This window comes from Anomaloglossus baeobatrachus, chromosome 5 (assembly GCF_048569485.1).
Source record: "Anomaloglossus baeobatrachus isolate aAnoBae1 chromosome 5, aAnoBae1.hap1, whole genome shotgun sequence".
In the NCBI taxonomy this organism is placed as follows: Eukaryota; Metazoa; Chordata; class Amphibia; order Anura; family Aromobatidae; genus Anomaloglossus; species Anomaloglossus baeobatrachus.
In genome coordinates this window covers 361,192,789-361,336,967 of record NC_134357.1, presented here as the reverse complement: position 1 = coordinate 361,336,967, position 144,179 = coordinate 361,192,789, and the positions used below count along the sequence as shown (strand labels likewise).

The following is a 144,179-nucleotide window of genomic DNA, read 5'->3' as shown; positions in this document are numbered from 1 at the left end:
TTTGTAGTTTAAAATATATATGTAGTATTTAAAATATAATTTAAAAGTAACACTACCAAGTTTGCATTGATATTTTAATTTACTACTTATTATAAATATATATATTTTTTTAATTATTGTTTGTAAAAAAAATGTGATTGGCATTGCTGAATGGGTGTGGTTAGGGGCGTGGATATGGGTTTGGCTTAAACATTGCCGTGGCGCGTCTTGTGTGCCGCAACATTTGTCCCTTTTTACCTTCTTTAAAAGTTGGGAAGTATGGGGATCCTGCAGAACACAAGGAGTATGAGAAGAAGTAGGACATCTACACCAGGGCTCCAGTCCTCCTCTCCCCAGGGAAATGATGTTGGAGTCCTGAGCCTCCTGCACTCTCCTTCGCACAACAGAAGCACAGCAAGCAGTGTTAATGCAGAGCTCTGTACTTACACTGTGCTGCTGCAGGATGGTGTTATGGCGCGGCAGGGGATGACTGGAGTAGTGATGTATCCATCCCGAATGATTCAACACAAAGATCCAGTTTCTGCTGTGACTGACAGGAGCTGGCACCCAAGTGAGAGCCACTAAATTCTCTTAACGGGTCTCACTGGGAGTAAAATTTAGGTGTTTGGTTGCTGAAACCCCGCCAACCTGAACAAAACCCCGCCCACTCAGCAAATTAATTGGCCCAGTGTGAGTGGGCGTGGTTTAGCCATGGGTGGGCGTGGTTTCAGCGGCGTTAACACAAGCTTAAATATGTGTTCACCTGCCATGAACACATATTTAATAGGGATCCATGAAAGATCCGAAAGAGCCGACTCTTTTTGGTGAGCGGAGCCATGGGAACCCGGATCACCAAAAAGAGCCAGATTGCCCATCACTAGACTGGGGGGCGGAGCTTCCTCCTCCTCCGTAGTGCCTCCTTTCTTCACTGTGCACAGAGTGCATGTAATCTGTCTTCTGATTGGTGAAGCATTGCACAGCAGCCCTGCTGACTGCCGCTTCACCAATCAGCGCTGAGCTTTCTTTTTTCACTCCTCTTTACTGCTACCCACTGCACCTCGCTCTGTCTGCACCCCCCTTTCCTCCACTGAAAAACACCAGAATTGCAGAAGTCTGCAGCAAGACCAACGAGGCAGTTTAAAAAAAGGGTTTTTTTCACCACTAAGTGGTGCCGGCCCCCTCAATGCACCATCCTGGGCAAGTGCCCTCTAGTGCTAGTGGTAAATATGGCCCTGCATGTGAACAAGTGTCATCAACATCATTAAACTATAGCTAAAAATTTTGACCACAGTCAAAAGATTGTTATCCATAGACCATTTTGTTATTGCTTAAGTTTCACAACAATTGCTTGTTGGGGTTGTCACCACTCCTCCCTAGAAAATATGTAATGAAAACTAGTGATGGGTGAATAGTAAATACTCGTGTTTGCAAAATGCTTCCTGAATACCAAGTACTATTCCATTATTCATCACAGCAAGAAAAATGCTCAGGTTCCCCATTGACTTGCATTAGGTTCGTAATTTGTGACGATTACCGGAATAGTATGTTGGGATTCATTACAAATAATCCAAACATGAATAGTTACTGTTCACCCATCTCTAAGAAAAACAAAGTTAAAGATCATATCCATTCCAAATTGGTATCAATAAAGCTGTCAGCTAATCACACATGGCCATGGACTTCGACTGAACCCCAATCTATTATATACCCAAAATGCCTAGGTTCAGGGGCGGACATATCATTGGTGCAGCCGCACAGGGGCCCAAGAGGTAAGAGGGCCCATTTCTACCTCCAAATCAGGTGGAATTGTGCATTATGTTGAGCTCTTGGGCAGCAAAGGGCCCATATATTGTTTTTGCACAGGGACCCTTTTCTGTCTGTGTCCGCCAGTGCCTAGGTTAATGTACGTGTGTGTATAACCACAGGTAAACAAAGTAAACACTGAGAATCCTTAAGAACAATAAAGTTTATTGATTATGTAAATATTCATTCAAATATCTAGAAAGTTAAAAATACAGATACCTTACAATTGAGGGACACAAGAAATAGACCTGTTCTTATACAGTATGTAGCATGTGGGATGTGATGCTGCTAGTATTACAGGGGAGCTCACAGGTAGATTAAGGTTTACATACCATATATTGCATATGTCCAGTATCAGGGACTGCAATGTGGCTCACCATGTGTCAATCAGTAATTGTTTTATTAATAATTATAGTACCTTGCAGTGAAGACGTGCCCAGGTCACAGCTATGAGTAAGGTCCAGTGTCCCTCCATCCCAACGTGCGTATCGTCCTGCTTCCTCATGGCCTCCTGTAAGCTGGGATAAGTAAGATGTAAATAATGTGTTATTGAAATGCTACATGGCAATGGTGGTAGAGGGAAATTACTTAAAGGTGGTATTTGTCTACAAATAGTCAGCGTGTCATGAAACTACGAAGATGCGTGAGAAGCCTGCTGCTGGCCTGTGAGAAAGGAGACCAACCTGAGTTTGTCTGCCGAGAAGTCATCAGTGATTACAAAGATTACAATGTTCCTGAGCAATAACTGTGGTGTGGTTGAGCTGAAGTTACAAGGACCCAAAATGGCAGAGGTATTGCGCAGCAAGGCTTGAGTATTATAGTTGCAGTTGGTTTGCTGATGGAGGAAAGTATCTACTGTATTTTCAGTGCTGTGTGATATTTTCAACTCCATGGCAAACATAGAGTCCTGATCCAGAGCTTCAGCTCACTGCTAATAGGAACAGGAACTGACACTATCCTCTTGGTGGTCTGAGATTTGGCAACAGGCACATTTGCAAGCTGTCTGTCTAGGGGGATTTGGAGTAGTTCTGTAATTATTAGTAACTTTGCGATCATGAGGAACTCTAGAGGCATGGGGAGCAAAAGTAAGTACCTTCTAGGCAGGGAATGCTGTTGGCAGGGGTACCCTACCACTGGACCCACTGTGGCACTGACATTGTGGCAAAAGCCAGCAGACATTCAGGGTGCAACATGAATATTTTTGGGACCAAGTAATCATTGCACTGTCTATGCAAATCTGCTCACCTGTGTTGTCCTTGCATGTTTGATAGTGAATATTTTCTGTATAGCAAGAACGCATCAGGTTATGCCAGTGGGATTTTAAATAGAGCAAAACAATTGCGTAAAACAAAGATCATTAGGAACTTATAAAAAAAAAGTGGAATGAAAGCAAAGTATCAGATAGACTAGCTTTTTCTTTAGCATGGAGTTTAGGATGATCAATAGAGGATAATTATTACACATTTGCCTATGGTAAAGGAGTTATCCAGCCTGAAAAGAAAAGTCTGCAGCCACTGTATTTGACTGCATACTGCTAAATCATGACAACAGGAATTCCAAGTAGGGGATCCAGCAAACAAGTCCAGAAAATTATTAAATTAAGAAATACAAAATTTTATTCTATAGAGTTAAAAAAGTCCATTATTAGGTCATAGCAAATTTGGAAGCAGAGTACGCGTTTCGGACATGATTGTCCTTACTCTTTCTATTTCATAGAGTTAAAAAAGTCCATCATTAGATCATAGCGAATTTGGAAGCAGAGAACGCGTTTCGAACATGATTGTCCTTACTCTTTCTATTTCATAGATTTAAAAAAGTTCATCATTAGATCATAGAAAATTTGGAAGCAGAGTACGCGTTTCGGACATGATTGTCCTTACTCTTTCTATTTCATAGAGTTAAAAAAGTCCATCATTAGATCATAGCGAATTTGGAAGTGAAGCAGAGAACGCGTTTCGGACATGGCTGTTCTTACTCTTTCTATTTCATAGAGTTAAAAAAGTTCATCATTAGATCATAGCGAATTTGGAAGAAAAAAACGCGCTTTGGACATGACTGTCCTTACTCTATCTCTGTTAGAGAAATAGTAAGGACAATCATGTCCGAAAAGCGTACTCTGCTTCCAAATTTGCTATGACCTAATAATGGACTTTTTTTTAACTCTATGGAATAAAATTTTGTATTTTTTAATTTAATAATTTTCTGGACTTGTTTGCTGGATCCCCCTACTTGGAATTCCTGTTGTCAAGATTTGCCGACTTTCCCGCATCCGTGCACGGTCCAATCTAGTGGTCTCCAAGGAACAGGTGAGTGGGATAAAATCTCTTTATTCTGCTAAATCATGACAGTGTGCAATTTGCATACTATCACCATTGCCATGTATTGCCAGTGTGTGGTTGAGAGGGAACGTGCCGACTAGACTTCGCTTTTCACAATTTTATTCCATTGAGAGAAGCTGTCTTAGACTAGTCCGCAAGTACAAAAGACTAGTTCACCGCAAGTATATGTCCGCCCACCTTCACAAGGAATACAGTGAAATCGTGATACTATTCTCATCACACTCTGTCATAATTTAATAGTGTAGACAATCAGGGAAGGCCTGGCTTAACTGTGAACCGGTGCTCAGGAGGAAGAAAAACACTAATAGAATAAAAACTCCGGCACTCAAAACGGGACAAGAAAACGTATAATCCAGATGCTTTTTGCTCAGTATTAATATTTATTCTTATTTTGATTATTGCTCAAAAAATTATGTCCATCAGTGATAATAGTGTTAATAGACAGTATCAACGATTCGAAAGAATCTGTCTTTTTCAAAAGACTGTCAGTAAAAACAAGTGAAATGCAGAGAAAAAACAATTGAACACATAAATGACTCGTTGAAAAGTGAAAGCTCTATGTCCAGGGATCAAAAGAATAGGTGAAACACAGTAATTCACAAGTTGTTTCACCTATTCACTGATTGACATAATTTTTTGAGCAATAATCAAAATAAGAATAAATATTAATACTGAGCAAAAAGCATCTGGATTCTACTTTTTCTTGTCCCGTTTTCAGTGCCGGAGTTATTTTTCTAATAATAATTTGATAGTGTGACTGAAGCCTTTTTTTTCCTCTAACTGGGGTTATAAAAACAACAAAAAGAAACAATTTATGAATTGCTTTTTCTCTTCACTCTGTCACTTAAATTCGAAAAATAAAGCAATAAAAAATGTTATGTAGTTGATAAAGGCACAAATTTCAACTCTTCCCGAAAAAGATAAGCCCCCACACAGCTCTTTCCGTGGAAAAGTAAAACAGTTATAGCTTTCAGAATATACAGTCATATGAAAAAGTTTGGGCACCCCTATTAATGTTAACCTTTTTTCTTTATAACAATTTGGGTTTTTGCAACAGCTATTTCAGTTTCATATATCTAATAACTGATGGACTGAGTAATATTTCTGGATTGAAATGAGGTTTATTGTACTAACAGAAAATGTGCAATCCGCATTTAAACAAAATTTGACCGGTGCAAAAGTATGGGCACCTCAACATAAAAGTGCCATTAATATTTTGTAGATCCTCCTTTTGCAAAAATAACAGCCTCTAGTCGCTTCCTGTAGTTTTTAATGAGTTCCTGGATCCTGGATGAAGGTCTATTTGACCAATCCTATTCACAAAACAATTCCAGTTCAGTTAAGTTTGATGGTCGCCGAGCATGGACAGCCGCTTCAAATCATCCCACAGATGTTCAATGATATTCAGGTCTGGGGACTGGGATGGCCATTCCAGAACATTGTAATTGTTCCTCTGCATGAATGCCTGAGTAGATTTGGAGCGGGGTTTTGGATCATTGTCTTGCTGAAATATCCATCCCCTGCGTAACTTCAACTTCGTCACTGATTCTTGCTCATTATTGTCAAGAATCTGCTGATACTGAGTTGAATCCATGTGACCCTCAACTTTAACAAGATTACTGGTGCCGGCATTGGCCTCACAGCCCCAAAGCATGATGGAACCTCCCCCAAATTTTACTGTGGGTAGCAAGTGCTTTTCTTGGAATGCCGTGTTTTTTTGCCTCCATGCATAACGCCTTTTTGTATGACCAAACAACTCAATCTTTGTTTCTTCAGTCCACAGGACCTTCTTCCAAAATGTAACTGGCTTGTCCAAATGTGCTTTTGCATACCTCAGGCGACTCTGTTTGTGGCGTGCTTGCAGAAACGGCTTCTTTCGCATCACTCTCCCATACAGCTTCTCCTTGTGCAACGTGCACTATATTGTTGACTGATGCACATTGACACCATCTGCAGCAAGATGATGCTTTAGGTCTTTGGACGTGGTCTGTGGATTGTCCTTGACTGTTCTCACCATTCTTCTTCTCTGCCTTTCTGATATTTTTCTTGGCCTGCCACTTCTGGGCTTAACAAGAACTGTACCTGTGTTCTTCCATTTCCTTACTATGTTCCTCACAGTGGAAACTGACAGTTTAAATCTCTGAGACAACTTTTTGTATCCTTCCCCTGAACAACTATGTTGAATAATCTTTGTTTTCAGATCATTTGAGAGTTGTTTTGAGGAGCCCATGATGCAACTCTTCATATGAGATTTAAATAGGAGAACAACTTGCAAGTGGCCACCTTAAATACCTTTCCTCAGGTGGATACACCTGCCTATGAAGTTCAAAGCTCAATGAGGTTACAAAACCAATTTAGTGCTTTAGTAAGTCAGTAAAAAGTAGTTAGGAGTGTTCAAATCAAGAAATTGATAAGGGTGCTCATACTTTTTCACCGGTCAAATTTTGTTTAAATGCGGATTGCACGTTTTCTGTTAGTACAATAAACCTCATTTCAATCCATAAATATTACTCAGTCCATCATTTATTAGATATTTTTTAAAACTGAAATAGCTGTTGCAAAAACCCAAATTGTTATAAAGAAAAAAGGTTAACATTAATAGGGGTGCCCAAACTTTTTCATATGACTGTAGCAATGCAAAATTATTTTTTTGCATAAAAGTGGTTTAAAAAATAGCAAACTTAATAAATAAATTTTATATATACACTGATGAGCAAAAGGGTAACAATGTTTTGAAATTTTGAATTTCAGGCTCCATATCTTACCATCCACCACAGCTTCAAAAGTGAGACTACCTTCATGTTATATGAAAGTCATCTTGGATATCTCATACATATTATTTTAGTATTTTTACTTATTTATATGGCACAATAATTTGCATGGTGCTGTACAAGATGAAGGGGCTACATACAAAATACAGATATAGGTTACAGTAAACAAATTAACAATGAGACTGGTACAGAAGGAAAAGGACTCTGCCCTTGTGGGTTTACATTCTACAGGATGATGGGGAAGGAGACAGTGTTGGGGTGCCGAATTCTAGAGGATTTGGGATATTCAGGAGACGTCTTGGAGGCGATTGGATGAGGAGCGAATAAGTGTAGAGGAGAGGAGAAGGATTTTGGAAGACCGGTGAGGGAAGATATTGAGGGATTAGTTCAGAGATAAACAGAAAGGACAGGTTATGCACAGCTTTGTAGGTCAGTGCTATAGTTTAAACTGGGAGTTGGGAGCCAATGAAGGGATTTGCAGAGGGGCGAAGGGGGAGAATAGGGGGGAGAGTGGTAGATTAGTTGGGCAGCAGAATTAAGGCCAGATAGTAAAGGTGCGAGAGTATTAGCAGGGAAGCGACAGAGGAGAACGTTGCAGTAGTCAAGGCAGAAGATGAGAGCATGTACGAGCATTTTAGTAGATTGAGAGTTGAGGAAAGGACGGATTCTGGAAATATTTTTGAGGTGGTGAAAGGAAGTGGCGAGAGTTTGGATGTGCGGTTTGAAGGACAGGACAGAGTCAAGGGTTACGCTGAGGCAGTGGATTTCCAGTAAAGGCACAAATGTGATGCTATTTACCGTGATATATAGATCAGGTAGGGAAGATAATGAGTTTAGATTTGTCCATATTGAGCTTTAGGAAAGATGAGGAGAAGAAGAAGGATATGGCTCATATACACTCTGGGATTTTAGACAGCAGAGGGGATGTCTGGACCAGAAAGGTAGAACTGAGTGTTATCAGCATAGAGGTGGTACTGGAAGCCTTGAGACTTTATGTGTTGTCCCAGGCCAAGGGTATAGATTGAGAGAAGTAGTGGTACTAGGATGGAGCCTTGTGAGACTCCAACAAAGAGAGGGCAGGGTGAGGAGGTAGTGTGGCAGTGGGAGACCCTAAATGTGCAGTTGAAACAGTATGAGGAAATCCAGGATAGGGCAATGTTTTTGACACCAAAGTAAGAGAGGATTTGTAGCAGGAGGGAGTGGTCAACACCCTTTACATAAATTTGACTTGCAACTATTTAGCATATGATTCGTTATGCAAATTCTTGTCATGCCACTACATTGATACTGCTTTGCTAATAAAAAAACAACTACATTTTCATTTTTATCATTTGTAAGTATTTTGTAAATCCACCTTTAGCTTTGAACTCTGGCTTAATACTTCTGAGCATGCTCTTGATCAGATTCAAGCATGTCTCAACTGAAATCTGAACCCAGGTCTCTTCTACATGTTTACAATATGGTGAATACTGGTCCACTCACTTAGGCATGTATACAGTGTTTTCTTCAACTCTAGCCACAAGTGTTCGATTAGGTTGAGGTCTGGGGACTTTAGCGCTAATCCAGCACCTCTACTTCATTGTCATTGAACCATTTCTTCACTAATCTCGATGTTTGGTTGCCCTGCTAGAATGCTATGTAGTCCTTTTTATAGCAATAGTACTCGAGTGTACAAAGTAACTTGTCTTGTATGATGCTCACATACAGTATAGCTCAGCATTGAGACCACGATCGATCTTGGTCAAGTATTCAACATCTTTGGCTGTGAAACAACCCATTTCATCATTTCCTTGACTGAACCTGACAGTTACTTCAATTTCTCAATGCGTTAGCCCCTGTTTCCCTAGTTTTTTCCAGAAACATTTCTCCCATCAGTGCCTAATCTACTGACTTTTGTCTCATCGCTCCAAATCACCCGTTTCCAGTCTGTTATTGTCCACTTTTGGTACTTTTTTGCAAATTCGAGATGACACTTCTTATAATGATATTGAAGTCATGGCTTCTTCACCTTTTTTTGGGACACCATTCCAGATTTGTGTAACATGCGTCACAAAATGTTTACATGGATGTCTGTGATCTCACTATTACGAAGCATACAAGCCACCTTCACTGCCCTGTTTGTCGCGTGAGAACTGCTTGACCTGTTGATGAGCCGACTTGTTGACACCAATATTTTCCCTGTACATTCACCTCTTGGCTTTTGAATGGACGGACCTCATTTCATATTCTTCCAACTATTATGTCACTCACATGATGCAGTTTGACAATTTTCTTGGCCGAGAGGCTGCTATCGATGAGTTGGATGATGATGTTTCTTTTTTCTTGGAAAATCTTCATCATGGCTGCTCCTCAAATCAAACCAATGACCTTTCGCTTGGGAATAAACCTAATAACACACTGAGCTATCAGGGCATGTGAGAACAGATTTTAATTTGCAGTTTACAGGAAGAAAAAGATTTTTTCACCACCAGGAGCAGAACAGTAAAACTGCAGTGACATGACACAAATCTTCATAGCTAATTATATGCTAAATAGTTGTAAATCTAATTTATGTTTAAGATAGTCTCACTTTCGAAGATGTAGAGGATGGTGAAATATAGAGCCTGAATGTCAAAAGTTCAATATATATACAGTATATTGTAAGATGGCTGATGGGCACATCATGGAAAGAGATATGAATCACAGAGGTGGTTATCCTCAGTGATGTAGGCCCAGAAGCAAACTTCATTACATATAGTACTGAGAGTGTTAATAGGGCGTGGCAATGATTTACGGTCAGTTAGAGACATAGATGAGACTGGCTGCTCGCATATCCCCACCCCGGGGCATGGTTTGGTAGACATAAGAAAGTATGCATGAAACATTACCTGTCTCTGGGTAAAGGTAAGAAGTCCTCCTGTGTGAAGTCTCCATGCTCGGACTTGTATCCTGAATTAACACTGTAGTACCATTGTTACAACTATGTAGCCTGTGTTCCTGCAAAGGAAGGACGTTTGTTTTTTTGTTTATACTTTGTTTTATAGAGTGTTTCTAAAGCAGCCTGGAAGTTTTGTTTGAAATCACATCCCATACCTATCTTAGTGTCATCAAGTGAGCCACGATCCTTATGTGGCGCCCTGGACTAGCCAGGTAGCCACAGACAAAACACACACACAACCCCACCCCCCAGACAGTTACATTAGTCAGACAAAAACCCTTGTTACCTCCCTCCAGGGTCTGATGTCCACACCAGGTGGGGCGGAGCCAGGCGGTTGGCCCCACCCACCGAGGAGTTCACAGGCCTGGAGGCGGGAAAGGCAGTAGATCAGTTTAGGAGTTGAACGTGAGAGGTCACGAAATGCGAGTGTCTGGGTTGGAGCCCAGGCACTGACAGCAAGATTGGCAGACGGTGGTGGCCGTCTGCAGGAGTGACGGATCTCTGCGGAACCGTAGGACGGGGGTTGGGCGGTGGCCCACCGGTACCGAACCGGGGAGCGGAGTGAAGTTAAGCACACAAGCAGGGCTTGGAGCCGCCGTCAATAGTCAAATCCGAGTGTGACAGGAACCCCAGGGGTTTCCTAACTACCCAAGTCTCGTCAGAAGGCAACCGCTCACACCGTGAGGATATACAGCCACTGCCACAGGCTAGAGATCCAAGGGCCAGCGCCTGCAGGCAAAACGGGCTCCTCTGGCACCTATATGTGGCGCCCTGGTCTAGCCAGGTCATCACAGATAACACACAAACACCCCCACCCCCATCAGACAGGGACACCAGCCAAACAAAAATCCTTGTTGCCTCCCTCCAGTGACTGATGTCCACACCAGGTGGGGCGGAGCTAAGCGGTTGGCTCCACCCACCGAGGAGTTCACAGTCCTGGAGGTGGGAAAAGTGTCAGTTAGAAGTGGGAGTTGAGTGTTGGAGTTTGAAGTGAGAAGAACAAGCACTTGGGTGTCTGGGTTTGTGGCCCAGGCACTGACAGCAAGGTTGGCAGACGGTGGTGGCCGTCTGCAGGAATGGTGGAGCAACGCGGAACCGTAGGACCGGGGACGGGCGACGGCCCGCCGGTACCGACCAGGGAGCGAAGTGAAGCCAGCACACACAGGCAGAGCCATCGGACCCAGACCAGGCTTGGAGCCGCCGTCAATAGTCAGATCCGAATGTGACTGGAACCCCAGGGGTTTCACAACAGCAAAAGTCCCGATTGAAGGCAACAGCCAACACCATGAGGGTATACAGCTACCGCCTAAGGCTAGAGACCCAAGGGCCAGCGCCTGTGGGCAAACGGGCTCCTCCGGTACCCATACACCGGAGAGCGGACTACCGTTGGGAATCCATAGTAGTCAGAAGAGAACATCAAGGTGCAGGGAAAGACAGCCACCATCACCTGTCTGGGGAGAAACACTGCAGCCGGCTGCGGGACCCGTCCATCCAGCCGTTTGGTTTACCGAGGACTTTGTACCTTTCGTGCTGAGTGAGTACACCCGTGCCATCTGGCACCGCGCCGCGCTGTCTCTGCAACCCTGCACCTCACCAACCCTGCCTCCCCGTCACACCACCGGGCCCCGGGACCACCAACCCCTACCCACGGAGGGGGAAAACAACATCCCAGCTGCTCCCTACCATCGCTCCCGGGACCCCCGTCACCAGCAGCGGTGGTGCCCATCTTCACCACAACCTGTGGGTGGCATCACGGACTAAATCCCCAAACAAACTACCCCCTTTTCACTCACGGGCGAGGAGCGCCGCTTGAGTCCCCGGATCCGGCCCACCGCTCGAGCCACCGAGCAGCAGCAGCAGTGCCGGACCCGAGCGTTAGCGAGCGCAGCGCCCCGCCACCCGCGACACTTGGCGCAGAAGCATAGGTAAGAATCCCAAGGGGCACGTGTGATTGGCACAGGGAAACAACGTCTTAGGTAAAAGTGGCTACAGAATTGAAGGTAGACAACAGTGAGGGGCTAATCAAGCAGCTGGTACAGGCCAATATACAGCAGCTGCAAAAGAAAGTTCAGCAGGAAACCAATAAACGTGATGCAACTGTTCTAGCTTTAGCAGCAAAAGATACAGCAGCAGCAAAAATGACAGCTGCAGCAGGAGACACTCGTGGCAGAAGCCGTCTATGTCAGGAAAACCACACCAACCCTGAATTAAGATGATGATTCACATGTGCGGAAGACAATAAGGAGAGCCTTGAAACCAAAACTCAAACTCACAGCAAACACTCACAGAGGTATAGACAAAACATGCTCAGGAGATAAATAAAGAAAAGGAAGGAAATAATAGACAACAAAAGCATTTCCACAACACACAAGACTTGCATACAGCAAGCACACGAGAAGCTGGATCACCATGCGCAACCACCGTAACTGCATAGGTTATCATCGGCGTGGAGGAGCAGGTTCACCATCTTTTAAAGGGCGAAGGTGGCCATGACAGGCCTCCAGAAACCTGTGACCCAAGCAGCAATTCACAGCCCAGCAGGAATTAACTCTTGCCAGACCGACCGACCACCAGTAAACTCACAGCTGGTTAACGCCTGGCTTTAACTGAGCAACTCAAAAAGCACCAGGTGGCGTGTCAGCAGACTCTGCAGTGTGAATGGAGTCAGAAGACACCATGACACCTGGTAAGCTTAGCGCTGAACACCGTGTGACACTACCCCTCCCTCTACTAGGGGCATCTAGATTCTCAGGACCATTTCTTTCCAGATGATGGAAATGGAAAGCCCTAACCAAATGTTCCATATGGATATGCAAAGCTGACACCCAAGTCCTCTCCTCAGGACCATAATCGCGCCAGTGCATCAGGTACTGAAGAGAACACGAAAGACCCAGGAATCCATAACTCTAGATACCTAGAACTCCAAAAAAAGTCAACCAAAACCGGAGGAAGAGCGAGAAAGGAGGTTCCTGAACCTACAAACTTCTTCAGAAGAGACTTATGAAACACATTGAGAATTTTATATACCACAGGTAAGGCAAGACGGAAGACCAAAGGGTGATAATGGCAGAGATTCTGAACAAACCTATGAAACAAGGTTATAACTTAAGTGAAGGTATCAAAATTAGTGATGAGCGAGTATGCTTGTCCCTACTCGGTACTCGCACGAGTATCACTGTACTCGGGCTACTCGGCAGGTACCGAGTAATTTCGCGATACTCGTGCTGTACTCGTGGTCTTCATCCCTGCATGTTGGCGCCTATGATTGGTTGCAGTGAGACACGCCCCCACGCTGAGTGACAGGTGTCTCACTGCACCCAATCACAGCAGCCGGTGGGCGTGTCTATACTGTGCAGTAAAATAAATAAATAATTTTAAAAAACCGGCGTGCGGTCCCCCCAATTTTAATACCAGCCAGATAAAGCCATACAGCTGAAGGCTGGTATTCTCAGGATGGGGAGCCCCACGTTATGGGGAGCCCCCCAGCCTAACAATATCAGTCAGCAGCCGCTCAGAATTGCCACATACATTATATGCGACAGTTCTGGGACTGTACCCGGCTCTTCCCGATTTACCCTAGTGCGTTGGCAAATCGGGGTAATAAGGAGTTAATGGCAGCCCATAGCTGCCAATAAGTCCTAGATTAATCATGTCAGGCGTCTCCCCGAGAAACCTTCCATGATTAATCTGTAAATTACAGTTAAAAAACACACACACACGAAAAATCCTTTATTAGAAATAAAAAACAATAACAAAGTCCCTCATCACCAATTTATTAACCCCGACAATGCCCTCCATGTCCGGCGTAATCCACGGACCTCCAGCTCTGCTGCATGCAGGTGACAGGAGCTGCAGAATACACCGCCGCTCCTGTCAGCTTCACATAGCAACTGAGGTGAGTAGCGCGATCAGCTGCTGTTAGTCAGGTAACTCACGGCCACCGCTGGATCCAGCGGTGGCCGCGATTAACCTCAGTGACAGCTCAGCTGATCGCTATACTCACCTCAGTTGCTGCGTGGAGCTGACCGGAGCGGCGGTGAGTAGCGCGATCAGCTGAGCTGTCACTGAGGTTACCCGCGGCCACCGCTGCATCCACCGCTGGATCCAGGTAACCTCAGTGACAGCTCAGCTGATCGCGATACTCACCTCAGTTGCTGCGTGGAGCAGACCGGTGCGGCGGTGAGTAGCGCGATCAGCTGAGCTGTCACTGAGGTTACCCGCGGCCACCGCTGCATCCACCGCTGGATCCAGGTAACCTCAGTGACAGTTCAGCTGATCGCGCGGCTGTCTTCAGTTGCTGTGTGAAGCTGACAGGAGCGGCGGTGTATTCTGCAGCTCCTGTCACCTTCATGCAGCACAGCTGGATGCGACGCTGGAGGACTGTGGATTACGCCGGACATGGAGGGTTTGTCGGGGTTAATAAATTGGTGATGAGGGACATTGTTAGTGTTTTTTATTCTAATAAAGGATTTTTTGGGTGTGTGTGTTTTTTAACTGTAATTTACAGATTAATCATGGAAGGAATCTCGGGGAGACGCCTGACATGATTAATCTAGGACTTATTGGCAGCTATGGGCTGCCATTAACTCCTTATTACCCCGATTTGCCAACGCACTAGGGTAAATCAGGAAGAGCCGGGTACTGTCCCAGAACTGTCGCATCTAATGTATGCGGCAATTCTGGGCGGCTGCTGACTGATATTTTTAGGCTGCGGGGCTCCCCATAACGTGGAGCTCCCCATCCTGAGAATACCAGCCTTCAGCCGTATGGCTTTATCTGGCTGGTACTAAAATTGGGGGGACCGCACGCCTTTTTTTTTAATTATTTAATTATTTATTTCACTGCACAGTATAGACACGCCCACCGGCTGCTGTGATTGGGTGCAGTGAGACACCTGTCACTCAGCGTGGGGGCGTGTCTCACTGCAACCAATCATAGGCGGCAAAAAGCAGGAAAGCAGGGAATACGAGATTGTTTAATGAGCGGCCGGCTTTTTCAAAAGAGGAAAAGCCGCCGGAGTTTAGTGAACAGCTGTGCAGCGCCGCGGCAGTGATCGGGGAACGGTAAGTAGGAGAGAGGGGGGAGAATGACCAACAGACTGTGAGAGGGGGACAGACAAGACAGAGAGAGACCGACAGAGCGAGACCGACCGACGGGAGATAGAATGAAAAAAAAAATGACCGACATCGCTAGTAAAAAGCACAAAACGTGCGTTTTGGACATCGGAGTACCACACAATGTTTTTACGTAAAATCTTTCATGTAATAATCTCAAAAAGTAACATACACCAGCTCTATCTCACTATTGGGTATGTGCCCTTAACATTTCCGCCATGAAGATTCATTTTGGTGTCATTTTGGAAGGTTTTCTGGTGAGTCCGTAAAAATGGCGTAAAACTCGGACAAAATTGTTCACAGCTGTGACTTTTGAGTGATAAATGCTTCAAGGGGTCTTCCCCATGCTGTTGCCAAATCATTTGAGCACTCTTCTGAGACTTTTGTGACATTTTTAGGGTTTCTACATGCTGCCGGGGGTCATTTCAGAAAAATACTCGGGTCTCCCATAGGATAACATTGGGCTCGGTGCTCGGGCCGAGTACACGAGTATCTTGGGATGCTCGGCCCGAGCCTCGAGCACCCGAGCTTTTTGGTACTCGCTCATCACTAATCAAAATCACTCACATACAGATCCAGACCAGGCACACGTCTACAGTTAGCCTTATGCTTATATCTAGAACTCATACTAAGCAAATATTGCTAAACCTTTCTGCATGTAGACAATAATGCTGACCCTTAACTGGTTCTCTTCAATTACCCCAGAAGATTGACCTATGAAGAACGTGCAGAATTGGGGATGATTACCATAAACACAAAAAAAGGGAGACACCCCAGTGGACTCATGAGGATGATTATTAATAGCAAACTCCACTAAAGAGAGAAACGAGGACCACTCCTCATGGTTATCTGAGACAAAACAGCAAAAATACTGCTCCAACTTCTGATTCCTGTGCATTGTTTGGCCATTAGACTGTGGATGTAATGCTGATAAGTGTGATAACTTAATCCCTAGGTGAGAGCAGAATACCCTCCAGACATTAGCAATGAATTGAGTACCCCTATCAGAGACAATGTCAGATGGGACACCATGGAGTCTGACAATCTCACACATGAATACTTGGGCTGAAGTCTTAGGGGTACTTTGCACGCTGCGACATTGCAAGCCGATGTTGCGATGCCGAGTGTGATAGTCCCCGCCCCCGTCACAGATGGGATATCATGGTGATAGCTGGCGTAGCGAACATTATCGCTACGGCAGCTTCACATGCACTCACCTGTCCTGCGACGTCGGTCTGGCCGGCGATCCGCCTCCTTATTAAGGGGGCTGGTCGTGCAGCGTCATAGCGACGTCACACGACAGGCGGCCAATAGCAGTGGTGGGGCGGAGATGAGCAGGATGTAAACATCCCGCCCACCTCCTTCCTTCCGCATTGCCGGCCGGGACGCAGGTAGGAGATGTTCCTCGCTCCTGCGACTTCACACACAGCAATGTGTGCTGCCGCAGGAACGAGGAACAACATCGGACCATCGCAGCAAGGTAATTATGGTTTTCGCCGACGCTACACCGATGATACGATTACGACGCTTTTGCGCTCGTTAATCGTATCATCTAGGCTTTACACACTACGATGTCGAGAGTGCTGCCGGAAGTGCGTCACTTTCGTCATGACCCCACCGACATCGCACCTGCGATGTCGTAGCGTGCAAAGTACTCCTTAGCATTCGCCAGAGATGGTAAAACAATGAAATGTGACATTTTGGAAAACCTGTCAACCACAACAAAAATAACGATATTACCAGCAAAAGGAGGAAGATTTGTAATGAAATCCATGGAAATATCTGTCCAAGGTTTGCTAGGTACACTCAAGGGGAGCAGACACCTGGACAGACGAGTATGCGAAGGCTTAGAACGCACACAGTGACACATAGGAGACCACATCCCTCCGGATTTTGGGCCACTGAAAGTGAAGCAAAAGAAGATCCAGCGTGCCCTTCACCCTAGGGTGACTAGCTAGGACAGAGTCCTGATGCTTCCCGAAAACCTTAAGGTGAAGGTTCAGGGGCACAAAACACTTGTTTGCTGGAACTAAAGACAGTGCCTTATCCTGGGCCTCAAAATCTCAGACTCAACCTGTGTACTGAGTGCCAACAACACTACTCCCTTTTGTGAATCATAAGATTCCCCTACCTTTATGTAAAACCCCTGACAACGCACCTGCTTTGGTGTTCTTAGAGACAGGATGGTAGGTAACAAAAAAATTAAATCTGTTAAAAAAACAACAACCCTCGAGCTTGTCTCGAAGACGCTTTGCTGACTTGAGATACAGTAGATACTTATGATCTGCAATGACAGTAGCAGGGTGAACAGCCCCTTACAAAAAATGGCACCGTTCCTCAAATGCCAATTTGATGGCGAGTAATTACCTACTACCAAAGTCAAAATTTCATTCAGCCAGCAGGAATTAACACCTGCTAGACTGACCACCAGTAAACTCAGAACTGGTCGACCCCCAGCTCTAACTGAGCAACTCAAAAAGCATCAGGTAGCGTATGAACAGAGTCAGAAGTCATGACACCTGGTAAGTTTAGAGCTGAGCACCATAAGAGAGTTGGTGCCATAACTAACGGGGGAATCACAGACCAGGCTCTACAGGATGCAAAAGAGCATGCCAGGCTGAAAACAGAAATTTTGGTGCCACTAAGAGTAACCCTATCTGTCAGGATGCAATGTGTGAACCATTGGGGCTAACATGGTGACAAATCTCCCCAGTCTCAAATGTTTGATTTATTATAAGAGTTGAGTTTAGTAAGATTTACATATTATGCCTGTAAACATATAACTTATATCTAAACTGTACTGTCATTTCTGAAAGGCTACTATTGATCAACACCTTCTGGGATTCTTCTTTACAGCGTACCTGTTATTTCAGGTAACTTTTTTCCAAAATAACTCTTAATGAATGTGTATATGTGGCGCCCCTGATTATATCAGGGTGCCACAGGGTACTGCAATCCTTACCCAGGGTGCAGGGCCTACCCCCAAATGGTTCCAGGTTCCCAATCACCGATGCTGCACCATCAGCATCACAAATCCCAATCACACCTCACATCAAACCTGTCAGACACACCAGTGGGATTGGCTAAGCTGGAATAGGGCCACCCACCTAGGGGTCAGGCATACTGGTGGGAGGCAGGAAGTCAGTTTAGAGTCAGCTCTCAAGGTGAGAGGAGTTGAGAGTAGCCCTCAAAGAGTGAGGAGCTGGGAGTTGTAGCTCCTGGGGAGCGAGACCAAGGTTGGGTCGCAGACGGTGGTCCGGGGCCATAAGAGTCGGGAATCAGTGGCAGTGACATTGGAGAGGGTGCGACGGACATAGTCTAGGAGGTCTAGGAGGACTGTTGGCATCAGAATCCCAAAAGAACTGACCGGTACGAGCACGGCAGGGTACAAGACCCTAGATCAGGGAAGAGCTTCAGGCGCCTTGATAATTAACCTGTGGAGGATAGTCTCTTTATGAACTTTCCCCAAGAGCTCAGAGATTGAAGGCATCAGCACAACGCAGTGGATAGAGTTTTCCAGAAAAACAACCCAACTGAAATCCCAAGTGCCAGCCATCAAGAGCACAGCTGCCATACACACGGGTAGCGGGGCCCCATCAGCTTCACGCCAAGGGGCCACAACGGACACTAAAAATTGTGCTCGGACGTAAAGGTCCGGGCTATCAAACGACATTGGTGGGAGCGGACACCTGGACGGGCTCCCCTGAAGTGACTGTGATGCACAGAGATTCTGGTTTATCTACAGTGTGAGTGTCTGCTTTATATCTCCATCCAGCACCATGACTACCAACAGTGAGTACTCTGTTCCCCTGCACCCAGCGCTCCCAATAATCCCACCAAAACCCCAGAGGCCGGGGACTTCCCTACCTGCGGAGGGACTGACACCTTGCTGCCCCACACCATCTGCCCCGGTACTCACATCAGCAGTGGCGGTACGCCCCTTACCGCAACCCGCAGGTGGCGTCACAAACTTCTCCCCTGTAAATATGCCCTTTTCAAGGATCAGAGTGTTAGCCGAGCCCGGGTCCAGACCCCTCGAGCCACGAGCACCCCGGATCTGAGCACCCCGGTCTGCGCCGGGGTGGCACATATATGTGTTATGCTCGCCGGGCAAGCAGAGATGTTAGTGAGCCCAATGGGCCGCAACACACAGAAAACCAGGAGGGGCTTGACTACGCACTTGTGCCTGGTCTTCTCCAGGGCCCCTAATGGTAGAGGTGTTACGCTGCAGGTATTGGTCCGGGTGACACTCAAAAAGACTGGCGTTGCGTCGGCTGGCCCCTGGGGTACGAGAGCGACAGGCTCTGGTATTAAGTTGCGGCAGCAGCAGGTTTGGAGAATCCCTCCGGGATGGATGGATGGACGGACATGTGACGCCCTGGCCAGCCAGGTAGTCACAGATAGGGCCCCGCATTACACCTGTCACTCATAGGTAACATATAGCAAAACATATAAACCCTAGTCACCCCGCTCAGGGCTTGATGGACATACCAGGGGGCGGAACCAGGCGGTTGCAAGATGCCCACCGATGAGTTCAGAGAGCCTGGGACGGTAAAGTAAACAGAGAGAACAAGTCTAGAGTTCAAGTTGGAGAGGTGTGTGGGCTGGAACTGTGTGCAGCTCCAGCGGAAGCGAGAAACCAATTTGAGCAGGTGCCAGGGTAGGAGCCCTGGTACCTCAGGCTAGGAGGCAGACGGAGGCCTCTGTCTGCAGGAGCCGAGAAGACGGATCGGTGGAACTGAGGTGGACCGGGACAGGGTAGTGGCCCACCGTTACCGACCCGGTGAACCGACTCGGAAACCGGAGCACAGAGGGGGGGGTACTCAGACCCTGAAGCTAGGTCCAAAAGCTACTGGGGGCTAGCTAATTAACTGATTGCGGCCAGGACTAGGGGTTCTGTCCCACCCAAAGTCCCGACTGAAGGCAACAGCCCAACGAGGGGGATAGAAAGCCACCGCCACGGCTCAGAGATCCCACGGGCCAGCGTCTGCGGGCAAAGGGCTCCTCAGGCAACCACAAGCTGGGAGCGGACTCCTGAAGTTGCAAGCGCAGGTAGTCCACCATCACAAACAGGTGCGGGAGAAAGACAGAGACCACCAGCCGGGTGGGGGACCAGACTGCAGCCGGCTGCGGGCACCGACCACCATCACCTTGGTTTACCAGAGACTCGTGTGTTTACTAATAGTGAGTACATCAGTGCCCTCCGGCCGCCAATCTCCCTGCACCGCCAAGCACTCTCCCAACGGGTCCCGGGGCCACCATCCCTGCCCATGGAGGGGTTAACAACTTTCTACCAAACATCTCCCCCGGGTGCCCCGTAACTGCAGCGGTGGTGTCCACCTTCACCACATACCATGGGTGGCGTGACGAACTTAACACGGCTCCGGCCGTACACCTACGTCCCCAAATCACAAACCCCCCATTTGATTGAAATTGAAGTGACCGCAGGACCCCAGGGTCTGGAGACCCTCGAGCCACCCACTGAAGGTCCGGATCCGAGCGGCTCAGCTGCCGAGCATGGGGCGGTACAGACAGATGGATGTGGCGGCAGCAGGTGTAGAGAATCCGTTCAGAGTGGATCCATGGACGGATAGATGAATGTGGCAGCAACTGGTGCTAATGCTTGCGCCAGCAGGAAACATGGCTGGCACAGCTTGTGGCAACAGCGGCAGAATAGGTAATACGGCAGCAGCACACTAGAATACAAATTAATGTCAACAGCGAAACTAACACAGAATAACAGCAGCAGAAGAGACAGCAGCACAGTGCTAGGGAACCTGACTACAGCAATGAGTCTAACTCATTGCACAGGCAACTCTCATAGGGCAAAGTTCTCTGAAATACCTGCAGCCTCCCAGCTGACCTGGGAGGCACTTCCGGGTTAAGAAGACGCTGGCCGTGTACGCGCCCTGCAGGCAGAGGCCTGGAGCCTGTCAGGAGTACAGACACTCCATGAGGCTGCAGCATAAGACAAGGACGGGACCACCACTACGAGACACCTGGACAGGTGAGGGACCTGACGTCCTCTCTGGGGCAGGGGAGCAGGAGAATGCATGGATGCCAGTGTGGGCATTACAATATGAGGAACAATGCTATTTGCGGCAACTATATGATTTGCATCTTTATCACCAGTTTCCCCTCTGCAACCACAAGTGGATGTCAGGGATGTGTCACTTACAGTATAAGGATGTGTCTTGTAGTTTCAATACAGCTTACAGGCTGCTAGAGCTGGCTCCCTGTATACGTAGCTAGGGTACACATTGGGTTATTAAGCAAAGTGCTTTGCTTAGTTACCCGTTATTTACTCTGGTTACCAGCGTACGCTGCTTACACAGAGTCGGTGCTCGTTGGTCTCCTGCCATCAAACACGCCGATGTGTGCTGCACAGCAGAAGAGCAACAAGCAAAAAATGATCCAGAACAGTGTGTAACGATCAGCAATTTCACAGCAGGGGCCAGATTGCTGCTGAGATCGCTGATGAGGTCACTGGTACGTCACAAAACCCGTGACTCAGCAGCGATCTCGCTAGCAATCTTGCTATGTGAGAAGTACACGCTATGATATTGTTAATGTTTTATCGTCGGGGTCACGTCGTTAGTGACGCACATCCGGCGTCATTAACGATATCGTAGCGTGTAACAGTTTTGTGTGATCTAAAACGATCGCAAAAGCGGCACAAATTGTTTGCCGTGGAGAGCTCGTCCTAAAACCAAAAATCGTTTATTTCTAATTAGCGATGTAGTTCCTCGTTCCTGCGGCTATGTGTGACACCGCAGGAAGGAGCGACGAACATCTCCTTACCTGCCTCCACTGGCTATGCGGAAGGAAGGAGGTGGGCGGGATGTTTACGTCCCGCTGATCTCCGCCCCTCCGCTTCTATTGGACGGCTGCCGTGTGACGTCGCTGTGACGTCGCTGTGACGCCGCACGACCCGCCCCCTTAGAAAGGAGGCGGATCACCGGCCAGAGCAACATCGCAGGGCAGGTAAGCCGTGTGATGTGGGAGCGCGATTTTGTGCGCGATGGGCAGCGATATGCCCGTGACGCACAAACGAGGGGGCGGGTACACACGATAGCGATATCATCACCGATATCACTACCGTGTAAAGCTCCCTTAAGTCTAAAGGCCCCTTTACACACTGAGACTTTCAGCAATCCCACCAGCGATCCCAACCTGGCCGTGATCGCTACAAAGTCTCTGGTGAGTCGCTGGTGAGCTGTCAAACAGGCAAACCTGGCCAATGAAGCAGCAGCGATCCGGACCTGCAGAACGACCTAGCTAGTCATTGGGGACGTTGTAAAGCAGCTTTTTGAAAGGGAAGTCGCTAACAAAGTCGCTGGAAAGTCCCCTTTACACACTGAAACTTTCTAGCGATCATGCTGCACAGCGGGAAACAAAGGACCAAAGAATGGTCCTGAACGATTTGTAGCGATCACAACTTCACAGCAGGGACCAGGTCGCTGATGTGTTTCACACACTGCAATGTCGCTGGGGAGGTCGCTATTACGTCACAAAACCGGTGACGTTACAGCGATGTCCTTTGCGATGTTGCAGTGTGTAAAGCCACCTTAACATGCACGGCAGACAGGCTAATCTGTGCAACCCCTGATCACTGATTAGATACTTGCTGACAATTCACAGTGTACAGAGGAAGCTGCCAGTCAGGTGTGTGGATGGGTTTATACAAAGCCCAGAAGTCTTAGCTTTGCTACATCTACATCAGACAAAACACGGATTCTACCAAAACTGCACCAAGCAATCCAGTGACATTTTGTTGGAATAAGGGACTCTGATTCCATCTGCTGGCAAATTCCCTTTAACTTGCTTTAATTAATTATACAGCATGAAGTAAGAAACGTTGCAATTGACTAGCTGACACACAGAGTTTTGCGCAAACTTCGGCGACTGTAATGGTGGCATTGGGCTTCTGTTCATATTGCAGATTCTGACACTCCGCCCTAAGGTTTCTCTGGTGTCTGTGATCAACACAGGCAGACTCTGTCATCGACCTGCTGTGTGCTGATTCATTGGCAGGCTAGCAAGAGTTAATCTCTGCTAATCTGTTTACTCCTTAATCACATTTTATGGGGAGACCTATCACATCTGCTCCCCTCCTATTTATGATAGTGGAATTCTTTTTCCATGCCAGCTATAGTTGAATCTATGTTGGTCTGTGAGGTGTGGTGTCTCAAACTCTCTGGTGAAAGCTGCACTTAAAGGCCCCGTCACACGTAGCGATATTGCTAGCGATATCGCTAGCGAGTGTACCCGCCCCCATCGTTTGTGCGTCACGGGCAAATCGCTGCCCGTGGCGCACAACATCGCTTACACCCATCACACATACTTACCTGCCTAGTGACGTCGCTGTGGCCGGCGAACCGCCTCCTTTCTAAGGGGGCGGTTCATGCAGCGTCACAGCGGCGTCACTAAGCGGTCGCCCAATAGAAGCGGAGGGGAGGAGATGAGCAGCCGTAACATCCCGCCCACCTCCTTCCTTCCTCGTTGCCGGCGCCGCAGGTAATCTGTAGTTCGTCGTTCCCGCGGTGTCACACGTAGCGATGTGTGCTGCCTCGGGAACGACGAACAACCTGCGACCTCAACAATCAACGATTTTTTGAAAATGAACGACGTGTCAATGACGGACGATTTGGTATTTTCCATCGTTAACAGTCGCTCGTTGGTGTCACACACAACGAGGCATCCCCACCATTAGGAGTATCCCTAAAATTAGGCAGAGCATTGGGTCCCCTAGCTTGAGGGAAAACTTAGGAGCCCAGGTTCCCCGCTTTCCCAAAGTCACCGTGACACTAGCATTTTCTATCTGCTGTCATCCTCCTGCAGTGAGAGAGTTTATCTGTCATAGTGCACAGCTGGTTTCCATGGAGCTCAGTCTCCAAAGCCTAGCACAGAGTTATATTCTAGGGAAGGTGATACAGGCACAGGTAATGTTCAGGTTTCTCAAACGGCATTAGGGCACTGGATACAAGCTGATGTGGAGAGTAACTCTAATATGTCAGGAACCTTAAGGGGGTGGTTCACCCATATTTTTTATTTTCTAGATCGATATTATATTGAGAAACAATGTTTCTCTCAAATACCTTATGTTGGCAAAAGTGCCTGTGAGAGGCGCTATTGCAGACCGCTGTTCCCTGCTCCGTGACCTCGGGGATCCGGTGACGTCACGTCAAGTTCCTGACACCGTGGCCGGCATCAGTGTCCGTGAGTGGTGGGCTGTGGGCAGTGTTTCACCGCTCGTCACAGCCCATTAGCTCCCTCCTCCCTCACAGCAGAGCGCTGCAAGCAGGAGACACACTGGGCTGTGACATGCGGTGAAACACTGCCCACAGCACAGTGACTCAGGAAGACTGAGGCCGGCCGCAGTGATGTGACGTGTCCGTAACTTGACGTGACGTCACCGGATCCCGGGGATCACGGAGCGGGGAACAGCGGTCTACAATAGCGTCTCTCACATGCACTATTGCCAACATAAGGTATTTGAGAGAAAAATTGTTTCTCAATATAATATCGATTTAGAAAATAAAAAATATGGGTGAACAACCCTTTTAGTGTAAAGGCACCTCCCGAAAAGGGAGGATGCCTTCAATACCTAATGCCTTTCAGCCATATGCTGGAGGCATTTCCTAATGAGCACATTGCCCTTTTAAGAGGCAGGAGATACGCACACAACCTAAGTGCACCCACAGGAGGCCTGTGCGGCGTGCACAATCCTCTGCAACAGGGAGCAGCAGCGAGATCAGAGGAAGATACCACCGCAGAGAGGCCTGGAAGGTGAGAGCGGTGGCATCTCTGCCTGGGGAGGATGTGGGGCAGTGCAGAGGATGGACAGCTGGAGACTGGAAAGCTGTGTGCTGCTGAAGAGACCACTTGAAAATACCTCTTTTAATCTTTAATTTTTGGTTGTCTCTGAGTTAGTGAGTGGAGACCAGCTGTTATGATGTCTCATGAAATACACAGACAGAGAGATGCCTCCTTTTGTTGTTCCCCATGTAGCACACCGATAGAATCAGCAGCGGCATGGAAGACATTATACAGCAGGAGTAAGCAGGGAGAAGGTAACTTATTTACTAGAAAATTGCTTCTTCATCTGTGTGTGTATTCCTGCCGTTGTATCACTCCTCCTGCCACTCTTCATAGAGGATAGTAGAAGGTGTAACCTGACACCTCACTATGCTGACAGTCTATCTTGCTTGAAGGCTATGTGCGTACTAGAAAAGTGACTTTTCTCAAGAAAATTTCTTGAGAAACTTCTGGGAGTTGAAGATTACCGCACCTGCGGTAAAAAAAACGCACCAAAACCGCAGAAAAACGCATGCGTTTTTGCCGCATTTTTGCCGCGTTTTTCCGCAGGTTGGTCCCTGCGTTTTTTTATGCTTTAACTGCAATAAATAATATAGATAATAGATAATCGATAGATAGACAGACAGATAATGGATAGAGGGAAAGATATAGATGAATAGATAGAGAGATAGATAGATAGAATATGCAGGAAGGTGGGACATTTTATAGGTCTTTCTCATCTATTATCTAAGCTGGCACCCTTTAGTGACTTTCATGTGGCACTAAAGGGTGCTTAGCCTTGTATTTAGCCAAAAAGTAAATAAATAATTAAAAAAAAATGACGTGAGGTCCCCCCTATCTTTTGTAGCCAGCTAGGGTAAAGCAGACAGCTGCACCCTGCAGAGCACAGCTGGCAGCTTCACCTTGGCTGGTAATCCACAACAGAGGGCACCCCACACTGTTATTTTAAATTATTAAATAAATAATTTAAAACAAACAACTTGGGGTCCCCCCCAAATTGGATAACCAGCCAAGGTAAAGCGGACAGCTGTGGTCTGGTATTCTTAGACTAGGGAAGTCCACTGTTATTGGACACTCCCCAGCCTAAAAATAGCAGGCCACAGCCGCCCCAGAAGTGGCGCATCCATTAGATGTGCCAATCCTGGTGCCTCGCCCCAACTCATCCCGTTGCCCTGGTGCGGTGGCAAACGGGGTAATATATGGGGTTGATGCCAGATGTGTAATGTCGCCTGGCATCAGGCCCTGGGGTTAGTGATGTCAAGCGTCTATCAGATACCCGACATCACACACCCAGTCAGTAAGAAATAAAAAATAGACAACAAAAAAAGTTTTATTTGCAAAAACACTCCCCAAAACATTCCCTGAAGTCAGCGCTGTCACAGACTTCTATGCCCGCCGCGTTCTCAGCAGTATCGGCGAAAGCCTGTGACGTCACCGCTAGTGACTGTCTCGGGCCGCACGCAAGATGGGCATAGGAGGCAGTGACAGCGCTGACATCAGGAGAGCAGGAGATCGTCACAGCAGGTAGTGATCTCATCTAACCTCCTGAAGTCAGCGCTCGTCATCCGAGCAGCTGCCAGCACTGCGAGAAGCTGCTGATACTGCAGTGCGGCCAGACACTGACACTGCAGTACAGGCAGCCGCGGGGCTGGAGCGGGACGCAGACTGCACGGGCACCCAACGGACGTCACACAAAAGTGCTTCCGTGCGGTGTCCAGGGAGTGTGATCTGTGTGTTTATGCTCTGCTCCGCTTCCTCTTCCTGTCATAATGACATCACTTCCCTGCAAAACACAGGCAGTGATGAACATTACCGCAGGTAAACCGCGGCTATACCGGGGGCATACCGCACATCATTTGCTACCTGCGGTATACCCGCGGTATTTCGCGATTACATTACAGTGAATGGAGTGAAATACCGCAGGTACCTGCGGAAAAGAAGTGACATGCACATTTTCTCAAGAAATTTTTTCAAGAAATTCTGCAGAAAGAATTTTTTTGAGAAAAAAACCCAGTGTGCGCACAGGGCCTAACCAGGGAAGATTCAGCTGTTTTTCACAGTGGATGGTCAGTTATAGGTGTTTTCCGCAAAAAAAAAAAGTGAGCCGCTAAAGACTGTATACGTGTAAAAAATCAAACACAGATACTACTTGCTCACCCCAGGTCCAGAATCGGCTCTTCATTGCTGCTCCAGTCGCAAGTGTTGTGACTGCAGCGGTGACACCACACCTGCAGCCAATCACAGAACTCAGTGAGTCTAATGATATAGATGACACAAACCACTGAGCTCAGCCATTTGCTACATGACAGCATTCCTGCAGCCAAATCAGAGACCCGAAGCAGCATTGAGGAGCTGGCAAGGACCATTGAAGAAGGAGTGCTATCGATATTTGTTGTTTTACAATTATGCAATCGTTTGACAACCACATTTTTAAAAGTGGAAACTCATTATATTGGATTTGAGGGATGTTTTCTGGAGCCACTTAAAAGACATTTTGAAAATATTGGAATTGTTACAAATAGTGTTATAACCTTGATGAAAATGGCAATATCCCTGAACAGGGGCATATTTGAGAAGAAGGCAGGTAAGGCATTTGCCCCGGGTGCAGCTAGCACGGGGTACCACCAGGTAAAGTCATGCAGTAGGCAGAGGTGTCTACCACATGGCTGCAATTTTCCACCCTCCCAGAGTGGCATTTGTCCATTCCCTGAGCCATGTGTCAAGCTAAAGGAGAAGTTTGCAGAGATAGCAGTATGGGGAATGGGAAATAAGTATGAAGAGCAGGGAGGAGCGTGAGAATACAGTATGGAAAACAGTATGGAGAATAATGTGTGAGGACACGATATGTAGAGTGGGAGATAATGTGTGAAGAGACACTATGGAGAGTGGGGGAATAATATGTGATGAAACAGTATGGGGAGTGGAGGGTATGTGTGAGGAGAAAGTATGGGGAGCTGGGAAAGGGAAATGTGATTGTGAGGGGAATGATATGAGTGAGGGGACAGTATAGAGAGGGGGGGTGTTAATGTGAGGAAACAGTATGTGGAGTGGGGGGAAAATGTGAGAAAAGACAGTATGAAGAGGAAGGGGGAAAATGTGTGAGGAGACAGTCAGGGCAGGAGTTGTATGGTGGTAAAAAGTAAGGGGACAGTATTGACTGGACAGTGTGGGGAGACAGTTTGAGGCAGAGAAAAGCCTAAGGGGGGCATAGTATAAAGACTGGGAAGGCTGGAGGGGACACACTTTGATAGTACAGTGTGAAGAGGTGACCCAATATGGAAAAGAGAGGACAGTCTGGAAGGCATGTACCATAAGAGGGATAATGTAGGAAGACATATCTTTTGCTTGGAATATAATGGTGGGCAATTATTCATTAGTGCAGAGACGAGCTATGGATGTGAAAAGTCATCATGGCGTCTGGACAAGATAGAAAAGAAGAACGACTCCAATCAAAGAAGATGTCACCTATAAACATATAACCATGTCTCACCAGAACTATGGTTCCTGTATTGTCCACAGTCTGAAGATGATTGGTGAGAACTACCAGTATCTCCTTAGCATTGTTAAAGGGATCCTTTCAGCAGACGATAAAGATGGCTGAAAGAGGAGGCGTCGGCACTGGAGAATGGAGACGCCTTTATGACCCAACTCCACTGCAGCGACCGTTTAGGTAAGTATTATAAAGTGATTTTTACGTTCTAAAGTGGCCTCAGCTCTTATATACAGCATGTCAGAATGCTGTATATAACAGCCCACTGGTGGTGGTCACAGCTTATAGGTCCTAAATCTGGTGACAGGTTCCCTTTAAGGACATAATGGGAGTTGAAGAGTCATGCAATAAAATTGTAAATGAGGCTGAGCTGACATTACAATTTATCATTGTAGTAAGCTTGGTGATGTATCCATATACTGATGGTAGTTCTGTTGATGTATTCATGTACTGATGGTGGTTCTGGTGATATATTCATGTACTGATGGTAGTTCTGGTGATGTATTATTCAACTGTTGGAGGTTCAGGAGACGTATTTTTGTAGTGATGGTGGTTCTGGTGATGTATTCCTGTACTGATGGCGGGACTGATGTTGGTGATATATCCATGTATTTCTGTAGTGATGGTGGTTTTGGTGATGTGTTCTTGTGCTGTTACTGGTTCATATCCTGTACACATGTAACAATACATAACTTGTAAGATTATTACAGGTTTTAAGTACAAGATTCTGTGATGGGACGGTGATCCAGAGATCTAGTCTGATGCGGGCATCCATTTCAGCGATCCCCGTTCTCTGTTCAGTTAATCTGACTGACTTATCAAAGCATGATCATGCAGGAGGTGCTGAAATATCAGCATTTGCCAGTATAATCACAACTGGAGCTCAGCTTAGCTGACAGCCAAACTCCTATGGTAACAGCCAGGGCCGGTGACAGCACCACCCCTGGCTAATTAACCATCCAGATGTCGTGATCGATAGCAATCGCAGCATTTGGAAGGTTATGGAAGGAGGGCTCCTTCTGTCACCTCCATCGGCACCCCGGTGACAAAATCATAGGGAGCTAATGGTTGTCATGGCACCCGTAGGTCAGACAATGACCTCCTGGTGTGTCAGGTATGGTGGCCTGTTACCAGCCATAGGCAGCATCAGGCTTTCTGCCAGTGTGATCTAAATGGTCTCATGTATTGCAATACATGAGACCAGTGATCAGAATGATAAAAGTTAAAGAGAACCTGTTACCTAAAAAAATGCTGTTAACCTGCAGATATGGGGTTAATCTGCAGGTTAATAGTGTCTGAATTCTACTCAGCACCTACACACTGAACCCCGCTGCTGGGAAGAAATTAACTTTAAAGGGAACCTGTCAGGTGCAATATGCAGTTCTGGGTGCATATTACTAATCCCTGCCTAACGTCCCTGTATACACTAGCATAGATAAAGAGATCTTTAGAAAAAAGATTTCTAAAGATCTTATATTGTATGCTAATGAGCGAGGGGACTAGTCCCAAGGAGGTTATATCCCCCGGCCAGTCCGTCGTCTTAGCATGTTAGTACGCCCACAGGGGTGTACCAACATGCTATTCAATGCAGCGTCACCAGCAGTGACGCCCGTACCTGTGACCGTGCTTCTGACTGCCAGGCACTTCCAGTCATGCGCGATAGGCATCTCTGAAGCCGGGACGCGGACTAGCCGGGGGATATAACACCCTTAGGACTAGTCCCCGCGCTCATTAGCATACGGTAAAAGATCTTTAGAAATACGTTCCCTAAAGATCTCTTTATCTATGCTAGTGTATACAGGGACGGTCTGGCAGGGACAAGCAATATGCACCCAGAACTGCTCGTGGTTGTGGCTGCATATTACACCTGACAGGTTCCCTTTAAGGTTACTTTCACACATCAGTTTTTTCCAATCAGGCACAATCTGGTTTGTGCCTGATGAAACGGATCCGTCTCCGATTGTGTAAAAACTGATGCGACGGATCAGGTAAAAAAAAAGGATCCGTCTTTTTATGCTGACAGGGAGAGAGAGAGAGACCCCATCATCACCGCACAAACACCGGCACAACCGTCCCCATCATCCCCGCACAAACACCGGCACTATCGCCCCCATCATCACCGCACAAACACCGGCACTATCGCCCCCATCATCCCCGCACAAACATCGGCACTATCGCCCCCATCATCCCCGCACAAACATCGGCACTATCGCCCCCATCATCCCCGCACAAACATCGGCACTATCGCCCCCATCATCCCCGCACACGCAGGCACTACCGCATGCATCATCCCCGCACACCCCTGCACTATCGCATGCATCATCCCCGCACACCCCTGCACTACCGCATGCATCATCTCCGCACACCCCTGCACTATCGCATGCATCATCCCCGCACACCCCTGCACTATCACATGCATCATCCCCGCACACCCCTGCACTACCGCATGCATCATCTCCGCACACCCCAGCACTACCGCATGCATCATCCCCGCACACCCCTGCACTATCGCATGCATCATCCCCGCACACCCCTGCACTACCGCATGCATCATCCCCGCACACCCCTGCACTATCGCATGCATCATCCCCGCACACCCCTGCACTACCGCATGCATCATCTCCGCACACCCCTGCACTATCGCATGCATCATCCCCGCACACCCCTGCACTATCACATGCATCATCCCCGCACACCCCTGCACTACCGCACACATCATCACAGCACACCCCTGAACTACCGCATGCATCATCCCCGCACACCATTGCACTACCGCATGCATCATCCCCGCACACCCCTGCACTATCGCATGCATCATTCCCGCACACCCCTGCACTATCGCATGCATCATCCCCGCACACCCCTGCACTATCGCATGCATCATCCCCGCACACCCCTGCACTACTGCACGCATCATCACAGTACACGCAGGCACTACCGCACACATCATCTCCGCACACCCCTGCACTACCGCACGCATCATCACCGCACACGCAGGCACTACCGCACGCATCATCACCGCACACCCCTGCACCACCGTACGCATCATCACCGCACACGCAGGCACTACCGCACGCATGATCACCGCACACGCCCCGGCACTACCTCAGTGACTTCCCTGCTGACAGCGCGATTCACTTCAGTTGCTGCATGGAGCTGATAGAGAGCGGCAGTGTTCTACTGCCGCTCCTGTCAGCTTCATGTAGCAGAGCTGATAGCGTCGCGGGACCTCTGTGGATTACGTCGAACCTGGAGGGGTATTTGGGGATTTTAATAAAATGGTGAAAGAAGGTGTTTTTTTGTCTTTTATTCCAAATAAAGGATTTTTCGTTGTGTGTTTATTTACTTTCACTTACAGTTTAATCATGGAAGGTATCTTGGGGAGACGCCTGCCATGATTAACCCCTTATTACCCCGATTGCCACCGCACCAGGGCAATTCGGGATGAGCTGGGTGGAGTCCTGGGACTGTTGCATCTAATGGATGCAGCAATTCCGGGCGGCTGCTGGCTGATATTGTTAGGGTGGTGTGCTCCCCATAACGTGGCACTCCCCATCCTGACAATACCAGCCTCCAGCCGTGTGACTTTATCTTGGCTGGTATCAAAATTGGGGGAGACCGCACGCCGTTTTTTTAAAATGATTTATATATTTTTTTTACTGCAAGAAATAGACACGCCCACCGGCGCCTGTGATTGGTTGCAGTGAGATAGCTGTCACTCAGTGTGGGGGCGTGTCTGACTGCAACCAATCATGGGCGCCGGTGGGCAGGGAAAGCAGTGAATACCAGATTGAATAATGAAGCGGCAGCCATTTTCAAATCAGGAGAAGCCGCCAGCAGTGTGACAGCCGTGCAGCGCCGCGCCGGTGATCGGTGAGTGGGTGAGAGTCAGTGAGTGACTGATTGATTTTCTGACAAGCAATGAATTTATATCACTTCTGGGCATGCTCAGAAGTAAAAATTGAATCCAGTACATGCTTCCAGCGTTTGATGCATGCCAGTGGATTCGGCGTGCATAGTCTTTCATTATGCACCATGCCGCACAGGCGCTATGCAGTTTTTTGCCGCTGGCAAAAACGTACCTCTCTGCGTCCTGTGCGGCCACCGGAGTGACGATTTTTGCCGCAACCGGCAAATCTGGATCAAACGTGAGTACATGCGGCACAATCCGGCGCTAATAAAAGTCTATGAGGAAAAACCGTACTGGGCGGCAAAAAAAAACAAACGGATGCGTTTTTTCTGCAAAGCGCCGGATTGTGCCGCACAGCAAAAACCTGATGTGTGAAAGCAGCCTCCTCCAGGCAGCTTTCGGGTTTCCGTCACTGGGGACGTTCAGTCACTGCTGTAGTATAGTTCCCCTGGTATAGCAAGGTGTCTTACCTCATGTGCAGGGCATTGCAGGTTAGGCATCCATGGTTACGACCACTCATATAGTGAGAGTTGCTCATGGTCGTAACCATCGATGCCTAACCTGCAATGCACATGAGGTAAGAGACATGGCTATACCAGGGAGACTATACTACATTTCTAATTCGAGGTATTTCCTAATATTATACCTATTACATATAGGGATAGGAGGTTGGCGTTAGGAATACCCCTTTAAGTAGTCTATAGGCGGGGGGCAAACTGATTTCTTGCCACTGGTGCTAGTAAACCTAGATCCGTCTGTGTCCCGAATGCTACTGTCCAATGGAATACTCCAGAAAGCTGTAGCCGGTGCCGTACAGAGCGCGCACCGGTGTCCCCGGCAGAGGTCACGGCACGTGACGTCACCATACTCAGGCGCCGCTAACTTACTTACTGTCCCCAACTCCACCCATTCCTGCACTAGCCACACCCTCTCCGTTCCTGGCCGAATTATGATGACGTAACCAAGTAGCTCCTGATTGGTCGGCAAAGCTGTACCACTTTAGTAGGGGTGTTCTGCAGCGTTTGCTTTCCATTTCTGCCTGTCTTGTAAATGCTTACAGAAAGGCAATCCCTTTTTGTGCGCGAAGTGGTACAGTCTGGGCCTCGCTGTTTTTTCGTTGTTCCCGGGAGCGGAAGGAGCCTGGAGTCCGGTAATAGGTGAGGGCGTCTCTTGTGGGGAATAGCAGAGCCAAGTGCAAGGAGCGAGTGGGGCCCGAGAATAACATTGTGCACGGGGACGTCACGGGAGCGCTAATTCTGCGTGATGCATAGTGTGGAGTACACTACGTATATTATATGAGTGCACATAATCCCAACGAGAAGCCTGTGCCCCTGCATGAGGGGTACAGGTGGTGCCCCGTGTATGAGGGGTACAGGTGGTGCCCCGTGTATGAGGGGTACAGGTGGTGCCCCTGCATGAGGGGTACAGGTGGTGCCCGTGTATGAGGGGTACAGGTGGTGCCCGTGTATGAGGGGTACAGGTGATGCCCCGTGTATGAGGGGTGCAGGTGATGCCCCGTGTATGAGGGGTACAGGTGGTGCCCCTGCATGAGGGGTACAGGTGGTGCCCGTGTATGAGGGGTACAGGTGGTGCCCGTGTATGAGGGGTACAGGTGGTGCCCGTGTATGAGGGGTACAGGTGATGCCTGTGTATAAGGGGTACAGGTGGTGCCCGTGTATGAGGGGTACAGGTGATGCCCCGTGCATGAGGGGTACAGGTTGTGCCCGTGTATGAGGGGTACAGGTGGTGCCCGTGTATGAGGGGTACAGGTGATGCCCCGTGCATGAGGGGTACAGGTGGTGCCCGTGTATGAGGGGTACAGGTGATGCCTGTGTATAAGGGGTACAGGTGGTGCCCCATGTATGAGGGGTACAGGTGGTGCCTCGTGTATGAGAGGTACAGGTTGTGCCCGTGTATGAGGGGTACAGGTGGTGCCTCGTGTATGAGGGGTACAGGTTGTGCCCGTGTATGAGGGGTACAGGTGGTGCCTCGTGTATGAGAGGTACAGGTGGTGCCCCCGTATGAGGGGTACAGGTGGTGCCCCGTGTATGAGGGGTACAGGTGGTGCCCCGTGTATGAGGGGTACAGCTGGTGCCCCATGCATGAGGGGTACAGGTGGTGCCCTGTGTATGAGGGGTACAGGTGGTGCCCTGTGTATGAGGGGTACAGGTGATGCCCCGTGTATGAGGGGTACAGGTGGTGCCCCGTGTATGAGGGGTACAGGTGGTGCCCCGTGTATGAGGGGTACAGGTGGTGCCCCGTGTATGAGGGGTACAGGTGGTGCCCCGTGTATGAGGGGTACAGGTGGTGCCCCGTGTATGAGGGGTACAGGTGGTGCCCCGTGTATGAGGGGTACAGGTGGTGCCCGTGTATGAGGGGTACAGGTGGTGCCCGTGTATGAGGGGTACAGGTGGTGCCCGTGTATGAGGGGTACAGGTGGTGCCCCATGTATGAGGGGTACAGGTGGTGCCCCGTGTATGAGGGGTACAGGTGGTGCCCGTGTATGAGGGGTGCAGGTGATGCCCCGTGTATGAGGGGTACAGGTGATGCCTGTGTATAAGGGGTACAGGTGGTGCCCCATGTATGAGGGGTACAGGTGGTGCCTCGTGTATGAGAGGTACAGGTTGTGCCCGTGTATGAGGGGTACAGGTGGTGCCTCGTGTATGAGAGGTACAGGTTGTGCCCGTGTATGAGGGGTACAGGTGGTGCCTCGTGTATGAGGGGTACAGGTTGTGCCCGTGTATGAGGGGTACAGGTGGTGCCTCGTGTATGAGAGGTACAGGTGGTGCCCCCGTATGAGGGGTACAGGTGGTGCCCCGTGTATGAGGGGTACAGGTGGTGCCCCGTGTATGAGGGGTACAGCTGGTGCCCCATGCATGAGGGGTACAGGTGGTGCCCTGTGTATGAGGGGTACAGGTGGTGCCCTGTGTATGAGGGGTACAGGTGATGCCCCGTGTATGAGGGGTACAGGTGGTGCCCCGTGTATGAGGGGTACAGGTGGTGCCCGTGTATGAGGGGTACAGGTGGTGCCCGTGTATGAGGGGTACAGGTGGTGCCCGTGTATGAGGGGTACAGGTGGTGCCCCATGTATGAGGGGTACAGGTGGTGCCCCGTGTATGAGGGGTACAGGTGGTGCCCCGTGTATGAGGGGTACAGGTGGTGCCCGTGTATGAGGGGTACAGGTGGTGCCCCATGTATGAGGGGTACAGGTGGTGCCCGTGTATGAGGGGTACAGGTGGTGCCCGTGTATGAGGGGTACAGGTGATGCCTGTGTATAAGGGGTACAGGTGGTGCCCCATGTATGAGGGGTACAGGTGGTGCCTCGTGTATGAGAGGTACAGGTTGTGCCCGTGTATGAGGGGTACAGGTGGTGCCTCGTGTATGAGAGGTACAGGTTGTGCCCGTGTATGAGGGGTACAGGTGGTGCCTCGTGTATGAGGGGTACAGGTTGTGCCCGTGTATGAGGGGTACAGGTGGTGCCTCGTGTATGAGAGGTACAGGTGGTGCCCCCGTATGAGGGGTACAGGTGGTGCCCCGTGTATGAGGGGTACAGGTGGTGCCCCGTGTATGAGGGGTACAGCTGGTGCCCCATGCATGAGGGGTACAGGTGGTGCCCTGTGTATGAGGGGTACAGGTGGTGCCCTGTGTATGAGGGGTACAGCTGGTGCCCCATGCATGAGGGGTACAGGTGGTGCCCTGTGTATGAGGGGTACAGGTGGTGCCCTGTGTATGAGGGGTACAGGTGGTGCCCTGTGTATGAGGGGTACAGGTGGTGCCCCGTGTATGAGGGGTACAAGTGATGCCCCGTGTATGAGGGGTACAGGTGGTGCCCCGTGTATGAGGGGTACAGGTGGTGCCCCGTGTATGAGGGGTACAGGTGGTGCCCCGTGTATGAGGGGTACAGGTGGTGCCCCGTGTATGAGGGGTACAGGTGGTGCCCGTGTATGAGGGGTACAGGTGGTGCCCGTGTATGAGGGGTACAGGTGGTGCCCGTGTATGAGGGGTACAGGTGGTGCCCCGTGTATGAGGGGTACAGGTGGTGCCCCGTGTATGAGGGGTACAGGTGGTGCCCCTGCATGAGGGGTACAGGTGGTGCCCCTGCATGAGGGGTACAGGTGGTGCCCCTGCATGAGGGGTACAGGTGGTGCCCGTGTATGAGGGGTACAGGTGATACCCGTGTATGAGGGGTACAGGCGGTGCCCATGTATGAGGGGTACAGGTGATGCCCCGTGTATGAGGGGTACAGGTGGTGCCCCTGCATGAGGGGTGCAGGTGGTGCCCGTGTATGAGGGGTGCAGGTGGTGCCCCGTGTATGATGGGTACAGGTGGTGCCCGTGTATGAGGGGTGCAGGTGATGCCCCGTGTATGAGGGGTACAGGTGATGCCCCGTGTATGAGGGGTACAGGTGATGCCCCGTGTATGAGGGGTACAGGTGGTGCCCGTGTATGAGGGGTACAGGTGATACCCGTGTATAAGGGGTACAGGTGGTGCCCGTGTATGAGGGGTACAGGTGATGCCCCGTGTATGAGGGGTACAGGTGGTGCCCCGTGTATGAGGGGTACAGGTGGTGCCCCGTGTATGAGGGGTACAGGTGGTGCCCCGTGTATGAGGGGTACAGGTGGTGCCCCGTGTATGAGGGGTACAGGTGGTGCCCGTGTATGAGGGGTACAGGTGGTGCCCGTGTATGAGGGGTACAGGTGGTGCCCGTGTATGAGGGGTACAGGTGGTGCCCGTGTATGAGGGGTACAGGTGGTGCCCGTGTATGAGGGGTACAGGTGGTGCCCGTGTATGAGGGGTACAGGTGGTGCCCCGTGTATGAGGGGTACAGGTGGTGCCCCGTGTATGAGGGGTACAGGTGGTGCCCCGTGTATGAGGGGTACAGGTGGTGCCCCTGCATGAGGGGTACAGGTGGTGCCCCTGCATGAGGGGTACAGGTGGTGCCCCTGCATGAGGGGTACAGGTGGTGCCCGTGTATGAGGGGTACAGGTGATGCCCCGTGTATGAGGGGTACAGGTGGTGCCCCTGCATGAGGGGTACAGGTGGTGCCCCTGCATGAGGGGTACAGGTGGTGCCCCGTGTATGAGGGGTACAGGTGGTGCCCCTGCATGAGGGGTACAGGTGGTGCCCCTGCATGAGGGGTACAGGTGATACCCGTGTATAAGGGGTACAGGTGGTGCCCGTGTATGAGGGGTACAGGTGATGCCCCGTGTATGAGGGGTACAGGTGGTGCCCCTGCATGAGGGGTGCAGGTGGTGCCCGTGTATGAGGGGTACAGGTGGTGCCCCGTGTATGATGGGTACAGGTGGTGCCCGTGTATGAGGGGTGCAGGTGATGCCCCGTGTATGAGGGGTACAGGTGATGCCCCGTGTATGAGGGGTACAGGTGATGCCCCGTGTATGAGGGGTACAGGTGATGCCCGTGTATGAGGGGTACAGGTGATGCCCGTGTATGAGGGGTACAGGTGATGCCCGTGTATGAGGGGTACAGGTGATGCCCGTGTATGAGGGGTACAGGTGATGCCCGTGTATGAGGGGTACAGGTGATGCCGCGTGTATGAGGGGTACAGGTGATGCCCCGTGTATGAGGGGTACAGGTGATGCCCGTGTATGAGGGGTACAGGTGATGCCCGTGTATGAGGGGTACAGGTGATGCCCCGTGTATGAGGGGTACAGGTGATGCCCGTGTATGAGGGGTACAGGTGATGCCCGTGTATGAGGGGTACAGGTGATGCCCCGTGTATGAGGGGTACAGGTGATGCCCCGTGTATGAGGGGTGCAGGTGATGCCCCGTGTATGAGGGGTGCAGGTGATGCCCCGTGTATGAGGGGTGCAGGTGATGCCCGTGTATGAGGGGTACAGGTGATGCCCCGTGTATGAGGGGTACAGGTGGTGCCCGTGTATGAGGGGTACAGGTGATGCCCCGTGTATGAGGGGTACAGGTGATGCCCCGTGTATGAGGGGTACAGGTGATGCCCCGTGTATGAGGGGTACAGGTGATGCCCCGTGTATGAGGGGTACAGGTGATGCCCCGTGTATGAGGGGTACAGGTGATGCCTGTGTATAAGGGGTACAGGTGATGCCCCGTGTATGAGGGGTACAAGTGATGCCCCGTGTATGAGGGGTACAGGTGATGCCCCGTGTATGAGGGGTACAGGAGGTGCGACTGTATAACCAGTACAGATAATGCCTGTGTTTGAACGGCATAGGTGGCACCCGTCGTGGCTGTTTATAAGTGGTACAGATGGATGCCTTTGTCTGAGCAGTACAGGTGGTGCCAGTTTATAACAGGGCTGTGGAGTCGGTAAGCCAAACTTTTGACTCCGACTCCTCAATTTCCTTTGCACCGACTCCGACATATATTGCTTATAGTTAAGTGAAAAATTGATTGTAGTGTAATGTGAACATCAGACATTTAATCATTTTTATGATACAATAATAAAGATATTTAGATGGAACATAAATATATTTATTATAATACAACTTTAGAACACAAAAAACTGTAATAAATTGTAAATGTTATACAATATCTAATATACAGTATATTACATATATATCTTGTGTGTGCATGTATAATATATTTATTTACATAGTGTATTACATATTTACAATTTATTACGGTAGTTTTTTGTGTTCTAAAGTTGTATTCCAATAAATATATTTTATGTTCTATCTAAATATCTTGATTATTGTATCGTAAAAATGATTAAATGTCTGATGTTCACATTGTGCTACAATACATTTTTCACTTAAATATAAGCAATATAATAAATGTTATTATTTAGTATGTTTTTGTTGAAAACTATTTTTTGCCACTTACATAGTGTATTACAGAGTGTATATAGATATATGCTGTGTATATATATATAATATATATATATATATATATATATATACTGTATATAACACTAATAAACTATGTAAGTGGCAAAAAACAGGTTTCAGCAAAAACATACTAAATTACATTTGTGCAGTCTATGAATTTGTTCTAAGAAATAGAATTGCCTCCATCAGATCCTCCTTCACAGATGACCTCAAATCTGACCTAATAATTTTAAGGCTAGAGAACAACCTCTCTACACTAACTTGGGTTGGAGGCAAAGCCGGAACCACATGGGCAACATCTCTAACAATTTCTGGGTATAAAGGAATTGCCTCATGCACAGTCAGTTTTGATGAATGGTTGAATTTTTCTATTTCTTTGAGAGCAAGTGAAAAATGTTACTGAAATCTAGTTAATCTGCTGCTATAGGAGACAGAGTGAAATATTTTTCCTTGCGGCAACCCTTTGCTGCTCCATGTCATCCAAATACTTGTCAGTCCTCTTGCGCCTGGCAGTCCTGTAGCTGCTCATCCTAACTGCTACCTCAGTTAGAGCTTCTTTTCCTTTAGTAAGCTGTTGATCATCAAGCAGTATACGATGACTTGGGTCCACATAAACAGCTGGCAGAAGAATTTTATTTTCCAATAGCTGTGTCTCTCTCCATTTCATTGAAGCAGAAATGCCATCTGCGATTAAACCTCCTCTTTGGGACAGGTAAAATAGCAAGTTCTTCCATTCCCTAATGAAAATGCCAGGAGTTAAATCCTCAGCTTGTAATTTTTTAGTCACGGTAAATGGGTGATTAAGCAATTCCTTCAATTCAGCCACCTGTGTCCATTGACCTTCATTTAATGTTACTTGAGGGTTCACCATATTATAAGAAATTATTTTAGTTCAAGCAATTGCTCAGTCATTAAATAAGTTCTGCCTCACCGAGTGGCTGGATCAACAATTGCCCCTTTTCCAGCATGTCTCTTCAAGAGGGAATCAATTTTAGGGGTTCTGGCGGCAATAGCCAACTTCCTCACTTTTCCAATCAGATTTCCAGCATGTCCGCACAGTTTCACACATCCGGCTTTTCGCCGGTTTGGCTGATGTGGCGTACACCAGTACAGTACGATACAGTACAGTGGCAGCGCCACAACCTCCGGGTCACATGCTCTGGTCACATGAATGCATGTGACCATCGTTTGTCGCGCTGCCACTGTACTGTATACACTGTACTGGAGTGCACCGCATCCGCCAAACCGGCGAAAAGCCGGATGTGTGAAACCGGGGTCCCTCTTGCAGACTCTCTTATTGCCAGGTGCAGTGTGTGCACAACACAGCGCATGTGATGAATATGAAAGTGTTTTGAAGCAGCTTCAACAAGATCATCTAATTCTAAAGTATCATTTTGCTGTTCTTCTGTTGTAATATCTGTTTGTTCCTCAGTTACATGAACAACACTAGCTCCATCTCAAACATACTGAATCCTAAATTGTCTTCTAGATGTTGCTCATTACTCTCATTCATCAGTTTAATTGTATTTATTTTTAAAGCATTGTTCGTTACATTGGCAAGAACCTGTTCTTTTTTTCGTTCCTAGTCTTGCAGAACTTTTTCCACTAAGGCCTGGAGAAACTGGCTGGTGTGATGAGCTTTACTATCTTTTACTGCCAGTGTCTTGCTAACAATTTCTTTCTTGTCACAAACATATCGAACATTGATGGCAAAATAATTCAGTGAAATGCAGTGACTCTGGCATCCAGAAAAGGCAATGGGTGACAAGATAGGACATTCAGACACATCGTTTTGTGAGGATCCTCACAAAGAATGAGCAGTCAGTTTGTGGTGTTTTTCTAATCTGCTTTTGCTATTGAAAGCATTATTTATTAGCTCAAAAACCTTTCAGGTGATGCGGTTTTTTAAAAAGCTGATCTGCTTTTGCAGCTGAAAAACGTATCCTCAAAAAACGCAGCAAAAACGCTGTGTGTGAATGTAGCCTTAGATCAGGAATAGAACAGACATTTATAGGACATTTCATAACTTTCCCAAATTCCTATGAAAACATTTTCATCACATTCTGCATTGCACTACTGTCCCCAATTTAATTTATATTTTAGGAATCGGTGCATTTTATACCGACTCCGACTCAACCAAAATGAGCTCCGACTCCACGACTACGACTCCGACTCCATGCCCTGGTTTATAAGCAGTACAGATCATGCTTGTTATGAGTGGTACAGGTGGTGCCAGTGTATGAGTGGTACAGATGGTGCCCATGTCTGAGCAGTACAGGTGGTGCCAGTTAATAAGCGGTAGAGGTGTTGCCTTTGTATGAGCGTTATAGCTGCCACCCGTGTATGAGCGATGGTGCAGGCTGGGTCTGTCTGTCAGTCTGTCCTGGATGAATCATACCGATATGTAGGTGCGATTGGCAGCATGTCATCATCACCCCATTTACAGCCGTTGCCATCATTACATAGGTTGTGCTGTCATACCTGGTATCTGACAGTTTGTGAAGTTGACAACTTGATGTGTAAAGTGGCAGCTGAGTTCAGTGTATGATTCGTGAGTGCTGGATAAGTTGACGAGTCTATGGTCACAGCCAATGGTGTGCATTAGGGTTCTCCATCGTTGTCCTGGTGCTGAGCTCACTGGATTCTCCATTGTTGTCCTGGTGCTGAGCTCACTGGATTCTCCATTGTTGTCCTGGCGCTGAGCTCACTGGATTCTCCATCATAGTCTTGGTGCTGAGCTCACTGGATTCTCCATCATAGTCTTGGTGCTGAGCTCACTGGATTCTCCATCATAGTCCTGGTGCCGAGCTCACTGGATTCTCCATCATAGTCCTGGTGCCGAGCTCACTGGATTCTTCATCATAGTCCTGGTTCCGAGCTCACTGGATTCTCCATCATAGTCCTGGTGCCGAGCTCACTGGATTCTTCATCATAGTCTTGGTGCTGAGCTCACTGGATTCTCCATCATAGTCCTGGTGCTGAGCTCACTGGATTCTCCATCATAGTCCTGGTGCCGAGCTCACTGGATTCTTCATCATAGTCCTGGTTCCGAGCTCACTGGATTCTCCATCATAGTCCTGGTGCCGAGCTCACTGGATTCTTCATCATAGTCTTGGTGCTGAGCTCACTGGATTCTCCATCATAGTCCTGGTGCTGAGCTCACTGGATTCTCCATCATAGTCCTGGTGCCGAGCTCACTGGATTCTTCATCATAGTCCTGGTGCCGAGCTCACTGGATTCTCCATCATAGTCCTGGTGCTGAGCTCACTGGATTCTCCATCATAGTCCTGGTGCCGAGCTCACTGGATTCTCCATCATAGTCCTTGTGCCGAGCTCACTGGATTCTCCATCATAGTCCTGGTGCTGAGCTCACTGGATTCTCCATCATAGTCCTGGTGCCGAACTCACTGGATTCTCCATCATAGTCCTGGTGCTGAGCTCACTGGATTCTCCATCATAGTCCTGGTGCCGAGCTCACTGGATTCTCCATGGTAGTCATGGTGCTGAGCTCACTGAATTCTTCATCATAGTCCTGGTGCCAAGCTCACTGGGTTCCTCATTGTAGTCTTGGTGTTGAGCTCACTGGGTTCTCCATGGTAGTCCTGGTGCCAAGCTCACTGGGTTCCTCTTGGTAGTCTTGGTGTCCAGCTCACTGGGTTCTCCATGGTAGTGCTGGTGCCGAGCTCACTGAATTCTCCATCATAGTCCTGGTGCCAAACTCAATGGGTTCCTCATGGTAGTCCTGGTGCTGAGCTCACTGGATTCCGCATAGTAGTCCTGATGCTGAGCTCACTGGGTTCTCCATGGTAGTCCTGGTGCTGAGCTCACTGGGTTCTCCATTGTAGTCCTGGTGCTGAGCTCACTGGGTTCTCTATTGTAGTCCTAGTGCCGAGCTCACTGGGTTCTCCATTATAGTCCTGGTGCTGAGCTCACTGGGTTCTCCATGGTAGTCTTGGTGTCGAGCTCACTGGGTTCTCCATGGTAGTCTTGGTGTCGAGCTCACTGGGTTCTCCATGGTAGTTCTTTTGTCTGATGTCCAAACCTTGGTGATGGTGGCGTCCATCAGTCCCATAGCGGTCACACTCCAGCTGACACTGAGCAGTGTGGGCTCGAAGTTTTACCACACATTTTTGTTGTAAGAGTCTGTAGAGCGAATAGTGGCCCTCGTGTACCAATGTTCTGCCCATTTCTATGGGACTGGGGGCGATAACCCCGCACAGTTGGCTCCCCTTGGCATTGAAGGTAGTGATCAGACACATGTGATGGATGTTCCCTTGAGAATAATTTTGCAGTGTGGTAGGGCACGTTATCTTCCTGATTGGGACTGTCATTAGGGTACACCACTGCCTTGAGGTGAAATAATAAATGCCAGGACCTGAGGTTGCCCAGAGGATTACACCATCAGCTTGTCTGCTTCTTATAGCGCTTCCTGGTGCCATCTCTACGCCATGTAAGTGATACGCCACTGGCCGTCCACAAGGCGACCTGACTCATTAGCTTCTGTGCCCATTGGTCAGCAAGGGCACGCTGACCTCACAATCTGGTCCCTGCCAAGTTACTTAGATCCTTATCCTTGCCATTCCTTCCTTCTTTTACCTCATCATCCCGAAGAGTTGATTACCCACTTGCTGCCTGATCCCTCTGACAGGTGCCGTTGTCACAAGATGATCAATGATGTCCACGTCTCCTCTCCGTGGTTTTACTGTGATCACTGTATATTAGATGAAGGGCTGCATTCCACCTTTGAACCATTTTGGTACTACGCATGTTTTTCTGTTTGTATAATAATTCCCAAATAACCAGTGTTAGTCATTATCGATGATATCAATTACACAGCCTGGTCCCAGAAATGCCTGCGTAATGCTTCTCTGTAGGGCATGCCTCTCTGTACAGGTCTTCTCCTGCTTGACCTTCCAGTAGAGCTTATTGAGAACTGATTCTTCTGAACATTTAGGCCTCATGTAGCTAATCTTATTACAGATCTGTACTAGTTCTTTGCAGAATGGGTTCACTGTGCTTATGTTATCCTTTGGAGATTCTCCTTTTTAGGCCGGGGGCACACGGGGCACTAGTGTGATCCTCGCATTACACTCGGCTCGCGCTGGCAGCACAGCAGGAGCCGAGTGTCATGCGAGTGTGCCTGCATCTGAGGTCCGACTTTGTGAGCGGATCTCAGCTGCGTGGGGCGGGCCGGCACTGAAGAGGGGCGGGCAGGAGCTGCGGAGGGGAGGGAAGGAAAAGATTGCGATTCTCGCTCTGCACGCGCGGTACACCAGTGTACCGCGAGTGCAGTGCGATTTTCCTCTTGCCCAATTCACTTGAATGGGGCGAGAGAAAAGAGTCTCGCATTACAGTCGCAGCATGCTGCGATTGGTTTCTCGGTCCGGTTAGGGCTGAGTAAATAATCGCTCATGTGCGCTGACACACAGGCTAGAATTGGTCCGAGTGGAATGCGATGTTTTATCGCACTCCACTCGCACTGATTTTTCTCGCAGTGTGGCTTAGGCCTTATAGTGAGACCGTAGTTTTGTACTCTTTTCGTTATTTTTTTGATATACCATTCCACTTTTCACAGAAGTCAGTTGAAAGCAAAAACAAAGAGCAGTAGTACAGTTTGTGCGTCCACATGGGCCAGTATTTTCCATGTGCCTTGTGCATAAGGCTTCCAGACAGGGAAAGGGGAACTACAGGCACCAGAGGCGAGGAAGTACTCGCCTTCCTGAGTATCGTGCTCTATTCAGACGACCATCTTTCATTTGTTTTCTATCCATGTTGTTCACACAAGACCAATCCATTATATTTTTTGGGCTTTTTCACATCCCTTTTTTTTCTGTCTGTATAAAAACAAAATAAAGACTTGACTTCTTATCCGATTTGTGAATGGATCAGTCAAAATAGTGAATGGCACTTGAACGCCATCCCAGTGCTGTCCGACTTTCTTTTTCTTTTCTTACTGCTTAAAAAGAACCTGTCGGGTGCAATATGCACCCAGAATCATGAGTAATTCTGCGTGCATATTACTAATCCCTGCCTAACCGTCCCTATATACACTAGCATAGATAGAGAGATCTTTAGGAAAAGTATTTCTAAAGATTCCATATGATATGCTAATGAAACCAGTGACTAGTTGCAAGGGCGTTAGTTCCCTTGGCTTGTTGGCCCGCTTAGCATGTAAGCATGCCCCTGCAGCAGCGTCAGAGGATGATCTCAGTCACCTCTCTGCTGCCATCACGTCCGACTCCTGGATTTCGGCTCAGTGCACATGATCCCGGAGTTTCGGTCATGTACACTATGAAGCCGTGTGTATGCGTCCTGGCTTCAAACTCATGTAGTGCGCATGACTGAAAGTTCTGGATCATGCGCACTGCGCCGAAGTCCAGGAGTCAGACGTGATGGCACCAGAAAGGTGAGAGTATCCATGCCTCTGATGCTTCGCATTCATTAGCATGTTAGCACGCCAACAGAGCAGGTGCTTACATGCTAAGGGGGCCGACTAGCCAAGGGAACTAACCTCCTTGCGACTAGTCGCTGGCCTCATTAGTATATCGTATAGGATCTTTACAAATACTTTTTCTAAAGATCCCTTTATCTATGCTAGTGTATACAGGGACGGTTAGACAGGGATTAGCAATATGCACCCAGAACTGCTCGTGGTTCTGGGTGTATATTGCACCTGACAGGTTCCCTTTTAATGGGTGGAAGAAAATTGGAAAAAAAAAGGTTTGGGGTGAGGGGGGACTTGGCCATATGAGAACTGGTTGCAACACTGATTGTAGAGCCAGGGTCTTGCGATATATTGTATATTCTCTCATCCAAGAGAATCTGGTTGACTATGCTAATGACCCTGATCAAACTCATTTGGATGTGAGAACTGGAGCACACTGAGAAGACGGAGAACAAAATTTCTTTATGCTATGAGTCCACAGAAATCAGTGTCATCCGAGTTCAATCAATGATTTCCCGCACCCAAGAGAGAGTCTCTCGTCTGATTTGCGTGGCAAATTGCAGCATAATGAGATTCCGTCAGTGAAAAAAATGGAGCATCAGCACTGCACCATTCATTAACATTGGTCCGAACCCTGTCCTATAAAAAATTACATGGCACTCGTCCGACATATATGATGGTGTGCGCGAACCCTAAAAATGAATATACAGATCTCAGGATTGCTGGGTGCCAGACAACCCGCAAGTTATCCTTATGGAGACTCTGAGATTGAAGACATCTTGCAAAAGTAATATGGATGGCATATTTATGTTTGATATTTGGGTGGTTTTCGCCTCCCTATGTGCTGCTTGTAGTGCCCACTAGTGATTTTCACTCTCATGAAGTAGCTTTAGATGCGTGCATTACATGTATTTCTTAGTGTCTTACAGCTGTAAAGAAACTTACAAGTTATCAACTGTTTGAAACATCTCGCTCACGTTTTTGCCATCATGTTTTCCAGGACACAATCGGGGAGACCCGGCACGTAAATCTGACTAAAGATGTCTTCTGCTGCCTCCTTCCTGAAGAGAGACCACCATGTAGAAACGTAGACAAAGCTCACATTTGGAGCTGTGTCGGTAATAGAAATATGTCTATTCTGTGAAGATGGAGGTTTCCGTTTTCTACGGCACAAGATTTAGTTGTGTTCTCCATTTTCCCATTACAGAGAGAGACTGTCGTGACAAACACAGCTATGGACTCAAAAAAATGTCCTGACCCAGAAGACACCCGAGAAAGACCGTTCTCTCCACAAATAGATCACAAGGGCGACAATGACTCTGGGATTGAGGATGAACTGAGACCAGAAGACAGCAACTCCACAATCTTTGTAGCATTTAAAGGAGACATAGGGGATATAGATCTACAGTGCAAGCTAGACAAGATTTTGCAAGGAGTACCCGATCTGATCACCATGGGTAAGAACATTTAGCTCCTAGTTGCTTAGTTTTCAATTACATATTTTTAGTTTAAAGGGAACTGGTTATTGGGTTTTTGCTTCCAATTCACAGACAAGAAAAGCAGCAGCAGCAGCAGTATTTCAGAGAAGAGCTTGAAAAGCTGTTTAGGGGTGTCTTAAATGACACATTGCTAATTTTTTCTAAATCTGAGACGTGGATTGCACACACCCATCCACATCTGTCAGGCACTGTACCATAATACACCTTGTTTGAATCAACTCCTGGTTTCCCTTTTCTTCTTTTGAACTCTCCCCCCCCCACCCCCCCTTTTTTTTTTTCTTTTTGGGTGGGGGGTGTGTTTGAAGTTGTATGCTGAATTTCAAAGTTGGTTACTCCTGTGTTATCCCTTGCAATCTTTGTGCTCCAGTGTAGGTAAATTTGGCTGCTACTGTGTTACCCCTTGCCATCTTGGTGCTCTTGTGTGGGTACATTTGGTTACTCCTGTGCAGTGGTGCAACTAGAGCCTTTTGGGCCCCCGGTGCAGAGTTTGAACCTTGGCCTCCCCCATATGTTCATCAGATGTATGGGCCATTGTAGCATTCTAAATCTTATAAAGATATACAAGTTGCCCCACTCCCCCCATCCTGGTAAATATGCCCCCCTCAACCTGGTAAATATGTCCCCCTCCATCCTGGTATATAGCCCCCTCCATCCTGGTATATAGCCCCCTCCATCCTGGTATATAACCCTTCCATCCTGGTATATAGCCCCCATAATGCTATATAGCCCACTCATCCTGGAATATAGCCCCCTTCATGCTATATGCCCCCCATCATCCTGGTATATAGCCCGCACTGCACACAGGAAAACAAATAAACGATTGTACTCACCTTACCCGGCGACCTCCTGCGATGCTGGCATGCCGGAAACTGACCAGCGTGTAACCGGCGCAGCCCATGACGTCAGTGTCATGCGCGGACACTTACAGCACCAGCAGCTGTCAGTGTGTTCTCTGCTCCCCAGGCCTATGATTGTGTGCGTGGGGATGGCTTTAATCGGTGGCTGGCACATGGTAGCACAGGGACCTGATGGGTCTCTGTGCTGCGATGTATTTCAACTGGATGCAAGCACTTGGACACACATCCATCTAAATCAGGGGGTGGGGCAGTGGGGCCCTCTGCACCTCTGGGCCTGGTCGCAGTGGTGATCTCTGCGACCGTGATCGTTACGCCCCAGCTCCTGCATTACCCTTTGCAGTCTTGGTGCTCCTGTGTAGGTAAATTTGATTACTCCTGTATTACCCCTTGTAGTCTTTATTGCCCTGTATAGCTGAGCCATAGGTTGACCTTCATAGGAGACTGCAATTTTCACTATATACGGCCATGCTTTGGTAATGCAGTATATAGTATAAGCTTCGGAAAATCACAGGTCCCAGTCCCCCTAGAGAAATAAAAAATAATAGAGTTTAAGAGCTGAATATCCCCTTTTTCCCCCTCCCATTAAAAATAAGATAAAAAAAGAAACATACGTGTTGTTGCTGTGTCTGTAAAAGTCCAGTCTATGAAAATATAAAATTAATGTATCCATAAGGAAGACACTGTTAAGAGAGAAAAAAAAAAATCATAACTCCAGAATTGTGGATTTTTTTTACTGGTCACCACGCCACCCAAAGTGCAATAAAAAGGTTTTATGTTCTCCAAATTAGTATCTATAGAACTGTCAGCTCACCACATGAAAACAAGCTTTACATGGCTCAATTGACGAAAACATAAAAACTTTAGGCATCTCGTAAAATGACAAAGCAAAAGAAAAATAGTATTTTTCTTTGTCGCTCTATTGGGAGACCCAGACAATTGGGTGTATAGCTACTGCCTCCGGAGGCCACACAAAGTATTACACTTAAAAGTGTAAGGCCCCCCCCCTTCTGCCTATACACCCCCCGTGGGATCACGGGCTCCTCAGTTTTCATGCTTTGTGCGAAGGAGGTCAGACATCCACGCATAGCTCCACTGTTTAGTCAGCAGCAGCTGCTGACTATGTCGGATGGAAGAAAAGAGGGCCCATATTAGGGCCCCCAGCATGCTCCCTTCTCACCCCACTTTTGTCGGCGGTGTTTGTTAAGGTTGAGGTACCCATTGCGGGTACGGAGGCTGGAGCCCACATGCTGCTTTCCTTCCCCATCCCCTTAGGGCTCTGGGTGAAGTGGGATCTTATCGGTCTCCAGGCACTGAGGCCGTGCTCCATCCACAGCCCCTGGGAATCTGCTGGACATGGAGCTGAGTATCCTCAGGGACATGGCCCTGCTACGTTGAGGTACTCTGTGTCCCCATAAAGGGGACCGCGCACAGACACACGGCAACACTGCTGGGTGTGTTAGTGCGCCAGGGATGGCGGCGCTGCCCGCACTGGTGCCATCGCACACTACAGCGTGCTGGGTGTGTTAGAGTATTGAGGGACTGCCGCGCTAACCGCCGCTGCCATTTTTATCTCAGGCGCGGCTGGGACTTGTGGTGCGCCGGGGACTTCCGCGCCGACCAGGGCTTATATGCCGGGCCGCGCTTATCACTCTAGTCCCCGGCTTTTGCGGCCTACTCTCACTTCGTTACCGCCCACTGGCCTGCCAGTCAGGGTAAGGGCGTGACGCTGCACAGCACGGCAGCGCTGAGAGATGGAGCATGCTTTGCATACTCCACCCCTCTCACTGTACACAGTGTGAAACCGGATTCCCGCACTTTCTGGGGCACGCCCACGGCCTCCTCCTCTACACAGGACGCCGGCAGCCATTCATGTCAGTTTTTTCTGTGACTGAGAAAAGAGACAAGTTTGGGAATACCCTGGCAGGGATTCTGGTGGTCACACACCCGCTGTGACCGGGCGGTAAGCAGCACCTGTGGTGCTGACCCCACTAGTGCCGAAATGCACATATAGATATATGCTTGTACGCTATACATTGCACTGTTCGGTCTCACTTTTGTATTTTGGCTATATACCCTCCTTGATGGTTCGGGGGAGATAACAGCATATCGTCTGTGAAAAACAAGGGTGCAGAAGCACAGGTTTTTCTATGCAGCCTGTACAGCATGTACGGCTATACTGCCGGCAGGTTCCACGGACCCCAATTGTATGCAATGCACGGCCCTTGTGGAACTTACTCAGCCGGAGTCTCTGCTAATGGTCCAGGTGATGGGGACGGAGTTTGCTGTATTTACTTCAGACTTTCTGAGACTATGGCTAACATACTAGAAGCCTTGCAGTCCAGACCGGTCCCTCAGACCATGGGCTCTGTTGATTCATTGCCCCTGGTCCCCCCCCCCAGTTGGTACAACAAGGTGCTCCTGGAGTGTCTCAGGGATCCCAGGGTGAGGGGTCTGACTCGGACCGCAGTCCCAGACCCCCTAAGCGACCTCGCTGGGAGCATCCCTCGACGTCACCGCATCATTCAGGGTCTCAGCATGGGGACTCTCTCTATGATAAGGCGGAGGTATCTGATCAGGATTCCTATCCTGAGAACGTTCTCTACCTGGATACACCTGATTGTGACACCGTAGTGAACGATCTTACGGCGTCCATCAATCATATGTTGGTTTTTTCTCCCTCAGCTCCTACGCCTGAGGAGTCAGCTTCTCAGCAGGAGAAGTTCCGTTTCAGGTTCCCCAAGCGTACATTGAGTACGCTTTCTGGATCACTCTGACTCAGGGAGGCAGTCCAGAACCACCAGGCTTGTCCAGATATCGTTTTTTCAAAACGCCTTAAGGATACACGTTATCTCTTCCCTTTTGACGTTGTCAAGGGCTGGGTTCAGTGTTCCAATGTGGACCTCCTATCTCCAGCGGCTAAATCCTTAGTTGCAGTGGAAGATATGGCTTCACTCAAAGATGCCACTGACAGACAGATGGAGCTCTGGTTGAAATCCATCTATGAAGCTATTGCCGTGTCTTTGCTCCAGCTTTCGCAGCCGTCTGGGCGCTCCAAGCGGTCTCAGCGGCTCAAGCGCAAATTGAGGCAGTCACACGTATGTCTGCGTCGCAGGCTGCGTCTTTAACGTCTCAAACGTCAGCGTTTGCGTCATACGCCATTAATGCTGTCCTGGACTCGGCGAGCCGGAAGGCGGTTGCGTCCGACAATTCAGTGGTAATACGCAGAGCCTTGTGGTTGTGGGAATGGAAGGCAGATTCTGCTTCCAAAAAAGTGCCTAACCAGTTTGCCATTCTCTGGCGACCGCTTGTTTGGTGAGCGACTGGATGAAATCATCAAACAATCCAAGGGAAAGGATACATCCTTTCCTCAGGCTACACCGATCATACCCCAACAGAGGAGGGGACAGTCGAGGTTTCGGTCCTTGCGGGGCGCAGGCAGGTCCAATTCTCCTCGTCCAAAAGGCCTCAGAAGGATCAGAGGAACTCCGACGCGTAGCGGTCTAAATCACGCCCTAAAAAGATCGCCGGAGGCGCCGCTACCAAGGCGGCTTCCTCATGACTTACGGCCTCCTCACACCGCATCCTCGGTCGGTGGCAGGCTCTCCCGCTTTTGCGACACCTGGCTGCCACAAGTAAAAGACCGTTGGGTGAGAGACATTTTGTCTCACGGTTACAGGATAGAGTTCAGCTCTCGTCCTCCGACTCGATTCTTCAGAACATCTCCGCCTCCCGAGCGAGCCAAGGCTCTGCTGCAGGCGGTGGGCATTCTGAAGGCAGAAGGAGTGGTGGTCCCGGTTCCTCTTCAGCAACAGGGTCACGGTTTCTACTCCAACCTGTTTGTGGTTCCAAAGAAGGACAGGTCCTTCTGTCCTGTTTTGGACCTAAAACTGCTCAACAAACACGTAAGGACCAGGCGGTTCCGGATGGAATCCCTCCGCTCCGTCATCGCCTCAATGTCCCAAGGAGATTTCCTAGCATCGATCGATATCAGGATGCTTATCTCCACGTACCAATTGCTCCTGAGCATCAGCGCTTCTTGCGCTTCGCCATAGGAGACGAACACCTTCAGTTCGCGGCACTGCCGTTCGGCCTGGCGACAGCCCCAAGGGTTTTCACCAAGGTCATGGCTACAGTAGTTGCGGTCCTCCACTCTCAGGGTCACTCAGTGATACCCTACTTAGACGATCTGCTGGTCAAGGCACCCTCTCAAGAGGCATGCCAACACAGCCTCAACGTTACTCTGGAGATTCTACAGAGTTTCAGGTGGATCATCAATTTTCCAAAGTCAAATCTGACACCGGTCCAATCGCTGACATATCTTGGCATGGAGTTTCTTACTCTTCCAGCGATAGTGAAGCTTCCGCTGGACAAACAGCGTTCACTACAGACAGGGGTACAATCACTCCTTCAAGGTCGGTCATACCCCTTGAGGCGCCTCATGCACTTCCTGGGGAAGATGGTGGCAGCAATGGAAGCAGTCCCTTTCGCGCAGTTTCACCTGCGTCCTCTTCAATGGGACATCCTACGCAAGTGGGACAGGATGCCGACGTCCCTAGACAGGAACGTCTCCCTCTCTCAAGCAACCAAAGCTTCCCTTCGGTGGTGGCTTCTTCCCACCTCATTATCGAAAGGGAAATCTTGCCTAACCCCGTCCTGGGCGGTGGTCACGACGGACGCGAGTCTGTCAGGGTGGGGAGCGATCTTTCTCCACCACAGGGCTCAGGGTACGTGGACTCAGCAAGAGTCCTCACTTCAGATCAATGTTCTGGAGATCAGGGCAGTGTATCTTGCCCTAAAAGCGTTCCAGCAGTGGCTGGAAGGCAGGCAGATCCGAATTCAGTCGGACAACTCCACAGCGGTGGCTTACATCAACCACCAAGGTGGGACACGCAGTCGGCAAGCCTTCCAGGAAGTCCGGCGGATTCTGCTGTGGGTGGAAGCCACAGCACCCACCATATCCGCAGTTCACATCCCGAGCGTAGAAAACTGGGAAGCAGACTTTCTCAGTCGCCAGGGCATGGATGCAGGGGAATGGTCCCTTCACCCGGACGTGTTTCAGGAGATCTGTTGCCGCTGGGGGATGCCGGACGTCGACCTAATGGCGTCTCAGCACAACAACAAGGTCCCGGCATTCATGGCGCGGTCTCACGATCACAGAGCTCTGGCGGCAGACGCCTTCGTTCAGGATTGGTCGCAGTTTCAACTCCCTTATGCGTTCCCTCCTCTGGCACTGTTGCCCAGAGTGTTACGCAAGATCAGGTCCGACTGCCGCCGCGCCATCCTCGTCGCTCCAAAATGGCCAACGAGGTCGTGGTACCCGGATCTGTGGCATCTCACGGTAGGCCAACCGGGGGAACTATCAGACCGACCAGACTTGCTGTCTCAAGGGTCGTTTTTTCCTTCTGAATTCTGCGACCCTCAACCTGACTGTGTGGCCATTGAGTCCTGGATCCTAGCATCTGCAGGGTTATCTCAAGGGGTCATTACCACTATGAGACAGGCCAGAAAACACACATCTGCCAAGATCTACCACAGAACGTGGAAGATATTCTTATCTTGGTCCTCTGCTCAGGGAGTTTCTCCCTGGCCAATTGCCTTGCCTACTTTCTTTCCTTCCTGCAATTCGGTTGGAAAAAGGTTTGTCGCTCGGTTCCCTTAAGGGACAAATCTCAGCGCTCTCTGTATTTTTTTTCAGAAGCGCCTAGCAAGACTACCTCAAGTACGCACGTTCCTGCAGGGGGTTTGCCGCTTAGTCCTTCCTTACAAACGACTGTTAGAACCCTGTGATTTGAACAGGGTGCTGATGGTTCTGCAGAAACCACCATTCGAGCCTATGAGGGATTTTTCTCTCTCACGCCTTTCGCAGAAAGTGGTTTTCCTAGGGGCAGTCACTTCACTTCGGAGAGTGTCTGTCGGGGCAGCATTGTCGTGCAAAGTCCCCTTTCCGGTGTCTCACCAGGTCAAGGGGTTCTGCGTCCGGTTCCGGAATTTCTCCCTAAGGTGGAATCCCCCCTTTCATCTCAATCAGGGTATCCGTACCCTCTGTTTGTCTTCATCCAGTTCACCAATGTGAAAAGGATTTGCACTTGATTAGATCTGGTGAGAGCACTCAGACTCTTCATCGATCGTACGGCGTCCCTGCGCCGCTCGGAAGCACTCTTGTCCTTGTCGCTAGCCAGCGTAAAGGGTTGCAGGCTTCCAAATCAAGACTGGCTCGGGGGTTCAAGGAACCAATTCTCTAGCTTATCGTGCTGCTGGGCTTACGGTTCCCTCAGGGCTGAAGGTCCATTCTACCAGAGCGGTGGATGCGTCCTGGGCTTGAGGCACCAGGCTACGGCTCAGCTTGTGTGTCAGGCGGCTACCTGGTCCAGCCTCCACACTTTCACGAAACACTGTCAGGTGCATACCTATGCTTCGGCGGATGCCAGCATAGGCAGACGAGTCCTTCAGGCGGCGGTTGCCCACCTGTAGAAAGGGGCCGTTTTACGGCTCTATTACGAGGTATTATTTTACCCTCCCAGGGATTGCTTTTGGACATCCCAATTGTCTGGGTCTCCCAATAGAGCGACAAAGAAGAAGGGAATTTTGTTTACTTACCGTAAATTCCTTTTCTTCTAGCTCTAATTGGGAGACCCAGCACCCGCCCCTGTTTTTTTGTATACACATGTTGTTCATGTTGAATGGTTTCAGTTCTCCGATATTCCTTCGGATTGAATTTGCTTAAACCAGTTTATTGGCTTTCCTCCTTCTTGCTTTTGCACTAAAACTGAGGAGCCCGTGATCCCACGGGGGGTGTATAGGCAGAAGGGGAGGGGCCTTACACTTTTAAGTGTAATACTTTGTGTGGCCTCCGGAGGCAGTAGCTATACACCCAATTGTCTGGGTCTCCCAATTAGAGCTAGAAGAAAAGGAATTTACGGTAAGTAAACAAAATTCCCTTCTTTTTCTTTTTTAATTCTTTTGAAGTTTATATAGCTAGTGAAAAAAAAATCTATGTAGGCTTGGTGTCTCTGTAATCATTTAGAACCGGAGTATAATGCTGCCCGTTTATATTTACTATACAATGAACTCCGTAAAAACAGTTGGGGGAATTGCATTTTATTTCTTCATTCCATCCCACTTGGATTTTTCTTCTTAATCTGCAGTACATTGTTTGGTAACGTGGATGTTGTAATTCAAAGCTACAACTCTTCCCGAAAAGATATGCTCTACAGCTATTGTGAAAATGAAATGGTATGGCTCTTTGAAAAGGGAAAAATACAAAATTAAAAATGCAAATTGATGCAAGATCAATAATGTCTGATCGGCCGGGGTCCGACACCCGGCTCTCGTGCCAAACAGCTGTCCTAGATGCCAGCAGCAAGCACCGGAAATTTTCAGTTCCAGAGCTGCCCCATCTTCTCATAGTTATGGGGAGATAAGGTATGCACACCAGTGACTATGGAAGGGGAATACATGTAATAGCAGAAACTGCTGTGTGAATACTGACATGAAAAATTCAATAGCTATATGGAAGAATGAAATGTGAAAAATGGAACCTGCATTACTGCCATGAATATATGAATAAAGAGAAATTTAGCTACTGAATTGATCAATGCAATAGAGCCCCAACACTACGCCAAAGTATTTCTCTTAGTGGCCGCAGCCGGGTACTGCACATCCGCCTCCCATTCATATCAATGTTAAAGTAGTGGCCAACCTTTTTAAAGAAGATGTAATATCCAGTTGCTTTTTAGCGTATATGGAGTATATACAGCTCTGGCACAAATTTTGTATTTTTTGAAAATTAGAAATGGTCAAAATAACAAAATAATGTATTGCTTTCAGACCTCAAATAATGCAAAGAAAACAAGTTCATAATCATTTAGAATCAACAATACGAATCATGTTTTACCTCAGGAACAGTTCAGAAATCAATATTTTGTGGAGTAACCATGATTTTTAATCACAGCTTTCATGCGTCTTGGCATGCTTTCCACCAGTCTTTCACACTGCTTTTGGGTGACCTTATGCCCCTCCTGGTGCAAAAATTGAAGCAGTTCTTCTTTGTTTGATGGCTTGTGATTATCCATCTTCCTCTTGATTACATTCCAGAGGTTTTCAATGGGGTTCAGGTCTGGAGGTTGGGCTGGCAATGACAGGGTTTTGATGTGGTGGTCCTTCATCCTTACATTGATTGACCTAGCTGTGTGGCATGGCGCATTGTCCTGCTGGAAAAAAACAGTCCTCAGAGTTGGGGAACATTGCCTGAGCAGAAGGAAGCAACTCTTTTTCCAGGATAATCTTGTATGCGGCTTGAGTCATACGTCCTTTGCAAAGTTTAATCTGCCCAATTCCAGCTTTGGTGAAGCATCCCCAGATCATCACCGATCCTCCACCAAATTTCACAGTGGGTGCAAGACACTAGGTTGTACGCCTCCCCAGGTCTCCGTCTAACCATTAGACAACCAGGTGTTCGGCAAAGCTGAAAATTAGACCTATCAGAGAAGATTACCTTTCTCCATTCCTCTATGGTCCAATCCTTAGGGTCTTTGGCAAACTTCAGCCTGTCTCTCCTTTGCTTCTCATTGATGAAAGACTTTCTTCTAGGTTTACATGACTTGAGCCCTTCCTCTAGGAGCCTGTTAAAAACTGTTCTTGCCGTGCACTTCACTCCAGCTGCGATTCCTTTTGGAGGTCACTGTCATGGCCAGCTTAATCTCCAGACCCGAACCCCATTAAAAACCTCTGGAATGTAATCAAGAGGAAGATGGATAGTCACAAACCAAAAAAACAAAGAACTGCTTAAATTTTTGCACTAAGAGTGGCATAAGGTTACCCAAAAGCAGTGTGAAAGACTGGTGGAAAGCATGCCAAGACGCATGAAAGCTGTGATTAAAAATCATGGTTATTCCACAAAATATTGATTTCTGAACTCTTCCTGAGTTAAACATTATTAGTATTGTTGTTTCTAAATGATTATCAACTTGTTTTCTTTGCATTATTTGTGTCTGAAACAATACATTGTTTTCTTGTTTTGACCATTTCTCTTTATCAGAAAATCAATACAAAATGTATTGCTTGGAAATTCGGAGACATGTTATCAGAAATATATAGAATAAAAGAACAATTTACATTTTACTCAATGATATACAGTACAGACCAAAAGTTTGGACACACCTTCTCATCTCTAGAACAACTGTTAAGAGGAGACTTTGTGCAGCGGGTCTTCATGGTCAAATAGCTGCTAGGAAACCGCTGCTAAGGACAGGCAACAAACAGAAGAGACTTGTTTGCGCTAAGGAACACAAGGAATGGACATTAGACCAGTTGAAATCTGTGCTTTGGTCTGATGAGTCCAAATTTGAGATCTTTGGATCCAACCACCGTGTCTTTGTAGAAAAGGTGAACAGATGTACTCTAACATGCCTGGTTCCCATTGTGAAGCATGGCTGAGGAGGTGTGACGGTGTGGGGGTGCTTTGCTGGTGACACTGTTGGGGATTTATTCAAAATTGAAGTCATACTGAACCAGCATGCCTACCACAGCATATTGCAGTGGCATGCTACTCCATCCGGTTTGCGTTTAGTTGGACCATCATTTATTTTTCAACAGGACAATGACCCCAAACACACCTCCAGGCTGTGTAAGGGCTATTTGACTAAGAAGGAGAGTGATGGGGTGCTATGCCAGATGACCTGGTCTCCACAGTCACCAGACCTGAACCCAATTGAGATGGTTTGGGGTGAGCTGGACCGCAGAGCGAAGGCAAAAGGGCCAACAAGTGCTAAGCATCTCTGGGAACTCCTTCAAGACTGTTGGAAAACCATTTCCGGTGACTACCTCTTGAAGCTCATTAAGAGAATGCCAAGAGTGTGCAAAGTAGTAATGAAAGCAAAAGGTGGCTACTTTGAAGAACCTAGAATAGAAGACATATTTTCAGTTGTTTCACACTCTTTTGTTAAGTAGTTAAGTATTTCATTTCACATGTGTTAATTCATAGTTTTGATGCCTTCAATGTGAATCTACAATTTTCAGAGTCCTGAAAATAAAGAAAACTCTTTGAATGAGAAGGTGTGTCCTAACTTTTGGTCTGTACTGTACCTATAAAGAGAAAAATCAGAAAAACTAAACATTTTGCAGTGGTCTCTTAATTTTTCCCAGAGCTGTATAAGATGCTTTGAAATGTCTTTCTTAGCTAATTTACCGATCCTTGATTATACAGCTCGGCATCGCAGCACTGGACTGGTCATAGACCTCCACTTCCAGCCTTCCGGCTTTGTTCATATTCAAAAGAGGAAAAATAAAAAATGCTATAATGAAAAATTGAAATTACTTTGGAATTGTAACATTTTCGGTTATCTCGAAAAAATGCAAACGGAAGAAAGTATTCCGCACACCAATATATAGTTAATGAAAACTAAAGCTCACCATGCAAAAGTACAAGATCCTACATATCTGGTTGGTTCTTGGTCTTACAAACTGATGACACAAACAAATCTTTAATTTTTCTTACAAGGTTCAACATTTTCTAAAAGCAGTAAAAAATATATATATATATATATTTATCTATATCTCAAATAACATACCCTAGATCGGAATGAATGCAATATTCTCATTGAATGCTTTGTTCTGTACAAAGTTGAATGTGCTGACAACAAAATCACACAAAAATCATCAATGGAAATCAAACGTTTCAACCAATGGAGGCCTGGATTTGAAGACACGCGCACAAAATGAAAGTGGAAACAAGTCAAAATGAAAATCAAAACAAAACAAAATTAAACTGGAAACAAGTAAAAATGAGGCTCAGTATTGTGTGTGGCCTCCACATGCCTGTACGACCTCCCTAGAATGCCTGGGCATGCTCCTGATGAGGTTGTGGATGGTCTCCTGAGGGATCTCCTCCCAGACCTGGACTAAAGCCATCCGCTAACTCCTGGACAGCCTGTGGTTCAATGTGATGTTAGTGGATAGAGCGAGACATGATGTCCCAGATGTGCTCAATCGGATTCAGGTCTTGGGAACGGGCGGGCAAGTCCATAGCTTCAATGCCTTCATCTTGCAGGAACTGCTGACACACTAAAGATTAAACAGAACTCTCAACCAATCCATATCTCCAAAAGTTGGTATATACAATATAAAGAAAAATCATGATATGTGAGGTTTGGAAGGACTAGGGCTAGTCGCAGGAAGGCACAACACAAACAGGAAAAAGACGACCAACAGAGCCCAATTCTGAAAAGTGAAACTTTATTGAGGTAAGTGGTGAGCGGCACAATTACAAGAAGAACACCAACATCAGGAAATTCCCGGCTAAGTGAAGCCACATGAGGTCTGGCATTGTCCTGCATTAGGAGGAACCCAGGGCCAACCGCACCACCATGTGGTCTCACAAGGGGTCTGAGGATCTCATCTCTGTACCTAACGGCAGTCAGGCTACCACTGGCGAGCACATGGAGGGCTGTGCGGCCCTCCAAAGAAATGCCACCCCACACCACTACTGACCCACTGCCAAACCGGTCATGCTGAAGGATGTTGCAGGCAGCAAATCGCTCTCCACGGTGTCTCCAGACTCTGTCATGTCTGTCACATGTGCTCAGTGTGAACCTGCTTTCATCTGTGAAGAGCACAGGGCGCCAGTGGCAAATTTGCCAATCCTGGTGTTCTGTGGCAAATTCCAAGCGTCCTGCATGGTGTTGGACAGTGAGCACAACCCCCATCTGTGTACATCGGGCCCTCATGCAATCCTCATGGAGTCTGTTTCTAACCATTTGTGCAGACACATGCACATTTGTTGCCTGTTGGAGGTCATTTTGCAGGGTTCTGACAGTGTTCCTCCTTGCACAAAGGCGGAGGTAGGGGTCCTGCTGCTGGGTTGTTGACCTCCTACGGCCCCCTCCACGTCTCCTGGTGTACTGGCCTGTCTCCTGGTAACGCCTCCATCCTCTGGACACTACACTGACAGACACAGCAAACCTTCTTGCCACAGCTCGCATTGATGTGCCATCCTGGATGAGCTGCTCTACCTGTGCCACTTGTGTGGGTTGTAGAGTCCGTCTCATGCTACCACGGGTGTGAGAACACAACTAACCTTCAAAAGTGACCCCATCAGCCAGAAAGTATTGGTACTGAGATGTACTCACCTGCAGAAACACTCCTTTTATTGAGTGTGTCTTGATAATTGCCACAAGTAAAATATATCTTTGTACCGTGTTAGCCAGTAGAGATAAAAAAATTGTTTAAAAGAACAGAGAGTCCTCAGTGGTTGATACCTTTTAATGGCTAACTGAAAAGATGGTAATAATTGCAAGCTTTCGAGACTACTCAGGTCTCTTCATCAGGCATGGTATAACACAAAATCTGAAGAGTCACATACTTATACACAACAGGACTTAGAATAGTGCAGTAAAAAAAAAAAAAAAAAAAAAAAAAAAAAAAAAAAAGAACAAGTTATATGAAACAGAACTATCTCTATGGCAGGGGGACAAGCTGTTCTAGCCATAAATACTGCTGCAGTTCAGTTCACACTGAACTGCAGCAGTATTTATGGCTAGAACAGCTTGTCCCCCTGCCATAGAGATAGTTCTGTTTCATATAACTTGTTCTTTTTTTTTTTTTTTTTTTTTTTTTTTTTTTTTTTTACTGCACTATTCTAAGTCCTGTTGTGTATAAGTATGTGACTCTTCAGATTTTGTGTTATACCATGCCTGATGAAGAGACCTGAGTAGTCTCGAAAGCTTGCAATTATTACCATCTTTTCAGTTAGCCATTAAAAGGTATCAACCACTGAGGACTCTCTGTTCTTTTAAACAATTTTTTGATAATTGCCAATCATTTCCATCTGATGTCTATTCCATTTACACAACAGCGTGTGAAATTGATTGTCAATCAGTGTGGCTTCCTAAGTGGACCGTTTGATTTCACAGAAGTCTGATTAACTTGGAGTTCTATTCGGTTGGTTAAGTGTTCCCTTTAATTTTTTGAGGTGTGTGTGTGTGTGTATGTGTGTGTATATGTATGTATATATATGTATGTATATATATGTGTGTGTGTATATATATATATATATATATATATATATATATATATATATATATATATATATATATATATATATATAATTATTCATTCTCACTCACACACCCATTGTGTGTGTGCATATATTAGTACTTTTACTGCACAATAAGCAATGTAAGAGGAAAACCACACAAAAAATGGTGAATTGCAGTTTTCTCCCACCATTTCACCCTACAAAATGTTTTTCCTTTTTTCTTTGTCGCTCCATTGGGAGACCCAGACAATTGGGTGTATAGCTTCTGCCTCCGGAGGCCACACAAAGTATTACACTTTAAAAAGTGTAACCCCTCCCCTCTGCCTATACACCCTCCCGTGCATCACGGGCTCCTCAGTTTTATGCTTTGTGTTGAAGGAGGCACACATTCACTCAAGCTCCCATTTTAGTCAGCAGCAGCTGCTGATTGTATCGGATGGAAGAAAAGAGGGCCCTAACAGGGCCCCCGGCATGCTCCCTTCTCACCCCACTAAGTCGGCGGTGCTGTTAAGGTTGAGGTACCCATTGCGGGTACAAAGGCTGGAGCCACATGCCGTTTTTCCTTCCCCATCCCTTAGAGGCTCTGGGAGAAGTGGGATCCTAACCGGTCAGAATTCACTGGGACCGGGCTCCCTCCGCAGCCCCTGGGGGAATCTGACGGACAGGAGACTGAGTATCATCAGGGACAGGCCCTGCATCTATAAGGTACTCTGTGTCCCCTTGGGGACGGTGCATGGAGCGCCTGTGTCACAGACGCTGCAGCGGCTGCTGTTTTTTTGTGACGACCGGGACTACCGCGCCGACCGCGCCTGTTTGCCGGCCGCGTTATTAAATTTAGTCCCCGGCTTCTGCGGCCTAGCTCCATAACTCCCGCCCCCGGGCCTGCCAGTCAGGGGTAAGGGCGGGACGGTCGACTGGACGTCGGCAGTGAGGGCTGGAGCATACTTAGGTGTTCTCCTCCCCCCTCACTGAGCACTGTGGGGCACCAGATTCCCGCACTTTATTAGTCACGCCCACGGCTCCCTCCTCCCCTGAGAGCTCTGGCAGCCATATTTACAATCACTTCTGCCGGTGGAGGATTTCAGAACGAGCTCTACAGCTCTGGGAGGCCCAGGCAGGGAATCTGGTGGACACACAACCGATTTGGGCGGTCGGTAAGCCACACCAGTTACCCGGTGCTGGCCCCCCTTGGGTGCCGAAGTGTATATATATATATATATATATATATATATATATATATATATATATATATATATATATATATATATATATATATATATATATATATATATATATATATATATTTGTATACATTTTCTCTGTTCGGCCGCATTGTTTTGCTTTTGGCTATATACCCTCAGTGATCACTCTCAGAGGAGACTACAGCATGTCGTCCGCAAAGAGCAAGGGTGCCAAGGCACAGGCTTATTTTGCAACCTGTACCTCTTGTGCGGCTATGTTACCTGCAGGTTCCACCTACCCTCACTGTGTGCAATGCTCGGCCCCTGTGGCACTCACTCAGCCGGAGCCTCGGGCACTGGTGGGACCCTCGGCTCAGGTAGAACCGCCGGCTTCCACTGTCCAGGTGGCAGGGACAGAGTTTGCAGTTTTGGCTGAGAAACTCTCTGAGTCGCTTTCACAATCCATGGCTCAGTCTATGGACAGATGGTCTGCTAAGATACTAGAAGCCTTGCAGTCCAGATCGGTCACACAGGCCCCGGGCACTGTGAGTTCATCGCCCCCAGGCCCCTCTCGGTCGGTGCAGCGGAGTGCTCCTGGGGTGACACCTAGGTCCCACGGGGAGGACTCCGACACGGACCGCAGTCCCAGACCGGCTAAGCGGGCTCGCTGGGAACCTTCCCCGGCTTCATCACGCTGTTCGGGGTCTCAGCATGAGGACTCTCTGGAGGATGAGGCGGAGGTCGCAGCTCAGGGCTCTGATCCTGACGTTGCTCTCAATCTTGATACACCTGAAGGGGACGCCATAGTAAATGACCTTATAGCGTCCATCAACCAGGTGCTAGATCTTTCTCCCCCAACTCCACCTATAGAGGAGTCGGCTTCACAGCAGGAGAAACACCAGTTTAGGTTTCCCAAACGTACACAGAGTGCATTTTTCGATCACTCTAACTTCAGAGATGCTGTCCAGAAGCACAGAGCATTTCCGGACAAGCGCTTTACTAAGCGCCTTAATGACACACGTTATCCCTTCCCCTCTGACGTAGTTAAGGGTTGGGCTCAGTGTCCCAAGGTGGATCCTCCAGTCTCTAGACTGGCGGCTAGATCCGTAGTATCAGTGGCAGATGGTTCATCGCTCAAGGATGCCACTGACAGGCAAATAGAGCTCCTGATGAAATCTATGAAGCCATAGGCGCGTCTTTTGCTCCGGCCTTTGCAGCCGTGTGGGCACTCCAAGCTATCTCAGCTTGTCTGTCTGAGATTAATGCAGTCACACGTACCTCTGCTCCGCAAGTTGTGTCTTTGACTTCTCAGGCATCGGCCTTTTCGTCCTACGCCATGAACGCCGTCCTGGACTCAGCGAGCCGTACAGCGGTAGCGTCCGCCAATTCGGTGGCAGTCCGCAGGGCCATGTGGCTACGCGAATGGAAGGCAGACTCTGCTTCCAAGAAGTTCTTAACCGGTTTGCCATTTTCTGGCGACCGTTTGTTTGGCGAGCAATTGGATGAAATTATTAAACAATCCAAGGGAAAGGACTCGTCCTTACCCCAGTCCAAACCAAACAGACCTCAGCAACGAAAAGTTCAATCGAGGTTTCGGTCCTTTCGGCCCTCAGCCAGGTCCCAATCATCCACGTCCAACAGGTCAGAGAAGGGCCAGAGGAACTCTTCTGCATGGCGGTCTAAGTCACGTCCTCCAAAGACCGCCGGAGGAACCGCCTCCAAGGCGGCCTCCTCATGACTTTCGGCCTCCCCAAACCGCATCCTCGGTCGGTGGCAGGCTCTCCCGCTTTTGCGACGCCTGGTGGCCACATGTCCAAGACCGATGGGTGAGAGACATTCTGTCGCACGGTTACAGGATAGAGCTCCGCTCTCGTCCTCCGACTCGTTTCTTCAGAACATCTCCGCCCCCCGAGCGAGCCGATGCACTTTTTCAGGCGGTGAACACTCTGAAGGCAGAAGGAGTCGTGATTCCCGTTCCCATTCAAGAACGTGGTCGCGGTTTTTACTCCAACTTGTTCGTGGTGCCAAAAAAGGACGGATCATTCCGCCCCGTTCTGGACCTCAAACTGCTCAACAGACACGTGAGAACCAGACGTTTCCGGATGGAATCTCTCCGTTCTGTCATCGCCTCGATGTCCCAAGGAGACTTCCTAGCCTCAATCGACATCAGGGATGCTTATCTCCATGTGCCGATTGCACCAGAGCATCAACGCTTCCTGCGTTTCGCCATCGGGGACGAACACCTTCAGTTTGTGGCACTGCCTTTCGGCCTGGCGACAGCCCCACGGGTCTTCACCAAGGTCATGGCATCCGTGGTGGCGGTCCTACACTGTCAGGGCCACTCGGTAATCCCTTACTTAGACGATCTCCTAGTCAAGGCACCCTCCCGGGTGGCATGTCAACGCAGCCTGACCATTGCTCTGGAGACTCTCCAGAGGTTCGGGTGGATTATCAATTTCCCAAAGTCAAAATTGAGACCGACCCAATCACTGACTTACCTCGGGATGGAGTTTCATACTCTCTCAGCGATAGTGAAGCTTCCGCTGGACAAACGGCGTTCGCTGCAGACAGGGGTGCACTCTCTCCTTCGGACCCAGTCACACCACTTGAGGCGCCTCATGCACTTCCTAGGGAAGATGGTGGCAGCAATGGAGGCAGTTCCCTTTGCGCAGTTTCATCTGCGTCCACTTCAATGGGACATTCTCCGCAAATGGGACAGGAGGTCAACGTCCCTAGACAGGAACGTCTCTCTTTCACTGGCAGCCAAAACCTCTCTTCAGTGGTGGCTTCTTCCCACTTCCTTGTCGAAGGGAAAATCATTGCTGCCCCCATCCTGGGCTGTGGTCACGACGGACGCAAGTCTGTCAGGGTGGGGAGCGGTCTTCCTCCACCACAGGGCTCAGGGAACCTGGACTCCGATAGAGTCCTCCCTTCAGATCAATGTTCTGGAGATAAGGGCAGTGTATCTAGCCCTAAAGGTGTTCCATCGGTGGCTGGAGGGCAGACAGATCCGCATACAGTCGGACAACGCCACGGCGGTCGCGTACATCAACCACCAGGGCGGCACACGCAGTCGTCAGGCCTTCCAAGAAGTTCGGCGGATTCTGCTGTGGGCGGAAGCCACAGCCTCCACCATCTCCGCAGTTCACATCCCGGGCGTAGAAAACTGGGAAGCAGACTTTCTCAGTCGCCAGGGCATGGACGCAGGGGAATGGTCTCTTCACCCGGACGTGTTTCAAGAGATCTGTTGCCGCTGGGGAACGCCGGACGTCGACCTCATGGCGTCTCGGCACAACAACAAAGTCCCGGCATTCATGGCACGGTCTCAAGATCACAAAGCTCTGGCGGCGGACGCATTAGTTCAGGATTGGTCGCAGTTTCGACTGCCTTATGTATTTCCTCCTCTGGCACTGCTGCCCAGAGTGTTGCGCAAGATCAGGTCCGACTGCCGCCGCGCCATCCTCGTCGCTCCAGACTGGCCGAGGAGGTCGTGGTACCCGGATCTGTGGCACCTCACGGTGGGTCAACCGTGGGCACTCCCAGACCGACCAGACTTGCTGTCTCAAGGGCCATTTTTCCATCTGAATTCTGCGGCCCTCAACCTGACTGTGTGGCCATTGAGTCCTGGCTCCTAGCGTCCTCAGGGTTATCTCAAGATGTCATTGCCACTATGAGACAAGCCAGGAAACCAACGTCCGCCAAGATCTATCACAGGGCTTGGAGGATCTTCTTATCCTGGTGCTCTGATCGGGGTTTTACCCCCTGGCCGTTTGCCTTACCCACTTTTCTTTCTTTCCTTCAATCCGGAATGGACAAGGGTTTGTCTCTCGGCTCTCTCAAGGGACAAGCATCGGCGCTTTCCGTGTTTTTTCAAAAGCGTCTAGGCAGGCTTCCGCAGGTCCGCACGTCCGCACGTTCCTGCAGGGAGTTTGCCACATAGTCCCACCTTACAAGCGTCCGCTGGAACCCTGGGATCTTAACAGGGTGCTAACGGCTCTTCAGAAACCACCTTTCGAGCCGATGCGGGATGTCTCTCCATCACACCTTTCGCAGAAGGTGGCCTTCCTAGTGGCAGTCACATCACTTCGGAGAGTGTCTGAGCTAGCAGCGCTGTCATGCAAAGCCCCCTTCCTGGTGTTTCACCAGGATAAGGTGGTTCTGCGTCCGGTCCCGGAATTTCTCCCTAAGGTGGTATCCCCTTTTCATCTCAATCAGGATATCTCCTTACCTTCATTTTGCCCTCATCCAGTTCACCAATGTGAAAAGGATTTGCACTTGTTAGATCTCGTGAGAGCACTCCGGCTCTACATTTCTCGCACGGCGCCCCTGCGCCGTTTGGATGCGCTCTTTGTCCTTGTCGCTGGCCAGCGTAAGGGGTCGCAGGCTTCCAAGTCAACCTTGGCTCGGTGGATCAAGGAACCGATTCTTGAAGCCTACCGTTCGTCTGGTCTTCCGATTCCTTCAGGGCTGAAGGCCCATTCTACCAGAGCCGTGGGTGCATCCTGGGCATTGCGGCACCAGGCTACAGCTCAGCAGGTGTGTCAGGCGGCTACCTGGTCGAGTCTGCACACTTTTACAAAACACTATCAGGTGCATGCCTATGCTTCGGCAGATGCCAGCCTAGGTAGGCGAGTCCTTCAGGCGGCGGTCGCCCACCTGTAAGAGGGGGCCGTTTTTCGGCTCTTTTTATCGAGGTATTCTTTTACCCACCCAGGGACTGCTTTTGGACGTCCCAATTGTCTGGGTCTCCCAATGGAGCGACAAAGAAGAAGGGAATTTTGTTTACTTACCGTAAATTCCTTTTCTTCTAGCTCCTATTGGGAGACCCAGCACCCGCCCCTGTTCCCTTCGGGCTGTTGTTCTTTTGTGTACACATGTTGTTCATGTTGAATTGTTCTTTTGGTTCATGGTTTTAGTTCTCCGAACATCCTTCGGATTGAATTTTCCTTAGACCAATTTATAAGTTTCCTCCTTCCTGCTTTTGCACCAAAACTGAGGAGCCCGTGATGCACGGGAGGGTGTATAGGCAGAGGGGAGGGGTTACACTTTTTAAAGTGTAATACTTTGTGTGGCCTCCGGAGGCAGAAGCTATACACCCAATTGTCTGGGTCTCCCAATAGGAGCTAGAAGAAAAGGAATTTACGGTAAGTAAACAAAATTCCCTTCTTTTTCAGTACAGTACATGCTGAAGTAAATGGTTTAATAAACTGAAAATCATCCTGTTAAAAACAACTTCTCATATAGCTACGTTGGCATTAAAAAATAAAATAATTAAATATGTATGGCTCAAGGAAGAAGAGATGGCAAAAAAAAAATGAATGAGCAAAAACTTACCGTGTGTCCCAAATTTGGGAGTAAAGTGGGGGTGCGTCTTAGAGAGCCAGACACATCTGGACTATATGGGGGGGTCACGGGAGGTAGGAACAGGGTTACCACTGCAGGATGCCGGCGACTGCGGCCAACACGTATGCCAGTATTAAAGAAAATCAATATTTTTTGCTTACCACGTCCATAATCCCACTCTGCACTGAGGCTGGTGCCAAGAGGAGGACGGTATTATGGGTGTGGGGGACAGTGAATATTCAATTTCTTTAATAGCAAACACACTGATCTCTCCAGCTCCCAGCATAATGCAGCGACTAGGGCGATCATGTGTGTCTGCTATTGCAGGTGTGGGGAGCAGTGAATATTCATTTTGGATTAGCTGGCAGATGATGTCGGTGTTTAACTAGGCGCGCATGCAGTGACGTCATGCACTGCCTGTTGCTTAGACACAAAGGTCAGTTGCCGGCATCAGAAGAGGACACCGTGTGCACTGGGGTAGTGGATGGAAGGTGAGTAGAATATTTTCTTTTTTTTTTTTTGTGTGTGTGCAGCATAACAGGAGGCATATATACCAGGATGGGTCTATGATGGGGGGGGGAATGTATACCAGAATGGGGAACATTATTCCAGGATGGGCCCATGATGGGGGACATATATACTAGGATTAGGGGCATAAATACCAGGATGCGGATCATATATACCAGGATAGACATAAAGTTGAAACAAGAAATTTACATACACTATTTAAAAAGACACACATGCATTTTTTTTCTCACTATCTGACATGAAATTAGAATAAACCTTTCCCGGTTTAGGTCAATTAGGAACCAAAATTATTTATATTTGCCAAATGCCAGAATAATGAGAGAGAGAGAATGTTTTAAGGCATTTTTATTAATTCTGCAAAGTCAAAAGTTTACAAACACTAAGAGTACTAGGCCTTTAAACAATATTGGACAGTCCATATGAGGATGTCATGTCTTTGGAAGCTTCTTATAGGTTTATTAGCAATCTCTGAGTTAATTAGAGACACACCTGTGGATGTATTATAATGCACACCAGAAACACACTGCTTCTTTGTGCAGCATCATAGGAAAGTCAAAAGATATCAGTCAAGACTTGCACAAGTCTGCTTAATCCTTGAGTGCAATTTCCAGATATCTGAAGGTGATTCGTTCATCTGTACAAACAATTCTACGCAAGTACAAACAAGATGGGAATGTCTAGCCATCATACCGCTCAGGAAGTAGACTGGTTCTGTGTACCAGAAATGAACATGCTTTGGTCAGACATGTGCATATCAAGGACAAAAGCAAAAGACCTTCTGAAGATGCTGGTGGAAGCTGGTAAGATTATGTCATTATCCACAGTGAAACGAGTACTATATCAACATGGGCTGAAAAGCCACTCTGCCAGGAAGAAGCTATTACTCCAAAAAAAACCATAAAAAAGCCAGATTAATGTTTGCATATGCACACAGGAACAAAAACCTTAATTTTTTGGAGACCTGTTCTGTGGTCTGATGAAAATAAAATTGAACTGTTTGGCCATAATGACCATCGTTACATTTGGGAAAAAGGGAGAAGATTTGAAGCCTAAGAACACCATTCCAACTGTGAAACACAGGGGTAAAAGCATCATGTTGTGGGGTTTTTGTTTTGCTGCAGGAGGGACTGGTAACGTCACAAAATAAATGGCATCATGAGGAAAGAGGATTGTGTCAATACTGAATCAACATCTCAAGACATCAGCCAGGAATAAAGCTTGGGCTGAAATAGCCGAAGCATATTGCCAAATTGGTTACAAAGAGGCTTAAGGATAACAAAGTCAATGTTTTGGAGTGGCCATCATAAAGCCCTGATCTCAATTTTTTTTGAAAATTTATGGGCAAAGCTGAAAAGGCCAGTGCGAGCAAGGCGACCTACAAACATGGCTTAGTTACACCAGTTCTGTCAGGAAGAATGGGACCAAATTCCTACCAACCATTGTGAGAAGCTTGTGGAAGGAAATCCAAAACATTTCACCCAAGTCATACAGTTTAGGGGCAACGGCACCAAATACTAATGAAATGTGTGTAAACTTTCTCTCTCTCTCATTATTCTGGTATTTGTCAAATAGAAATAATTTTAGCTCCTAAATGACCTAAAAAGGGAAAGGTTTATTCTGATTTCATGTCAGATAGTGAGGAAAACATGCAGATGTGTCTTTATAGATAGTGCATGTAAACTTCTGGTTTCAACTGTGTATAGAATGGGCCAGGGATGGGGGATCATATACAGTGGGGAAAATACTTATTTGATCCACTGCCGATTTTGCAAGTGTTCCATTTACAAACAATGGAGAAGTCTGTAATTTTTATCATAGTTACAGTTCAACTGTGACAGACAGAATACAAAAAAAATACAGAAAATCACATTTATATGATTTTTTAAATAATTCATTTGCATTTTATTGCATGAAATAAGTATTTGATATAATAGAAAAACAGAACTTAATATTTGGTACCTTTTGCTTACAGAGGTCGGTCCTTTCCTGTAGTTCTTGACCAAGTTTGCACATGCTGCAGCAGGGATTTTCACCCGCTCCTTCATTCAGATCTTCTCCAGATCTTTCAGGGCTGTCACTGGGCAACATTGAGTTTCAGCTCCCTCCAAAGATTTTCTATTGGGTTCAGGACTGGCGACTGGCTAGGCCACACCAGTTCTTTGAATGCTTCTTACGGAGCCATTCCTTAGTTGCCCTGGCTATGTGTTTTGGGTCATTGTCTTGCTGGAAGACCCAGCCATGACCCACGTTCAATGCTCATCCTCCCTTCAGTAGGGTCCAGTCTTCCTGTCACCTTTGCAGAAAAGCACCCCCGAAAGTACGTTTCCAACCCCATGCTTCTTGGTTGGGACGGTGTTCTTGAGGTTGTACTCATCCTTCTTCCTCCAAACACAGCGAGTAGAATTGATACCAAACAGTTCTATTTTGGTCTCATCTAACCACATGCCCTTCTCCCATGTCTTCCCTGGATCGTCCAGATTGTCATTGGTGAACTTCAAATGGGTCTGGACATGTGCTGGTGTGAGCAGGAGGACCTTGCGTGCCCTGCAGGATTTTAATCCATGACTGTGTAGTGTGTTACTATTGGTAATCTTTGAGACCGTGGTCCCAGCTCTCATCAGGTCATTGACCAGTTCCTCCCGTGTAATTCTGGGCTCATTCCCGACCTTTCTCAGTCATTCTAAGTCAGTAAGTCATCCTTAGTGTGCTTGAGGTTGTGGACAGGTGTCTTTTATACAGATGACAAGTTCAAACAGGTGCAATTAATACAGGTAATGAGTGCAGAATAGGAGCGTTTCTAAAAGAAAAAATAACACGTCTGTGAGAGCCAGAATTCGTGTTGGTTGATAGGTGATCAAATACTCTTTTCATGCAATAAAATGCAAATTTATTATTTAAAAAAGTATACATTGTGATTTTATTTTTTAATTAGTCTCGGTCACTGTTGAATTGTACCTACGATAAAAATTCCAGACCTCTCCATTTTTTGTAGGAGATTGTCGATTTTTCAAAACTTGCAAGATTTTGTTTTGTCGATTTTGCAAAATCGACAGTATATCAAATACTTACTTATTTTCCCCCCCGTATATATCGGGATGGGCCCAGGATGTGGATCATTTACACCAGGATGGGGAAATATATATACCTGGAAGGTGCCAAAGATGGCGGACATTAGTACAGAATTGGGGGACATTACCCCCATAGCAATGTCAGCAGCAGATCGTCATGACTACATTTTTTTTCCTATTTTCTGCCTCTAAAATCTGTGTGTGTGTTTTATAGTCCGTTGCGGTCCGAAAAATATGATAAATTGACTCCAACATGAAGGGGTGAATGGATCATTAGCAGCAAGAATTGAGCATGTTAAAACTAACCGCTCCAGTATTATTTATAGTGAAACAGCTGATCGTGAAAATGAAATTTGTTCCTTTTTTTATTTTAATATGTGATAGCTGGTATTGTATGGATTTACATTTGCTACATCTTGTAATGTGCGCTTTCTCTTAGTATAAACATTTTTACAGCTCTGTTCTTTTTATTGCTGGATAGTAATAGATGTACCATGTAAGTTGTTTTACTGTATTTACTATGTAGAGTCCAACCAGCTGAAGCTTAGAAAGGTGGAGCCATGGAATAGTGTCCGGGTCACATTTAACATCCCCAGAGAAGCTGCTGAGCGTCTGCGCCTCCTTGCTCAAGGCAATAACCAGCAGCTGCGAGATCTAGGAATTCTGTCCGTCCAAATTGAAGGTATAGTGTTGACATGCGGTTCTATCAGTTTCTATAATTGCCAGTACAATGTACCAACTTGCTTCTGTGCATTAGTTTCATTTTGCTAGGAAGAATTGTCATTTCAGTTTTTTTGCAGATTAAAGGTATAGTCTTTTGAAGGGTTATTGTCATTCCATTAGAGTGGTAGTACACTACTCTTGACAACCTCTTTCTCAATCCCTTTGTTTTCCCTCCCGTAAAGTAATAAGACTTACAGTATATGCGCCTTTGGTGCCAGCGCTGTTCCAGCATATCGGCTCTGGCTCTCCCGGGGATCGAGTTACATTTTGTCACACAATCTCTGTGGCCAGTCAGCGCTGGCTTCACTCTCCCGTCCCTCAGATAAATTTGACATCCAGAGGAAGTCATTGAGCAGTCGCAGCTCTTTCTTCCTCTAGTTGTCAATTACTTACGTAGCAAGGGAGAGTGAAGCCAGTACTGATTGGCTGCAGCGATTACTTGACATTATTATGTTATGCAATCCCTGAGTGAGCCAGTGCCCATGCCATTGGAACAGTGCCGGTATCGAAAGTGAGTATACGTGGTGGTGTTTTACTGGGTAAAATATGGGGTTTGAGAAGGGGTTGTCTTCAGTAGTGGACAACCCCTCTAAACATCCAACTCCTTACAGGACTAGGATGTGCCTAAAGACATCAGTCTTCCAGGTCCATAAAATCTGTGGAATAAGCAAACTAAGGTATCCCTTTGCTGTTTGGATATAAAAGTTCACTTATGTATTATTATATCTTTAAAGGTCCAGGTACATTAAAATTATTGCATCAAGACAAAAATGACATGTTTCAGATATAGTTCTGTCCTTATTCATACTCCACTGTGTTCCAAATTATTATGCAATTGCTATTTTTCCCTGATTTTCCTAAATGGTCAATGCAAATGGGTCAATACCATATTAAAATCAATAATAGTTAGCGTATAAATCAAACTATATTCTTTGCCGTGGTCATTTTTGCACCTTCAAGGACCCTGAAGGGGCCTTCCAGCTCTTTCCCCATGATTCTGGCATAAAACATGACTCCTCCACCTCCTTGCTGACATCGCAGCCTTGTTGGGACATAGTAGCCATCCACCAACCAACCACTACTCCATCCATCTGGACCATCCAGGGTTGCACAGCACTCATCAATAAAGAATTTGTAAAATTAGTCTTCATATGTGTCTGATCCCACTGCCATTGTTTCCTCACAACTAATCTTGCACCTTGAGGTTTGTGGTACTCCAGGGGCACCAGTAGCTTCAAATACCTGTTTTATGCTTTGTATTGATATTTTAGCAGCTGCTCTTTTAATCCGATGAATTTGTTTGGCAGAAACCTTCCTCATTATGCCTTTATCTACACAAACCTATTTATGCTGTGTATCTGCCACAAATGTCTTCATAGTACGATGATCATGCTTAAAGGGAGTCTGTTAGCAGGTTTCTGCTATGTAATGTGATGACAGCATGCAGTAGGTATTAACACAGAGATTTCAATAACGTATCTTTTGTCACAGTGTGCAGTTGTTTACCTGCAATGTTTGTTTTAGCTTCAAAAGATTTATTAATGCTGGGCTAGGTCCATAAGCATTTAGCTAGTCCGGCACTGTCTATAGAATTGTACATGTAGAGACTGGTGTGGGCAAGGGCAGATTCCTCAGCTCTGATGCATAGCTAAATCTAAAAACTCTGTAGTCAACGTCACTGCACTCAGTAAACTAAGTGATACATTGTTGAATTCAGGGTCTCTTTGCCTTCATCATGCTACTATCAGATGAGCTAGCAAAAACCTGCTGACCGATTCCTTTTAGGTTTTCATGAAATATGTAATGTTTTCATACCTTGTCCAAAGCACTATCTGATGCTTTTTAGGAGCCGATAGATCTGTTTTCTTTCCCGTTTTGTTTGAAACCTGTGGCCTACATAATAAAGTAATTTTTTATTAATTAAGTAAAGTCCTTAAGTAATTTTTCTTTGTCGCTCCATTGGGAGACCCAGACAATTGGGTGTATAGCTTCTGCCTCCGGAGGCCACACAAAGTATTACACTGAAAAAGTGTAACCCCTCCCCTCTGCCTATACACCCTCCCGTGGATCACGGGCTCCTCAGTTTTATGCTTTGTGTGGAAGGAGGCACACATCCACTCATGCATTCCCATTTTAGTCAGCAGCAGCTGCTGATTTTATCGGTTGGAAGAAAAGAGGGCCCCCACAGGGCCCCCGGCATGCTCCCTTCTCACCCCACTACGTCGGCGGTGCTGTTAAGGTTGAGGTACCCATTGCGGGTACAGAGGCTGGAGCCACATGCCGTTTTCCTTCACCATCCCTTAGAGGCTCTGGGAGAAGTGGGATCCTGACCGGTCATCCATTTACTGGGACCGGGCTCCCTCCGCAGCCCCTGTGGGAATCTGCCGGACAGGAGTCTATGTATCCTCAGGGACAGGGCCCTGCATCTAAAAGTACTCGGTGTCCCCATGGGGACTGTGCATGGAGCGCTTGTTTCACAGACGCTGCAGCAGCTGCTGGTTTGTGAAGACCGGGACTTCCGCGCCGACCAAGCCTGTTTGTCGGCCGCGGTATTAAATTTAGTCCCCGGCTTCATTGCGGCCTAGTACCATAACTCCCGCCCCCGGGCCTGCCAGTCAGGGGTAAGGGCGAGACGGTCGACCTGACGTCGGCAGTGAGGGCTGGAGCATACTTTGTTTCCCCCCCCCCCTCACTGATCACTGTGGGGCCCCAGATTCCCGCACTTTACTAGTCGCCGCCCACGGCTCTCTCCTCCCCTGAGAGCTCCGGCAGCCATTTTTACACACATTCTGCCGGTGGAGGATTTTCAGGAACGAGCTCTGCAGCTCTGGGAGACCTAAGGCAGGGAATCTGGTATATATATATGTATATATTTTCTCTGTTCGGCCGGGTTGTTTACTTTTGGCTATATACCCTCAGTGATCACTCTCCTAGGAGACAACAGCATGTCGTCCACAAGGAGCAAGGGCGCTAAGGCAAAGGGTTTTTTTGCAACCTGTACCTCTTGTGGGGCTATGTTACCTGCGGGTTCCACCTACCCTCACTGTGAGCAATGCTCGACCCCTGTTGCACTTGCTCAGCCGGAGCCTCGGTCACTAGTGGGCCCCTCGGCTCAGGCAGACCCTCCTGCTTCCACTGTCCAGGCGGCAGGGACAGAGTTTGCAGTTTTTGCTGAGAAACTCTCTGAGTCGCTTTCACAATCCATGGCTCAGTCTATGGACAAATGGTCTGCCAAGCTACTAGAAGCCTTGCAGTCCAGACCGGTCCTTACACAGGCCCCGGGCACTGTTGGATCATCGCCTCCAGGCCCCTCTCGGTCTGCGCCGCAGCGTGCTCACGGGGTGGCCCCTAGGTCTCACGTGGAGGACTCCTGCACGGACCACAGTCCCAGACCGGCTAAGTTGGCTCGCTGGGAATCTTCCCCGACTTCCTCACGCTGCTCGGGGTCTCAGCTTGAGGACTCTCTGGAGGACGAGGTGGACGTCGCAGCTCAGGGCTCTGACCCTGACGTTGCCCTCAATTTTGATACACCTGAGGGGGATGCCTTAGTAAATGATCTTATATCGTCCATCAACCAGGTGCTAGATCTTTCTCCCCCACCTCCACCTATAGAGGAGTCGGCTTCGCAGCAGGAGAAACACCAGTTTAGCTTTCCCAAACGTACACGGAGTGCATTTTTCGATCACTCTAACTTCAGAGATGCTGTCCAGAAGCACAGAGCATTTCCGGACAAGCGCTTTACTAAGCGCCTTAATGACACACGTTACCCCTTCCCCTCTGACGTAGTTAAGGGTTGGGCTCAATGTCCCAAGGTGGATCCTCCAGTCTCTAGACTGGCGGCTAGATCTGTAGTATCAGTTGCAGATGGCTCATCGCTCAAGGATGCCACTGACAGGCAGATAGAGCTCCTAGTGAAATCCATCTATGAAGCCACAGGCGCGTCTTTTGCCCCGGCCTTTGCAGCCGTGTGGGCACTCCAAGCTATCTCAGCTTGTCTGTCTGAGATTAATGCGGTCACACGTACCTCTGCTCCGCAAGTTGCGTCTTTGACTTCTCAGGCGTCGGCTTTTTCGTCCTACGCCATGAACGCCGTCCTGGACTCTGCTAGCCGTACAGCGGTAGCATCCGCTAATTCGGTGGCAGTCCGCAGGGCCATGTGGCTACGCGAATGGAAGGCAGACTCTGCTTCCAAGAAGTTCTTAACCGGTTTGCCGTTTTCTGGCGACCGATTGTTTGGCGAACGATTGGATGAAATTATTAAGGAATCCAAGGGAAAGGACTCGTCCTTACCCCAGTCCAAACCGAAGAGACCTCAGCAACGGAAAATACAACCGAGGTTTCGGTCCTTTCGGCCCTCAGCCAAGTCCCAATCCTCTTCGTCCAACAGGCCAGAGAAAGGCCAGAGGAACTCCTATGCGTGGCGGTCTAAGTCACGCCCCCAAAAAACCGCCGGAGGCACTGCCTCCAAGGCGGCCTCCTCATGACTTTCGGCCTCCCCGAACCGCATCCTCGGTCGGTGGCAGGCTCTCCCGCTTTTGCGACGCCTGGTGGCCACATGTCCAAGACCGATGGGTGAGAGACATTCTGTCTCACGGTTACAGGATAGAGTTCAGCTCTCGTCCTCCGACTCGTTTCTTCAGAACATCTCCGCCCCCATCTCGGGCCGGCACACTTTTTCAGGCTGTGGGCGTTCTGAAGACAGAAGGAGTGGTGATTCCCGTTCCCCCTCAGGAACATGGTCACGGCTTCCACTCCAACTTGTTCGTGGTGCCAAAGAAGGACGGATCATTCCGTCCCGTTCTGGACCTCAAACTGCTCAACAGGCATGTGATCACCAGAAGGTTTCGGATGGAATCTCTCCGCTCGGTCATCGCTTCGATGTCACAAGGAGACTTCCTAGCATCAATCGACATCAAGGATGCTTATCTCCATGTGCCGATCGCACCCGAACATCAACGCTTCCTGCGTTTCGCCATCGGGGACGAACACCTTCAGTTCGTGGCACTGCCTTTCGGCCTGGCGACAGCCCCACGGGTCTTCACCAAGGTCATGGCAGCAGTGGTGGCGGTCCTACACTCTCAGGGCCACTCGGTGATCCCTTACTTAGACGATCTCCTAGTCAGGGCACCCTCCCGGGTGGCGTGTCAACACAGCCTGACCGTCGCTCTGGCGACTCTCCAGCAGTTCGGGTGGCTCATCAACTTCCCAAAGTCCAAGTTGACACCGACCCAATCACTGACTTACCTCGGGATGGAGTTTCATACTCACTCAGCAGTAGTCAAGCTACCGCTGGACAAACAGCTTTCGCTGCAGACAGGGGTGCAATCTCTTCTTCGGGGTCAGTCACACCCCTTGAGGCGCCTCATGCACTTCCTGGGGAAGATGGTGGCAGCAATGGAGGCAGTGCCCTTCGCGCAGTTCCATCTGCGCCCACTCCAATGGGACATTCTCCGCAAATGGGACAGGAGGTCGACGTCCCTCGACAGGAACGTCTCTCTTTCCCTTGCAGCCAAAACCTCTCTTCAGTGGTGGCTTCTTCCTACTTCTCTATCGCAGGGAAAATCCTTCCTGCCCTCATCCTGGGCTGTGGTCATGACGGACGCGAGCCTGTCAGGGTGGGGAGCGGTTTTTCTCCACCACAGGGCTCAGGGAACCTGGACTCCGATAGAGTCTTCCCTTCAGATCAATGTTCTGGAGATAAGGGCAGTGTATCTAGCCCTAAAGGCGTTCCATCGGTGGCTGGAGGGCAGGCAGATCCGCATACAGTCGGACAACGCCACGGCGGTCGCGTACATCAACCACCAGGGCGGCACGCGCAGCCGTCAAGCCTTCCAGGAAGTCCGGCGGATTCTGCTGTGGGCGGAAGCCACAGCCTCCACCATCTCCGCAGTTCACATCCCGGGCGTAGAAAACTGGGAAGCAGATTTTCTCAGTCGTCAGGGCATGGATGCGGGGGAATGGTCTCTTCACCCAGACGTGTTTCGAGAGATCTGTCGCCGCTGGGGAACGCCGGACGTCGATCTCATGGCGTCACGGCACAACAACAAGGTCCCGGCCTTCATGGCACGGTCTCAAGATCACAGAGCTCTGGCGGTGGACGCATTAGTTCAGGATTGGTCGCAGTTTCGACTCCCTTATGTGTTTCCTCCTCTGGCGATGTTGCCCAGAGTGTTACGCAAGATCAGATCCGACGGTCGTCGCGCCATTCTCGTCGCTCCAGATTGGCCGAGGCGGTCGTGGTACCCGGATCTGTGGCATCTCACGGTGGGTCAGCCGTGGGCGCTTCCAGACCGCACAGACCTGCTGTCACAAGGGCCGTTTTTCCATCTGAATTCTGCGGCCCTCAACCTGACTGTGTGGCCATTGAGTCCTGGCTCCTAGCGTCGTCGGGGTTATCTCAGGATGTCATTGCCACTATGAGACAGGCCAGGAAACCAACGTCCGCCAAGATCTATTACAGGTCGTGGCGGATCTTCTTGTCCTGGTGCTCTGATAAGGGTTTTACTCCCTGGCCTTTTGCCTTACCCATTTTTCTTTCATTCCTTCAATCCGGAATGGACAAGGGTTTGTCACTCGGCTCTCTCAAGGGACAAGTATCGGCGCGCTCAGTATTTTTTCAAAAGCGCCTGGCAAGGCTTCCGCAGGTCCGCACGTTCCTGCAGGGAGTTTGCCACATAGTTCCACCCTACAAGCGTCCGCTGGAACCCTGGGACCTTAACAGGGTGCTAATGGCTCTTCAAAAACCACCTTCGAGCCGCTGAGGGATGTCTCTTTATCACGTCTTTCGCAGAAGGTGACATTTCTTGTGGCAATTACCTCACTCCGAAGAGTGTCGGAGCTTGCAGCGCTGTCATGCAAATCCCCTTTCCTGGTTTTTCACCAGGATAAGGTGGTTCTGAGTCCTGTCCCGGAGTTTCTCCCTAAGGTGGTATCTCCTTTTCATCTCAATCAGGATATCTCCTTACCGTCATTTTGCCCTCATCCAGTTCACCAGTGTGAAAAGGATTTGCATTCATTAGATCTAGTGAGAGCACTCCGGCTCTACGTGTCTCGCACGGCGCCCCTGCGCCGTTCAGATGCGCACTTTGTCCTGGTCGCTGGCCAGCGTAAGGGTTCGCAGGCTTCCAAGTCAACTTTGGCTCGGTGGATCAAGGAACCGATTCTTGAAGCCTACCGTTCTTCGGGGCTTCCTCTTCCTTCGGGGCTGAAAGCCCATTCTACCAGAGCCGTGGGTGCGTCCTGGGCATTGCGACACCGGGCTACGGCTCAGCAGGTGTGTCAGGCAGCTACCTGGTCTAGTCTGCACACCTTCACAAAACACTATCAAGTGCATACCTATGCTTCGGCAGATGCCAGTCTAGGTAGGCGAGTCCTTCAGGCGGCGATTGCCCACCTGTAGGAAGGGGTCGTTTTCGGCTCTCTTTTATTGAGGTATTCTTTTACCCACCCAGGGACTGCTTTTGGACGTCCCAATTGTTTGGGTCTCCCAATGGAGCGACAAAGAAGAAGGGAATTTTGTTTACTTACCGTAAATTCCTTTTCTTCTAGCTCCTATTGGGAGACCCAGCACCCACCCCTGTTCCCTTCGGGCTGGTTGTTCTTTTGTGTACACATGTTGTTCATGTTGAATTGTTCTTTTGGTTATGGTTTCAGTTCTCCGAACATCCTTCGGATTGAATTTACCCCAGACCAATTTATAAGTTTCCTCCTTCCTGCTTTTGCACCAAAACTGAGGAGCCCGTGATCCACGGGAGGGTGTATAGGCAGAGGGGAGGGGTTACACTTTTTCAGTGTAATACTTTGTGTGGCCTCCGGAGGCAGAAGCTATACACCCAATTGTCTGGGTCTCCCAATAGGAGCTAGAAGAAAAGGAATTTACGGTAAGTAAACAAAATTCCCTTCTTCTTTAATTGGGCTCACCTGGCAAACTATCACAGATGTTTGAGATCGATTTCAGTGATCTAAAGCAGAGATCCACAACTCCAGTCCTAAAGGCCCACCAACACTGCATTGCACAGGCTTTGAATCATCACCTGTGCAGTTTATTACTGTATTTTTCGTTTTATAAGACACATCCCAAATTTAGAGGAAAAAAAAAAGTTAAAAAGCATAAATATGCGATCGGTCTTGGGGTTGTGGAGAGCGGTAGCAGCGGTGAAGCGGGCTCACAGGAAGCGGTGGTGGAGCAGAGTGATGCTGCGGGCGGTGTGGCAGGTGTCCTGGATGCTCGCTGTGGGTGCTGTTAGGCAGGAACATCCAGAATCTTCAAAGATATGGCACTCGTAGTCGGTTCGTGCGACAAGCCGAGATCTCATTTTCGCACGCTCCATATTTGGACGCTATTTTCCTTAAAGCGGGCTTTACACGCTACGACATTGCTAATGCGAAGTCGTTGGGGTCACGGAATTTGTGACGCACATCCGGCCACATTAGCGATGCCGTTGCGTGTGACACCTATGAGCGATTTTGCATCGTCGCAAAAACGTGCAAAATCGCTTATCGGTGACATGGAGGTCCATTCTCGAATATCGTTGGAGCTGCAGGTACGAACTAGTTCGTCGCTCCTGCGGCAGCACACATCGCTCCGTGTGACACCGCAGGAACGAGGAACCTCTCCTTACCTGCCGCCGGCCCCAATGCGGAAGGAAGAAGGTGGGCGGGATGTTAGGTCCCGCTCATCTCCGCCCCTCCGCTTCTATTGGGCGGCCGCTCAGTGACGTCGCTGTGACGCCGCACAGACCGCCCCCTTAGAAAGGAGGCGGTTCGCCGGTCAAAGCGACGTCGCAGAGAAGGTAAGTATGTGTGACGGGTCTGGCCGATGCTGTGCAACACGGGCATCGATTTGCCCGTGTCGCACAACCGATGGGGGCGGGAATGCACGCTAGCGATATCGGTACCGATATCGCAGCATGTAAAGCGGCCTTAAGTCCGCTGCCGGGAGATCAATGGGCCGGAGGCGGCGCGTGTGCAGATGAGATCTTGAACCGAGAACTGAGTCTGCGCACATGCCAACTCCGGGCGGCATTATTTGACGTCCTCACCGCCCGAACAGCAGTGCCAGTCCAGCCACCGAAGACCCCGCACAACAGCCACTGGTGACAACACGCAGACACTGCACAGCCACTGCAGCCGCCAGAGACACCACACAGCCGCTGCAGACACTGCACAGTCACCCCAGCAGCAGCCACCCTAGACACCACACAGCCGCTGCAGACACTGCACAGTCGCCTCAGCAGCAGCCACCCGAGACACCGGACAGCCACTGCAGCCGCCAGAGACCCCACACAACCGCTGCAGACACTGCACAGTTGCCCCAGCAGCAGCCACCCTAGACACCACACAGCCGCTGCAGTCACTGCACAGTCGCCTCAGCAGCAGCCACCCGAGACACCGCACAGCCACTGCAGCGGCCAGAGACCCCACACAATCGCTGCAGATACTGCACAGTCTCCCCAGCAGCAGCCACCGCAGACACTGCACAGCGGCTGCAGTCACCGCACAGCAGCACCAGCCGCCGCACCAGATGACGGACGCACCAGCCGCCAGAGCCCCTGCAGCATTTCCCCAGCCTCTTGTGACCACTCTCCACCACCCCGGTAAGCTACATTCAGATTATAAGACGCACCCCTCACTTTCCTCCCAAATTTCTGGGTGGAAAAGTGCGTCTTATAATCTGAAAAATATGGTACATGTCGGACCACTTTCTTTAGCTTGTCTCCAGCAGGTCACCAAATACCTTTCTTTGACTTCACTGAATGATTTATTTTTCCAATACCTAGTGCTATCATAGCCCCAGTTGCAGGGGAAAACAGTTTTGATGTTGTGATGATCTGACCGAGTTGGTTTGAGAATTATCAGTTATATCAGCATGAGATTTCCATGTGCTTTAACCGTCTGATTAAATGGATTTATTATTTCTATTGGGTTTCAGGAGAAGGGGCTATTAACCTAGTATTACCCCAAAATCCTGCTCAAGAGGTGAGGATGAACGGGCCGGTGGCAGCAAGTAATACAATGAGGATTGACCCCAGCTTTGCAGTGCAGAATAGAGCAGGTAGGTCTGGCTATAGTAAATCAATAATACTTGCCTTTGGTGAATCCTTTTCTTACACCCTGCTCCAGAAGACTCATCGGCTGGTCAGTTATTATTAGTGTTGGATATATAGTAGATGCAGCTTTGCATTGGTGGCAGTCACACAAAACGGGACTCTTCTATGTACGAAAAGGCAACACCTACAAATGTAGCACCCATATAGAGTTTCCTTTTAACTTGCATTAAGACCGATTTCTGCCATAAACTAGTGCTGACTGGGTAGTTTCATATGGGCCAATAATTAATTATGATATAACCAATCAGCCAACAATTGAGCTGACGTTTTTTGTCGTTTGACCAACATTGTGTTTAGACCGGAATTTTTTTTTTACCATCCTATAAAATGTGAATTCTTCTTTGCCTGTTCCATTTCAGGTTTCGTCAGGATGAGCAACCCCGCAACAGCCTCCATGATGGCCCAGGGTCCCCATGTTTCATCAGCTATGATGGCTGCCGGTGTAAGCAATGAACTCCAGCCCAGGACTCCTCGGCCTCCTTCACAACAAGGTAAAATGGGGGAGATGATATAAAATGTTCAAAGACCAATGAACATCAACTAGTAGTTTTCAGCAATCTGATTGTCTTGAGCAGTTATGCATTTTGAGTTTGCACTGGCCCCACTGTGTATGATCTGAACGGGTCGACAACACTTATTGGGAGGTTACAGTACATTTAGTTGCGTTGTATACCATGATAAAAACCCATGCAGCTACATCAGTAAGTGTGATTTAAATAGGCATATATGTAATTGTATAAATGTTGATTTAATATGTTGATGGATATTTTTGGAAGTAAATGTATTTTTTTTCTTACCAGTCAATGTGCCATTTATTATGTGCTTATATCCCATTTCTTTAATTAGACATTATGGATCCCTTTGTGCCTGGCTTAAATGCACAGCCACAGAGTCACCCCTCCGGTTCCATGGCTCCCCAGATGCTCCCCATGCAGAATGTTGTTACTAATCGGCCAGTCAATCCAGGCAACTTTCAACAGTTTCAGCAACAGACTCGTCTGCCCCAACATCAGCAAGTATCCCAAGCCCTTCGTCCTGCCTTTGCAACACCTGCACAAGTTCCTGTGCCCCCAGGCTGGAATCAGCTAGCATCAGGAGCTCTGCAGCCTCCTCCAGCACAAGCAAGTATGGGGACAGTGACCACCAACCAACAGTGGAAGAAATCTGGTCTGGGTGGAGGTCCATTACAGCAACAACAGCAGTTTCCACCAAGGCCATCACTGTCCACAGGACAAACACCTTCTCACCCTCCACCTCCATATCCATTTGGCAGCCAGCAGGCATCACAGGTTCACTCTAATTTTCCTTCCATGGCCAATTCAAATCAGTTCAGCTCACCTCCAATGAAACCAATGCAGGGAGCACCTCCACGGGTTCTCACTCCATTGCAGCAGCCACATCTTTCCAAGTCTCCTGCCTCATCTCCTTCCTCCTTTCAGCAAAGCTCTCCTGCCTCCTCCCCTACAGTGAACCAAACACAGCAGCAGGCCATGGGACCACGGGCAGGACAAGGCGGCTCATTGCCTCAAGGGTTTCAGCAACAGCCTGTAAGCTCTCCAGGCCGCAGTGGTATGATACCACAGGGAAGCACGGCAGGAAACTTTATGATGCAGCAGAATCCGGGTCCACAAAATATTCACACAGGTACGTGATGACCTAATGGTGTATATATTTCTTAAAATGACTGAGAACAGCGGTTGAGAAACTTTATATTTGTCTTTTAGAGAAGGGTAATAGTTTATGTAAATATACTTATTGTTTTCCTTAACAGTAGACTTAAAAATGAGTTGCACATGTATTGTGTTGTTAAAAGTATAGTAACACACTACTTACAAAAAATTAGGGATATTTGAAATTTAAGTAAAACATAACATTTTGTTGCTACAGTGATATTTTATGATGGATATACCGCCCCAAAAAATGTCAACGTGTCCATAACTTGTAATGTGTCCCTGAGCATCAATTACAGCTGACAACGACCTCTCATGCTGTGCACAAGTTGAGTTATTGTCTGCTGAGGCATCCCTCTCCATGAAGGCAGCCTCTACACGGCAGACTCAGCTGATCCCATAGGTTTTCTATGGATTCAGGTCTGGGGGGAAACTGCATCCCACTCCATTTGAGGTACCACAGTCTCCAACAGCCATTCCCTAATGATGTGACCTCGATGAGCTGGAGCATTGTCATTCATGAAGATGAAATTAGGCCAGTGTTGTTCATGCAGAGGCACAATGACTGGATTAATGATGTTATTCAAGTAGTAGGGGATTGTCACTGTACCATCCACAAAATGTAGGGCAGTTCTGTATTGACAAGACACACCTGCCCACACTTTAACACCACCACCACCACCAAAGGCTCCTTTGGTGGAAACAGTGGCTAATGCATAGTGCTCTCTCTGATGACTCCAACATCATTGGCAGCCCATCATTTCTGCTCAGTGTGAATAGACTTTCATCAGTGAACAGCACTGAGGCCCTTTGGTCCGTCATCCAGTGTAGATGCTCCCTGGCCCAGGCAAGACTTTCACACCTGTGCCGACTAGTGTGGTCAGGTACCCTTGCAGATCATCTAGGACACAGACCACACTGATGTAAATGGTTTTGAATGGTCTGATGTAAGACTTGGATGCCTCTCACCTCTCCTAAATGTGCCTGGAGTTGTGTGGCATTCATCATCCGGCTCTGATGGGCATTGTTCAGAATGAAGCGTTCATCATGAAGCTGTCATCAGTATGGGATATGGCCAAAGGATGTCCACTTTTATACCTTTCTGTGGCTGTCAGTTTCTCTGGATCTCTGATGCAACCTGCTGATGTGATCTATGACACTCTAAGCTCAGTGGCCACTTCTGTCTGAGAATATCCTGTTTAACCCCTTCAACCCCCAGCTTGTTTTCACCTTCATGACCAGGCCATTTTTTTCAGTTCTGACCACATCTCTACTTTACATCACCACCATTTTTGAAACATCATTTTTTTTTTGTTTGGAAGTTAGAAGGGTTCAAAGTTCATCAACAATTTCTCATTTTTACAGCAACATTTTTTTTATAGGGACCGCATCATATTTGAAGTGACTTTGAGAGGCCTAGGTGACAGAAAATACCCAAAAGTGACACTATTCTGAAAACTGTACCCCTGCTCAAAACCACATACAAGAAGTTTATTAACCCTTTAGGTGCTTCACAGGAACTAAAGCAGCGTGGAATAAAAAAATGAAAATTTTACTTTTTTCCACAAAAATGTTACTTCAGGCCCAAATTTTGCATTTTTACAAGGGTAACAAGAGAAAAAGCACCATACAATTTGTTATGCAATTACTCGAGTAAGCAGATACCCCTTCTGGGGTGAAAATCTACTGTTTCGGTGCAAGGCTGGGCTGAGAAGTGAAGGAGCGCCATTTGAATTTTAGAGTGCAAAATTGTCTGTAATTGTTAGCGGACACCATGTCACATTTGGAGAGCCCCTGATGTGTCTAAACCGTGGAACTCCTCCACAAATGACCCCATTTTGGAAACTAGACCCCTGAGGGAATTCATCTAGCTTTTTGGTGGCACCTTGAACCCCCAAGTTCTTCACAGAATAACGTTGAGCCGTTGAAAATGAAAAAATACATTTTTAACCACAAAAGTTGATTTAACCCCAATTTTGTTAAAAATTCACTAGGGTAACATGATAAAATACAGTACAATTTGTTGTGCAATTTCTCCTAAGTACACCAATACCTCATATGTGGTCGGAAGGAGTGCAATATTTGACTTCAAATTTAGTAGGAATGGTGGTGCGAGTGCCATGTCACATTGCCTGAACCCCCAAGGTGCCAGAACAGCAGAAACATCCCCCCCCCACAAGTGACCCCATTTTACAAAAGTCACCCCTCAATTAATTTACCCAGGGATGCAGTGAGCATATTGACCCTACAATTGTATCACAAACTTTTATACCATTGGGCGATGAAGAAAAAATAATTACATTTTTCCCACTAAAATGTTGTGTTAACCCCTGATCTCCACTTTTCACAAGGGGAATAGGTAATCCTGGCCCCATATGTTACACAATTTCTCTTGAATGTGGCAATACCCCACATCTGACTGTAGAGTACTGTTTGGCTGCACCACAGGGCGTGGGAGGGAAGGAGCTCTATTTCATTTTTGGAGCCCAGATTTTCCTAGAGCAGGTTGTGGACTCCATTTGCAGACCCCCTAAGTGCCAGAACAACAGAAATCCCCGCAAGTGACCACATTTTGGAAATTACACCCTTCTGGGAATTCATCTATGGGTGTAGTGACAATTTAGTCTCTGGAAAACCTCCATGGTCAAACGCAATGAATGTTGCAGAATTAACAATTGCAAATAAGCCATTGTAGTGCCTGTACATTGTGCCCTGCTCGTGCTTCTGGAGACCTGCACCCCGTAAATTAAGCAGGCTCTCTTCACTATAGCAATGCTAAACATGTGGATGCTAACTGTGGTTTAGGCATATTGAGGAGCTCAGAAGGGAGGGGGGCATTTGGATTTTGCAAGTCAGATTTTGCTGGATTTCTTTTTTTAGGGGTAGAGCCATGGAGTTTTCACAGAGCATTTGTGCTACCAGTAATGTGGAAGCCCTCTCTATATCCGTTAACTGATGACGGACCCCTGAGTGGGAACTTATGTTTTTGTCGGTTTAGTTGAATGCAATTTGGTGACAATGTTGAATTCAGAACATTTTGGATCAGTTCACTTTTATCTTGTGCTCTGTGCTTAGCACTTACATCAGTGTTTCCACTTAAATCTACGATATACAGTGCCTTACGAAAGTATTCAGCCCCCTTGAATTTTTCAACTTCCTCCCACATTTCAGGCTTCAAACATAAAGATATAAATTTTAATGTTATGGTGAAGAATCAGCAACAAGTGGGACACAATTGTGAAGTTGAATGAAATGTATTGCTTATTTTAAACTTTTGTAAAAAATAACTGAAAATTGGGGCGTGCAATATTATTCATCTCCTTTACTTTCAGTGCAGCAAACTCACTCCAGAAGTTCATTGAGGAACTCTGAATGATCCAATGTTGTCCTAAATGACTGATGATGATAAATATAAGCCACCAGTGTGTAATCTAGTCTCCGTATAAATTCACCTTCTCTGTGATAGTCTCAGTGATCTGTTTAAAGCGCAGAGAGCATCAAAAAGACCAAGGAACACAACAGGCAGGTCCGTGATACTGTTGTTGAAAAGTTTAAAGCTAAATTTGGTTACAAAAAGGTTTCCAAAACTTTAAACATCCCAAGAAGCACTGTGCAAGCGATCATATTGAAATGGAAGGAGTATCATACCACTGCAAATCTACCAAGACCCAGCCGTCCCTCAAAAATTTCATCTCAAACAAGGAGAAGACTGATCAGATGCAGCCAAGAGGCCCATGATCACTCTGGATGAACTGCAGAGATCTACAGCTGAGGTGGGAGAGTCTGTCCATAGGACAACAATCAGTCGTACACTGCACAAATCTGGCCTTTATGGAAGAGTGGCAAGAAGAAAGCCATTTCTCAAAGATATCCATAAAAAGTGTTGTTTAAAGTTTGCCACAAGCCACCTTGGAGACACACCAAACATGTGGAAGAAGGTGCTCTGGACAGATGAAACCAAAAATCGAACTTTTCGGGCACAATGCCAAACGACATGTTTGGTGTAAAAGCAACACAGCTCATCACCCTGAACACACCATCCCCATTGTCAAACATGGTGGTGGCAGCATCATGGTTTGGGTCTGCTATTCTTCAGCAGGGACAGGGAAGATGGTTAAAATTAATGGAAAGATGGATGGAGCCAAAAACAGGACCATTCTTGAAGAAAACCTGTTGGAGTCTGCAAAAGACCGGAGACTGGGATGGAGATTTGTCTTCCAACAAGACAATGATCCCAAACATAAAGCAAAATCTACAATGGAATGGTTCACAAATAAACGTATCCAGGTGTTAGAATGGCCAAGTCATAGTCCAGACCTGAATCCAATCGAGAATCTGAAAAGAGCTGAAAACTGCTGTTCATAAACGCTCTCCATCCAACCTTACTCAGCTCCAGCTGTTTGCAAAGGAAGAATGGGCAAGAATTTCAGTCTCTCGATGAGCAAAACTGATAGAGACATACCCCATGTGACTTGCAGCTGTAATCGCAGCAAAAGGTGGCGCTACAAAGTATTAAAAGGGACGAATAATATTGCACGCCCCACTTTTCAGTTATTTATTTTTTTATAAAAGTTTAAAATAAGCAATACATTTCGTTCAACTTCACAATTGTGTCCCACTTGTTGTTGATTCTTCACCAGAACATTACAATTTTTATCTTTATGTTTGAAGCCTGAAATGTGGGAAAAAGGTTGAAAAATTCAAGGGGGCCGAATACTTTTGCAAGGCACTGTACGTGATTCAGGTGAAACCCGCGACAAATTAATTTGCTAATGAGGCAGCAGAGCTACTCCTAACTCAGTTGGCCACTATACAGCGGTGTACGTGTTTTCAAAATTGTACAAAACTGTTAATGACTGCACTTTTGTGCATGCCTAAAAAGACGCTTAAAAAGATGGACACCGCCGGACCACAGGCCAGGCAGGAGGTCAAAGGGACTCCCTCTGCCTCACTACAGTGAATTTTTTCTTGGAAATTGTTTCTGAATCACGTTTTTCAGAGCTTTGCCCCTTGTCCCAGGTGGAAACTCTTAGCGTAGAGTGCAGGATAAATATGATCCGTGCCGTACAACGATCTTTGGGAGGCAGAATGAACAAATCAACAGCACCGTGAGGTATAAGTGATTAGGCTGCTTTACTTCTCAGGTCATTACGATAACAGCGATTCCAGGTTTAGGCTAAGTTCACATTTCCGCTAAAATGTATCAGTCACAATCCGCTGCTCTTGTAAACAACGGAATCCGTTTAGCGGATTCCGTTGCTCCCATAGACTTGTATGAGCAGCAGATTGTGACTGATGATGCTGCGTTGCACCCTCCGCCCGACTGATCAGTCGTGGAACGACTGACCGCCGGGCGGGAGGAACGCAGCATGTAACGTTTTTTTGAGCAGCGCAATCCGTCGGATTTCGCTGCGCATGCTCTCTGGCTCCCTGCACACGTCACCAGCTTTAGTTGGTTACCCGATATTTACCCTGGTTACGGTGCAAGGAGCCAGCGCTAAGCGGTGTAGGCCCGTAACCAAGGTAAACATCGGGTGCTTTGCTACCCGATATTTAGTCTGGTTACGTGTGCAGGGAGCCGACACTTCCCCGCACTCCGCACATGTGTGTACGCACACGCACACACACACACACACCTGTCCCCAGCCATGCAGACAAGCACTGCCACTGACACCCTCGCCTGGCCCCTCCCCCCGCTCAGCTCCGCCCCCTCCCGCATTCAGCATGTGTATACACACACTCTCACACACTCACTCACACTCACACACACACACACACTCACCTGTCCTGCAGTCCCTGCGGCACTGACGTCCTCAGTGCCACGGCCCCGCTCGGCTCCCCCCCCCCCCCCCCCCCCGCACACAACGGAATCCGATAAAGAATTCTGTTCTTTGTCATCCGTTGAACAGCGCATCAGTCACATGCGTCAAGCGACGCATGTGACTGATACAAAACAACAGAAATGTGAACTTAGCCTTATATAGTTTGGTTTTTTTTTTTTTTTTTTAGGTTTGGCTACTATCACATTTAAGGCCCTGGGCATTATAGTGTTGTATGGCTGTGACACAGACTCCACACAGTCCATATACACGGAACATAAGGCTTTTTTTTCCAGCCAACCTAATCCCACACTATGCATCATATTACATCATATTATAGACTTACCCGTGTGCATACTAACTATTACAGCATTACCTCTCTCTGTCCATTTTCACCACTGTGTGCCCCCACCTCAGGCCACACCATTGCCCCAAGGCGGTCTTCTTTCCTCTGATGGTTCCTTCACTAGACCTTGGCGCATCCACACACTGACTCCGGTCAATGTTCACACAGCCCCCCTCCAGGGGCCCAAGAGATGTGATATGATCAGACTGTGTTCCGTGTACAGTCAGACACAACCATTACACAGTTCACAGCAGGGACAGATATATAAGATTATCTCAGCACAGGAACATTTTTGTAATAGATCCAATTGTATAAATTATTATTTTTCTAAGATCTATTGATTAAAATCAACTTTAAAACAAACGTTAGTGGGAAAATACTTTTAAGTACCTGAAAAGGTTAGAGTTTTAGGATCAACTTGAAATTTCACTCGCAACCAAATATCCCTAACTTCCTAACTTTTTGTGAGTAGTGTATGTTAGCCCACTTGTTGGGACCGTATTCTCCATTTTTAAATGCACATTACTAAGGCTTGTAATTAATAAACTAAGCATTACCTATCTGTTGAAGCTACTGCTGCTCTGGTGTGATCTCTCTGTTGTTACCTTTGGTCTTGTGCCACATACCTTGGCATGACTGAAATAATTGGCTACTGTGGTAGACAAGATGTTACAGCTTCAATCCTGTTTACCTCCCTGCTGGGGCAGCGGGGCGGCAACGCTGAGGCGACGCTGGGACAGCGGGGCGGCAACGCTGAGGCGACGTTGGGACGGCAACGCTGGGGCAGCGGGGAGGCGACGCTGGGGCAGCAGGGCGGTGACGCTGGGGCAGCGGGGCGGTGACGCTGGGTCAGCGGGGCGGCGACGCTGAGGCAACGCTGGGACGGCAACGCTGGGGCAGCAGGGAGGCGATGCTGGGGCAGCGGGGCTGTGACGCTGGGGCAGCGGGGCGGCAACGCTGAGGTGACGCTGGGGCAGTGGGGCGGCAACGCTGAGGCGACGCTGGGACGGCAACGCTGGGGCAGCAGGGAGGCGACGCTGGGGCAGCGGGGCGGTGACGCTAGGGCAGCGGGGTGGCAACGCTGAGGCGACGCTGGGGCAGCGGGGCGGCAACGCTGAGGCGATGCTGGGGCAGCGGGGCGGCAACGCTGAGGCGACGCTGGGGCAGTGGGGCGGCAACGCTGGGGCAGCAGGGAGGCGACGCTGAGGCAACGCTGGAGTAGCAGGAGCTTCAACATACTCAGTGTTTTTATGTTGTTGTCTTTTTTTGTTTTTTCAACAGTATGAATAATGAAAACTGGCAACCGCTATAATAATAACCAATTCAATTGAAATGATGGTCCATTACAGTGAATTTATTTTAGAGTACCTAGCAGGAAAGATCACCCTACACATTCACAATCTTTTTATTGTTTTACAATGTTACACATAAAAATAAACTTTTCTTAATAATAGATTGCTAGTTAAAGGCATTTACATACCAAGCAAGGATCGCCCACATGGTATGCAAATTTGTCTTTCTGTTGAAAGACGTTGACAGCTGCCTCCATTCTTTTAGTCTCTACAACACTTCATTGATCCATCTTCCCCGACCAGTGTGCTCTTGCTGTATTGGCCGGAGTTCCACTTGTGTGTGACTCGGTATCATCCGGCATGGCCGCACACTCTCCAGACACGAGCACCTGAGCTGCATAGAAATAAATGCAGCCGACCCGCTCCTGTCAGGAGAGTATGCGGCCATGCCAGATGATGCCGATGCAAGACTCACACGAGTCAAGTGGAACATACCCTTAGAGAGATCATGTTCAAGGCTATGGCATGAAGCTGCTGCCAGGGGGCAGTGTTCTCTGCCTCTCCAGTATGATCATTGGCCAGGACTGTCATACTGTTCTCACGCTGATCAGAGCAGACCACAATAGAACAGTCATGCACATGTGAAGCACTGCAGGGAGGCAGGGAATGCTGATATAGTACTTGCCTCTAATGACTCTTCTCCTGAAGAGATGTCCCCATGCGTAAAATATCAACGTTCCCAGCCTCTGCAGAGCTTCAAGTGTCTATTACTGTTATGACTTCTGCTGTGATCCATGTGAGAACAGGATCAGAGCAAAGACCAGTGTGACAGTCATGGCCAATGAAGATATCAAGTATAGATGTCGAGTATAGACAGAGAACACTGTCCCTGGCAGTATTGGGCATCCGGTCTTCTCTGCATGCGCATTAGAACCATGCTCGGTGCTGAGGAATCAGCAAGAAGCTGTGCCATAGACTACTGACAACATGTCTCCAAATTTCCAAGCAACAAATTTTGTATTTATTTTCTGAGAATGAGAAAAGGTCAAAATAACAAAAAAATGCATTGCTTTCAGACACTTCAAATAATGCAAAGAAAACAAGTTCATAATCCTTTAGAAACAACAATACTAATGTTTTAACTCAGGAAGAGTTCAGAAATCAATATTTTGTGGAGTAACCATGATTTTTAATCACAGCTTTCATGCGTGTTTGCATGCTTTCCACCAGTCTTTCACACTCACTTTTAGGCGACCTTATGCCACTCCTGGTGCAAAAATGTAAGCAGTTCTTCTTTGTTTGACGGCTTGTGACTATCCATCTTCCTCTTGATAACATTCCAGAGGTTTTCGATGGGCTTCAGGTTTGGAGATTGGGCTGGCCATGACAGGGTTTTGATGTGGTGGTCCTTTATCCACACATTGATTGACCTAGCTGTATTGTGTAGCATGGCGCATTGTCCTGCTGGAAAAAAACAAACCTCATAGTTGGGGAACATTGCCTGAGCAGAAGGAAGCAACAGTTTTTCAGGTTAACCTTGTATGCGGCTTGAGTCATACATCCTTTGCAAAGATTAATCTGCCCAATTGCAGCCTTGCTGAAGCATCCCCAGATCATCACCGTTCCTCCACTAAATTTCACAGTGGGTCCAAGACATCGTGGTTTGTACACCTCTCCAGGTCTCCGTCTAATCATTAGACGACCAGATGTTGGACAAAGCTGAAAATTAGACTCATCAGAGAAGATTACCTTACTCCAGTCCTTTATGGTCCAATCCTTATGGTCTTTGGCAAACTTCAGCCTGTCTCTCCTTTGCTTCTAGTTAATGAAAGGCTTTTTTCTAGCTTTATATGACGAGCCCTGTCTCTGTTATAAACTGTTCTTGCCGTGCACTTCACCCCAGCTGCCATTTGCCGTTCCTTTTGAAGGTCACTTGATGTCATCCTTCAGTTGCTGAGTGACATTCGAATGAGATGACTGTCAACCCGGTCAGTGGAGAGTCTCTTTCGCCCTCTGACGATCTGTAGCTTTGTTGTCCCCAATGTCTGCTGCTTGACCTTCTTGTTATGGCCTGCCGTCTTAGACATTTTAAGGATGGAGGCAACAGGACGCTCACTATATCCCTCTGCTAGTAAAGCCAAAATTGAGCCCCCCTTTTCCTCACTCAAGACTTTTCTTTTCAACTCCTTTGGCATGGTTGAAAGTTACTTTTTCATTCCTATTACGTTTGGGATATTACTAGCACTTGTTTTGCAATCCAGCTTGTCCTATTGCAAGAGGATTGTCAAGACCACAGCAGTGTTTTTTTACACTTACCCTCGTTAAATAAGATTTGGTCTGGTTGGAATTCAGCTGACACTGGAATGGAATGGCTGTCAATTATGTAGAGAAGCTAATTTTTCTAAAACTGTGCAATGGTCTCTTAATTTTTGCCAGAACTTCGTGTGTGCGGATAGATAGATAAATGTGCATAGAATATGTGTGTGTGTGTGTATAGATAGGGAGATTATATATATATATATATATATATATATATATATATATATATATTAAATATATTGTGTATGTATGTATATATGTAATTTAACTTTTATATATATATATAATATAATATTATATATATAAAATATTATAGAGGGAGAGATAGATATAGATATATATCTATATCTATCTCTCCCTCTATAATATTATATATATATATCTGTGTCTATAGATTGATAGATATACATTTTTTTTTATTTTTTGTTAGATATTCGCTGCTTTGAAAATCATTATCTAAAACTTTAATTTTTAAATAACTTTATTCTTATTGTCGTCTTTTAATTGCTCCTTTTTCATGCTCCTAGGAGTTCCCAAACGGCTTCCACCAGGTTTTACAGCAGGACAAGCAAATGCAAATTTTCTACAAGGCCAGACTCCGCCCAGCGCTGCTGGATCACCGGCCAACAGTGGTGTGTCACAGCCACAGGCAAACACTGCTGGGCAAGCAACAGGTATGTGTCATCCTGATTACACACTTATTGGAACTCTACATATAGAAATATAATTGTATCCCTGCAATTGCTCCTGTAAGATTTTTGTCTCCTCTTCATTCTATTTGAACTCAAATTTCAATAACGACTGAGAAGTCTATAAAGCCGTCTTCACTGTATGGCCCAGGATATCAGCCAAGTCCCCCTTCTCTTCTTCTATTTTCTGTGTCTAGCTGTTGGATCAGTGTCTGCAGCAGGAGCCTCCCCCTTGCCCAGTCTGCATTAGGAGCAAAAGATCGGTATACCCCATTCCAGTAGACATTCTTCAGCCCAAAGTTAAAACATTGAGGCTATGTGCCCACGCTGCGGAAAATGCGCGGATTTTGCCGCAGATTTCTTGCGGAAAAGCCGCGGATTTTCCAAAAATCTGCAGCACAGCTACTCCCCAGCCATTTCTATGGCATTTGGGAAATGCTGTGCCCACACTTAGGATTTTTCCGCAGCGGAAATCGTGCGGATTTTCGTGCGGAAAAATCTGCAGCATGTCAATTATTGTTGCGGATTTCTCCGCAGGGTCCCATATACTTACCTGCCTTGATAGACACCCGTGTCACTTTCTCCATCCGGTGTACAGCAGCGCGGTGGATCCAGCCAGGTACAGGAAGGAAGAGGTGGGCGGGGCCTGCACGAGCTCCGGTCATGTGACAGCCGAAGCTAGTTCAGGCCCGCCCACCTCCAGCACAGTGCACCAGACGCTGACAGTGACCCGGCCGCCGGAGAGCGAGGTGCTGCATGATGGAGGGGAGTATGAGCACCCCGATCACTGCAGCACTTGTTCTGCATTGAGGATGCAGTGCCGAAGTCATGGTACTGTATCCTCAATGCAGAATGTCCGCACCATATCCGCACGACATTCCGCTGTAAATCCGCAGTATTGAAACAGAAAGTTCTGTTGCAGATTTCTGGGAGCACCTGCGGAATGTCTTGCGGATATAACCGCAGGACACTGTCCCCGTGGGCACATAGCCTAAGAAGGAAATAAAAAATAATCATTCAGTTCCAGCAATCCTAGCTGTCAGTTGTAAAGAAATGAGGGAACGTTCGTGCATCGTAAAGTGTAACTGCTGACCATTAAATATTTATTCATCAGTTATTTCATAGCCTGTTTACACCGCAGACCCGGCTTTAGATGTGCACTAAATGATCAGCAATGGATCACTCAGTGCACATAGGCTGTGCAAGTGCAATTTGACAAGACAATGTGCTGCTGAAAACGATTATCTTTTGCACAAACAAAAAGATTTCACCTAACTAGTATTTTGCTAGTTTGTCAAGTGATCAGCAGCCTGTTTATTTTGCTGCTCCATGAAAAGGGCATTCCTAGGAACACTTGTTCATGACCTTGCACTGTAAATTGACCTTAAGCTAAGATAAATGGTGCTTTACTGTTAGGGTACCGTCACACTTTAGCGATGCAGCAGCGATCCCACCAGCGATCTGACCTGGTCAGGATCGCTGCTGCATCGCTACACGGTCGCTGGTGAGCTGTCAAACAGGCAGATCTCACCAGTGACCAGCCCCCAGCCAGCAGCGATGTGGAAGCGACGCTGCGCTTGCACGGAGCTGGCGTCTGGAAGCTGCGGACACTGGTAACTAAGGTAAACATCGGGTATGGTTACCCGATGTTTACCTTAGTTACCAGTGCACACCGCTTAGCGCTGGCTCCCTGCACTCGTAGCCACAGCACACATCGGCTTAATAAGCAAACCTTTGCTTATTTACCCGATGTGTCCTGCCGGCTTGTGTGCAGGGAGCAGGGAGCCGGCACTGGCAGCGTGAGAGCTGCAGATGCTGGTAACGAAGGTAAATATCGGGTAACCACCTTGGTTACCCGATGTTTACCTTGGTTACAGCTTACCCCAGGCTGTCAGACGCCGGCTCCTGCTCCCTGCACATTCAGATTGTTGCTCTCTCACTGTCACACACAGCGATGTGTGCTTATCAGCGGGAGAGCAACAATAAAAAAACGAACCAGGGCTGTGTGTAACGAGCAGCGATCTCACAGCAGGGGCCAGATCGCTGCTCAGTGTCACACACAGCGAGATCGCTAATGAGGTCACTGCTGCGTCACAAAAACCGTGACTCAGCAGCGATCTCAGCAGCGAGCTCGCTGTGTGTGAAGCACCCCTTAAATATGCGATGGAGCTAGCTTAGTTTGCAATAGTTTAACCTCTTAAAGGGAACCAGTCACCAGGATTTTTGTATATAAGCTAAAGCAAGGGCTATACTGGCACTATCAGGCTGATTATCTACATAACATTAGTGGTCAGCTCTGATGTTTAGGCTTTCAAATCCAAAAAAGTAAAGTTTAAAAAATCGGCAGCTGATTGAGTGGCAGCTGCAATGGAGCAGATAATATCTGGGTGGGTATTCATATGGATTCTTGCCCCCCTGCCTGTTGTTCCTCCCTCTCTCTGTTCTCTATGCTAATTTTACTTTTCACTAATTTCTGCACTAAGATGGCGTCTAACGCATATAAAGCTTCTCTCCGGCACAATCTTTGTGAGGATCGTGTTAACCCCTGCTATTCTATTCTTGCGGCTGAGAGGGCAGCGCATGCGCCCTTGCTTCTTCTGCTCTCGTTGTGACTGCGGGAGCGCACGCGGTCACAACAGAAGTGGAGACCGCCCCCTGAAACAGCTGATCGGAGGACGCAACAGACCGGAGGAACAAGCCGACAACCAGTGACATCGGCAGCGGATCGCACGGCACGGGGTCAGGTGAGGTAAGTTCACAATGGACTCGCCTGACCCTGTGACGCCACTGCTGCTGTGGTAGGACGATATCCTCTTCTGCAGCTAATCGCGTCCTCCGATCAGCTGTTCTCCACTTCTGTTGCGCTCCTGTGGTCACAATGAGAGCAGAAGATATGAGGGTACATGCACCGCTCTCTCAGCTGCAAGAATAGAATAGCAGGGGGTAACACGATCTTCACAAAGATGGCGCCGGAGATAAGCACTATGCGCAGGTGCCAACTCTGACACCTTCTTTGTGAAGAAATTAGTGAATAATAAAATTAGCAGAAGGAACAGAGAGAGGGAGGAACAACAGGCAGAGGAGCAGAAATCCATATGAATACCCATCCAGATATTATCTGCTCCTTTGCAGCTGCCGCTGAAGCAGCTGCCAATTTTTTAAACTTTACATTTTTGGATTTGAAAGCCTAAACATCCGAGCTGACCACTAATGGGATGTAGATAAATCATCCTGAAAGAGCCAGTATAACACTGGCTTTAGCTTATATTCGAAAATCCTGGTCAGTATAACAGCCACATTTATGAGACTACTTTTAATGACGTCCATCACTTCTTCCAATTGTCACCCTCACCCCTATTCCTTGTGACCCCTGCTTGGAGGACTCATGTCTGCCATGATAGAACTCCTACGAATCCCTGCCTGTGCCTGCTACTGAACTTCATAGGGGATTAAGTATCGTAATATATATATATATATATATATCTATATCTATATATATAATTGCCTTATTCTGTCTGTCTGTCTGTCTGTCATGCTCCAAAATTGTGTCCTTACGGTGACACAAAGCTGATTGGCCGCTGGGCTCGCCATGGCCCCGCCCCCCCACACGGATTGGCCTCTCGCCCCGGCTCTCTGCAGGCCCCGCCCCCCTCACGCAATCCACGCTCGCTCTTGCCCAACTGACACGTAGCTCCGACTCCCAGGTGAGTACACACACACACATCAGATCACACTCACTCTCACACACACCTCACACATCACATCCACACACTCACAACATCCTGGGATATCGCTTGCTTCTACACCGGCTCCGTCACGATCCCAGCAGCGCCAGACATAACCTTGCGATGCTGGGATCTTCACGGAGCCCGTGAACGCTGTTAACCATTATACACATCGGGTAACTAAGGTCCCTTGGTTACCCGATGTGTATCATAGTTAACATAGTTATCATAGTTAACAGTGTACACTGGCTCACACTCTCTCTCACACACACCTCACACATACATCGCATCGCATCCACACACTCACAGCATCCGGCGATATCGCTTGCTTCTCGGCCTTGATACTGTGCTGTTGTGACCTTCCAGGACCTGTCGGAGGATCACATGGCCAGAAGCATGTGGTATCTCCGGATGTTGTGAGTATGAGCGCGTATGTGCAATATCGTCAATGTGTGTGTGCGTGAGTGTATGCGATCGGGTGTGTGTGGGTGTGTGTGAGTGTATGCGATCGGGTGTGTGAGTGTCGGCAGAGGAGCATGGCGTGCTGGAGGAGGCTGGGAGGAGAGAGGCTGATCCTGGGGAAGGCTGGGATGGAGAGGCTGATGCTGGGGACAGAGAGGCTGATGCTGGGGACAGAGAGGCTGATGCTGGGGACAGAGAGGCTGATGCTGGGGACAGAGAGGCTGATGCTGGGGACAGAGAGGCTGATGCTGGGGACAGAGAGGCTGATGCTGGGGACAGAGAGGCTGATGCTGGGGACAGAGAGGCTGATGCTGGGGACAGAGGCTGATGCTGGGATGAGAGAGGCTGATGCTGGGATGAGAGAGGCTGATGCTGGGGACAGAGAGGCTGATGCTGGGGACAAAGAGGCTGATGCTGGGGACAGAGAGGCTGATGCTGGGGACAGAGAGGCTGATGCTGGGGACAGAGAGGCTGATGCTGGGGACAGAGAGGCTGATGCTGGGGACAGAGAGGCTGATGCTGGGGACAGAGAGGCTGATGCTGGGGACAGAGAGGCTGATGCTGGGGACAGAGAGGCTGATGCTGGGGACAGAGAGGCTGATGCTGCGGGGACAGAGAGGCTGATGCTGCGGGGACAGAGAGGCTGATGCTGCGGGGACAGAGAGGCTGATGCTGCAGGGAGAGAGGCTGATGCTGCAGGGAGAGAGGCTGATGCTGCGGGGAGAGAGGCTGATGCTGGGAGGAGAGAGGCTGATGCTGCGGGCAGAGAGGCTGATGCTGTGGGTAGAGAGGCTGATGCTGGCGCAGCATGGCGGATGGAGCACGTTTGGGAGTGCGCAGCATGGCGGATGGAGCACGTTTGGGAGTGCGCAGCATGGCGGATGGAGCACGTTTGTGAGTGCGCAGCATGGCGGATGGAGCACGTTTGGGAGTGCGCAGCATGGCGGATGGAGCACGTTTGGGAGTGCGCAGCATGGCGGATGGAGCACGTTTGGGAGTGCGCAGCATGGCGGATGGAGCACGTTTGGGAGTGCGCAGCATGGCGGATGGAGCACGTTTGGGAGTGCGCAGCATGGCGGATGGAGCACGTTTGGGAGTGCGCAGCATGGCGGATGGACCACGTTTGGGAGTGCGCAGCATGGCGGATGGAGCACGTTTGGGAGTGCGCAGCATGGGAGATGGAGCACGATGGGGGGTGCGCAGCATAGGGGATGGAGCACGATGGGGAGTGCGCTGCATGGGGGATGGAGCACGATGGGGAGTGCGGAGTATGGCGGATGGAGCACGTTTGGGAGTGCGCAGCATGGCGGATGGAGCACGTTTGGGAGTGCGCAGCATGGCGGATGGAGCACGTTTGGGAGTGCGCAGCATGGGAGATGGCGCACGATGGGGAGTGCGCAGCATGGCGGATGGAGCACGTTTGGGAGTGCGCAGCATGGGGGATGGAGCACGATGGGGAGTGCGCAGCATGGCGGATGGAGCACGTTTGGGAGTGCGCAGCATGGCGGATGGAGCACGTTTGGGAGTGCGCAGCATGGGAGATGGAGCACGATGGGGGGTGCGCAGCATAGGGGATAGAGCACGATGGGGAGTGCGCTGCATGGGGGATGGAGCACGATGGGGAGTGCGGAGTATGGCGGATGGAGCACGTTTGGGAGTGCGCAGCATGGTGGATGGAGCACGTTTAGGAGTGCGCAGCATGGCGGATGGAGCACGTTTGGGAGTGCGCAGGATGGGAGATGTAGCACGATGGGGGGTGCGCAGCATAGGGGATGGAGCACGATGGGGAGTGCACACCTCCCCCCAACACACACACACACGCGCGCGCACTGCACAACACACCACACACACACACACACACACTGGGAACCACAAACAACTGCCCTACACAGACACCCACACACAGACAACGCTGCACACACAAATATACGCACATACCGCATAACACACACATTGCACAAAACATACCTCCCCCCAAAACACACCACACACACAAACCGCGCAACACACACACAACGCTACAGACACACAGCGCTCCACAAACAACGCAACACACAAACACCGCTCTCACCCCCCGCCACACCCAGACAACACCCAGAACATGTACAGCGCCCTACACAAACACTTGGTAACTACACACAACAACATCTATATATATATATATATAACAAAAATCATACATGAACTACACAATACGTAAATTCTAGAATACCCGATGCGTAGAATCGGGCCACCTTCTAGTATATATATAATTGCCTTATTCTGTCTGTCTGTCTTGCTCCAAAATTGTGTCCTTACGGTGACAAACAGCGGATTGGCCGCTGGGCTCGCCATGGCCCCGCACGGATTGGCCACTCGCCTCGGCTCCGCCCCCTCGCACGGATTGGCCTCTCACCCCGGCCCCCTGCACGCATTGGCAACTCGGCCACGCCCCGCCCCCCTCACGCATTGCACGCTCGCTCTGGCCCCGCCCCCCGCACGCATTCCCCGAACCGGCTCCCAGGTGAGTGCTGTACCCCCGGGAGCCCACATCAGCGAACGCCGGCGTACGCTGGTGTGGGCTCCCGTGCGAGCGGGGGGCGGGGTACGCTGGTAACCATGGAACACATCGAATAATATTGTAGCATGATTACCAGCGTACACCGGCTCCCAGGTGAGCGCATCAAGGTCCTGCAGCGGCGGAACACACACACACACACACACACACACACACACACACACACACACACACACACACATCAGATCACACTCACTCTCACACACACCTCACACACACCTCACACACACATCAGATCGCATCCACACACTCACAACATCCCGTGATATCGCTTGCTTCTCGGCGGCGATACTGTGCATGCAATGACCTTCCAGGACCTGCCGGAAGATCACATGGCCGGAAGCATGTGGTATCTCCGGATGTTGTGATTGTGTGAGCACATATGTGCGATATCGTCAGTGTGTGTGTGCGTGTATGCGATCGGATGTGTGAGTGTCGGCAGAGGAGCACGGCGTGCAGCACAGTGCTGGGACCGCCCACCGGTGGGCACAGGGAGAAGTGGGGTGTGTGTGTGAGTGTATGCGATCAGATGTGTGCGTGTATACTGTCTGATGTGTGACTGTGGAGCACGATGGGGAGTGCGCAGCATGGGGGATGGAGCACGATGGGGAGTGCGCAGCATGGGGGATGGAGCACGATGGGGAGTGCGCAGCATGGGGGATGGAGCATGATGGGGGGTGCACAGCATGGGGGATGGAGCACGATGGGGAGTGCGCAGCATGGGGGATGGAGCACGATGGGGAGTGCGCAGCATGGGGGATGGAGCACGATGGGGAGTGCGCAGCATGGGGGATGGAGCACGATGGGGAGTGCGCAGCATGGGGGATGGAGCACGATGGGGAGTGCGCAGCATGGGGGATGGAGCACGATGGGGAGTGCGCAGCATGGGGGATGGAGCACGATGGGGAGTGCGCAGCATGGGGGATGGAGCACGATGGGGAGTGCGCAGCATGGGGGATGGAGCACGATGGGGAGTGCGCAGCATGGGGGATGGAGCACGATGGGGAGTGCGCAGCATGGGGGATAGAGCACGATGGGGAGTGCGCAGCATGGGGGATGGAGCACGATGGGGAGTGCGCAGCATGGGGGATAGAGCACGATGGGGAATGCGCAGCATGGGGGATGGAGCACGATGGGGAGTGCGCAGCATGGGGTATGGAGCACAATGGGGAGTGCGCAGCATGGGGGATGGAGCACAATGGGGAGGATGGAGCACGATATGGGGTGCGCAGCATGGGGGATGGAGCACGATGGGGGGTGCGCAGCATGGGGGATGGAGCACAATGGGAAGTGCGCAGCATGGGGGATGGAGCACGATATGTGGTGCGCAGCATGGGGGATGGAGCACGATGGGGGGTGCGCAGCATGGGGGATGGAGCACAATGGGGAGTGCGCAGCATGGGGGATGGAGCACGATGGGGGGTGCGCAGCATGGGGGATGGAGCACGATGGGGGGTGCGCAGCATGGGGGATGGAGCACGATGGGGGGTGCGCAGCATGGGGGATGGAGCACGATGGGGGGTGCGCAGCATGGGGGATGGAGCACGATGGGGGGTGCGCAGCATGGGGGATGGAGCACGATGGGGGGTGCGCAGCATGGGGGATGGAGCACGATGGGGGGTGCACACCTCCCCCCAAAACACACACACACACGCACTGCACAACACACCCCACACCCCACAAACAAAAATCATACATTAACTACACAATACGTAAATTCTAGAATACCCGATATATATATATATATATATATATATATATATATATATATATATATATATAAAATGTATATATATATAAAATGTGTATATATATATAAAATGTGTATATATATATATAAAATGTGTATATATATATATAAAATGTGTATATATATATAAAATGTATATATAATATAATATAATACATAAATATATTATATATATATATATATATATATATATATATATATATATATATATATACATTTTATATATATATACATTTTATATATATATATATATATATATATATATATATATATATATATATATATATATATATATATATTATATAATCTCTTCTCTCTCTGTGTGTGTATATATATATATATATATATATATATATATATATATATATATATATATATATATAATCTCTATCTATATATATCTCAAGAGTGGTGACACTCCCATTTAAAAAATAACAATGAAAAGTTGTGTTAATTGCAGGCCCATGTCCATAACTTTTTGGCATTGAGCCTTTTTTAACCCCTTCAGCCCCCGGGCACTTTCTGTTTTTGCGTTTTTGTTTTTTGCTCCCCTTCTTCCGAGAGCCGTAACTTTTTTATTTTTCCGTCAATCTTGCCATATGAGGGCTTGTTTTTTTGCGGGACGAGTTGTACTTTTAAATGAAACCATAGGTTTTACCATATAGTGTACTGGAAAACAGCAAAAAAATTCCAAGTGTGGAAAAACTTGAAAAAAAGTGTTATCGCACAATAGTTTTTGGGATGTTTTATTCACTGTGTTCACTATATGGTAAAACTGATGTGTGGGTATGATGCCTGAGATCGGTGCGAGTTTGTAGACACCAAACATGTGTAGGTTTACTTTTATCTAAGGGGTTAAAAAAAATTTACAAGCTTGTCCAATAAAAGTGGCGTACGTTTTGCGCCATTTTCCGAAACGCGTAGTGGTCTCATTTTTTGGGATCTATGGTTCAGTGACAACTTATTTTTTGCGTCTCGAGCTGACGTTTCTAATGGTACCATTTTTGCGCAGATGCTACGTTTTGATCACCTTTTATTGCATTTTGCGTAAAACGTGCGGCGACCAAAAAAAACGTAATTTTGGCGATTGGAATTTTTTTGTTACTACGCCGTTTACCAATCAGATTAATTGATTTTATATTTTGATAGATCGGGCATTTCTGAACGCGGCGATACCAAATATGTGTATATTTATTTATTTTTTAACCCTTTAATTTTCAATGGGGTGAAAGGGGGGGTGATTTTAACTTTTTAGGTTTTTTTTTTGTTTTTTTTATTATTATTTTTTAAAACTTTTTTTACTTTTTTTTTTTTTATTTTCTAGTCCCCCTAGGGGGCTATAGCGATCAGCAATCCGATCGCTCTGATCTATCTGCTGATCACATCTATACAGCTGTAAACAGCAGATATGATAACTTCCTGATTCATTCGGCTCTGGGCCGAGTGAAAACGAAAGTGACTCGTCATAGCTACAGGCCTCATCACATGACCCTGTGCTACCATGGCAACCACCGAAAGTCACGTGATCACTCACGTGACTTCTGGTGGTGGCGGCGGTAAGTGAAAATCATGGCCGCGCGCATATAGATCTCGCTGCTAGACTTTGGCAGCGAGATGTAAGGGGTTAAATGTTGCGAGTGGAAGCGATACCACTCGTAACATGCAGGCACACATGTCAGCTGTTGAAAACAGCTGATATGTGCGCCGATCGCCGCAACCGGCGGGGCTTAACATCACACTCTCCATGACGGATAGATCCGTCAAGGGTCGTGAAGGGGTTAAGTGAGGTTCTTCGGTTCTTTTTTTTTTTTTTCTTTTTTCTCCAAATAGTGAGCCATTTTTCAGATAGAACTTGAAAATACTCATTGCCAGAGCTGAAACATTGTATATTTGGGCTTTTCTAATAAGTGCAACCTTTCCCTTATTTGAAGTGTGAGTGTTACCAACCTTCATTGTTTTAGTCCAGTGTAATTTTTTATTTTTGCTATACATACAGTATGTATATATTATATGCACTATATATTGTGCATATAATGTATACATACTTTATGTATAGCAAAATAAAAGGCAATAACAGATTTGGTATTTGCCCCAGCTGTTAGAACAATCACATATCCTATTAGGTCAATAAGTAGAGATAAAAAAAAAAATAAAATGCCAAATGTACTGATTTTTGGTTGAAAGGCAGTCATAGTTTTGTATGTACTCCAAAGTATAATTTCACAAAGAACAAGCCATCACGCAGCTCCATTAACTGAACAATGCCGACACAAACCTCATTTTTTTTTGCCATTTTGACCATATTAAAAAAGTTTGGTATGACTAATATCATATTACCTGTCAGAATCATGTTGACAGTCCATTTAAACCCAAAAAGAATTTATTTATTTTTTTCCCATCATTTCACTGCACTTGTAATTATTTTTTCCACTTTACAGTACATTACATGATAAAACAAATGGTGTCATTCAAATCTAAAGCTTGTTCCTCAAAAAACAAGCCTTATGACTATGTTGACAGAAAAATAAAGTTATGGCTCTTGAAAGGAGGGGAGAAAAAAAATGCAAGAACAAAATATTTTCCTGCCTTTACAGTATTACATTAGATATGAATATAGGGATATAAAGTCTGATTGTGGTTACTGATTTTGTGCACTTTTGTAGGTGGCCAAACAAATGGAGCTTCACACAGTCAGATGCAAGGATCCCATGGAGCTCCTAATCTGATGCAAACCAATCTGATAGGACTTCATACCAACCTGAATGCCCAGCAGCCAAGTGGAGGTGGGGTGAGCCAAGTGAATATTGGTGGCCTGCATGGTCAACCCCAGCAAGGACCACAATCTCAGATTCTTGGCATGCATCAGCAGATAATATCCTCTCAAGGTCAAATGGTGAACCTTCAAGGACAAGCCCCATTGAATACACAGGGACAGCTGGTACTTTCAAGAAATCAGCTTATGTCACAGGGACAGATGTTGGGAGCTTCGCAAAGTTTGGGTCAAGCGACACAGAGAATGACACCTCCTAAGCAAATGATTCCCCCTCACAGTCAGATGATGGTGTCCCAAGGTCAAACCGTAATGCAGCAGAATCCTGTCATGGAACAGATTATGCAAGGCAATAAGCAGGGATTTAGTAACCAAAACCTAGCAGGTGTGATGGCGGGACCTAGTCAGATCATAAGGGGACAAACGCCTGGTCTGACCAACAACATGTTACAGTTCCAAGGGCAGACGGTTTCCCAACAGGGCACAGCAGGTGGTAATCCTCCACAGGGTGTTAATATGCAGGGTCAGGTCATCCGACAAACTGGACCTGGTCAGCATCTCCAACAAGCCCATGCTGACGTAACAGCTCAGTCTGGCAGTGATTTGGGTGCTATGTTAAATGACATTTCCATGCAGCAACAAGGAAACCTGGCACAACACCAGCAGCACTTGCAAAACATGCCAGGGAATGGAGGCCCTGGACAACACTTTGCAGGCCATGGTTTACCTTTTGCATTTGGTCAGGGAGGGAATGGAAATCAGCTTTCCTGTGGTCAAAACCCAGGTTTCCCTGTTAATAAAGATGTCACACTGACCAGCCCTCTCCTGGTGAATCTTCTCCAGAGTGACATATCCGCTGGACACTTTGGTATGAATAACAAACAGAATAGCAATCCTGCCAAGCCTAAAAAGAAGAAGCCACCAAGGAAGAAAAAGAATCAGCAAGGGGAGGAACATATGAGGTAGGTAGAAAATGAGAATGGGACCCATATTTCATGTCCGTTACGACCCTTAGTGAATATTTACCTTAAGTGAATAAAGTTGAAGAGTCAGAAAATCATGAACATACTGTATGTACTTCAATATGTGGGGTCACAGGTCATATGCATCCAGAGGCCCATCTGCCATGAAGTGAGTTGAACTTTTCTCAGTGAAGAGGCTCAGACAATATGAAATAAAGACCCTGACCTAAGGCTTCTCAACAGCTCTAAAGGCCCAGTCACACACAACGACTTACCAGCGATCCCGACAATGATACTACCTGATGAGGATCGCTGGTAAGTCGCTGGGAGGTTGCTGGTGAGATGTCACACAGTCAGATCTTACCAACGACGCAGTAATGATCAGCGACCTGTATAACGATCTCGGCGGGCGTTGGGACTGTGTTAGGAGGTTGTTGGTAGGTGTCAAACACAGCGATGCGTCCTGCCCAGCAGGACATAGCCTTTTAAGAAAATGGTTCGGGCCATTCGGCAATGACTAGCGATCTCACAGCAGGGGCCTGATCGCTGATAGGTGTCACACATAACGAGATCGCTGGCGAGATCGCTGCTGCGTCACAGAAACTGTGACTCGGCAACGATCTCGTGTGTGACGGGGCCTTAAGGGTGACCTGTCCCAGGCTGTTTCTTGCTTTGTAAGGGAAGATAAAGGGGCTGTCTGCTTAGTGATAAGAAGGTTGGTCACCACTGCTTGGCATCTGCAAGCTGAATGTTCTGCACTGATTCCCTGGCTAAGCTTGGGGGCTGCTGGCTATACAGCTCCACCTTCTTATCACTGACCATCCACCTTCACTGCTTGGTTAGGAAAAAGTTGGAGAGAGCAAATCTAATTTTAAAGGGTTTTCTGTGATTTTGAAAAATCTGCCCTTTGGTAAAGAAAGGTGTGAAATAGAGAAATAAGCATTCTTACCCTTTAAATGTTCCGCAACGTAATCTCAGCTTTGTTGGTCCCTGTTCATATAATGATGCACAAGGGACTGCTGGGGCAAATAAATTGTAATTCTTTATTTTGAAACATTTTCTGCCCTATTTTCTCAAATGATGGATAAGCCCATTAACAAAAGAACAGGGCAGGATTGTTAGATAAAAAATTCTTTAGTTTATTTTTGCAGTTGCCATCTGGAAGGGCCCACATTTCCTGATTAAGTGCATTCCTTCTCTTCTGAAATTCTTACTTTCTTTTTCGCTCCTAATTGGGAGACCCAGACAGTGGGTGTATAGCTACTGCCTCTGGAGGCCGCACAAAGAACTACACTTAAAAGTGTAAGGCCCCTCCCCTTCTGGCTATACACCCTCCCGTAGGAGTACGGATTCCTCAGTTTTAGCTTTGTGCGAAGGAGGTCAGACACGCACGCATAGCTCCATTGTTTTTAGTCAGCAGCAGCTGCTGACTATGTCGGATGGAAGAAAAGAGGGCCCATACAGGGCTCCCAGCATGCTCCCTTCTCACCCCACTGTATGTCGGAGGTGTTTGTAAGGTTGAGGTACCCATTGCGGGTACGGCGGCTGGAGCCCACATGCTGATTCCTTCCCCATCCCTTTTTACAGGGCTCTGGGTGAAGTGGGATTTACTGGTCTCCAGGCACTGAGACCGTGCTCCATCTACAGCCCCTGGAGAAGATGCTGGATGGAGCGGAGTACATCAGGGACATGGCCCTGCTTCCTCAAGGTACTCTGTGTCCCCGTGCATTTGGCGCTCACACCGCAGCATGCTGGGTGTTGTAGTGCGCCGGGGGACATCAGCGCTGCGGCGCTTGTGCCATGGCCTCATTCAGCTTCGCTGAAGCAGGCACACTATTGGGACACGGTCGCGCCGGCCGCTGGGACTGCGGCGCGGCTGGCACTTGTGGTGCGCCGGGGACTTCAGCGCGGGCCGCGCTTTTACGGCGGCCGCGCTGATAACTCGAGTCCCCGGCTTTTGCGGCCTGCTTCCGTTCGTTCCCGCCCCCAGACCTGCCAGTCAGGAGAGGGGCGGGACGCTGGTCAGTGCATCAGCGCTGAGGGCTGGAGTCGTTTTTACATACTCCAGCCCTCACAGTAGGCACAGAGGGGACACTGTTTCCCGCACTTTTGTTTAGGAACTCCCACGGACCGCCCCTCTCCACAGACGCCGGCAGCCATTCCTGCTGACACGCTGAGCTGCAGAGGGGAGCCGGGGAGACCCAGACAAGGAATTCTGCGCCTCTTACCCGCTATTCAGCGGGCGGTAAGCAGCCCTCAGGGCTCACCCCTCTTGTGCCAGTAGTATTATTAGTATTTTGTTCCTGCAAATACTTTGTACTGCATAGCGCTGGTCGCCCTTTTGGCTATAGACTCTCTCACATTGCAGAGAGCCAACAGCATGTCGTCCATAAAACGCAAGGGTGCCAAGGCACAGACATTATATGCTTCCTGCACCGCATGTGGGACTTTTCTACCGGCAGGCTCCACTGACCCCCATTGTGTGCAGTGCTCGGCCCCTGCGGCGCTTGCACAGTCGGGACCTGCTGGACGTGACCCAGGGTGTACCACCTGTGAATGCTGTCCAGGTGACAGGAACTGAGTTTGCAGCTTTTGCTGACAGAATGTCTCTCACTATGTCACAAATTCTTGACACATTGCGAGCTAGGCCTGTACTTCAGGCCACGGACACTGTGCAATCATTGCCCCCTGGTCCCCCTCAGCTGAATTACCTCCAAGCTCCGGGACGGGCACATACACCTCAGGGTGAAGACTCTGACTCGGACGATGGCCCCGGGCAGCCTAAGCGGGCTCGCTATGAGGGACCTTCACATTCATCTCAATGGTCAGGATCCCAGCGAGATGAATCTATGGGGGATGAGGCGGACGTAACTGATCAAGATTCTGATCCTGGGACCGCTCTCAATCTAGATACACCAGATGGTGACGCCATAGTTAATGATCTTGTAGCGTCCATCAATAAGATGTTAAATATTTCCCCACCAGCTCCTCTTGTGGAGGAGTCAGCTTCGCAGCACGAGAGAATCCATTTCAGATATCCTAAGCGTACATTAAGCACTTTTCTGGACCACGCTGACTTTAGAGACGCAATCCAGAAACCCCACGCTTATCCGGAAAGGCGTTTTTCTAAACGGCTTAAAGATACACGCTATCCTTTTCCCCCTGAGGTGGTCAAGGGTTGGACCCAGTGTCCAAAAGTGGATCCTCCAATTTCCAGGCTTGCAGCTAGATCTTTGGTTGCAGTTGAAGATGGAGCGGCACTTAAAGATGCCACTGACAGGCAGATGGAGCTCTGGCTGAAATCCATCTATGAAGCGATTGGAGCGTCGTTAGCGCCATCTTTTGCTGCCGTATGGGCACTCCAAGCTATCTCAGCCGGGCTTGTGCAAGTCGACTCAGTCACACGTGCATTTGCCCCGCAGGTAGCACCATTGACCTCGCAAATGGCGGCATTCGCGTCGTACGCAATTAATGCTGTTCTTGACGCTACAAGCCGCACGGCAGTGGCGTCAGCCAACTCCGTTGTTTTGCGTAGGGCCCTGTGGTTGAGACATTGGAAAGCAGATTCTCATTCCAAGAAGTGCTTAACCAATTTGCCTTTTTCTCGTGACCGATTGTTTGGAGAGCGTTTGGATGAAATCATCAAACACTCCAAGGGTAAGGACTCATCCTTACCGCAACACAGACAAAACAAACCCCAACAGAGGAAGGGTCAGTCTGGTTATCGGTCCTTTCGAGGACCGGGCAGGTCCCAATTCGCCTCGTCAAAAAAGACTCAAAAAGACCAGAGACGCTCAGATTCTTGGAGGTCTCAGTCACGCCCAAAAAGGACAGCCGGAGGAACCGTTGCCAAAACGGCGTCCTCCTGACTTGCAGTCTCCGATTCCCACACCCTCGGTCGGTGGGAGGCTTTCCCACTTTGGCGACATTTGGCTGTCACGCGTCAAAGACCGTTGGGTGAGGGATATTCTGTCTCACGGGTACAGGATAGAGTTCAGTTCTCGTCCGCCAACTCGTTTCTTCAGAACTTCTCCACCACCAGACCGAGCCGATGCTCTGTTGCAGGCGGTGGCCGCTCTAAAGGCGGAAGGAGTGGTGACCTCCGTCCCTCTGCAGGAACAAGGTCACGGTTTTTACTCCAATCTGTTTGTGGTCCCAAAAAAGGACGGATCGTATCGACCCGTCCTGGATCTAAAGTTGCTCAACAGACACGTAAAAGTCAGGAGGTTCCGGATGGAATCCCTACGCTCCGTCATAGCCTCAATGTCCCAAGGAGATTTTCTAGCATCAATAGATATCAAAGATGCGTATCTCCACGTGCCGATTGCGCCAGAGCATCAGCGTTTCCTACGCTTCGTCATACACGACGAACACCTGCAGTTCGTAGCGTTACCTTTCGGTCTGGCAACAGCCCCCCGGGTCTTCACCAAAGTCATGGCAGCAGTAGTAGCTGTTCTGCACTCGCAGGGTCACTCGGTCATCCCGTATCTAGACGACCTGCTTATAAAGGCACCCTCTCAAGAGGCATGCCAACACAGTCTGAAGGTGGCACTAGACACTCTCCAGAGTTTCGGGTGGATTATCAACTTTCCAAAGTCTCATCTCACCCCGACCCAATCTCTGACTTATCTTGGCATGGAGTTTCATACTCTCTCAGCGATAGTGAAGCTTCCACTGGACAAGCAGTGTTCGCTACGGACAGGAGTACAATCTCTCCTTCAGAGCCAGTCGCACTCACTGAGGCGCCTCATGCATTTCCTAGGGAAGATGGTAGCAGCAATGGAAGCGGTCCCGTTCGCGCAGTTTCATCTGCGCCCTCTACAATGGGACATTCTACGCCAATGGGATGGGAAATCGACGTCCCTCGACAGGACTGTCTCACTCTCTCAGACTGCCAAGGACTCTCTGCGTTGGTGGCTTCTCCCCACCTCATTGTCACAGGGAAAGTCGTTCCTTCCCCCGTCCTGGGCAGTGGTCACGACGGATGCGAGCCTATCAGGGTGGGGAGCGGTGTTTCTCCACCACAGGGCTCAGGGGACGTGGACTCAGGAAGAGTCCACTCTGCAGATCAATGTTCTGGAAATCAGAGCAATCTATCTTGCTCTGCGAGCCTTCCAACAATGGCTGGAAGGCAAGCAGATTCGGATTCAGTCGGACAATTCCACGGCGGTGGCGTACATCAACCACCAAGGGGGAACACGCAGTCGCCAAGCCTTTCAGGAAGTCCGGCGGATTTTGACGTGGGTGGAAAGCAGAGCGTCCACCATATCCGCAGTTCACATCCCAGGCGTGGAAAACTGGGAAGCAGACTTTCTCAGTCGCCAGGGCATGGACGCAGGAGAATGGTCCCTTCACCCGGAAGTGTTTCAGCAGATCTGTTGCCGCTGGGGGACGCCGGACGTCGATCTGATGGCGTCACGGCACAACAACAAGGTCCCAGTTTTCATGGCACGGTCTCACGATCACCGAGCGCTGGCGGCAGACGCCTTGGTTCAGGATTGGTCGCAATTCCGACTCCCCTATGTGTTCCCACCTCTAGCATTGTTACCCAGAGTTCTCCGGAAAATCAGGTCCGACTGCCATCGAGCCATCCTCGTCGCTCCAGACTGGCCAAGAAGGTCGTGGTACCCGGATCTGTGGCATCTCACGGTAGGCCAACCGTGGGCACTACCAGACCGTCCAGATTTGCTGTCTCAAGGGCCGTTTTTCCATCTGAATTCTGCGGCCCTGAACCTGACTGTGTGGCCATTGAGTCCTGGATCCTAGCGGCCTCAGGTTTATCTCATGAAGTTGTTGCCACAATGAGACAGGCTAGAAAACCATCCTCAGCTAAGATCTATCACAGGACGTGGAAGATATTCTTAGCTTGGTGCTTGGCTCAAGGGTTTTCTCCCTGGCCATTTGCATTGCCAATTTTTCTTTCCTTCCTGCAGTCTGGGTTGGAAAAAGGTTTGTCGCTTAGCTCTCTTAAGGGTCAAGTCTCCGCGCTATCCGTATTCTTTCAGAAGCGCTTGGCACGGCTTTCTAAAGTACGCACGTTTCTCCAAGGAGTTTCTCATATCGTTCCTCCTTACAGACGGCCATTGGAACCCTGGGATCTGAACAAGGTTCTCATTGCTCTCCAGAAGCCGCCTTTCGAGCCTTTGAAAGAGGTTTCCCTTTCTCGGCTTTCACAAAAAGTAGTTTTTCTTGTGGCGGTCACGTCTCTTCGAAGAGTGTCCGAGCTAGCGGCGTTATCTTGCAAATCTCCCTTCCTGGTGTTTCACCAAGACAAGGTAGTACTGCGTCCAATTCCAGAGTTTTCTCCCAAGGTGGTTTCTTCCTTTCATCTTAATCAGGATATCACTTTGCCATCTTTGTGTCCGCATCCAGTTCACCAATTTGAAAAGGGTTTACATCTGTTGGACCTGGTGAGAGCACTCAGGATTTACATTTCTCGCACGGCGTCTCTACGCCGTTCTGATGCGCTCTTTGTCCTAGTCGCTGGTCAGCATAAGGGATCGCAAGCTTCCAAATCCACCCTGGCGCGGTGGATCAAGGAACCAATTCTTCACACATACCGTTCTGCTGGGCTTCCGATTCCATCTGGACTGAAGGCCCATTCTACCAGAGCCGTGGGTGCGTCCTGGGCATTGCGGCATCAGGCTACGGCTCAGCAAGTGTGCCAGGCGGCTACCTGGTCGAGTCTGCACACGTTTACCAAACACTATCAAGTGCATACCTACGCTTCGGCAGATGCCAGCCTAGGTAGACAGGTCCTTCAGGCGGCGGTGGCCCACCTGTAGGAAAGGGCTGTCTGACAGCCCGTTCATGTGGTATCTTTTTACCCACCCAGGGACTGCTTTTGGACGTCCCACTGTCTGGGTCTCCCAATTAGGAGCGAAAAAGAAGAAGGGAATTTTGTTTACTTACCGTAAATTCCTTTTCTTCTAGCTCCAATTGGGAGACCCAGCACCCGCCCTATTTGTTCTTAGGGTTTCGTTTTTCGGGTGCACATGTTGTTCATGTTGTTTCTTAAGTTCTCCGATCTTGTTATCGGATTGAATTTGTTTTTGAAACTGTTATTGGCTTTCCTCCTTCTTGCTTTGGTACTAAAACTGAGGAATCCGTACTCCTACGGGAGGGTGTATAGCCAGAAGGGGAGGGGCCTTACACTTTTAAGTGTAGTTCTTTGTGCGGCCTCCAGAGGCAGTAGCTATACACCCACTGTCTGGGTCTCCCAATTGGAGCTAGAAGAAAAGGAATTTACGGTAAGTAAACAAAATTCCCTTCTTGTAAGTGCAATGGAGAAGGGAAACAGAGAGCTGATGACCATCCTCCACTTTCCACTACCATCAGTTTGGTACAATAACAATAAATGTGTGGTACCAAAAATGCAGCAATCATGTATTCTTAAAGGGAATTTATCATGTTGGGTTTTTTTATATTAAACCACCGCCAATGTGTTTTACACGATACAATGTGCATCACTAACATGGTTTTAAAAAAAATTTCATATATTTATCTTAAAAGACTTTATTTGTGCTTAGATGAATGCAGTACATACCTAAGGTTTCAGTCATAGGGGGCGTCACTTTTGCTGGGACCAGTCATTGTTCAGGCAAGAATCTTTTTTTTAACTTTATGATCCCTCATTGGAGCCTGTCACAGCAAACCACCCGAGTGACTGAAGTGAGCCGCGCAATCAGTGGTGCCGTAACTCAGGTGTTTGCTGTCACAGCTCGAGTCCTCCACCGCTAATAGAGCAACTCTCTTCAGCACTGTACGATGTCGACACGCCCACTGGCGGCTGTGATTGGTTGCAGTCAGACACCTGTCACTCAGCATGGGGGCTTGTCTGACTGCAACCAATCACAGTCGGGGGAAGAGTCAATATATATGAGGCTAATGAGCAGCCCCAGAAGGAGATGAGAGGCGCGGGAGCAGTGTGACAGCCGGTGATTGGTGAGTATGTACTGCTTTAGGAGAAAGAGAGAGCGCGCAAGAGAGACAGACACGGACACTGACACAGGGACACCGTCATGTCAAAATCACTCCAGCATTGATTTTGTCATTCTGGAACTAAGTCGGTGAGCTGCGTTTTTCTTTACAAAACCGCAGGTAAAACGCATGCAAAATACCGTATATACTGGCGTATAAGACGACTTTTTACCCCCTTAAAATAATGGCTACAGTGGGGGGTCGTCTTATACGCCGGATATACGGGGGGGGGGGTGGTGTGTATGTAGTATGTACACTGTGCAGCGTCCAGGGGAGGTGGGGGCAGCAGCTCTTCTGGAGCACAGGAGAACACTGCGGGCTGCATCCTTTGATCTCCTGCACCCGCTCATATAATATGCACAGCCGCTGTCCATCTCCAATGGTGCTGAAATCGCACGCAGTGAGGGGCTGGGGCAGCGGTGCATATTATATGAGCCTGCGTCCCAGTGTGATCGCACATGTCCCCCCCGTGTTAGATTTGGCCCCCAGGCTGCTGCGCTTACCCCTGCAGCGTTTCTCCCCGTGTCCCTGCTTCCACTGTGATCAGGCAGAGAGCTCAGGCTGCTGTGCCGATCACATGACCGCACTGACAACCAGGAAGTGGAAGAACAGAAGCACGGAGCCAGACAGGAGGGAGATCAGCGCTGGAGGAGGTAAGGAAAGAGGGTTTTATTTTACTATGGGCAGCAGCCTAGGGGCCATATCTGACACAGGGGGACTTGTGCGATCTATAGGGGCCATGGGCAGCACTATGGGGGCGATATCTGACACAGGGGGACTTGTGCGATCTATATAGGGGCCATGGGCAGCACTATGGGGGTGATATCTGACACAGGGGGACTTGTGCGATCTATATAGGGGCCATGGGCAGCACTATGGGGGCGATATCTAACACAGGGGGACTTGTGCGATCTATATAGGGGCCATGGGCAGCACTATGGGGGAGATATCTAACACAGGGGGACTTGTGCCCATTATGGGCCCCGGTGAGCTGCTTCTAACCCCCCAGATGTATGCCCTGCCAATCCCCCCCCCCCCCGCCGAGCCGCGGGTGCAGGCCCCACAGAGCAGCAGAGTTGTGTGTATTTGTCTGTATGTAGCAGAGTTGTATGTGTTTGTCTGTATGTAGCAGAGTTGTATGTGTTTGTCTGTATGTAGCAGAGTTGTACGTGTTTGTCTGTATGTAGCAGAGTTGTACGTGTTTGTCTGTATGTAGCAGAGTTGTACGTGTTTGTCTGTATGTAGCAGAGTTGTATGTGTTTGTCTGTATGTAGCAGAGTTGTGTGTGTGTGTTTGTCTGTATGTAGCAGAGTTGTACGTGTTTGTCTGTATGTAGCAGAGTTGTATGTGTTTGTCTGTATGTAGCAGAGTTGTATGTGTTTGTCTGTATGTAGCAGAGTTGTATGTGTTTGTCTGTATGTAGCAGAGTTGTGTGTGTTTGTTTGTATGTAGCAGAGTTGTACGTGTTTGTCTGTATGTAGCAGAGTTGTATGTGTTTGTCTGTATGTAGCAGAGTTGTGTGTGTGTGTTTGTCTGTATGTAGCAGAGTTGTACGTGTTTGTCTGTATGTAGCAGAGTTGTATGTGTTTGTCTGTATGTAGCAGAGTTGTATGTGTTTGTCTGTATGTAGCAGAGTTGTATGTGTTTGTCTGTATGTAGCAGAGTTGTATGTGTTTGTCTGCATGTAGCAGAGTTGTGTGTTTGTCTGCATGTAGCAGAGTTGTGTGTGTTTGTCTGTATGTAGCAGAGTTGTGTGTGTTTGTCTGTTTGTAGCAGAGTTGTGTGTGTCTGTTTGTAGCAGAGTGTAGTACCATTGTTTCAGTCCAGTTGTGGCTTTATACAGCAGGGAGGAGCATTCCTTGCTGTACTAAGTGAACATTGGAGCGATTGATCTGTCAATGGCCCTTTAAAAACATATTGTACGGCTCTCGCGGAATTAAAATTAACATGTTGCAATCAAAGCAGACTTTTTTTCATTTGGGAGCGGGGTAGTCTTATACAGTGAGTATATCCCAAATTCTATATTTTTAGGGCAGAAGTTGGGGGTCGTCTTATACGCCCAGTCGTCTTATACGCCGGCATATACGGTACATGCCATACGCAACAATTTGATAGCATGCATTTTTCCTTGCGTTTTTGATACCCTCATTGATTTTAATGGGTGACAAATGTAGACAAAAACGCAAGAAAGAATGAACATGCTGCATCTTTTTTGTCATAAACTTCTGACAAAAAAACGCTGACAAACTGCAATGTGCGCATAGCAAATCTGACTTCTCATAGACTTTGCTGGGAAGACAGATGTCAGAAAGTTCTGACAACAAAACTGCAGCCAAAAAACGAGACAAAAACGCCAAAAAAAGGCAACTTGCGCATGTAGCCTAAAGGGTGCTTTACACGCTGCGACATCGCTACTGATATATCGTCGGGCTCACGTCGTTAGTGACTCACATTCAGCACCGGTAGCGACATCGCAGCGAGTGACACCAAGGAGCAATGATCGCAAAATCGTTCAAAAACTGTGATCGTTGACACGTCGCTCCTTTCCTTAATATCGCTGCTGCCACAGGTACGATGTTGTTCGTCGTTCCTGCGGCAGCACACATCGCTATGTGTGACACCGCAGGAGCAACGAACATCTCCTTACCTGCGTCCACTGGCAATGTGGAAGGAAGGAGGTGGGCGGGATGTTACGTCCCTCTCATCTCCGCCCCTCCACTTCTATTGGCCGGCCGCTTAGTGACGTCGCTATGACGGCGAACGCACCTCCCCTTGAAGGAGGGATTGTTCGGCGGTCACAGCGACGTCGCTGAACAGGTATGTGCGTATGACGCTGCCGTAGCGATAATGTTCGCTACGTCAACGATCACCACATATCGCTGGAACGACGTGAGCGATGTCGCAATGTGTAAAGCACCCTTAAGTGCCTCAAATTGATACCCTAATTTGTATTCATTAGTATATTCTGGTATGTGCACACAATGTCTTCTTCAGGCTGGTCCACTCTGAGACTTCCTGTGCATATGTTCAGTCTGTTGATCGTCTTTTCACCAATTATGGTTTCAAAAGACACAAAATGGTTAAAATAAGTGACCTAACCATTCTTCTGGTGTGTTCCACTTGGAAGATACTACAAACTAAATAATGTGGTCTTATGGGGATTTCAAAAAGAGACACAGAAGACGTGGCACTTTCTGGAGTGTTTTAAATATGCTGCAAAAAAAGTCGGCATTTCCTGAAGTGGGTTACTCTTAGAAAAAAGAGGCATAAAATTGACATCACCTTTTAATGGAACTGCACGGACAATGAAATGCTGCCACTAAATGTTTCTCCCGGCCTCTTGTCAGTATTGTTCAAATTTCTTTAGAACCTAATGCCGAAAAAGACTGTTCTGGCATGGGCATGATTGGAACATCTCAGATGAAGAACTACATGCTGATAGTTTAGTTGTCCTGAACTAGTTGTCTTTAACATGCAAGTAATAAAGCTATTGACCACATATTTACTAGCATTCATTTAGATGTATTTTATTTTTGTTTTATAGCTTTTTATTTTTTTATCTCCTAATTTTGGGTCTGAATTACAATATAAACCACTGATCCAACCTCAAAGTTTTATCACCAGAGAATTTCCTAATATTGCCTTAGGTTGTGTATATTGATATATCTGTATATGTATATATGTTTTTTTTTTAAAAAAAGAGCCAATTGTCAAAACATGTTTTTATCATCAGCACCAGCGAGACTCGTATGGAGGACTCTGATCAGACTGGAATAGTCGGTGACCAACTGGGAAACCTAGAGACCGGGCAGAAGCTTTCAGATTTTGCGAACAGGCCATCTGGTAAGCAGAGCTGTAAGGGCTACTAAGATAGTGTTGTAACCGGTGCTCCATTGCTAGCAGTTTTGGTTAGCTTCTATTTGTGGCGGGTAACTTTCAGACAATTGAAAATAATTCTTGATTATTGATTGTGTGCTGAGATGCCATTCTTTGCAAAAACTTGCGTCAGAAACACCCAGCCAAGCTCCACATTCCTTCAGTGCTGGAAATGGGTTCAAGAGAAAATCTGTGTTCCCTCTTCAATATGTGTCTCGGATAAGCAATTCCATAACTTTGTGTTCCTTCTCATCTGTGGCATGAATGTGGCTAGATAACCTCATTAATTATCTTTTCACAACATTGTTATATTCTTACAATCTTGTTCCAGGTTATCCAGCACAGGGAATTGAGCAAAGACAGCTTCAGCAGATTCCGCCTCAGTTAATGCAGCTGGGACAGCAACAGGGTCAAAGCGGACAGACTCCTCCACAACAAATGATGATGATGTTGATGATGCAGCAACAGCAGCAGCAACAACAACAACAAGACCAAAAACCAATAAAGCTACCCTTACAGCAAAATGTCTTCAACCCCCGGGCATCTATGAACTGTGATTCACAGAGGATGCCCATGCAGCAAGGTGGTAACTTGTCTGTTTTGGTAAATTTACAGGGCTCTGGTTCTATACCACCTTCTCCAGACAAGCCGAGGATGTCCATGGTGTCCAATGCATCATTAGGAAACAATGGTAGAAAGATGGGATTCCCGGATACTGGGCAGAATCAATCTGGATCACCTCTGGGTGATGGACCCTCAGCAGCTCCTCTTCCTGACATTCCTGACCTCCCCACAGCCTCTGGACCCCAAGGCAGCATGGCACCACACTTGCTTCTCTCTCAAAATCCAATGATGATGTCTGGCAATAAGTCAGGAGTTGCTTCCTCTCTCTCTCTTGGACAAGGTACAAGTCCACAACAACAGCACTCCAACACTATGGCGGGATCTCATGGACACCATTACCAAAGTGTTCAGACCCCATCACAGTCATCAAGGCCTAAGACCCCCAATAGAGCAAGCCCTAGACCTTATTACCCTCAGACTCCTAATAACCGCCCTCCTAGCACAGAACCTTCGGAGATTAGCCTTTCTCCAGAACGACTAAATGCATCTATAGCGGGTCTCTTCCCTCCTCAGATTAATATTCCATTACCTCCGAGACCTACATTAACTCGGGGCTTTGATCAGCAAGGTTTGAATCCAACTACCCTAAAAGCCATAGGACAGGCTCCTCCTGGTTTAACTGTAAACAGTCAACCTTTTGGTACACATGTGAACAAGATGGATAATGGTTCAGGAAAACCACCAAATGCTGGTGGTAACAAGCGAGCAAGTCCAAGCAACAGCAGGCGCTCAAGCCCTGCATCAAGTCGCAAGACAACACCGAGCCCTGGTAGGCAAAATTCCAAGACTGCAAAAATGATGCTGGGAGGACCACAAACCCCTGGTGTTCTACATAACATGGAAATGCAAAGGAACATGGTGACCAACCAAGTGTCAGGGCAAAACCTGACTATAGCACCTACAATTGGACAATATCCTCCTATTTCTATGCCAAGTACTGCTGCAATTACTGAGGAGATTAAAGATAATCCAAGTTTGATTCCAGAGAATGACACACTCTCTATTCAGATGGTTCCTAAAGAACACACCACAGCAGATTTTAAAGCAAGTGTGCACCAACACATTAGGATGGCTTCTCCAGAAGAGCTTCCTAAGAAAGACACACTGTATACAGACGTTCCAAAGCCTCCAAGTGGTGAGGACTTGGCAGCCATTTCTCCAGCCATGAGAGATGCCCCTACATCATTAAGTCAATTACTTGACCATTCAAATGCCCCCAATGTAAATATGAAGCTTCCAAATATGGCTTCTGAAACATCACTCATGCAGATGCCTACAGAGGAGACAAAAATAGAGGGTGCTGTTTTACCAGGAGATGCAATAAATAAAGAAACTCTTTGCATAACCAACTCGCAACAGTTCACAGAACCAAATTCCACTCAGTCAAGGTTAGATACAGCAGAGCCTAGTGCAAATGTACAACTGACCCTCCCCGGCACATCGCTGAAGAGGCCTACTGGTTCAACAAATGTTTCCAGTGGTTTGCCTCCAAGTCAGATTACGGTCTTTGTGACATCAAATCCTATCACCACCTCTGCAAGTGTATCTGCCCCCATGGCTTCTCATCTGCAGTCCACTTTGATGCCAACTGTGGTTACTATGCCAAATGTGGGTAATAAGGTTATTGTATCTGAAGGTCAGGCCTCTGTCCAGGCAAGTAGTCGCCCACAATTTATCACTCCAGTCTTTTTTAATTCTTCCTCCATCATTCAAGTTATGAAAGGATCTCAACAGAGTAATATACCTACTTCCAGCCCTAATCTGATGCCTCAGTCTGTTGCTGTTGTGGGTCCTTTGCATATTTCACAAAATATTCAGTTTCCTGGACCACCTGCTCCTACCAACAGTGGCTCTAGCCTTCCTACCACTCTACAAGGCCCAGTGCAAAACGCACCCCAATTTACACCTACCCAGTCATCTCCTTTGCCATTACCACCTCCTATGCAAAGCAGCTCAGAAGATAGCAGCTCCCAGCTGGGAAAATCTCCAGAATTATGTTCTCCTGCACCGTCACAATCTATGTCACCACCAACACTGGACAACACCTCGGAGACTTCTACAAGCAACTCCATAACTGCCCCCTCTGTAGTAAATACCAAAGCAGAAAAGCATGACAACCCTGATGTGCCCGGCTCAGTTCCTGAATGCTCTGATACAAATGGCATCTCCGTAAGTGCGCCAGGAGGAAGCACACCACAAGGCGGCCATATTTCCTCTGAGACCAGTAGTACTTCCACGCTTTCCCTGGATCCTATAGTAAATACTCCTGTCGACCTACTGTCTTATCCTTCTGATCCTTTATTATTGGCTGATAAACCCAACGAAGCCTCATTAGCAGAACGGATCAGCACTACCTTTGATGAAACCGTTCCTGAACAGATCTTGGAAACAGGTATATTTTATGTAAATGTCATGATGTATAATTTATTCTACCTCTATAACTCTAGCTCTGCATTCAGACTGAGTGTTATAAAGGTAAACAAGTTTATAGAGTACTGTGGTTTCATCAAAAAAGATTTTCCACCATTTTTAAGATCTCAGCTTGCAGTTATTCAATACCCATCATTCTTTACTCCTAGAGGATGCCGATCTGTCCAGGTCATGTCATGGACACACAGGTGCAGGGCTCACTGAAAAGACATAGCTCGGAGGATTGTACCTTTACTGTAATGAGCTGTGCACCTATATGTCCTTCACATGACTGGGACTCTGGATTAATAATGGTAAGTGACTGCAAGCAGATGTCTTAAAGACCACAAGGAAATGCTGAAAGAAAGTATGTTGAAAAAATTGTAACTCCCAACTTTTAAGACCACAATGCTTAAACTTTTGTTATATTTGGTTATTCAATTTATGGGGTTTTCCTAAAATAATGGATCACCTAATTACAGGACTAAAGGCCTGATATCAACAGTCAGTCTAAGGTGTATGGCGGACTTTAGGCTCTTCCTACAGATGATGTCAGGGAAGAGAAGAACTAGCACATTGGAATTTCAGGCTTTAGTTATGCGTGGAGATGAGCCGGTGCTTAGAGGAGTCTATTAGTGGCTCGATTTATTTATTTTACTCCCTTTTATATAACGCTATTAATACCACAGCGCTTTACAGATGTGATCATCGCTATCCCCATTGGGGCTCACAATCTAGTCCCCATCAGTCTGTCTTTGGATGTGTGGGAGGAAACCCACGCAAACACGGGGAGAACATACAAACTCCTTGCAGATGTTGTCCTTGGTGGGATTTGAACCCAGGACCCCAGCACTGTGATGCTTCAGTGAGATGGTAGGAATGCTCTGCCATGCTGGGGTGAGTGAGGGGGGTTGCTTATAGTTGTCGGCCATTTCCTATCTAATGTGCATGGGGGCATTTAATACCTAGATCTCAATCATTAATACGAGGGACATTAGTTTTCCGGCCCTTCTCACCAGCCTCCATACAATCTTCTTACTGAGGTTGTACTGGTGAAGTGGCACAGGGGAATCTAGTCCCTGGTCTTCTATTAAACGGTACAATTAAAGGATTTTTTTTATGATGGTAAACGGGTGTCATAAAGGGGGCACCCTACCTTGAAATCATTCTGCATGTGCCGGAGCAAAGAACTGCTCTTGTGGATCTAGCACTGCATTTAATAAACGACCATTTAGCAGAATGACAATGTAATGCGACATTCCCCCTTCAGCAGAAAAACATATGGCTGACATTGGTGAGGGAAACCAGACCTGCAACTATCGGATCACCACACTATATTGACTTCTTTGAGAATAGGCATGGTCTTCATGAGACCTCCCCTCTATGCTGTGAACTACTGATCAAGTTTAATTATGGGTAAGGTATCTCCTTGTAGATGGTGACATGCCAAGTTTGGCATGCCAGTATGAGGAGACTCAAAAGCCTTGCATGTTCCTCTGGGAAATTTAATATGCAAATTGTCGCTTCATGAAGGATGAGGCCTAGCATTCTAGTGCCACCTCTTGGATATAATAATCCTAAAAGTCAATATTCACCTTTTTAATGAGCCTTGCCATATGACAGGATATAAGCCAAACCAGAGTCTCAATTTACAGACACCGTTTTTCGGGGTATTATCCCTCGTCTGTGCAAAGTATAAGATCTGATTTGGCTATGTCAGCAACTAATAATGGGATGAAAGCGGTAAGGTTTCTCGTTATGGAGAGTGGCTTGCCAGTATGAGGAGACTTACCCTATACGCCATGCAATGCTCCTCATGGAGGAGAGGAGAGGAGAGGAAGACAACTTGAATTCTACTGCCACCTATTAATAGTACAAGGTTAATTATGAGACACTCGTCTTAGATCTATATGTTATCGATATACTCACTGAGCTAATATAATTTGCAAGATTTATATGACCATCGTGTATACAAGAAGGGGAAGATATACATCAATAGACTAATTGCATGTGTATGATGCAGGATTTTAGATGGCTGTATTTATAGTGACAGTGGGTGGTAAGACCCCTGCCCATTGTTGGACCACATAATCGCCTCTCGGACCTGTTCAGTGATGAGTGGTGAATTAAGATTTGTTAACCTGATGACCCATGGCTCTGTATTCCATATTTCTGATGGCTAGAAGCACTGCTTACATACACGCCCATGTGTTCTCCTCATAGTTGTCCTTTCTTCCTTCCTAAAAGTCTAATTATATTGGCAAAGACTCTTCCATCCCGACTGTAAAATCACGGCACGGCTGCACCCTCCTCCCTCTTGCCTCTATGCTTGGTACTCCCCTTGCTACTTTTGGTTGACGTCTGCTGAGTGGACATGGCCATCATGCTCTTGTTTTTGGATATTGATGAAAGTCCATTTTGTGGCTTCTCTGCTTTCAATACCTTTCTTCTCTTTGTTAACCTTCCCTTGACAAAGCTCCTTCTGAGAACACTGGGCAGGAGGAAGGAACAGTCAGTGACAAGCAAACTGTTCCAGATACTGTAGGTAAGATGTCATGTAACGCTTTTCCCTGCCATGAAGGTGCGGTATCACACATTGAATGGGCATCATGTATGAATACCATCATGAATGTGTGATGTTTCCAGGCAATTTCATTTTGTACCTCTCTGAGATGAACAGTACTGGCAGCCGCTTATCCCTCCTATTAGCACAGGCATCTGAACAGCAGTTATCTAAATGTAGTACATTTCCTTCTTCATATTGTCTGGGACAGTCTCCATTCATATTCCTTCCCCTGGCCATTGTCCTTTGCCATCCACAGCAGGTCTCAGAGTGTGGTAATCGTGCATAGATTCCATGTAGTTTGCACGGGGTAGATCTTCTACATAACAGATCTGTGACCACAGAAGAAAATAAATGTAATGAGATATAATTTTTGTTTTTTCTTTTAGATCCAGAATCACAAGATACAGTGGAAAGGTGAGTGCACTGTGCTTGTGCATATTTCTTTAAAAGGAGTATTCTTCTCTTATGCTATAAATGTGTATGTATACAGAACTCCCATAGAAATCAATAGTTAGTTCTCTCCACTGACAACGGCTGCAGTACCAAGTAGGAGGGGGAGGGGGTTTGTCGGAGTAATTCCGAAGTAAGTGCAAGTCCTAGTGGTGCTTACGTGTGGTCGATGGAGGGAGATCATGGTCATTGGTTTTTGAAGCAGCTTGTGTATATTAGGCTGAGGTCACACGAGCAGATAAAAAAATTGGTCTCATTCAGAAAAGTGGGATGATTTTTTCCTCACTTGACACTCATGAGTTGTCCATGTGCAATCCAGTGTTCCAAGGGATTAGGTTGAAAATAGACATGCTATAATCACAGTGGACGTATGCAGAACCCTTGGGCTATGTGCCCACGGGGACATTGTCCTGCGGATATATCCGCAAGACATTCCGCAGGTGCTCCCAGGAAACCGCACCACAACTTCTGTCTGTTTCCATGCTGCGGAATGTCCTCCGGATATGGTGCGGACATTCTGCCTTGAGGATACAGTACCATGGCTTCGGCACTGCATCCTCAATGCAGAACAAGTGCTGCAGTGATCGGGGTGCTCATACTTACCTCCATCATGCAGCACCTCGCTTTCCGGCGGCCGGGTCACTGTCAGGCAGCGTCTGGTTCACTGTGCTGGAGGTGGGCGGGCCTGAACTAGCTCCGGCTGTCACATGACCGGAGCTCGTGCAGGCCCCGCCCACCTCTTCCTTCCTGTACCTGGCTGGATCCACCGCGCTGCAGTACACCAGACGGAGAAGTGACTCGGGTCTCTATCAAGGCAGGTAAGTATATGGGACCCTGCGGAGAAATCCGCAACAATAATTGACATGCTGAAGATTTTTCCGCACGAAAATCCGCACGATTTCCGCTGCGGAAAAATCCGCAGCGTGGGCACAGCATTTCCCAAATGCCATAGAAATGGCTGGGGATGAGCTGTGCTGCAGATTTCTGAAAAATCCGCGCATTTTCCGCAGCGTGGGCACATAGCCTTATGTTCTCAGGTCTCCAGAAAGAAGCAATGTGCCAACTGCCTGTATCCTCACATTTTTATAGCATACTTCTTTACTTTATTCATAGCACTCTTACATTTCTTTGATATTGTGTACATACAGGTGCATCTCAATAAATTAGAATATAATCAAAAAGTTAATTTATTTCAATACAAAAAGGGAATCACGTATATTATATAGTCATTACACACAGAGTGATCTATTTCAACTGTTTATTTCTGTTAATGTTGATGATAATGACTTACAGCCAATGAAAGCCCAAAAGTCATTATCTTAGAAAATTAGAATTACCACAAAACACCTGCAAAGGCTTCTTAAGCGTTTAAAATGGTCCCTTAAGCGGGCTTTACACGCTACGACATCGCTAATGCGGAGTCGTTGGGGTCACGGAATTCGTGACGCACTTCCGGCCGCATTAGCGATGCCGTTGTGTGTGACATCGATTAGCGATTTTGCATCGTTGCAAAAACGTGCAAAATCGCTAATCGGCGACACGGGGGTCCATTCTCAAATCTCGTTACTACAGCAGTAACGAGGTTGTTCCTCGTTCCTGCGGCAGCACACATCGCTGCGTGTGACGCCGCAGGAGCGAGGAAGCTCCCTTTACCTGCCTCCCGGCCGCTATGCGGAAGGAAGGAGGTGGGCGGGATGTTACGTCCCGCTCATCTCCGCCCCTCCGCTGCTATTGGGCGGCGGTTCAGTGACGTTTCAGTGACGTCGCTGTGACGCCGCACGGACCGCCCCCTTAGAAAGGAGGCGGTTCGCCCGTCACAGCGACGTCGCCGGACAGGTAAGTATGTGTGACGGCTGTGGGCGATGTTGTGCGGCACGGGCAACGATATGCCCGTGTCGCGCAACAGATGGGGGCCGAGGGACCGATATCGCAGTGTGTAAAGTAGCCTTTAGTCTGGTTCTGTAGGCTACACAATCATGGGGAAGATTGCTGACTTGACAGCTGTCCAGAAGGCAGTGATTGACACACTCCACAAGGAGGGTAAGCCACAAAGGGTCATTGCTAAAGAAGCTGGCTGTTCAGAATGCTGTATCCAAGCATATTAGTGGAGGGTTGAGTGGAAGAAAAAAGTGTGATAGAAAAAGGTGCACAAGCAACCGGGATAATCACAGCCTTGATAGGATTGTTAAGAAAAGGCCATTCAAATATTTGGGGGAGATTCACAAGGAGTGGACTGCTGCTGGAGTCAGTGCTTCAAGAGGCACCACACACAGACATATTCAGGACATGGGCTACAAGTGTCGCATTCCTTGTGTCAAGTCACTCATAACCAATAGATAACACCAGAAGCGTCTTCTCTGGGCCAAGGAGAAAAAGAACTGGACTGTTGGTCTGTGGTCCAAGGTGTTTTCAGATGAAAGTAAATTTTGCATTTCATTTGGAAATCGCGGTCCCAGAGTCTGGAGGAAGAGTGGAGAGGCCACAATCCAAGCTGCTTGACGTCTAGAGTGAAGTTTCCACAATCAGTGATGGTTTGGGGAGTCATGTCATCTGCTGGTGTAGGTCCACTGTGTTTTATCAAGACCAAAGTCAGCGCAGTTGCCTACCAGGAAATTTTAGAGCACTTCATGCTTCCCTCTGCAGACAAGCTTTTTGGAGATGTAAATTTCATTTTCCAGCATGACTTGGCACCTGCCCACACTGCCAAAAGTACCAATACCTGGTTTAATAACCACAGTATCACTCTGTTGATTGGCCAGCAAACTCGCCTGACCTAAACCCCATAGAGAATCTATGGGTTATTGTCAAGAGGAAGATGAGACACCAGACCCAACAATGCTGATGAGCTGAAGGCTGCTATCAAAGCAACCTGGGTTTCCATAACACCTCAGCAGTGCCACAGGCTGATCGCCTCCATGCCACGCCACATTGATGCAGTAATTCATGCAAAAGGAGCCCCGACCAAGTATAGAGTGCATTTACTGTACATACTTTTCAGTAGGCGCCAATATTTCTGAATTTAAGATCATTTTGTCAGTTGGTCTTATATAATTTTCTGAGATAATGACTTTTGGGTTTTCATTGGCTGGAAGCCATAATCTTCATCATTAACAGAAATAAACACATGAAATAGATCACTCTGTGTGTAATGACTCTATAGAATATATGTGTTCCCCTTTTTGTATTGAATTACTGAAATAAATTAATTTTTTGATGATATTCTAATTTATTGAGATGCAGCTGTATCAGCCACCATGGGGAGGCTTAGAGTAGACCGGCATAGGGGTTTTGAGTATAGTAAGAGGGGCAAATGTTGTATTACTATCTGCAGTACATGACATTGAGGAAGTCACAGGTTACACATTGTGACAAACCTTCCTGCATAGACAATGCATGGTATTACATGTATTACTATAATGCATAAGACATATAGTGGCAACTTCAAGGCTTTCAGATCTTGACTTCCTAATAGGTCTTGCATCATTTTTCCTCTATAGTGAACCAGCTGAGCATTCACGGCCTCCAAGCCGAAGAAACTCAAGAGCAGAGGAGTTTCCTGTGCCCCAAGATAATATGGAAAGTGGGCAGCGAAAGCGTTCAGCACGTCCCAGCTCTGCATCCAGCTCGAAAGGTGAAGAAAGGCAGCCAAGTGATAAACTGTAGATGTATATGACTGAGCAGATGTGGGTCCAGCATGTATAAACGGTTGTGTATTATCAGTGGCTTTTACAGTGTGGAGGCATCAATGGGTTTTCTTACTTCAGAACTTCCATGTTAATGACTTGTTCGTAGAATAGGTGATCAGCTTCAGATCAGAGGGGGGTTCAACACTCTGCTCCTCTACCCATCAGCAGATATCTGGTCTGCCAGCCGCCGGGTTCAAGAAGTGTACAGAGCGGAACAGCAAAGCCTAAAACATTGTTTAGTAGCCACTGCCGGAGCAGATATCAGCTGATTATGGAGGTGCCAGGTATCGGACCACCACCAATCTCATATTGATGACCTTTCTACTGTATTTCCAGACAGTGCACCTGAGCGTAACAGAAGTGTGGCTCACTGTGAACCAGGACTTTTAATCCTGTGGCCTATCAGTGCTCTTGTGTAAATCTGTACCGTAATCTCCTTACGAACACGATGCCATAACAGTGGATTTGCTCAACAATCTTTATTTAACCTTTTATTTCTTCATTTTTGTGTTCCTTGCAGAATCTGGAGCCAGCCCCCCTCAACCCAAACGGAGGAAGTCCAAGTAAAATTTGTTTTCATGTCTCCTATTTTTCTCCCTTTTTTATACAAATCTGCTGACAGATATGTATATGTTCGTGAGCTGTGATATATCTATTTTTTTATCGACTGGAGGTGAATATGCTTGTACAGTTCTCATCAGTTTTTATGACTTTTTTTTTCCTGCTTCTGTGAAGAATCCTTTTCCTTTGTTTAAATGAACCAAGTTACGCTACCTAATTTTATTTGGACTTGTCATATACATTTTTGTTCTGTACCACTAGAGGGCAGTGGGGCCCATGATCATTAGATAGCATCTGATCAGAATTGGAAAAGTGCTTCCAACTATTAGAATGAGTTGCAAAGTGTTTGTAACCTTTTATTGAGCCATAATCGTACAGATATGGCTGCCTCTGTGGTATTCAGCCTCATCCTAACATCAAGCAGCTTTTAAATCCCTGTGATCCATTGTAGCCTATTTAATGAAATGTCTTTGCAGTCTTGTGTATAAATGACACCTATGCTTAAAAGAATTGTGCGCACCACATCAACAGTTTACAGCATAGCATCGAAATAAGGGGTTAAATATCTGGCATATTAACTAAAGGGATTTTACGTATTTAAGATGAAAATAACCCTTTAAATGTGTCATAAGTGATGGCCAAGTCTAGCCGACTTTTCTCAAGTAACTGGTAGAAAGTTTTTCATGCATCACTTTTCAGCTAAAATAGACAAGCCCATGTATTTGCCTGTTTTAATTTCTCCCTAGATTTTAATGAAGAATAGCTGCATCCGTGGGGAAAAAGGGGTCAGATGCTACCACTCCTAAGATTTCTAGGGGTCCCTAACATCGTCAGATCAGACTTCTATGCCACATGAAATGTATATGCCGTGAATGTTCATAGTGGTAGAATCCCTTCTAGAGATTCGTCCTGTGTGGCTCATTGCAAGGACAATATATCAATAATTGCTGGGTACCAGCAGTAACATCCCCATACAAGTTTATTAATCCCCTTGTACAGAGCTAATCCTTTCAGGAATAATCCTATTGTAAATTTGTGAGCATGCAGAAAGGTCGGCATGGATCATCAGCCTCTAATAGTGATGTATTTATGCACTTTGCTTGTAGGGCAGTCACACAAATGGATTCATTGTGAAACCCCCCCTGTTTCATACCTCTCGTATCAGACGACGTGTCACAACACACACCCAGAATTGGTATATGGCCTCCGAATAGTTGGTTCATTGCCCCTTAAAGTGAATCCATCGATCTATACTGTCTAATAGAATAACTAGGCTTGTTGCCCATAGCACACCGTCACCGTGCAATTTTAAGCTGAGTCCTGATAGGGTAGGCCAGTTGTTCAGTAAGACCCCGAGGTGTGAGGCATTGTTGCATCTCTACTACAGTGGTACAACTAATTTTATCAAACTAGTCTCTTTTGGTTTGGATCATATAACATGCATTTCTATCCATGGCTCTCCAATTCTTGTGAAGGTGCAACGCCCAGCATACCCTGAGGCCGCTACTAGGAGAGCCGCAGGCTGTACATAGCTGCAATATTGTGTATATAGCAAAGGTGATCTGTGAGCACAGAAAACGAATGGTTGTCCCTCCCGCGCTATTTACAGCAGTGAAAACGTGACCTATTTTGTGTTGTCAGAGTACTGTATTTATATAGCAGAATAATTATGCATCAGCTAGCAAACTGAAATGTTGTAAATAGTTTTAATAATCATATGGTTAATTTGTTGTAGAATTGGACCAGTGGAAACGTTTGTAACAAATATGTCAATGTTTTAAAATTAAATGTTTTTTTTTTCTTATTGAGAAACGTGTGACTTCTGGTTTGTGTGACTGGAATAGAATCTATACATGTTTGGTATATAGCCATCTCACCGACAGCACACTTAGTATGGTGGGGGCGTGTTCTTTTTTCCATTGTGTGTTGCTGCCTGTTTGATTGGTCCGCATCATACAGGGAGAAAAATGAGACGTCCCCAGTGAAAACTGTCTAGCTCCACAACGGAAATTAAAATAAATTTTCATTCCGCTTTGCAGCCACTATTACATCGCGTGTCCAGTTCAACATGAACATTTGGTGAAAGGTCTGCTTTAATTGACAAATCTCTCCATTCTGAGTTTTTCCTCTGCATACTAGAAAATGGATGATATACAGATTACAAAAGTGGACACACAGACAAAAAACAGATAAATGGTTAATTTGCTTTCGGACATGAAAAAAAATACTGACATGAAATAAGGACTCAGATTTATTTGTTGAACATGTCGTGCTTCATTTACCTTTCGAGTGGCCCATTTTCCCATGATTCATATTGCCTGACCTTACAGGATCTGAAAATGAAAAAAAAAAATGGGCCTCTCTGTCTTGCGATACAGATTAGGAGTGAACCAGGGCAAATTGTCTGTGGGTCTTTCTGCCTTAAAGGGAACCAAACATCAGGATTTTCATGTATAAGGTGCAGCCAGTGCAGTACTGGCACTATGAGGCACAGTGTGTACATACCATTAGAGTGCAGCTCGGTTGTTTAGGCTGTGAAATCCACCTGAACATAGCGCTTATCTCCGGCGCCATGTTTCTGAAGCCCGCAGTAGCTAGTATTACCTGCAGCTACAATATCGTGCCGCCCCAGGACACCGTGACCGGGTCACGCAGCACTGCCGTCACTGGGTCATGTGAGTCCATTGTGAACTTACCTCACCTGACCCCCGATGTTGCTGGCAGGCTGCTGTCAGCTTTTTCCTGTGGCGTCCCGGTGTCCTAGGCGGCTGCTGTGCTGGCACGGTGTCCTGGGACGGCAAGATATCTTAGCTGCAGGTAATACTAGCTACTGCGGGCTTCAGAAACATGGCGCCGGAGATAAGCGCCATGCGCAGGTGCCAACTCCGACACCATGTTTCTGAAGAGAGAAATTTGCAAACAACCAGAGAGAGGGAGGAACAGGCGGCGGGGGAACGGGGATACACGTGCATAACCCGCCCGGACATTAGGAGAGTGGTGCACACGTCAATCAAAAAGTGCTTGATTTTTCAAACTTTATAAACTTGGATTTCACTGCCTAAACACCCGAGCTGCCCCCTGATGGTATGTACACACTGTGCCTCATAGTGCCAGTACTGCACTGGCTGCACCTTTATACATGACAATCCTGATGTTTGGTTCCCTTTAAGCTTTGTCTTAAGTATGTGAAATGCAGCTCGAAGATGTTGAGATCTGGTGATTACCTCTGCCGTTACAGAATATTCCACTTATTTCCCTTAATCTCCTGGGTTGCTTTTGCAGTATGTTTTGAGTCATTGTCCATCTGTATTGTGCAGTGCCGTCTGTACATGACCGAAAGCGCAGAATATGGCTGTTCTTCAGCTCGTTTGTGTATGTGAGCCATCTTCTGCACTCCTGGTCATGCTCTGTGGGCCCCTGAAACCGGGAAGCAAACACCCTGATTCAGAGGAGCAATGACGTGAGTGAATAAAGCCGGCCAAATGCTCTAGATTTTAGAGAGCTGGGGATGATTTTTGAAAACCATGTTATGCCCACAAGGGCTTGATAACATACTGAATGGGCCAACTAGTCTGAGGAAACAAACATCCCATCGACTAGTCAAAGGCTTAATTTGCATATGATAAACAGACTTTAGAAATACTTTTTCTAAAGATTTGTCTGTGTCCAGTGTAATAAAGGGACTGTTAGGTACGTCATTTTGACAGTTAGGCTGGGGCCACACGGGGCACTACTGCGATGCTCGCATGAGACTCGGCTTGCGCTGGCAGCACAGCAGGAGCCGAGTGTCATGCGAGCGTGCCTGCGTCTGAGGTCCGACCCTGCGAGCAAACCTCAGCTGCGGGGGGCGGGACGGCACTGCGGAGGGGCGGGCCGGCACGGAGGAGGGGAGGGAGGGATTTCTCTCCCTCTCTCCTCCGTAGCCGGCTATTATGATTCTCGCTCTACACGCGCGGTACACCGGTGTACCGCGAGTGCAGTGCGATTTTTCTCTCGCCCCATTCACTTGAATGGGTGCGAGAGAAAAGGGACTCACCTTACAATCATAGCATGCTGTGATTGTTTTCTCGGTCCGATTAGGGCTGAGAAAATAATCGCTCATGTGTGCTGTCACACAGGCTAGAATTGGTCCGAGGGGAATGCGATGTTTTATCGCACTCCACTCGCACCGATTTTCTCGCCGTGTGGCTTTGGCCTTATATACAACTTTTGGTGGTATGGGGGACGTGTCAGGTTTCCTTTAAGGCTGACTAATCGTTTGCACCTTGTGTTGAACCCTCTTTATTTGCTCTCATGAAGTCTTCTCTTTATGGTAGACTTAGACACTGAAACACCTTCTGTCTGGATAGTGTTCTTCACTTGGATGTTCTGAAGGTGTTTTTCTTCGCCGTAGAAAAGATTCTGATATCATCCACTACTGTTGTCTTCTGTGTACATCCAGGCCTTTTTGAGTTCCCAAGCTCATCACTGCATATTTTTTTTTATTTTTTTTTTTGCAGAACGTACCAAACTTGGTTTGGCCACTCCTAAAATTTCTGTTTCTTTTATTTTTGTTTTTTCAGCCAAATGATGGTCTGTTTCTCTTTTATTGAAAGCTCCTTTGACCACATGTTGTGGGTTAACAGCAATAGCTTCCAAATGCCACACCTGGAATCAGCTCCAGATCTTTTATCTGTTTAATTGATGATGGATTAATGAGGGAATAGCCTAAGCAGCCCATGAACATGTTTTTGAGGTGATTGTCCAATTACTGTTACATAGTTACTTAGGTTGAAAAAAAGACCTAGGTCCATCTAGTTCAACTGCTGGTCTCTTGAAAAAAAGAGTCATATTAAAGAGCTGTAATTTTTAAAGTCTAAGGCTATGTGCCCACGTAGCGTATTTTCATGCAGTTACGCTGCGTTCTGCACTGCAGCGTAACTGCATGCGTCCTGCGTCCCTAGCACAATCCATGAAGATTGTGCCTAATCCATGCCCACGTGGCGTATTAGAACACAGCGCTTCGGCTGCTGCCGAAGCGCTGCGTTCTAAGAAGTGACATGTCACTTTTTTTGTGCGCTTTGCATGCAGCACCCGCTTTGTCTATGACAGGGGCTGCATCCAGAGCGCATGAAATCTGCTTTTCAGTACGCACTGTTTCTGCAGCGATTTGAAGCGCATGTGTGCTGTTCAAATCGCTGCAGAAATTTCTGCAGGGACAGAACGCAATGTGGGCACATAGCCTTACTTAATTTAGGATGTGAATACTCTCAACTTAAAGGGAACCTTTCAGGTGCAATATGTACCCAGAACCACGAGCAGTTCTGAGTGCATATTGCTAATCCCTGCCTAACTGTCCCTGTATCTAGTAGCACAGATAAAGAGATCTTTAGAAAACGTATTTATAAAGATATGATATGCTAATGAGCACAGGGACTCGTCGCAAGGGTGTTAGTTTCTGCGCTTATTCCGTCCTCTTAGCACGTCCCTGTGGCAATGCTACCATGCTAACATGCTATTCAATGCCAGTGTCATCAGCGGTGATGCACGTACCTGTGTCAACAGTTCTCAGCACTTCCGGTCATGCGGAGAAGTCATCATAGTGCGTTTGACTGGAAGTGCTGGGCATTCTGATCGGCAGGGACAGCGGACACAGGTACGTGCGTCACCACTGATGACTTGAGGCAATGAGCATTGAATAGCCCCCTGTGGGCATGCTGAGAGGGCGGAATGAGCGCAGGAAATAACGGCCCTGCGACTAGTCCCTGCACGCATTAGCATCTCATAAAGGACCTTTATAAATACTTTTTCTAAAGATCTCTTTATGTATGCTACTAAAGCCTAGGACAGATAGGCAGGGATTAGCAATATGCACCCAGAATTGCTCATGGTTCTGGTTGCATATTGCATCCCACAGGTTCCCTTTAAAGGGAACCTGTCATCAGAAATTTCGCCCAAAAGCTAAAAGATTCCCCCTCTGCAGCTCCTGGGCTGCATTCTAGGAAGGTCCCTGTTATTATTGTGCCCCATGTGAGACCAAAATAAAGCCTTTATAAAGTTCTACCTTTTTGTATGCAGCTTCTGTAAATCTGTCACGGGGGCGGGCTCTCTGCCGTCCGTTATTTTGCCCCCTGGTCCTGTACGCCGCCCCCATCGCTCCTTTCCATATCTGATGCACCGCCCACTGCTCCAGCCATCCCCACGCATGCCCAGTGCCAGTCTCACAGGACTGAGCAGTGTGAACGCTGGTGACGTGTGCGCAGGCAAGTGATTATGGACGGGACTGTGACTGTTATCAGCAAGTACCCGGCCATAATCTCGTGAGCGCGCAAACCTCTCCAGCATTCACACTGAGCTCAGTGTAGATGCTAGACTGTATGGGCTGCTTCCAGGGATGACGTCCCTTTGTCATGTGATAGTATTTCGAACACGCCCCTATCACATGACAAAGGGACGTCATCCCTGGAAGCAGCCCATACAGTCTAGCATCTACACTGAGCTCAGTGTGAATGCTGGAGAGGTTTGCGCGCTCACGAGATTATGGCCGGGTACTTGCTGATAACAGTCACAGTCCCGTCCATAATCACTTGCCTGCGCACACGTCACCAGCGTTCACACTGCTCAGTCCTGTGAGACTGGCACTGGGCATGCGTGGGGATGGCTGGAGCAGTGGGCGGTGCATCAGATATGGAAAGGAGCGATGGGGGCGGCATACAGGACCAGGAGGCAGAATAACGGACGGCAGAGAGCCCGCCCCCGTGACACATTTACAGAAGCTGCATACAAAAAGGTAGAACTTTATAAAGGCTTTATTTTGGTCTCACATGGGGCACAATAATAACAGGGACCTTCCTAGAATGCAGCCCAGGAGCTGCAGAGGGGGAAGCTTTTAGCTTTTGGGCGAAATTTCTGATGACAGGTTCCCTTTAAGGCTGAGAGTCTGCACTTTAAGACCATATTGATTATATATAACTGTATCTTGCATATGTTTTTGTCAACAGCTAAAATGCCAAAACATGTCACTGTACAAATATTTCTGGATCTAACTACATAGTAGTACTGCATGTATAAACCATTTGGTACTTAGTTGACTTTTTTTTTTTTTTTTATAACCCATGACAGCACCACGGAGAGGGGGGATCCACTCTTCAAGGACAGGAAACTTACTAAATAAAAGGGCAGTACTTCTCCCATGCATCAGTTAGTTTCCTTTCCTTGATGGGGAACCTCTCTGAAGATGGCAGTGTGAAAATTAAGCAGTCCCAGGCCTGGGCAGACTGATGCAGGCAGTGACTCCGTCCTTGCCACAGCTGGTGCAAGGTCCTGGCAAAGCCGCGGTGGGCCTTCACTGGCTAGCGATGACATGCACCGACACCATTCTTGCTGGTGAGCAGCGGCTGCGCTGTGCATGCGCAGGGTGCGTGTGCACTTTGGAGCACCCTGATGACGTGTGTGCCTGTGACATTGACCTAGAGGTGTATTCCACTTCCGGGGTAGGACCCGAGGAGATGGCATGGGGCGGATGGGACTGTCCCTGGCAGATCTTGCATTTAAAATGTGGGCTGACCGCCAGCAGCGCAGCTTTTCCATTTCGGCCTTGTCCCGCATATCTGGGAGATGGAGCAGCTGCAACAGCAGCAGATGCAGTGGAAGCCTCAGGATCAGCCCCGTCATCAGCGTAGTAGTATTCCACTTCTGGGATAGGAGCGGAGGAGGTGGGATGGGGCTGTCCCTGGCAGGTCCCACATTTAAAATGTGGTCTGACCGCCAGCAACATGACTTTTCAGATCCAGCCTTGTCCCTCGTATCTGGGAGATGGAGCAGTCTGAGCAGGAGCAGCTGCAACAGATGCAGTAGAAGCCTCGGCATCAGCCTCATCAGCACCGTGGTAGTACGCGCTCCAGAGGATCTGCTTGTAGTGTCAGCAGAACTAACCAACGAAGCCACAGTTGCAGTAATGTGGAACCTAAGCAAGAAGGCTCTTCGGCCTCCAGAGGAAACCCTTCAAGCAATCTGGTTCTTCCTCCTAATCCCGGACCTTGATTACATCTGAGTTTAAGCGATCTTCAGGAAAGTTGACCTTTATAATAGGATTTTTTTTTCTTTTTATTAGGAAAGACCTAGGAAGTGTTTCTGAGACGACAAACAGGAAATGAGCCCTATGTAAAATAGGATTGACCAATTTCTGCCCTGAAATACCTTGACAATGAATAGAACAAACTGTAAGTGAGGAAACTTTACTGCGGAGCAGAGGTCAATCATTACTGCGTAAGTCAAAAACTCCTTGAGATACCTTTCCCAGGGTTAAAGCGGTGAAGTCTACTATGGGGTTAGTTGAAGAGAATACCCACAAGACTGTCCAGGATATTATGTTTGGGAGCCTAGATCAGAAAAAACATTGGACTTTTCCGGTTAATGAAGAGGTTCAGGCCCTGATTACAAGGGAATGGAAAAAGCCTGAAAAAAAGGGGTCCCTGCCATCGTCCTTTAAATTAAAGTACCCTTTTGATGAAGCCACAACATCATCCTGGGATAAAGCACCAAAGTTAGATGTGGTTATCTCGAAAGCATCGAAGAGGTTTGACTTGTCCTTCGAGGATATTGGGGTTCTCAAAGATCTCCTAGATAGGAAGGCAAACAGCTTTCTTAGGGGTACGTTGGAGTCTTCAGCAGATGCCCTGAAGCCAGCCATTTCTGTAACATGCACTACCAGATCACTCATGGTCTGGTCAGATCATCTGGAACATGAATTTAAAAACAAGGTTGCTAGAGATAATATATTGACCACTATTAGGGCTCATGCGCACGTTGCGTAATTGCATGCATTTACGCTGCGTATTGCACTGCAGCGTAAATGCATGCGTCATGCGTCCCCTGCACAATCTATGAAGATTGTGCATGAATCGTGCGCATGTTGCTTTTATGAACGCAGCGATTTGGGTACTAAAATTTTGACCCAAATCCGTGCGTTCATAAAATGAGCATGTCAATTATTCCATGCGCTATGGATGCAGCTACCACTCTGTCTTGGATGCAGTTCACACTCTGTCTATGGGGGGGCAGCAGCCATAGCGCATGAAATCGGCTTTTTTTGTGCAGAAAAACTGCATCCATTATGCACATGTGCTGTCAAATCGCTGCAGAATATTCAGCAGTTACGTGCGCATGAGCCCTTACCTTGATGCGTGGGGCAGCAGCTTTTTTGTCTTCTGCTTTGGCTGATTCTGCAAGACTGGTGGCTAGATCGGCTTCCTTATCTAACTCAGGCCGTAGAGTCCCCTGGTTAAAGTGTTGGCCTGGGGATATGCAAGCTAAATTGTGTGTTATTCCGTGTGAGTATAAATTCCTTTTCGGACCGGTGTTGGATGATATCTTGGAGAAGGCAGGTGACAAAAAGAAGGGGGCTTTCCGAATGTGTCCTTTCTATCTTATAAAATTTCAATTTGAAGGAGCAGAGCTGGTTGGAGTAAACCCCCTAGAGATCGGGAGGGAAGGTGGGAACAGAAGAGAAGGAACAGTGGTTTTATGTTCAGGTTAAAGATGGAGTTACGGGTTGTTCCCCCGCAGAGGTTCATCCTTACACCTCCTCACTCGTGCTTCTGAAGAGGAACAGCTGGCTCTGCAGTCAGAGGTTCTCAATCTGGTTGATAAGTTTGTCCTCTTGGAAGTCAAAGTGTAAGAGAGAGGAAGGGATTTTATTCCCCTCTTTTCTTGATAAAAAAAAAAAAACAGATGAGTTAGTCCGGACAATAATAAACTTAAGATGTCTGAACGGATTTCTTAAGGTCCAGACTTTCAAAATGGAGTCCATAAGATCAACAATAAAGATGGTATTGGTATTCCCAGATGGTTACATGGTGGTCCTGGATCTGAAAGACTTGTACTATCACGTGCCAATAAATGCAGAGTTTCAAAAATTCCTCATGGTAGCTTTATTTGAGGAGGGGAAGACAAGACACTTCCAATACAGAGCCCTTCCCTTCAGCCTGTTAGTAAAAATTTGAGGGGCTACTAAGTTAATAGCAGAACCTGCCAGTGAAAGGGATAATCCCTTATCTAAACGACTTTCTGATTATAGGAAGTTTGAGTCATCACTGCAACATCCTGCTACAAGTGGTGTGTGCCACTTTACAAAATCTAGGCATTTGAATCTGAAAAAAATCAAAGTTAGAGCCGCTAAGAAGAAAAGTTTTTCTGGGCCTAATACTGGACTCCCAGGACTCAGGAATGTGGACTTCCAGAAGTCTCAAAATGGACAGAGTACACATTCAGATCTCCAGGGCAAAAATGCTTCCCACTATGTCCCTCAGGAGGGAGATTGTCACTATTGGGTTCCTTTACCTCTAGCATACCGGCTGTGTAATAGGCCCAGCTTCATACTAGGAGATTGTAGTGAGATATACTACGGAATGAGGTCGCCTTAGATGGCCACCTGGAAGAGCATTTGATTTTTCACCATTAACAATCCAGTCACTTTGTTGGTGGTTGGATATGGAAAATCTGGCCACACGAGTCCCCTGGATGTCCTGGATCTCATAGTAGTGACTACAAATGTGAGTCCCATGGATGGGAGGCCCATTTACACGATCACCTGCTACAGAGAGATTGGACAGGAACAGTAAGATCAGCTTCTTCAAACATGAAAGAATTGCTAGCGATGGAATATGCCATAAAAGGACTCTTGGCCTCCTTACAGGGCTGTCACATAAAAATCCTCTCAAACAATCTGTCAGAGTGGCTTATCTGAATTATCTGGGGGGAACTCGTTCCAGTACCTTGATGGAAGTAACTAACTGGACACTTTGGTGGAGAATCACCTTCTCTCTTTAACAGGGGAAGGGGAAGGAGAACTACAAGGTGGATCTATATCAAGCTGCAAGGGGAATGCGTCAGATTATGAACTTGTGGGGTCTACCAAAAGTAGACCTATTCACAAACCGACAAAACAAGAAGTTGAAAAAGTTCTGTTCTCTATATCCCAGAGAACATCCTCAGGTGGTGGACGTCTTCATGGCCAAAAGGAGCGTCAACCTAGCATATGCATTCCTTCCCATCAGTGATTCTTATCCCAACAGTCCTGAGGAAGAGCAAACAGGACAGAGCAATGGTTATCTTAATAGCACCATTCTGGCCGAAAAGACCATTGTTCGTCTGGCTAAGGATAATGTCCGTTATTGATCCTTGGGTATTGCCGGAAGAACCGAACCTGCTCTCTGAGGGGCTAGTTCAACACCTGCTAGTGGATAGCCTTCATTTAACTGCATGGAATTTGAGAGGCCGTTATTAAGAAAGGGTTTTCTCGTAGCCTAATTACTACCTTGCTTCAAAGAAGGAAAGCAGTCGCCATTAATATAAATGGTAGAACATGGAGAAAATTCTTGTCCACCTTAGATACTAAGCTGGAAGAGGGGGTCCCAGTTAACTCCATACTAGAATTCCTTCAAAAACGTTTAGAGCAGGGTCTCTCTACTAGTATACTTAAGGTTCAGGTATTAGCTCTAGTGGCCCTTTATAACTGTGAAGTAGCTAGCAACCATTGGGTGTCCTGTTTTATTAAAACCTCCTCTAGATCAAGTCCTGTTTACAGGTCATTGTTACCTCTGTGGGATTTGAATTTGGTTTTAACAGCAATGACAAAATCCACTTTCGAACCCTTAAGGGGGCTTTACACGCAACAACATCACTAATGAGATGTCGTTGGGGGTCACGGAATTCGTGACGCACATCCGGCCTCATTAGCAACGTCGTTGTGTGTAACACATACGAGCGACCGCTAACTATGTAAAATACTCACCAAATCGTTGATTGTTGACACGTCCATTTCAAAAATAGCAACAAAAAGAGGAGAAAAACTCCCCCAAAAATTGGATATACTCACAGCAAAAAAGGGCAACCAGTCCAGTTAGCCCAGGCCAACACATCTAATGCACAAACATTATGCAAACCTCTCAACATGATGGACACTTCACAGGTGCAAGGTAAATTGCACACTAGTGGCGCGCAGGGCCGGCGTCAGCACCTGGCAAACCCGGGCAAATGCCGGAGCCCTGGACAGCCGGGGGGCCCACTCGCGAGTGCCGGGGTCCGCAGTCCTCGGCAGAAAACTGAGGCTGCCGTCCCTTTTAAGGTGCTGCATCCTCCTGGTGTGAACTTCATGTGTGGGCGGAGCTACGGCGGCGACATCCTGCTCCAGTTCCACAGCACAGATGAAGGAGGTGCAGTCAGTGCCAGCCAGCGTCCCCCAGCACAGCACTGCCTCCGGCGCTGTGTGGGCCCCCTCTCCACCAGTAATTTTGAGCGGTATGTTCTACACCCCTCCGCCCCACCCGATCTGTATGTGCCCTGAGTCCCCGCCCCCCCACTGTATGGCCCCAGTGAGTTGTATGGGTTTCCCCCCCCTCCGAGAGGTATGTCCTGGCTCCCCCTCCGGAGATGTATGTCCTGGCCCCCAGAGCTGTGTGTTTGGGCCCCCCAGAGCCGTGTGTGCACACACATTTCTCAGATGTCCCATCATAAGCTACAACACCCTGCATTGTAAGGAGATAACTACAACTGTGTGTGTGTGTGTCTGTGTGGAGCAGAGCCGTGTGCGTGTCTGTGTGGAGCAGAGCCGAGTGCGTGTCTGTGTGGAGCAGAGCCGAGTGCGTGTCTGTGTGGAGCAGAGCCGTGTGCGTGTCTGGGTGGAGCAGAGCCGAGTGCGTGTCTGGTGCAGGAGAGCAGAGTGCGTGTCTGGGTGGAGCAGAGCCGAGTGCGTGTCTGTGTGGAGCAGAGCCAAGTGCGTGTCTGTGTGGAGCAGAGCTGTGTGAGTGTGTATGTATGGATCAGAGCTGTGAGTGTGCCCCCCCATAACCATCTGTGCAGCCCCCCAGAGCACTATACAACCCACCCCAGTAATGTGTATACCCCCAGAGCTGTTTGCTACTCCAGTAACATCTATGCCCTCCAGTAATGTCTATGCCCCCTTGCTCCTCCTGCGATGTATATATTGTAGCTTCCAGCCCCACTTGTGATGTATATACATATACAGCAGTGTCGGTGTGCACTGTATGTGGCCATGTCTGATAGTGATGACCATCATGCAGCACAGCCACATGCCCAGGAGGAGCTGGATGGAGACATACGGGAATGTGTCTGCATGCATTTATAATGTGTATCTATGTATGTCACTGGATATGACTCTGTATAGATTTGTGTGTTTAGAAATATTTTTGTGAGGTTGTCTTCAAATATGTATATGTACATATGCCTGTATGTGTACATATCTGTGTATGTGCGTGTCTGTGTGTGGATGGGGCCCACTGAGACTCTTCCGCACGGGGCCCACAAAAACCTGGAGCCGGCCCTGGTGGCGCGCAGGGGGTGCTGTTCACACTTATATGTGCATGGTGTCCAGCCAGCAACCTATTATCACGCCCTTACTATTAGATTAGGACAGGACACTACTCAGTGCAGCACACAAGGGACAGAAACTCCACTATGCACGGCCTGTATTAAGAGGCCTGGCTGCACCCCGTATAAAAAAGTGCAAAAAATATATCAAATATATATATATGAGGTATTAGTTAGTAAATTGGCCAATGTACATAAGCCTGCAATCCTCATCACGGATCCTCATGCTTGCAGGTCCCTACACGGATATAAATATCAAAAATAGCAACAAAATGAGGAGAAAATCTCCCCCAAAAATTATTGTGAAGTGTCCATCATATTGAGAGGTTTGTCTGCATCCTGTTTGTGCATTAGATGTGTTGGCCTGGGCTAACTGGACTGGTTGCCCCTTTTTTGCTGTGAGTACACGTCGTCCATTTCCCAAATATCGTTCCTTGTTCTGGACGCAGGACACATCGCTACGTGTGACACCCCAGGAACGACGAACAACACTGTACTTGCGTCCTCCGGCAACGAGGTGGCCGTGACTTTCCTGTGGCTCCTCTCCGCCCCTCCGCTTCTATTGGACGGCTGCCGTGTGACGTCGCTGTGACGCCGCACGAACCGCTCCCTTAGAGAAGAGGCTGTTTGCCGGCCACAGCGACGTCGTTAGGAAGGTAAGTACGTGTGACGGGTAGCAGAGTTTGACCGCCACTGGCAACGATTTGCCCATGACGCACAAACGACGGGGGCGGGTGCGAACGCTAGCGCTGTCGCAGCGTGTAAAGCCCCCTTTAGACTCTACATCCATTAAGCTCCTCTCCCTGAAGACAGTCTTCCCAGTGGCCTTAACATCAGCCTGTAGGATTATTGACATTCAGGCCTTATCAGTGGATCTTTCTTTTACTCGTTTGAGAAGATATGGTCATTTTGAGACCTGGTCCAGCATATCTTCCCAAGGTAGTTTCTATATTGCATAGGTCTCAGGTGGTCATTCTTCCGTCCTTTTGTGACTGGCCTAGTAATCACATGGAAGAGAGGTTATATACTCTGAACGTTAGAAGGTGCCTTGTTCACTACTTGTTGGTTACGGAATCCTGGTGAGTTGATAGGTCGTTGTTTTGTCTTCTTCAGGAGTTATAGAAAGGGACTTGGGGTATCTAAAAGTATTTTAGCCAGAAGCATTAAGGAGGCTATTCATTTGGCCTTCGCTTTGTCCAGTATGGTTGCTCCAGAGGGGTTGAGAAACTCATTCTATAAGAGCCATGGCAACATCCTGGGCGGAGAGGTGAGATCTGTCCATAGAACAAACTAGTAAGGCAGCAACATGGTCGTCTCTCTCTACCTTTTATAGACACTACAGACTGGATTTGTCTTCCTCCTTTGATCTCACCTTTGATAGAATGATTCTGCAGACTGGTCCCTCCCTGAATTACTCACCCGTAATGTGTGTTTTCAGAACCATTGACTGCACCCTTATATTCCTGCCCTTACTTTTACGGGTGATCAGTATTTCTTTCTGTGGGGTCGTCTAATAATTATGGCGGGGGGGTGTTTAGTGGTGAATGTGTATATAAGTTTAATTCTGCCAGTTCGGAGGTCCAGTCACACTCTGTAGACCAACTGATGCGTGACAGGTATCGCCCTTCTATCCAGTAGGTTTCCTGTCTTTGAAGAGTGGATCCCCTCTCTCCATGGTGCTGTCATGGATTCCGAAACAAACGCATTACCGGTAAGTAATTGGTTTTGTCTTGTTTTTTTGTATCAAAACAAAAGCCATCCAACCATGACAAGGTGTACTCAAGCAGGATGGACTTTAAGGGTATGTGCGCACGTTGCTTTTTACCTGCTTTTTTGCTGCTTTTTCTTCTGCGCTGTTTAATGCCAAAATGGATGTGTTCTTCTATTCAAGCAAAGTCTATGGGAATTTGGGTTTCTTGTTCACACTATGTTGTTCAAAATGCTGCCTTTTTGTGGCAGAACTTTGGTCAAAAACTCAGCTTTGCAGTGCAAAACCCAAATGGCAAAAACAATTGACATGTTGCTTCTTTGAAAAGCTGAGTTTTTGACCAAAGTTCTGCCTCAAAAAGGCAGCATTTTGAACAACATAGTGTGAACAAGAAACCCAAATTCCCATAGACTTTGCTTGAATAGAAGAACACATCCATTTTGGCATTAAACAGCGCAGAAGAAAAAGCAGCAAAAAAGCAGGTAAAAAGCAGGTAAAAAGCAACGTGCGCACATACCCTAACTCTCACCTCCGCCATGTGCCAACAGGCCTCAAATTCTATGGGGCAGAGCAGGAACTAGGCCTGACTGTGTTTTGCAAAAGCCAGGGTACACAGATTAAGAAGGTGGAGGGCACGAAGAAAGCAAAGCTGTAAACAAGCATGCACATATAATGTTATTAGTGTATACTGCAGGGTATTTGTTCATTGTTTTTATACTAGGTTGTATTATTTTAACCAGCGTATGAAACGCTAGTCTTGTTCCACCTCTAGTGCTTATTTCATATACACAAATTAAAAAATAACCCAAAATCAGATTCCTTTTACCTAAATCAAAGGCAG

At 47.7% G+C, this 144,179-nt stretch overlaps 1 protein-coding gene across 3 annotated transcripts; it reads left to right on the top strand.

Annotated features, from left to right (window-relative positions):
* Nucleotides 1-33,217: 33,217 nt before the first annotated feature.
* On the top strand, nt 33,218-130,074 carry NCOA6 (nuclear receptor coactivator 6). Of its 3 annotated transcripts, XM_075349948.1 has the most exons (15): nt 33,218-33,299; nt 46,409-46,526; nt 46,616-46,865; nt 71,444-71,599; nt 81,572-81,694; nt 82,109-82,240; nt 82,596-83,393; nt 93,723-93,869; nt 105,042-106,110; nt 117,824-117,933; nt 118,298-120,982; nt 123,476-123,544; nt 123,952-123,979; nt 127,513-127,646; nt 128,222-130,074. In XM_075349948.1, exons 3-15 carry the CDS (start codon nt 46,643-46,645, stop codon nt 128,266-128,268), a joined length of 5,721 nt encoding a protein of 1,906 aa, XP_075206063.1. In that variant the 5' UTR covers nt 33,218-33,299; nt 46,409-46,526; nt 46,616-46,642; the 3' UTR covers nt 128,269-130,074. The 3 variants fall into 3 exon arrangements, with proteins under 3 accessions (XP_075206063.1, XP_075206065.1, XP_075206064.1); XM_075349950.1 differs by lacking the exon at nt 123,476-123,544; XM_075349949.1 differs by having other exon boundaries at nt 46,409-46,865.
* The last annotated feature ends 14,105 nt before the right edge of the window (nt 130,075-144,179 follow it).

Coding starts and splice junctions, on each gene's coding strand:
- NCOA6 (XM_075349948.1), top strand. CDS start 46,643: ATGGACTCAAAAAAATGTCCTGACCCAGAAGACACCCGAGAAAGACCG. Junction 82,241..82,595: donor TCGGCCTCCTTCACAACAAG/GTAAAATGGGGG, acceptor TTCTTTAATTAG/ACATTATGGATCCCTTTGTG. Junction 127,647..128,221: donor CTCTGCATCCAGCTCGAAAG/GTGAAGAAAGGC, acceptor TGTTCCTTGCAG/AATCTGGAGCCAGCCCCCCT.